The sequence below is a fragment of the Podarcis raffonei genome, chromosome 14 (assembly GCF_027172205.1).
Source record: "Podarcis raffonei isolate rPodRaf1 chromosome 14, rPodRaf1.pri, whole genome shotgun sequence".
Taxonomy (NCBI): domain Eukaryota; kingdom Metazoa; phylum Chordata; class Lepidosauria; order Squamata; family Lacertidae; genus Podarcis; species Podarcis raffonei.
Genome location: NC_070615.1, coordinates 17844560 through 17986938, shown reverse-complemented (window position 1 = coordinate 17986938; position 142379 = coordinate 17844560). Strand labels below are relative to the sequence as shown.

The window sequence follows — 142379 nt, the reverse complement described above, 5'->3', positions numbered from 1 at the left end:
TCCAAAAGTGACTCCCAGGCTGCGCACCTGGTCCTTCAGGGGCACAGTTACCCCATTCAGGACCAGGGAGTCCTCCACACCTGCCCGCCTCCTGTCCCCCAAAAACAGTACTTCTGTCTTGTCAGGGTTCAACCTCAATCTGTTAGCCGCCATCCATCCTACTCTCAGCCTTCTGCTTCAAAGCTGCCTTATTGATTAGGCCACACAACAGCTCTAAAGAAGGTGGTTTTGTTTATTTGATTTGTGGATATCAAGTCAATCACACCCCTCATTTCTCTCTCTTTTTAATTTTAAAATAACCTTTATTATACAACAATTTACATATAACTTAGACAGTACATACAATACATACAACATAGACACACCATAGACACTAACGTACAATTTCTCATCAAACAAAACACCCTTTTAACTTCCAATTCACTTCATTGTACTTTTTACATTTTGTTAATCTATACGCATTTCGTTATGATTTAGCTTTCCCATTATTTGTCAAGAAAAATTTGTTATATGCTTTCTCCATCTTTCAAAATTCAATCTAGGTCTGTTGGGAGATTTGCATTATCACAATAATTTTTAAGGTATTCTTCAAATATTATCCAGTCTTTTCTAACTTTCTGATTTGAATTTCCTCTTATTCTCCCGATCATTTTTGCAAGTTGTAAATACTCTATCATTTCCACTTGCTAGTCTGTTTTGGTGGGGATACTGTTGCTTTTCCAATTCTTTGCTATCAAAATCCTAGCCGCTATGGTACATGAAGAGGGTTTTAAAATTTATCTTGATTCACATGGATTTTCCCCCCACACCCCTCATTTCTCAGTGGCTGAGCTCTTTGTAAATGCATGTTTGCAGAACACATGTTAAATTAACAGTGGTTCTGGGTGTTCCTCTCAGGGTTGGGCTGAAAGCAAACAATATTTCTTTGTATTGCAAATACGACTGCAAAGCAAGCAAACAATGGTAACCAGGAGAAAACAAATGTGGGAAGGTGGGAACCATCAGGCCTCACAACTGCCGGGATGTGTTGCTGTACCCACTAGGCCTGGCATCGTCAGTTGACCTTGTTGAATAAAGAGTTAACTTCACTGATGCTGTGTGATTTATCTCCTGGCACCTGCTCCTGATAGCGGATGAGGGAGCAGCCATGCCTGAGCAGAGCACCTGCGGCCTTGGCTGCCCTGAGAGAGCCCGAGGCAGCAGGTAGGTGGGCAAGGGAGTGGGTCTGGTGGCAGCAGTCAGGTCCTCCTCCCCATGTGGCTCCTCCTTTGCCTTCACCACACAGCAGCCCTTTTTTAAAAAAACAAACCTGGGTGTCATGGGGGGATCTTTGTGTGGGTGAGGTGGGTACCTTTGTGGGTGTGTTGAGGTAGGGGAGCGGTTCATGACTCCATTTGTTCTTACTCCTTGTGGCACTTTACATTTTAACCCACTTCCCCCACCACTTTGTAATAATAATAATACAGTGGTGCCTCGGGTTACATATGCTTCAGGTTACAGACTCCGCTAACCCAGAAATAGTACCTCAGGTTAAGAACTTTGCTTCAGGATGAGAACAGAAATCGTGCAGCGGCGGCGTGGCAGCAGCAGGAGGCCCCATTAGCTAAAGTGGTGCTTCAGGTTAAGAACAGTTTCAGGTTAAGAACAGACCTCCAGAACGAATTAAGTTCTTAACCCGAGTGTAATGGTTCTAGGGGTTGCTCGTGCGTAAGTTGCCGCCACTCCTGGCTAGGTTACCTGGTTGAACCCTTTCTGTCTGGACAGCCTCTAGCTTCGTGGCTGTCTCAGTCGCTGGCAGAATCCGTCAGTGGGCGTTTCTTGAACTTCTTCCAGCAAAGAAGTTCTTTGACGCCAAGTCTCCTCCTACTCTCCCTGTGCGGAAGTCTTCTGCGCAGGGAGGGTGTGGGCAGCGGAGTACCCGTACTCTCTCCGCTGGTATCCGGCGAGGAGTCTTGGAGCCTCCTCTCCGATTCCCCCCATCTGCCCCCCTTCTCCACTGGTGTTACGCTGATTTCCTTCCCCAGCAGATGGGCTGCCTCTCTCCCTACTGGGACCCTCTCCGGCATCCGTCTGGAGCCTTCCCTCCGCCTCTAGCTCCGATGGCAGTTCCCTGACACCGAGGTACCACTGTAGTAGTAATAATATATTATTTACAGTCATACCTTAGGTTACAGACGCTTCAGGTTGCGTTGTTTCAGGTTATGGACCGCTGAAACCCAGAAGTACAGGAACGGGTTACTTCCGGGTTTCGGCGGTCGCACATTTGCAGAAGCGCTAAATTGCGCTTTGCACATGCGCAGAAGCGCCGAATCGCAACCCGTGCCGCTGCAGGTTGCAAACGTGCATCCCACACAGATCACGTTCGCAACCCGAGTGTCCACTGTATGTATGTATGTATGTATGTATGTATGTATGTATATATACATACCCCGTCCATCTGGCTGGATTTCCCCAGCTACTCTGGGCGGCTCCCAACAGAATATTAAAAACACGATAAGTAAATCAAACATTAAAGCTTCCCTAAACAGGGCTGCCTTCAGATGTTTTCTAAAAGTCCGGTAGTTCTTTATTTCCTTGACATCTGATGAGAGGGCGTTCTACAGGGTGGGTGCCACTACCGAGAAGGCCCTCTTCCTGGTTCCCTGTAACCTCACTTCTCGCAGTGAGGGAACCACCAGAAGGCCCTCGGAGCTGGATCTCAGTGTCTGGCTGAATGATGGTGCCAACGAGCGCCCAAAGATAGGGGGAGGAATTCAACATTGTTCCATGAGGGCAAGCATTTCAGCTTGCTACATGGAATGAGCACATCCCTCTCTGCCCCGTGCACCGATCTGGGGTTTCTCCTGGCTCAGCAGATCCAGTTTTCTGGGGTGCTGAGAAAGGATAGAAGGAAAAGCTCCTTTGCCCAAGTGGAAGCCCATCTGCTGATGTTGAATCCCATTAGTTGAATCCCACCCAGGAATTTGTTGCTGTCATGTGTGGTTTGGGCCTGAGCTGTGGTTCAGCATAATATAGCAAGGCATTTCCGTTTTCTCGTATTAAGAACCTGAAAATGTCCCTCCCCGCTTTTACAGAACCCCCTGTATCATTCAAGCTTCTGTAGCACCACTGCAGTGGTTGGTGTTTTGGTTTGGAGGTTGTATGTCCAGTCCCTGTAGCTGAACAAATAAAGGGGCTGGCCGTGTCTCCACTGTACGACTTGTGGCACCAGTGGAGAATTGAGTTTGTAAAGGGCATGAACATGGTAGAGAGAGAAAAAGCTTTGCCGAAGGAAAAGGAGCATGCAGTACAGTCATCATAATCTAAATATATATTTAGGAAAGGGGCCTATTCTCTTTTGAGAAAAGTGAAAGAATGCCCGGAGCAAAATGTAAAGGTTGTTGCTCTATTTCCTCCCTCTCCGTTGGGTTTAATTAAGCGCCAAATTAAAACAGTAAAGCAAACACAAATTGAGGGATTTTCTTTTTAAATGAAACGGGAGCTTGCTCACTGGATGGGGGGGGGGACCCCTCATGCTGCTCTGGCAGTGATATGGATGTAGACTAGAATGTCCCTATTTTCATTTGAGGAGTGTTGGAGGGTATGCTGTCTAGTCACCACTGTTGAAGTAAGATTCAGCCATGAGTTCAGTTAGCTTGTGTACATAGAGCAGGGAGTGCCACCTTGGATGGCTGTAAAAGGGGATTAGAGAAATGTATGGAGGAAAAGGCTATTGAAGACTACTGCCCATGATGGCAACGCTCTGCCTCCACAGTTGGAGGCAATGCTTCTGAATATCAGTTGCTGGAGGAAAGAGGGCTCTTGTGCTTGGGTCCTGCTTGCTGGTTTCCCAAAGGCATCTGATTCGCCACTATGAGAACAGGATGCTGGACTAGATGGGCCATGGACCAGATCCAGCAGACTCTTCTTATGTTTGCCAAACTGATACCCATCTCCAGAGGTTTGGGACTATAACTCCCTCTGTGCTTGCTGGGACAGATGAGAGGTGTAGTCCAAAACATCATGAGGGCACTAGATTGGCAAAGGTACCTGTGTCAGGAGTGAGCCGACAGTAATCACACTGTGCAAGTTGGAGTTAACTCTTTATTAGAATGAACATAACCTGCACAGACTTGGAGGAGTGTCAGCACAACTGAACACAGCAGCTCTTCCCTGATAGGTCTTGCCCCCTGATAGGTCTTGCCCCTGATAGGTCTTGCCCCATCTAAGTCCTCTTCTCTCCAAGGTTTTTCCCAATCAGAGACTGCACCTCCGTGAAACCAACTTCTCCTTCACTCTTTTCATGCCTCTCTTCATTCTGGGAGGCCAGTGGGGAAGAGAGCTTATTGCAGCAGGAGTAGAATGCACCCATGACTCTTCACCAGCCTAACTCATCTCTGCCTCTTGACATCCCTCCTCCCACTCGCCTACTTCAGATTCTGCTTTTGATTCTGGACTTCTCTCTGTCACAGGCTTTCCCAGCTCAATAAAGCCTGTAACCTCTTCAGCTGTCAACACCTCATCTTCTCAGTGTTCTCCCTCGGACCACTCATCATTGTCCCACCACCACTTCCTGGGCTCTGAACCTTCTTTCCTTGATGGTTCCCCAGCTGGTTCCTCCCACCATTCCTTTGTGTCCAACCAGTCCATGACAGTACTCTAGGCAGAGTCAGGCATATCTATGCTCAATTACTTCATTAAGCAGGCTTACATGTTCCAAATTACCATGGGATCAGGCTACATGTTTTAAATTTAGCCATTTCTTCCTGATGGCTTTGTTCCATTCCTCCATGGTGACTCAGAATCTTTGGGACTTAGTCACCTTGATAGACGTACTAGCCTTTGGAAAATGTGACTACATTCTTACAAACTTGTTTTTATAAATTACGCTTTCAGCAAATGCACACAAAAAACGCCCAACACAGTAGTGAAGGAAGGATATTTTTACAGAACTATGTCAAACACCCAGGATACTAATATAGTCAGAATTACTGTAGAATAGTACTTTTGAGACTTACATAATTTAGGACCAAGTCACCATTTTAAACTTGGGAAAACAGGGCTGCCTCAGACATTGACTATGGGGAAAGATTGTAGCTCAGGGTGGTAGAACACGTGGTTTAGATTCAATCCTTGGCATTTCTAGTTTAAAGTATCAGGGTTAAGGGTGCTGAAAGTTGTGAGGATTCTCTGCACAAAGTGGTGCCAGACACGCCTCTGTGGGGAAGGAATTATACAACTTAAGGGCTGCAACACAGAATGCCCTCTCCTGAGGATGGTGAAACTACCAAGAGGGTCCCCACTGCTGATCTTAACACCCAAGAGAGTCTGTAGGCAAGAAGGCAGGTTTTAAGACATTTGGAGCACAAGTTGATTAGAGCTTTATACACTAATGTCAGTACTCAGAATTGGGCTCAAGAACAAACTAGCAACGAATGCAATTAAAATTTATGAGTTCTAAATGGAACCCTAGCTAGGGTTGCCATATTTTCAGTTGTCTAAGATTCAGGACTGCTGCCTTTCAGAAATTACCCCCGGACGTCATTTCCACCTTTTGAAATCCCGGTAATGTCTGGACGTATGGCAGCCCTAACCCCAGCCAGTAATCTCACTGCCGCATTTTGGACCTGTTGAAGTTTCCAAGTCATCTTCAACGGCAGCCCAACATAAAGCAACAATTGCTGTCTCCTTTTACACCTTCTGTGACAGTGCATTACAGCACAGGTGCCAGTCAATCAGTGCCACCTATAGTCGTTTTCTGCTGCAAACTGACAGAAGAGGATTTCCTGAGCTCAGGTCCAAAGATGTTGCTTCCACAATAGTTTGTATGCCCAAATAATGTACTTAATAGTCACACGGATCCTCTGCAGGGGCTGTCTCTGGGTATGAATTCTAATAGAAAAGAGAGTCATTTATAGAGGAGCGTTAGAAACTCCTATGTCTGGTTTGGCACAGGGTCCCCATATCTTCTACCCCAGCCGTGCAATATGCAGGCTAGAATAAGTATTATTTTTGGTCTATTTTTGCTTTTGCTGGTGGCTGTTATTACAGCTACCAGCTGCAGTTTGGACTAATCTCCCAAACTGAATAAATGTTTACACTTGGTCCTCAAGCCATTTTGGAGCACTTCCACTAAATTCAGTAGGACCATTCTGAAATAAGTGGGAGGACTGCAGCCGCTGCTATCAAGAGGCAGCGATGAGAACATATGACTCAATTATTCTGTAAGCACATGAGAATCCAAGACACACAAAGGAGCTGTCACGTTGAATCAGCAAGTGCCACCTTTGGCAGTCGCTATGAAGGTCTAGTATAGCAATCGCATGCACATGATAATTTGAAGGCCAGGCAAATGTTAAGCAAACCATTCTTTCTATATTCAGGGTCCAAATGTGAGTGTCAGTGCTTTTGTGCCAAAATGTCACCATCCACACACAAGAGGGAAATATTAGCAGGCTCATGGGAAGCCCAAGCTTTGCAGATGTGCACATACAACCCCCCCAAAAAAAAACCAGAGAGCACCTAATGGGGAGGGAAACCCCAAAATAGCTCAGAGGACTAGATTTGCTAAGTGTCCATGCAATGCTGACTGAATGTTGGAGTGAAACAGTCCAGCTAGAAGGGGAAATGGAATGCAGTAGCCATTGACTAGCTGGCAGGAGCGCTCCAGCATGCAATGTTCCATTGAAGGTATCACTTATAATAAAACATTTTAAAAAAACGTAACATTTGGTATTTTTACAAGGAAAATATGTGGATCACTGAAACTGAGTTATGCTTTAAACACTTGAAAATAGAGTGCCTTCTCTTTCGCCACCTTTCCACTTTTAACTTGCCCCCTTCTCTAAAAATAAAATTTGTACACAATGTGTACTTTGCCCTTCAGGAGGAAGCTCATTGACCTTTGGCTAATCATAGTTTCTCAGCTGCCTGTACCTCGCAGGGTTGCTGTGAGGATCAAATAAAAGAACACAGTATGCTTAGCACAGAGCTCACTGGAATGAAGTCTGGATGCAAATGTGATGAACAATTATTTTATTAGTGCAAGCTCACCATCAACCAGCTTTAAAGCATCTAAGAGACCTCATTTTAGTGGGGAATAAATAAAACCTCAATGGCTGCAGTTGGGATTTTTATAAAAGTATTTGCTGTCTTTTTCTCTCCTCTTCCCCCAGTTCCTTCCTTCTTTATTAATGATAGCAATAATAGGAAACACTCAGATCTGCAGCTAATTCCTATTTGTTGTGGAGAACATTCCCCCTCCCCCATGTTGTTATTCATGACCTTTTTTTAGTGCTCAAAAAGGATTGCATGTGTGTAATTGCGAAGAGGACAATACTACTAATTTCTGGTAAGCTGAGTATGAAGAATTTTCAGTCGCTGCCCAAATATTTAGGATAGAAATTCCTAATGCATGCGACTCTAGCATTCTTTAAAAGGCACCAGCTCTTTCTTCATCCAAGAATAGCTGATGGAAAGGAAGATCTAGAAGTTAAAGCGTAGAAGCATGAGTCAGACCAATATATCTCTCACCAGCTGCACGCCTGCTTTTCTTTTTCTCCCTTTGGAGGGGTTTGTAAAAGAAAAAAAAATCATTCCTGGTCATCCTTTTTAACTATGTTCACTATGGCTGCAATGAGAATAAGTCATGCCTAGTGAGTGAATTGTAAGTGCAGATGTGTTACAGGACAAGACAATCACAGGACAGGGACAAGGACACAGTCATGGCATGCCCTTGTCTCTCTCAAAATACTTTTCGTTTTAATGCCCACTTGTATTTTTTGACATGGCTTGTCACATGGAGTATGTCACTTGGGGCACACGAGGGGGGGGGGAGATAGGCAGGGCCAGCTCTTTGTGGTAGCCCACAGCCAAATGTTTGTACTGAAAGAGGAACTGCAAAGGCAGCTTTCCGATCTCATTGGCAGTCTGTGCACAGCAGCTGCCTTCCTCCTTTCATATCTTCTGCATGCAGCACGGGCCTGCACACTTGGATGAATAATGAAAGGGGCTGTTCCTCACTCTGTTTGGACCAGCCTCTCTGCGCAGCCTACAGGCTGGCTTTGCACACAGAGGAGGAGAATGAATGGCATTGGACAAGGGACCTGTTCATAAACACATGAGCTGCCACGTGCAGAGGCTAAGACTGCACTTAAAGAGACCCGCAGGATGAATCATAGGGCATCACAAAAGGATCTGTGGAACTCCACCCTCTCTCCAGACAGTGTAGGCAGCCACTTGAGAAAAGGTCAATAAATGGCTAGAGTTTTGCAGAGTGCTATTTAGGGATGAGCAAATATGCCACGTTCAGTTCCTCTCTGTTTGCCATTTTCTCCGATCTTGAATTAGTTCCACGCATTTCCGCATCAGTTTGTGATTCTTTGAAAAGCAATCATAAAAAAAATAATCAGCATTTTAGTGCAAATGCCTCTTAATACAGTATGCACATTTTGTATGCAATTTTGTGTAATATACCAATCTTTGCAAAGCAACATGGCTGATATTATGCATTTCGTATGTTATTTTCACTAACTGAATTTTGTTTGATTTTACTATAAAGTGCTGTGATCCATTTATCCTGGGGAAAGCTGGCACTTTCCCAGTGGGGAGAAAACAAGTCGTGCACAGGCCGCTATACATTCTGAGAGGGAAACATGGCTTGCCTAACATTACAAGCTTTTCCAAGCCAGGCGAAGGCCTTTCTATTTGCCCATTTTTAAGATTTCCCTGTTGTTTTCAACATCACACAGAAAGCTGCCTTGGCCCATGTTGCTCAGTACTGTCTACACAGATCGGCATCAGCCCCACCTGAAAACTGAACCCTTTCGCATGCAAAGCACCTGTAGTGGTTAAGAGTGGTAGTCTCATAATCTGGGGAACCGGGTTCGCGTCTCCGCTCCTCCACATGCAACTGCTGGGTGACCTTGGGCCAGTCACACTTATTTGAAGTCTCTTAGCCCCACTCACCCCACAGAGTGTTTGTTGTGGGGGAGGAAGGGAAAGGAGAATGTTAGCTGCTTTGAGACTCCTTCGGGTAGTGATAAAGCGGGATATCAAATCCAAACTCTTCTTCTTCACCTGCTCTCATAGTTGAGCTATGGCTCCTTTCTGTTCTATACAATATTTCGAGCTTTTGAAGTTTGTGGCTCTTTTTTATTTTTTTGTATGTACAAAAGGGAAAGGGAGAGCGATGAAGAAATATTATGAATGAATGATACAGCCTGAGGCAAAAGAACTGAGGCAGAATCTTCCACCTGAGGTAAAAATTAAAAAAACAAAAAAACCAACACCCATCCCGCCCCTTTCCCGCTCATTCCCTCTTTCCCCTCAGCGCGACGCAACGCTCAGGCACGCGTCACTTCTCCACCCAGCCCTGACTGACACCCCTCCTGGCCCAATGGCGCCTCGTGTCTCCGCCCAACTGCGTCATAAGGAACCAATGGGCATCCTCCTCCTCTTCCTCCTCTTCGCCGGACTGCTGCGGGGAGGGCAGGGCGGCGTCGGCGTCGTTGCTGCTACCGCCGCCGCTGCCGCCGCCGCCGCCGCCCTGACAACCTCCAGGCCCTCCTCTTCCCACCCCCTTCTCTTTCCCAGTTCCCACTCGGACGAAAGGCCGGCTTCCGACAGCCAATCCGGCGCCGGCTGAAGGTGGAGAGTGGCAGGCGCGGGCGCCAATGGAGTGACAAAGGCGGCGGCTGAGGAGAGGGAGCGGGGAGGGGTAAGCTGGGAGCCCGAACCAGGCGCGGGTGTGTGGCGGCGTATCTCGATGGGAGTCGCAGTCAAGACAGAAGAGAGCGGGAGAGCCCGGACCGGGCCTACGCAGGTGAGGCTGCGGCGTGAGGTGCGCTGGGTGAGGGGGGGGGCGGGCACGAAGAAGGGGGAAGGGATGGCTGTTATGTGGGAGGGGGGCTGAGGCAATTTCCCAAATTGGGCGGCGACGAAGAGACAACCCCCTCCCCCCAAAAAAATGGGAGGGGGAGGATGTGGTGGCACTATTAGTCCCCTCGCCCTTCTTCCACTTGGACCGGGGGGGGGGGAGAAGCGGGAGGCCGAGGCACCTTCGCACCTGCCTAATGTGGCGAAAAGAAGCAGGTGATGGGTGGGGAGGAGCGCGGCTGGTGGGCTTCTGTCGATTCCCCCGCCTCGCGCACTCCCCCCCCATTTTGCCACCCAAAGCGGCGACAACGTGGGGGGGGGCGGGGTTGGCTTTGTGACCTTGGGCCCAGAGGCCTCCCTCCTTTCCCAGCCATGCCCGGGGTGCCCATCCATCATCATCACCCTCTGCAGGGAAAGGCAGGCCCCTTCTCTCCCCCCATCACAAACGCCTAAATTCCTGCTGTTGATTTCTCCTATTCTCCTTTCCAGCTTCTATTTTTTCTTCTCCTCCACCTCCCTCCTCAAACTGTTCGTTTAATTTAATTTTAAAGACATTTTTAATTAGATGTTTCATATACACACAGAGAGAGAGAGAGAGAGAGAGAGAGAGAGAGAGAGAGAGAGAGCCGTAGCATCTTATGTGGGCTTCTCCCTCTCAATTGCTCTCTTTCTCTCATAGGTTTTCCACAAGCGTTTGGTTGGTCGCTATGAGGATAAGATGCTAGGCTAGATGGGCCAAGAGCCTGATCCAGCGGGGTGGTTCTTAGGTTCTCTCCTCTCCAACACCCCCCCCCCCGCCACACACAATTATTTTGTTACTGTTCCATCTCTTTGAGTATTACTTAATAATGGAGTGTAGAAAGTAGCCTAAACAAAAAATACTGGCTCCAGTGGCGTCCCTATAGCTTTCCTCTCTCTGCACGTTAAAATCAGCAGGCCCGTCACTTCAAAACTGGGGAAAGAGGGAGAGTTTTCAGTATCGGGGCTGTGTTTTAAAAACAGCCCCCCCATCAGAATAAAGGTCTATTTAGTAAGCAAAGCCTGGAGGCAAGGGTCCTCCCCTGTTCAATAACAGGGGTTGCCTGTGCCCCAGAAAAGGTGGTAAAAAGGTACAACGATTACTCCAAGATTAAGTTGTAAAAGTTGTAAAAAACCCAGCATTTTATGTGGTTATTCATTGTCATAATGGAAATTCTCTTGAGAAATGATAGGGTCTACAACTCCAGAATTGTAACAGAGTCTGCTTTTTTCATCCTAAATGGTCTGTAACAGTGATGGCTAAGGTTCTGGCCTTTACCAACTGTTTCCTCTTTCACCTTTTACAAAGGCTCTTGTCTGTTTTATGGGTTTGGTTTCATGGGCTACGCCTATCATGCCCATTGTTGTTGTTTCCCCATTACTTCATGGGTTTAATATAACATGAAGTATTACTAGACTCGGTTTATCCTCTTCTCACATTATGGACTGGGGTAGGGGGTTGAGGTGAGTTCACATCTCTCTCCTTTTCTCCTATTCCCCAATATTTTTGTGTGTGCAAGGGCAGCAACATTTACTGCCTAGGTTCAGCATCTTTTCCCCACAGAGTAAAAAACATTCTCCCTAATTTTTCTTTCAAATATGCTTCCCTTCCTGTCATCTTGTTTATTACTTTCTGGTCCAAACTATGGTTATCCAAGTGCTAGTCACCTCTATCCTTTGAGCCATGTGTTGCTTCTGCTTTGGGAGATTTCACTGAACTAGCCCGCTGTTCCTCCTAGGGTGTTTCTCTACTTCCTGCTGTTTCTGAATTGTACCCAAGACAGACTTCCTATTATATATTGACTGGTGATTATGATCTTCTGTGCAAAGCATACATGTTCGCCCGTATCCAGCCAGCAAAATGGTGCCCCACCAGGCGTGCTTCAGAATTTCATTGACATTAGTTGTTATCCCCTCTCTACAAGTATATGTTGCCGGAGGGAATAATGACAAATGTCAATGAAATTCTGAAGCAAGAAGCCGGGAAGGGCACTGTCTTGCAGGTGGAATGTGAGGTAATGTGTAGACATTTGTCTTCCTATTCCTGAATCTTATCTATTCCACACTTGTCTTATAGCTAGGCTTTATAGATTGGTTACTTAATTTAAAGACAGTTTATAAAGTTAGTTGCTCCAATCAACTGGGATTATTTTGATTAATTGATGTTGTTATAAGCCATAGAATAGATGAGATTACACTGATAGAATAAGACTTATTCTAAAATAATCCATGCACAAGAAGACTAAAAGGGGGCATTTCCCTCTTGCTTTTGCTCTTTTGTGTTATACAGTTATACTGCTTTAGATTTCACCCAATTGCTGTTTTGTCAATGACGACCTTGTTAGCTTTGCATGAAGAAATGAAAAGTACTGTAAATCTTGTACTGTGTCCCTTAAGGGTATTAAATACAACTGTACATATTCTGTAATATGTAGCAGTTAAAACAAATAGCTGGCAGGGCTTGTCACCCAGTGGTATATACATGTTCTGCATAGGCAATCCTAAATTGTCTCATACAGAAAAGTGAGATGCAGAGATGCAGTGACAAAGGCCAGAGCGGGTGCTGGCTTTGAGTGGCAACAAATTTGGTTTCTCTGATTCTTCTGAGACTTCTTCGGCCATAAAGACCAAATGTCTCCTGCTGAATATGTGTCTTGTGACTCTTGATAATGCGCTTTTGTGCTTATATTCACTGTGGGCCTTGCCATCTTGCTATTTGCTTGATTTATCTGTTACATTTTATAAATGATGTTAGCTGTTTTGGGACTTTGGTTGAAAAATGGGATATAAATCTACTAAATACCTAAATATGTACTTGCATATTTTTTCTGTGTGTCTGAGTCAATTTAAAACTGTCAAGAAAGATCTATAATGGTTTGTATGAGTCGTTCTGAAATATGTTCTATGTATCTGTAGTAGTACTTTCATAAATGTACTACTACTTTGATAAATGTACTACTAGTTGGACCATCACCTAAAAGATTTAGATGATGGTCCAACTAAGATTTACTCAGAGTAGACCTATTGATTCTCCTTGCCTTTTAATTGGTCTCTTAGTATTAGTATATCATTCAATACACCCATAACATTGTCAAAGGATCATACTGCATAAATCAGAAGTTATGTTTAGACAATTCCTGCTTTTTCACTATTCAGGTTACAGACAGCAACTGCAAGCAGTCAACCTTTCTTGGACTTAAAAGAAACTCTCTTCTGAGAGTTATCTTGCACAGAGTCCAACAGTGTTGCTTCTGTTTAAGCAAACAGCATGGGTGTTTATCTCTTAAGAGTTCTGGCACTCAAAACTGCTCATATAATATAATAAAAAACGTATCTGACATATTACTGGATCCATGTCTTTTTCATAGCGAATATTTTGCCCACATTATCACTTTGTCCCTCCCTTATAGGGACCCACCCAATTCTTCTGATTGCAAATTGCTTTAACTGATTTTAATATTTTATACTATTACAGTACTCTATTTGTTTTAAAATTCATGTTCTACTCTTTTCTTTCTAAACTGTGTCATGTCATGCCATTGTAACATTATCATTATAACAGAGTTTGGATCAGTCTGCTTTTATAAAGTCCTTCACTCTCCTGGGCAGATACTTTCATATCTTAAGGCAGCTGAGACAAATAAATAATCATCTAAGCATTCTAGTTATTGTGTAGGAAGTTTTGAGCTATTTTGGAAGATAAGTTTTTATTGTGGAATTATAGATTCATGAAGGCTTTGTTTGGTAGTTAGATTCCATTATTGAAATAGAGAGGTATTTCACTTCGTTGGGAAAGGCGCTAAATGTGAAATTGCTTATTATTATACTTTGAAGGTGCTGGCTGGCTATGAATTAATGTTTATCTTTCAGCTTGGTTTATAGCATTCTTTCAAAGTTTTCTTCTCATCCTGAATACTGTGTAATCTTAAATTACTATGACATTTCATAGAAGAAGTAATTTTGAAGATCTAGGAGTGGAAACTTTGGGTTGTGCAGTAGAGATTACCAGAGCTCTTACATAGGAGAAGCAGGGTATTTTTGTCTTTTTAAAAAAAATATTTGTGTGGCTTAAAATTAGTTGCAAATAAACTCATGCTGATAACTGGCATGTAAAAAATAAATGAGAACTATTTAGCATCACTGTTGGTGACCTGTTTGGCCTTGTGACTAATAATATTTACAGTTTAATTATACAGTAGGACATTTGGAACTTCCTGTCATTTAGCACTAAAAAAATGCAGATCACGTACTTGTCAGAATTATGTAACAGTTCAGCAGTGAATGATTATATTCCAAAGTTCACTTTCTTTTGAGAACATTCTGTAGGCCTGAAAATGTATATAGAATGAAATATTGCTCATCATCAAACCAGTATTCAGAACTGCAATGGGGAAGTTAAATTGTATAGCAGCTTGTTTAGCTCAGCAAATGTTTCCAGCGACTGCAATTGAAAACGAAGAAGGGGCTGAAGTAGATAAGTCCATCTTCTGGCAAGCAGAAGATCTCTTCTAATACTAGTTCCATGTGCAGCACTGGAAAAATGTGTAGGTCACAGTGTTTGGGGTTTTTAGTTGGAGAGGGAAGGCAGGTGAGAAGCACATGATAATGGTTTATAAAATTTGTGAAGAAAGTGGATAGAGATTATTTTAATAAAGCTGAATGATTTGAGATTCAGAACAGTCAAAAGGAAGTACTTCATAGGTAAAGGTACCCCTGACCATTAGGTCCAGTCACGGATGACTCGGGGGTTGCCCACTCATCTCGCTCTATAGGCCGAAGGAGCCGGCATTTGTCCACAGACAGCTTCAAGGTCATGTGGCCAGCATGACTAAGCCGCTTCTGGCGAACCAGAGCAGCGCACGGAAACACTGTTTACCTTCCCGCTGGAGCAGTACCTATTTATCTACTTGCACTTTGACGTGCTTTCAAATTGCTAGGTGGGCAGGAGCTGGGACCGAGGAACGGGAGGTCACCCTGTCACAGGGATTCGAACTGCCAACCTTCTGATCGGCAAGCCCTAGGCTCTGTGGTTTAGAGCACAGTGCCACCCGCTTCATACTTGCGTATAATTAAACTATGGAGTTGGCTTTTGCAAGATGTGGTGATGGCCATCAACTTAGATGGCTTTAAAAGGGTATTAGACAAATTTACGAAGGATAAGGCTATCGGTGATTATGGCACACATCCAGGATTAGAGATAGCATGTCCCTAGTTGCTGGGGAATATAATTCTATTGCCATCGTGTTCTGCTTTGTGGGTGTCTCAAATGCAGCTGCTTGGCCACGCAGAAAAACAGGATGCTTTACTTACTAGATAGGGTCATTCATAGCACAAGCAAATAGGCAGTGGTGAACGCTGCAAGCAGATGGGCTTCCTGAGGACATATTACCTAAGAGTCCCAAAATTGAGAGCCAATGCTGACTATGAAGCCTCTGATTGCTTATATGGAGTTTAAAAGAATGAGAAGTGAGAGATCTTAATAACAGATCTTCCACAAACTACATTTAATTTGACCCTCATTGTATTCTCTGAGGTGTAGAATCATGAACTGAAGAATGTAAGCACTAGTTAAAGATAGAAATGTATGTGGAATTCAGACTTGTAGTGGATTAGTCTTTGCATGTCTTTCAGATCTTCAGTAACTTTCAAAGTGAAATGTACATCTTTTTGAAATAGAGGCTGCAGATTTCCAAACCTTAGATATTAGGTTGTAGAATTTCTGTAGTGCTTTGGCATATAAATGCTTTCATTAACATCAGTAACTGGTGATCTCTATTTTTGCTTTTGACTGTACATTAAATGCTTCATCCATCCAGTCCAAAACAGTAGACCTTTATCATACCTTTGTATGATATACCTTTATAGCACCTTGAGAATAAAATACTTTGCACATTGCTTCTTTATCAAAAATCCAGGTAGAGACTATGCTAATTCCAATTTATGCAGATGGAGATCTGAACTTAGATAGTGATCTTGTGCAATATTAGTGAGCAGTGACCTCAGATGTTTCAAATCTGAAACTCTGTCCCTCATACTGGGTCACTTGCACAATCCTTGTAAATACAAAGTCCATATATTAATAATCTCTTTCCTCTTGATAATAAAAAAATGTTGAATAAAACCCCCTTCATATCCTATTTTCCTGATGGAGAAAATTATTTACTTTTCTGATACCTGACAGTTTATGCAAACACACATGGACTATGCCCCGAGCAACTGCGTTTCTGAACCCTGGTACCCTTGGCGGAGACGAGTGGGGATGGCATATGAGTTAAGAGTGTTCCACCCTGAATTATAAGAAGTAGCTCTTATAAATGATGAAAGAACAGCTGTGAGCTCAAATTCCAATTCTTTGAACAGTCTTTCCCTTCCTTTTGTTAGCTTTTAAAAAGGGCATTGGGTAAGGAGAAAATGTTGAGCTGGTTGTAAATACTTCTGTCTTCTTGGAGGAACTAGATTAACAAATAGAAGAGAGTGCTAAAGGTCTTTTTTAGATTATTTGATTTCCACTCCTCTTCCTTCCTTTCTCCTGTCCCCTTCCACCTTTTCTCTAGATGAGCACAGTTGTGATTTGGGTATACTGTATTATAGACTGGCCCTAAAATTCCCCCTCCCATGCTTCTGACACAGCTTTGTTACTGGTAACTGCTTCCTCTCTTTGTCTGTTCCTAGAATGTTTAAAGAAGAGTCTGGATGTAGCAACAGCTCACTGGGGGATTCTGACTTTCCCATTGTGGTGCTTCCTAGTAGAGTTGGCTATGACATTAGGTAATGAATTGGTCATATGGAGAATAATAGAGAAAGAGCTCTTGTGAAGCCTCAAAGGCACTAATCTTTTTCAAAGATCTTGGGTGCTTTGGCACCTGAAACCTTTCACAAAGGTTCTCCCCTTTGAGGACTCACAAGAGCCCTTTCTCACTTACCCTCCTCAATGTAAAATGCATTGCTATTGGAAAGCATCACAATGGGGGAATACAGAAACCCCCAGAGTGAATGAGATGTCACTATGCCCAGCCACCTCTCCTTTTAAACATCCTAGGAGCAGACTAAAGAGGAATCTGTCAAAGGTAACTTAAGCTACATTAGAGACAACTAAACTGGTGATAATTAATGCTCATGGACATTAGCCTATTCCAAATTGGTGCCCTCCTGATGTTTAGAACAGCTCACATCAGTTTCAGGTTAGAGGGCACCAGGTTGAGGAGGGCTGGTTTAACACACACTGCCTTTTGCTTCCCAATTTCTACCGAGCAGTCAGACTTGAAGCTACAGCTCCTGGATTCCTGCTGTCTAATTACTAGAATGCTTCCTTGTTAAAGACTCAATGTTCACCCAGCTCTCGTGTCTTGGAGTGTGCTCTCCTAAGAGCATAAAAGCCTTGGTGGAGCAGCCCAAAAGCTCATCTAGTTCAGCATTCTGTTCCCATAGTGGCCAACCAGATGGCCATGGAAAACCCACAATTAGCACTCTCCCTACTTGTGCTCACCAGCAACCTCTAATATTGAAGGTAGCACATAGCCATCATGGCTAGTGGCTGTTGATAGCTTGTCCTTCCCAGTCCTAAATAATGCACACTTGTGAATTCACACTGTTAGCTCGTCTTGGAGGGGCAGCACCCATTCTGAACTTAATGTCCTTATTAGCACTTGTCCTTCTTTGCCAGTTTAGTTGTTTGGGCAGTAAACATAGGGAATGAAAGGCATGCATTTGATACTTGTGGACTTCTCTGCTTTGTCAGGTAAGTAGACTCCAATTTATTTTTAGTACTGTATCGGTGCCCATTGGAAGTACTCTCAGTACGTTTGATAACAGGCTCTGCCATTTATACCTTTGAAGGATATAGAACATATTCCAGTTTTGAATTTTGAATTATTTAGCTTATTAAAGAGGTGAATGACACTACAGCCATATTCCTTCCTCCCTGTTCCCTGGGTGCGGCAAGGGTGTATGCTCTACTTCTGCAAACATTCCCTTTAAATGTCAAGAGCTTGATTGGAGTTTGAGTTATTACTAACTTCCTTTGCTTTAGGCTGGTTTAGTTTCTTCTAGAGTATTTAATTGCTAGCACAGGGTGTTGCATTTGATCTTATCTCTTATTAGTCCCACCCTCCAGTCTTTCCTTCATAGGGATATTCTACAAAGCATTATATTATCTATATGTTTCTGCTTTCATACTCCTCTACGGCAGGCTTCCTCAGACTCGGCCCTCCAGATGTTTTGAGGCTACGATTCCCATCACCCCTGATCACTGGTCCTGCTAGCTAGGGATCATAGGAGTTGTAGGCCAAAAACATCTGGAGGGCCGAGTTTGAGGAAGCCTGTTCTACAGTATTGCCTCAGTTCCTGTGATTACGCACACCAAAGGTTTTATCCATTGTAACAGCCATCACTTCAACCATCTTTCATCCAGCAGATATTTTGTACAGTTTTGCATTAGCATTGACTTAACTTCAATGTAGACTTTCTTTGAGTTTTCTTCAGGTAAAACGTTGCTGCTGTCAGATATGTGTTGGGGCAGCTGATATTGAACAATACAAGTTTTGCTAATGTTAGAGGAATTCGGGTTGAACAACTTTTTATAGTTTATAGGTACAAAAGTTTTTATTGTCAGCTTAATTTTGACTCAGGCGGTGTACAACCTTGTTCTCCTATGTAGCATAAATATTATACAGGACTATATCTCATGGCACCAGTATTGCTGATTATGCCAGCTTTTATTGGCTTTTTGTTGTATAAAATGGGAATCTACTACTGTTTCATAGATTATATGTATATATAAATCTGTTACATAGATGCAACATACTGTTACATAGTTTATATGTATATATTAATCTATGTATAGATTATATCTTCTGCCATGCTGTTGTCTTTGCAATATGGATTTGCCAAAACACGGAGGCAAATCATATTCACTGATTCATATGGTGAGCTACTGCACATGATTAGCTCTCCAACTTCAGGTGGCCCCTGGGTAGCTGACTTGCATGAAGTGGATCTAAGACAGCTATCCTCTTGTGTTCTAGATGGGTTGTGCTCTGAGCCTTTTGATGTGTTATTATTGCCAGTAAAATAACATTCAGTATGTCTCTTATTTTATAGGTTAACCTTGATTTGAACAACATATTTGCTTAGATGATTCCCGAGTTTCCTGCATTTAAGAATAAGTGGCACACAGCACAAGGTGGGTTTTATGTGCTTGAATGCATTATTTGAGAGTTGTCAAGGACTACTCTCAACATCCTGTAAATTATTGCTAAACAGAGTGCTGCTATTTTGGTATGTAATCTAGCAATGCTTTTTCTGCTAGTCTCAGTTGTGGCCGAGTCTATCGTGCCAAAATTGTTGTTGAGGTTTTATTATATGGAGGAAGCTTAGGTTGCCCGGGAGCATATGTAACGGCTCCTAACAAGTCCAGATCAGCTAACCAGTTAGTTAAGCTTTCAATAGAGGTGTAGCAAAACCTCTTACTTGAGATAAGGCATCTCCAGCCCCATTTCTTGCACTCTTGCCATATGGAGAAACAGGTAGTCCATATAAGACAAATTAATTTCATCTTGCTTTGCAATTACTTCTGATTCCCTTGATTCACAATAGTCAAGCATAGATTTGTGGACTAAACCTGACAAAGGAGTTCCAGACAATTTATCTAAAGCACTACGGGTCTGTGTTTTTGTGGTAACTGTATTAAAACTGTTAAAACTGCAGAGTCTCCTTTGTAGCATTGAGCTTTTAAAAAGCATTCCTTATCAGTTGAATGCTAAATGCTACTCTCCCAGTGCCTGTCCTCCATTTAAAATATATTGCTTTTAAGCCCACGTAAAAGTAAAAACAGATATGCTCCTTGTCTGTATATTGCAATTAACAGTAGTGGCTGAGCCAACTGACTTTAAAACTATTCAAAATAACAAATTAAAACAGACCACAGAGCTCAAGGACAAACAGCCTTACTCATTGCCATGTTCACGTGGACTTTTGTAGCTTGTTCTGGGGAAACTCTTAAAAGCTTCAACGAGAGAAACTTCAGTAACAAATTGAGCTTAGTAATAACAGATGGTTGCGTTTTTCACTAATACTATATTCATTTTACAAGCCCACCATTCATCATAATGATCCCAGGGTGGGATACAACATAAAAAGCAACATAAAACAGAGTGAGCTATTGCAGTGACATTAACCATTATCATAACATGTCATCAGATTGTTGGATAAAAATTACAATGCAATTTTTACTAGTCCAGCAAGCCGTGTAATTGGCCACATAACCTCAGCACTTACATATGCCTTAGATCTAGAAGGTAGCCCCCACTTGTGGTCCCATCAGTGGACATGGCCTTTTTGCTGGCGATATAGGATAGGTACATCTCTGTGGCTGCAGCCTCAAAGCAGAACTCCTTCGTGGTAGGGTTGTGATTGTCCCTTACATCTTAATTATTACACTGTTCCTAAGGACCCCACTTGTTTATCCAGGAAAGGAGAATGGGGCCAATGAATTCCTTTTCTGTTGTACTTGTGAGTTCTGTGTCTTAAATTGTATTATTGATATTATTTTGTGTTGTGTTTTTTTAATTGCTTTACTGATATTCTGCATTGCGTTTTTAAGGTTGTAATGTTTGAATTCTTTGCTTATCTGTACTCTTCCTTGGAATGGGATAGAAATTCAAGGTTATCCAACCATGTTTATGTGGCAAGTTTGTCAAGGAATGGCTATAGCTGGCAAACCAGCTGGTGCTGACAATAGACACTCCTTGCCATTGACAGTTGCACAAGTCATCTCCTGCATGGATGCATTTGCTTCTACTCCTCCATGATTCAGCATCTTTGTGTAACTTCTCTTGCGATTCTTGTTTCTTGTTTCAGTTAGCTGATTTTGTTTTTAGAATAGGCACCAGAATTGTTCCTTTTTATCCTTTGCTTGGATAGGAGCTTTATCAATACTGGCAGAGTCATCAAACAACATTTAGAGTTGGAGTGTCTAATCTTTAATTGGTAATATAGAGATAAAAATCAAGATAAGGATTGTCAACCAAGAACAGAAATCTCTGCTTTGTCAAAATGTTCTGGTGTAGAGTCTAGAGATTTATTGTGTATGTACACATAGCTCTTAAGCTAAACTGGATAATCTGTTCTGTGTGAGCCTGCCCTGATCTGGGCTTTTTATGAATGTTTTTTATACATAAAAGCATTTCTAACAATACTGTTTCATGGCACCACTTTGTAAGCATGTCTCAGTTGCTGAAAATAGATTTCTGAGCTTTATTTTTCTTTCATAGATTTCAAGATGAATTCCTTAATGGAAACCCCTGAGCTGCCGGCAGTATTCGATGGGGTGAAGTTGGCTGCTGTAGCTGCTGTTCTTTACATTATTGTCCGCTGCTTGAATCTGAAGAGCCCAACTGCCCCTCCAGATCTCATATACCAAGACACTCCTTTGTCCCGCTTTCTACTCAAGTCATGCTCTCTTCTAACCAAAGAGTGAGTACCCAACGAATATATGAATGTTTAGGTGTCCAAATGCAAAAATTCATATATAAGAAGGGAATTATTTACAAATGGGGAGAGATCTTTTATTGGGAATAGAATGGAACATTTTTGTGCAAATATTAAGAACATAAAGGCTTATGTGAATGAAACATTTCTATCTTTGGAAACTTGTGTATCGTATAGAGGTGTTCGATTTAAGAGAGCGAGGCTGACTGCATCCTGTTGTCTTTTATTTTTGGTGTGTTAAAGTGAATATATATTATTTTTAAATGAAATTATGCGCAGCAGGAGGCCCCATAAGTGAAAGTGCACCTCAGGATAAGAATGGTTTCAGCTTAAGAACAGACCTCTGGAACGAATGAAGTTCGTAACCAGAGGTACCACTGTAATAGCAGGAATTTCTGCATCTGTATCTACCACAACTCTGCTTTGATGCAAATGTACAGCAACCCCCTTTTCCATTATGGAGATATGTCCACTGTTACATCTTCTTACTGGTTGAGTTTCATTGAAAGAAGGCAGCAAATACAAAGGAAGAACCTCTCAGAGAAACTTATTATTGAATCCAGTAGTATAGAATTTCATACTTCATGGCTTCCCGTGAATTATCAGAGCTGAATATAATTATACATAGATAATTATGTAGCTAAATAAAGTGTTGGTTAAATCACTAATGTAAAATTATGTTTGATATGTGTGGGAAGCAATAGCTTTATAGAAAGTTTCCTACCTTTATGATACAAAAATCTGAAAGATTTTTATACAGATAAACTATTGCAAGTCTGTCTTGTTTAAATGTGAATATAAACTAAATGTTGGATTGGAAAATGAATATGTATTAAAACAGCAGAGCAGTAAAAAAAAATTCAGGAAAAAAAAGATTTCAGGAAAAAAAGTGTCAGGTGCCTCTCCATAGGGAGGAGAGCTTTCCAGAAATGAGGCATTTTCAAATACTGCACATCACATTGCTACCTGATTTTTGTTTTTTTGCCATTATAATTTGAGTGGGTTGAAGGAAAACCACCTTCAACCACCTGAATTTGCATTACTGTATAGCCAAATACTTGTCATACACTTGTTCTTATTTGAATTTTAAAAATCCTATTCAAAATTTTAAAATGTTAATTTTTTAATTTAAACAATTATTTTTATCACTGAGACTTAATAATGTCTGCATTTGAAGGCTCTTCAATAGTTTAGTGAGCATGTTCGTTTTTGGGGTTTTTTTTAAATCTACTTGGGAGTAAGCATTGAACACAGAGGAACTTTCTTCTCATGAAACATGTGCAGGATTGGGTTCCTGTTAACCAAGTAAAAAACTGCTGTTAAACCTTGTACAAAATGCATGGAATCTTAATTACTGTGTTCCTTGGGATATTCCAAGGACCTTACTGAGGCTTAAGGGATTTTGCATGCCTCTTCTAGCTTGATCTCCTGATTTTAAAGGACTGCTGGAACAAGTGAGTAAAAACACACACAGGTCAAACTGTAATTTCTGTTTTAATCAAGTTAGCTTGTGTTGGAACTGGACTCCTGAAAGGAGCGTAAAATAATGACAAACACAGCACAGTTGATGAGGTTTAACTTCACTTTCCATCTGACCAGCATTTGTAGTAATTTTTGAGTTTTTGTTCTCTTTCCCCCAAAATCATTCAGCAGTAGTGAACACTTGTCATGGGGTGGCAAGGTCAGCAGGACTGCAAGCAGCACATGATAAAGTGTTTTAATCCTTTTGGCATAGTACATAGCACAATACTTCTGTGTTCAACCTGGATAAAATATTTTAATGGATAGTGGGCCAAGCTGAGCTTTTTACATTCTATATTAAGGTAAAGTGTGCAATTGGGTGGAAAGGCAAAGCACAATTTTAACAAGCAAGTAAAAATGGCTTTTGCTTGCTTGCTTTTGGATCAGCTCTCAGGGTGATATGGAATACATGTTGCAGGCTAGACAGTTGGTTTCCTGTGCTGAGATGGTGCAATACTGAAAAGCAAGATTTTATTAAATATTTCCATGTACATGATCCTGAGAGGCTTGAGAGGCTAGTTGACTGCTAGAGGAATGTGATTTGGAAAGCAAAATACTAACACTCAAACAAAAAGAATATTCCATACATTCGCATCACTAGTGCTTTGGTTATGGGCACTTGGTTATGAGACACTCTGCATTGGCCTTGGGAAACAGTGCACAGACTCATCATTATTCCCAATGCTCCTGGGCCACTCGCAGAATATGAGCTATTTCATATGAGACTCCTTGTAGTTGGATGTGAATTAAATTGCACGTTGGGGGCCTCTTGAAAAGCCCTTAGATATTAATACCATGGAATGGTGGCAAAAGAGGATTGATCCAAAGTCTGTCAGCGGTACAATAGAAACTGCTCACTGATAAACCACTCCCCAGTGACAGTGTTATCTGTTATCAAGTGTAATTGTGTGCAGCTATGCACCGTTTCTGTGTTTCTCACCAGCATAATGCATGTTTGAACTGTGAGTAACTGCACTGCAAATACACCTTTATTATGAGAGCAGACATGAAGGAGAAGAAGCTGTGTATTAGGCTGCTAAATGCTTTGCTTCATAAAGGAAGTGTAGAGTTTGGTGAAACTCTTGAGCCATATAAATGTATAGTGTTTGTGGTTGGTGAGAAAAACAGGAAAAGGTAGTTCCCGCTGTGAAAATTTTGCAAGAACTACTTTGTGAGAAGAACACTGCTGTGGGGCAAGACAACTAAGTCATTTTCAGAGTGGTCCCACTGATATCAGTGGTTTAATTAAAACACTTAGAACCAGTGACAATTAAAGTTAATTTCCCCCCCTAAAAGTTCCCAGCAGCCTAGGGTGTCCTTCTGTAACCTATGTTTCTACAGTGTACAGCATAGTTAATATTTTTTTATATGTTTTCCCCCTCTTAAACTGTTTCAGCTTGGCCATAATTCTGGATCAGTAATAACTTTAATGTGAGAGCTGTAGCACTAAAGCCCAGGACAAAAGCACAATTCTAGGCGCCATCATTTGTTTGCTTCTTTATTTATTTTTCATTCTGAATCCTGCCTTTCTTCCATTGCGGAACCCAAGGCAGCATCTATATGGTTCCAAGGCGATTGCTGACCTGACCCAGACCTAATTAGCTTCAGCAAGGTAGAGTATAGGTAGCACAGTATCAACAAGATCTTGTAGCTGATGGCAGTCTTCTTAATTTGGGAAATGAGCTCTGTGCCCAAACTAAAGTTTACTCATAGCAGATCTTTTAATTCAGTCATGTCCATTAGTGTCATTGGGTCAACTTTGATTATGACTAAATTTGAATAAAACTTTGGGTTGCTCAAATTTGGCTAATGATAATTCTACCTTAACATTTTTTTAAAGATTCAGGCATATTCTTAAGCAGCATCTTAACAACACTCTCTTAGTAAAGTTTCCAAACTTCGAAGTCTTGTCATATGCCTATAATGGAAACAAGTAATTTAAATGCTAGTGCAGCTCATTAATCTGAAGATCCTGTGAAATGCTCTTGTCCACAAGAAACTAGGAGCATCTCTGGCATTCTTTTCAGGGTAGCATGACTATTAAGCAGCACAATTGCATGAATGCAGTGCTGTTTACTAGAGCAAGAAGAGGAGCTTTGTGTAGAAACTGAAGCTAAATGTCTGTGTACATATGTTCTACTTGCATATAATCAACATGACTTATGTATCATTTGCACTACCGTTGTAGGAGCTGCCACGATACTGGTCTATATATTTTGGAATTATTAACTACAAGGCTGTTAAGAGCATTTAGAACACCAGTTTAGGACAGCTAACTGCATAATGGAAGTTTCTTTTTTCCAGCCTGCTAAAAAACCACCAACTATCTGTATTTCCACTGCTGGTGTTTAATGTCTAATAAGATCATGCTGATGACCTTTCATGAATAATTCTATTAGCAACACCAAACATTGCACAGGTTATGAAAGATGTATGAATGTGTTTGAACAAATTGGATAGGATTGCAGTGCTAGTCAATTGACTATCTGTTATTTGATTACTGTCAAAGATTCCAAAAAATCACAAAGTCTGTGTGACTGATAGCCCCCTTTTTCATTGTATCATGCTGTCCTCTGATATCAGTACACTGAGGGCCCTTTTGCTTTACCTACAAGACTCAGTAAAGCCGTTTGTCTAATTTTAAAAGGGGGCAGGCACCTCTGCACTGCAACTCTGTGTTTTCTGTATTTATTTATTAAATTTGTATTCCCCCCTTCATCCGTAGATCTCAGGGCAGTTGACAACATGCTTTCCTTTATTGATCTACAAACTTTTTCTATGTTCCTAAGCAATACTGACTGGCTGTCCTCTTAATAATGTTTACATTATTGGGAATCAGTTGTTGATTAATGCTCCTGCGTTTGCAACAATACTATTCTGTGTGTGTCGTACAGTGTGACCTAGCTGCAGCTCTGCAATAATTTCAATATGCCTACCTGCCCTCTTCCAAATTGGTAATCCATGTGGCCAACTTTTCCCACTGGCCATGTGCTATACGTACAGCCATGTCTAATCAGAAGTAAGACTCAAGAGAAAGCATAAATCAAGCATGCACATGTTGCAAATGCCCCAGACTTGGGGCTATCACTGAGACCATTTCATTTGCTCTGGGGTCATGTAGAAGGGATTGGGCTCTGATGTTTTCTAGAGCCACAGTATCTCTTGTAGTTTTCATATTCCTCTCTCTTCTATTAAATCTGTGCTTCAATATTTGGCTATTGTTTGACTGGTCAGGTTACTGATTTATTTATTTATTGGAGCAGGTGCATGCACATGTGTTTTACTGGTCAAATGTTGACCTGATCTCTCTTCATAATGGGTTCCCAGGCCTTATAGGGCTTAGGACACAATAAGTATTGGAGCACCTCTCAACATAAGAAGGGAAGAGGGTTGTTTCTCTTATGAGCTCCTGGTTAAGGAATGTTGTCTCCTACGATGACTGTCAGCTGCTTATGTTAGCAACTTTACAGCACCAAGTTCATGTTTTCACCAGGCATTTGATAGAATGTGCTGTTTTGACCATTTGCTTGTGTATTACTGGGAATTACTGAGAATCAGTTGCTGACAGACAGTCAGTTCCTGTAGAACAATGTGTAAAGGGACCCCTGACCATTAGGTCCAGTCGTGGCCGACTCTGGGGTTGCGGCGCTCATCTCACTTTATTGGCCGAGGGAGCCGGCGTACAGCTTCCGGGTCATGTGGCCACCATGACTAAGCCGCTTCTGGCAAACCAGAGCAGCGCACGGAAACGCCGTTTACCTTCCTGCCGGAGTGGTACCTATTTATCTACTTGCACTTTGACGTGCTTTCGAACTGCTAGGTTGGCAGGAGCAGGGACCGAGCAACAGGAGCTCACCCCATCATGGGGATTCGAACAGCCAACCTTTTGATCAGCAAGTCCTAGGCTCTGTGGTTTAACCCACAGCACCCCCCGTGTCCCAGAGCAATGTGTAGTGACATTCTAATGCTGTTGTTTTTCTGTGTTTTGTATTTTTGCTCCAAATTAGTAATAGCTGCTCCGTTTTAAATTTTATTGAGTTTTATTCTGTTGTGAGTCACCTAGAGACTCTGACAGGTGGCAGATAAAATCCAATGATAGTATAAGCACATAATTTAGACATTCATTATACTTTTATGTTGGGAGCTCAGGTTCTGATGAGCTCACCAGTGTCAGGCATGATTGTTCTGTGTACAGTCGAAAGCTTGCTTTCCACCACTTTGATATGCTCATGACCTCTGTATTGGTACCAAGGACATACTTCTTTTGAGTAATGAACTAGGTTTCCTAATATGCATTGAAAAGGTCCCTCCTGTCTGGCAGCTTTGTATTGCTCACCTACTGATTCCTTCCCATTTAGATTGGTGTTCCTAAAACAGATAAAGTTATCAGCTTTATATCTTTCTCTCCTGGTGCTTTGGCACCAGGCTGTACCACCTTCCTGATAAGCATAGTACAGATGTTCTCTTCTTTGAAAGGAAATGCTTTTGTAAGCATTCTGTAGTTGGTGTTTTTCAGAGGTCACTAAATCATACCTGATACCAGATCAATAGGTTGGGGGCTCCAGTTCTATATCTGTTGGCCAATGCACTTACCAAGCAGCTGCTCCTTATTTTTACCCCTACACATCAGAAAATACTACTCTAGGAAGGAAGTGCCCTTGTTTCAATAGCAGATCTGTTTTCCTAAAGCAAATAAATGCATTTGTTATCTTTTTAGGTACATTCCACCTCTGATCTGGGGAAAGAGTGGGCACATTCAGACTGCCCTCTATGGGAAGATGGGGAGAGTAAGATCACCGCATCCTTATGGACTTCGCAAGTACCTCACAATGTCAGATGGTGCAACAGCAACTTTTGACCTCTTTGAACCACTGGCTGAAAACTGCATTAGAGGTGAGATAACCAGCTGTTGTGGGTTTTTTATTAGAAGTTTGAGTAAATGTGGGGGAAATACATTACTATTTTTGACTACCATTGGCAGGCTGGGGGGCCACTGCTTTCACAACTCCGGGACATGTTTAGATGGTTGTAAGCTTCTGCAGCTAGTGCTGTTATGAATCATGTATCAAAAAAACAGTTTTTACAACCAAGTGATAAGATACAAGGTTTATGGCCTAGATTTCCAGTTGAGTTAATGGGCATGAAATGCTATTCCTCTGACCCATAAATAACATAATGCTTAGGATTAAGGTCTCTAAACAGGCTGTTTTGCCTGTAGGACTTTTCTCTTGTGTATATGGGCTTAATCACATCTGGAACGTGTGTGTGTGTTTAAAAACAATATATCAAAATTTAGTGAGTAATGACATGTCTTTCTGAAGGTCAGGTATAAGGGGCCATTGATCCTGCTTGTTTTGAAATGTTGCTCTAGTGCATAGGAAGCTGCTGCTAAATATTCTAAGAATTTCACTCTCAAATATGGAATTGTACCAGATGCTGGAGGGTTGATTCTTACTACCAAGCATTGTTTCCCAATGTAAATAGCAATGCAATGAGCTGTAGAGCTGTTCTCAGCAGTTGCTTTCTCAGCAACTTTGATTTGATCTTCAAATGAAGGAAGCATTGCTGACCAAATGGATATTTTTCAGATAGATGTATAAATCTGGACCCTTTATTTAGTCAACAGACATGCCAAAAACAAACAATTCCTTCTCTTACAAAGTTATTTCTAGTTAGCCTCAAAGACCTTCAGCTTTAATCAGATACATTACCTCAAGGTTCTTCATGAAGAGTTTCAAAATAATGTACCAAAACTGATAGAAATCCTCTCTCTCAGTGACATCGTTTGGAGTAACATCTGTAGTAACGTGTTAAAATAAACTCCTCTCAGTCAGATGAAAGAACCTAGATGAACAAACTCTGAAATTGTGCAGGGCATATTGTTTATTTCCCTTGATGATATAAACATAGCATATAAAACATCACTACAGATTCAACAATGCATGAGGAGCAAAAATAGCTTTGTTGTGAAATAAATGTGTTTTGTCTTTGTGGAATATGAAACTGGTATAACTAGCATGTATTCTTTTGCTTTTGCTTTAAAACTTACCTCTCCCGACCTTTTTCATTGTGCAGAAGATATCACAATGGTAATTTGTCCAGGAATAGCAAATCACAGTGAGAAGCAGTACATCCGCACCTTTGTTGACTATTCGCAGAAGAATGGCTATCGATGTGCTGTGCTAAACCACCTTGGAGCTCTGCCAACTATTGAGTTGACTTCACCACGCATGTTCACATATGGTAAATATTGGCTCTTTCATCTTAACCTTTCAGAGTTACTTTGCAACTGGACAAAGTCCTCTAATGTCAAAGCACACTAGATGGTGCCTTCTGAAGCTTGAAAGTGTTGTCTGTGATAAAACCTCCTCCTTTTTCCAAGCAGGATGACTTATTTGCTCAATTTCAAAAAAAACAAAAACAAAAAACAGTATTCGAAGTAGCAGCCATTACTTGTGCTAAGTCTGCATTAATTTTGATTCCAAAGGTTGATTCCTAAAACCCCTCTCTTTACAGTACACTATATTGGGAAACATTGGGAAGGGAAAATAGTAGGGACAAGATGACTTGGTGAGATAATGCCATGATCACCTTGCCAATGTTTTGCCATATATAATGCTTCACAATAGGATGACCATGAGATAGCAATTGAAGATGCAACCACTATAGCATTACCAGCTTCCCAGCATCTGTTTGTCCAGTACATTCATCCACCTAGGAGAAAAGTAGCTATGTATTTACTCTGATTCTCTTTGCCAGAAAAGTCAGTGATGTGTAACTTTTCAAGATAGCTTTAGAGAGCAGGTGAGCATAAAGCTGATATCTATTAAAGGAGAGTGGCGATCTCTTTAGCTGATGTAGGCCTGTTGGCTCTTGTCACATCTTGTATCTCAGTGCTTGTGATTAGAATTTCAAGCCTCCAGGGTGAGGTCTACTGCATGGCTGCTCTTTAATAACCATAGTCTATTCCGCCCCCAGGAGATAATTCTGGAGTGTTGTTGAGCAACCCAAAATGTTGTTGTAAAGCTCTGCACCGCCCCTCCTTCCTATGGGAGTTATGTTCTTTGAGGCTTAGGTATGGTGTTCATAAACAAGGCTTGAAAAACATTTTCAAGAATGAAGATGCATCCTCCCTACCAAAAAAGTGCTGTGCAATGTCTCTCCTCCCCAAAGTATTAAATATCAAGCTGTGACACATGTATCCTCTCAGGGGCTGGGAAATCAACTCGGTATATAACAGGCTGAGCATGCCCAGCCACGGAGCTGCATCTGGTCCGAATCTAGCCACCCTATCCTCTTGTTCTTTTTGGGAAGACATCCTCTGAAAGGAAAGAGATGAAGTGCATCCAAAACCTTAGTATAGGGTTGCCATATTCCCAAATTGCAGTCCGATTAAAAAAAATTGCAGTCTGATTCCTGGACATGTGGCAACCCTACTTTAGTGCAAAGCTAAGTACCCTTTCCTCTCCCAGAGAAGAAGGCAGGCAGGGAAAACAAAAATGAGGCTGCTATGTTCTAAGTTCAGGAAGCATGCTGCTTCACAGTGGTGGGAAGGTAAAAGAAAGTAAGATGGCGATAGAGCTGCTGCAGCCCCAAGAGAGCTAATGAGAGAAGGGGTTGGGAGCCAAAGAGAAACTGCATCTGTAGCCAAGGGTCCGATATGAAGCTCACTGTCCAACCAATGTCTGAAATGTTTTGCCAAGATCCCCATCTCCCCATATTCTGTGACCCTCCAGAATATGGAGGTGAGAAGCTTGGCAGTAACTGTTTGTGCCCACCTAAGGGCTGACAGAGTATCTCAGAAACCCATGTTATGTTGCTTAGCTGGAACACAACATAGTCCTGTTTCAGTCACTGCAAGCAAGCCCTGGGGATCAGAGTGGTATTGGTATTAAGGCTTCTTGGTGCTGTCCCTAACTCTAAAAATTCCTGAAGTGTTATTATAATGTCTCTGATGGCTGTAGCTCAGATGTAGAGCATCTACTTTGCATGCAGAATGTCTGGGATTCAGTCCTTATAATCTCCAAGAAGGGTTAGGAGAGACTCCATCTTAAACCATGGAGAGCCACTGTAAGTCATTGTAGACCCTACAGAGCTAGATGGACCCCATTGATCTTGAATCGGTATGAGGCAGCTTCCTAGGTTCCTGTAAATGTTTTTAAAGGAGTGGCCATTGACAGTAGAAAATAATAGTCAGGTCATGTTTGCACAGGAGTGCTGTGTGTATGAATACAGTCTTCAGTTCCCAAAAGTTTGTACAAATCGCTGCACATGAAGGATTACAGTCAAATGCACTTGATCGCTGAATAGCTGCTGGAAATCTGGACTGTGTGCAGCAATTTGTGGGGGTTTTTTGCAGGGAGGGGGGTACTTTATAGATTTCTCTCCCAGTTCACAGTTGGAAGAAATAACAGTGTGTGTAGTATTTTTAGTTACAGCTTTTGGCTGGGACCTGATGACTGCTGAACAGAGAATGAAATATTTTGAAAAACTTGCTTTGATCCTTGGGGGGAAAAGGGGGGGGGGAGTTTGCTGCTGTAGCCGGCAGTTAGAGGCTCTGTTCATATGGCAGTAAAAAAGGCCAGAAAAAGGTTCTTTAGAAGAGCAGGTGTGGGTTTCACTATTAATGTTGGTGTATTCTCCCTCTGTATGATCTTCTGGAATATCACTGTATATGTCCAAAAATGCCCATTGTGCTTCAATAATGAACAATGTTGTTAGAAATGTTGTCTCTTGAAGTGCATATGTGAGCTCTAGGGGAAGATTGGGACTTTAAATGCATCTGTGATATGTGATGTTTAATTTTAATTTTTATTTTTTTTGCTGTTCTACAGGTTGCACATGGGAATTTGGAGCCATGGTGAACTACATCAGGAAAACTTATCCTCAATCCAAGCTGGTTGTTGTGGGCTTCAGCCTCGGTGGAAACATAGTGTGCAAATATCTGGGGGAGAACCAGACTAACCAAGAGGGTGTATTGTGCTGTGTCAGCGTATGTCAAGGGTACAGTGCACTGAGGTAAGCTTGGTCTTGTAGAGCAGGAGAAACTTATGGTAGATGTCTAAGGAAACAATCTGCTGGTCATGGAGATATGATACAGATACCAAAAGCTTTCTTTGGGGTTCAGGGGCATAAAAACTTTAGTTGTGTGAAGTTTTGTGACTAAACTTCGTTTTGAACTTTTTGCACAAAAAGGGGAACTGGGAACTTACAGCAAATTTCATCATTAAAATTTCTGTTGGCATATTCAGTTGCTGTAGGCATTTAGTTGAGAGAAAAGGGTGCAAACCATTTCCACATATACCCAACCTATTGATCTGTACTCTTTTATTCAGTATTAGCAGTCTCTTTTGAAGCTTTGTTGTGGCCAAATTTTCTGATATCTAGTTATGCCATGTCATTTCTGCTAGTATCATTTCTGCTTACAGTTGTGCTGTGTATTTTGGGTTGAGAGCTGGGTTGAACTAATGCTCCCTGCAAACTACTATAACAGATTCCGGGATGTGGGGGAGGCTGCCCTTTTTAGCAGAGGAATAGAGTGTGCTTAACCTTGCTAGCATTTTTTTCTGCAAAAATCCAGACCTTTTTCAGCTGCCACCTCCCGTTGCATAAACACAAATCTAGAACTCAGGTGTAAAATGGGGATACATTAGCTGGGCAGAGGTGATTATAATTCAGAAAAGTGCCAGTGGAAAGAATATTAGGCACACCCTTCCCACCTGCTGTTCTTTTGTTCAGAGTCACAGTCTCCCAAAACTACTTTGGCTCCGTGTATTTCCAGTGTTGAACTGAGGCTCCAAACAGGATGTATAGTAGTGCACTACATATATCCCAAGAGATCAAAAGTGACATTTTTAAAAAGGACCTTAAAGATGCTTGCTTTGTCTGTGCTACTTAGAAGCATGACACCTATATTATATTATATTATTATATTCTGCCCTATACCTGGAGGTCTCAGGGCGGTTCACAGAACAAAATCAAAATATAAAACCACAAAATAAATAATCAAAATGAAAACAACAACCCAATAACCCCCTCCCCCCCAAACCCCCATATTTTAAAAGGGCATAGGATGTCAGTCAAATCAACCAAAGGCCTAGTTAAAAAGTAAAGTTTTTGCTTGGCACCTAAAGTTATATAATGAAGGCACCAGGTGAACTTCTCTGGGGAGAGCATTCCACAGATGGGGAACCACAGCAGAGAAGGCCCGTTCTCAGATGCCACCCTCTGGACCTCTCAAGGAGGAGGCACACAAAGAAGGGCCTCAGGAGATGATCTCAAGGTCCGGGTAGGTTCATATGGGAAGAGGTGGTCCTTGAGGTATTGTGGTCCTGAGCCGTTCAAGGCTTTACAGGTCGAAACCAGCACTTTGAATTGGGCCCGGAAACAATTGGTAGCCAGTGCAGTCAGACCAGGATTGGTGTAGTATGCTCAATCCATCTTGCTCCGGTGAGCAACCTGGCAGCTGAATTCTGCACTAGCTGAAGTTTCTGAACTGTCTTCAGAGGCAGCCCTACGTATAACACATTGCAGTAATCCAACTTTGAGGTTACCACAGCATAGACAACAGTAGTTAGGCGATCCCTGTCCAGATAAGGGTGTAGCTGGGCCACCAGCTGAAGCTGATGGACGGCACTCTGAGCCACTGAGGCCACCTGAGCCTTGAGCGACAGAAAAGGATCCAGGAGTACCCCCAAGTAATGAACCTGCTCCTTCAGAGGAAGTGTAACCCCATCGAGAACAGGCGATCTCCACCCATCTGGTCTAGGGAACCACCCACTAACAGTGCCTCAGTCTTATCTGGATTGAGTTTCAGTTTTTTGGCTCTCATCCAGTGCATTACCAAGGCAAAATACTGGTCCAGCACTTCCACTGCCTCACCTGCAGATGTAAAGCAGAAATAAAGCAGTGTCATCGGCATACTGCTGACAATGTACTCCAAACCTCTGGATAACCCCATCCAGTGGTTTTATGTAGATGTGAAGGTTCCACGGGGCTGAAAAGCATTCCCCAAGCAACACCCTCTGGGAATGGCCATCCAAGTAGGACTGGAACCACCGCAAAGTGGTGCCACCCAACCCCTAGTTCGGACAGTTGCTTCAGAAGGACACCATGGTCAACGGTATCGAAAGTATTATAAAGCTAGATTACACTGGAATATTGAAAGATAGAGTCTTATATTCTTGCAAGTCTCCAAATGATGAGTAGAGGTTTAGGAAGGGAATTTCTTTTGTGTTCTTTCAGATCTGATTAGATATTTGTACATTTACAGTAATGTTAATTCAGGCAGAGTATGTAGCAGCCATGCTTTTTATAGTAATGTGCGCTGAGGGCAGTGTACTCTGAAAGAAAGGTTAAAAATCGTTTAACCTAACCTTGATGATCTCTGGTGTATTTTAAGGTCAAAACCCAAGGGGAGGGCACTGTTCTAAAAAACAACAACCAATAATTTATTTCATCACCCACTTGCACAAATGGATTTAGAGTTGGAAGCCTTCCCTAGAATGACATTTAGTATGCAAAGTTCTGCTTATTAGGAAATAAATGCAATTGAAATCCATTAGTTGCAGTACTGTAGCTGTAACTGCACTTTAACTAAAGGATGTTGTATCTGAATGTAAATACTACACAGGAGGCCCTTCTGGTTGGAGAAAGTGTCGAGCAGGCTAAGGAAATGGCAACCTCCATATTAATAGAACACATAGCAATTCAGCTCTGGTTCCAAACTGGACAACAAAGGCTCCCTTTATATTTAAGACTGTGCAGCTGCAGAAATATTGTGGCAGGATTAATTTTTTTAAGCAAGAGGATTAGAAATTGGAACAACATAAGCTTAATACACCATGTCTTCTCTCCTCCCCATCTCTAAAATATTTGTCAAACTTTGTTTGAACCTGAGAAAAATGTGAGGATACTGCATGTAACTGCAAGATAGATTTTAGACTTTTACAAATTGCTTCACAAGACTGTGCCACCTTTGGCATGTGTACACATTCAGGGACTGCTATTTTAAAAGGGAGGTGGGTATTGTGCAAAAACCTCTCATTCTTATAAAGTACTAGTTGCTCTGTCTGTGTTTTCCTTACTTAGTTAACCTTGTTTTTTAAAAAATAGCAGTTTCAAATACAGTTTTGAGTTCAACTGTCCATGCTCTGTCAATTTTTGTAACGCATGTTTGAAATTACCTGTCGAGACAACATAGAACAACCCATCTCTTCCTGGAAAGTTCTGTTTTGCAAGCTGTTGGCTGTTTTGTGCTCCAGTTTCTAATGCTTTTGTTCCCCCTGCTGGCTGAATCCTTTAATGACACATTTTTCTTATGCATTACTGTGCATTTGAAAAAGGAAAAAAAAGCTGATTCCTTTTGAAGGTGTGATAGCTTATAGGTGGCCCCTTGAAGTGAATCAAATTAGTTATGTGGAAATGCTGCCATCTATTTGCAGAGTACTTTTTGTTGCTATGACCCTGGAAGCTTGCTTTTCCAGCTTTTAATTAATTTGCCCCATGTCATATCTTTAGGGCACAGGAAACCTTCATGCAATGGGATCAGTGTCGGAGATTTTACAACTTCCTCATGGCAGACAACTTGAAGAAAATCATATTGTCTCACAGGTACAAAATGATGCTCTTTATATTCTAAATGGGCCTCTGTGTCAGCTGATAATGTGCAGTACCATAAATTGTTCTTATGTGTCGCCAAGTTGAGCAGGGTACCAACAAAATTAATTCTCCTCTGGATCAGTAGCTACTGAAGAACCATGTGCATTAGTAACCTTACTTTCAGAAACATCTTACTTAAGAAAGTCTGTGACACTTTGGCTGTGCTTGGGGAAAGGGTGTGAAACTACAATAACTGGTTGTTTGAACAGTTCCAGGTTAGCAGTAGTCAAAGCTTGTAACTGTAGTTGCTGTATTGCTTCCTGTTTAAGCCAGTATGGAAAAACAGCTTTAAGAGACTCTAATTATATATAGGATATAGAACCCCCTTAATTCATCCCAGATAACTAAATATTATGACAACTTAACTAAATATATTAATCTCCCTGTTAAAAGAGCTCTTAGTTGTAAGCATGAGCAACCTTTGGCAGGTTTGAAGGACGGCTTGTTAATCTACAAAAACACTTTTGTCTCCACAATGGATCTTTTGTGCTCCAAGGCCAACCCTCAAACCAAACTTCCTTTTGCACATTTTCTGCTCCACCTCTGCTTTTTGGAGAACATGATCATGCATCTGATACATAGTCTACAGCACACACCCTCTTGCGTTGTTCTCACCAATGCTGACAGTGCTATTGCTTAGTAATGTAATTATCCACAGGGCCTAGTGCAGGGAGTGCTAACCTCTGGCCCAGGGGCCTCATTCAGTCCCCCAAACAGATTTTTCAGCCCCTGAAGACCCCATTGCTTTTTGCAGCAGCACAAAGGTGGAAATAAATTCCAGCACTGGGATGGGCAGAGAGATTCCTTCTTTCAAGGAGACCAAGGTGGCATACGTGGTTGCACACACACACACTGCCATTTTATTTTTCAGCAACGCTGTGAGAAAAATGAGACTGAGAGGTCTGGCCCAAGTTAAGTCAACACCAGCAAGCTTCATGGCTGAGCAGGGCTTTGAACTGGGATCTACTGCTCTAAGGCCAACTTCCTGACTACTGCAGTACACTGATTCTTAAGCACTTCTGACCTTGGCTCAATTTTACTCCATTTATTTATTTATTTATTTATTTATACATACATACATACATACATACATACCCCAGAGTATTAGCAACACGATAAAACATCAAACATTAAAAACTTCCCTAAACAGGGCTGCCTTCAGATGTCTTCTAAAAGCCAGATAGTTGTTTATTTCCTTGACAACTGATGGGAGAGTGTTCCACAGGGCGGGTGCCACTACCGAGAAGGCCCTCTGCCTGGTTCCCTGTAACCTCACTTCTTGCAGTGAGGGAACCGCCAGAAGGCCCTCAGAGCTAAACCTCAGTGTCTGGGCTGAACAATGGGGGACGCTCCTTCAGGTATACTGTTTGTATCTGCACCAGTTTCTGCACCAATGTCAAAATCTGTGCCAGTATCAAGTCTTCAGGGCTGAACAAAACTGCCTTTTGTATTTTTTTTCACACGGGACATATTCAGAATTGTATTGGAGATGACAGTAACATGGATCTTAAGATCTGTGTCAACATAAAGCAATTTATGAAGTAACCTTCAGATCAGCAGTAAACCCAATAGAGTGGGTTCTCTAATAGTTACAGTATGTCTGTGTTTCATACTCACTCACTTCATTCTCTATGTTTCAGACACACCTTGTTTGCTGAGAGCCCTAAAAAGCCTCAGAGTTTATTAGAGTCAGACTTGAGCAGACTTCACACAGCAACTTCCCTTATGCAGATTGATGACAGTATCATGAGGTATGGACATCAAGAAGCACATTTGGTAACTCTCCCCTGTCATTTAGACCTTCCTGAAATGGAGGCTGTTGCTATCATCATTGTGCATATAACTCCCAATTCTTTCTTGATCTTATTGTTTACACGTTTGTCTTGCCTCTTGTTCGTTAGACTTTTAAAAATGAATTTACCATGCTGTAAATAGCAAAGTTGTTGAGTGAGTAAAATTAGGGTGCAGGGTGACTAATCGGACTATGCAGTTGAGGTTCTACAGTGTTTTTGTGAAACATATCTTAAGCCAGTACTAGAAATCTTTTCTGAATGGTTAGAAAACAGTGATCCTTGTCATCTAATTCCTTTGGCAAATTCCAGTAATTTGAGTTACTTGGTGGTGCTACAGAAACACCTGAGGGGTGCTGGTAAAAGTTCATCAGAATAGAGCCAGGAGTGTCATTTTGTTAGAAGTACCAATGGCCCCAAATGCTAGCACCAGTGCTGAATCACTTTCAGTTATGGTATAGATGGAAAATGAAGCTGGTCTGAATGAAATGTGTATTTTAGATTTGTAGTTGCATCAAATTCTTCATATACTGATTAGCCAGTAGCCATTGGCATAAGCAAAAAGTTGTGATTCCTTATGATTAGTGCTTACCACTTTCTACATAATTGTGTTACATAGCTGAACTTCTGTCATGGAGTTTCAAGGGTAGGTTTTCCCGTAGAAATTAGATAAAGCCTTCGTTGGTTAGCCTTAGTTTCCCCTACACCCTATAGTGATATGGCAAGAAATCAACCCTGTCCTCACAGGACACCCTCCTTTTTTTGGCTGCACACTTGTTCCTCAGTAAAACTTGCATTCCCAAATAGGCGGACTAGGAGTTGCTATACCTCCTATGTGTGTTTCCTTGCTTGTTTTTGCTTGCTTCTGTTATTTCATCCAAGGAGTGCTGGAATGTATTGTACACAAATAATTCGTAGGATGGCCTGTTTATGGCTCATGACCAGTACAAATAATATTTAAGATGACTGAGAGTAATATGAACATCAGCATTACTTTCTTCTAGTTGGGTAGGGGGTTGACTTCTGTTCTTAGAAGAACTGGGAGCCTCATGTTGCATCTAAAGAGGGGCTAGTAATACAGTTAGGTTTAACTTCCTTAACTTAGGGGTTCTGCAGTTAAATCGGAAAGGATGTTTCCAGTGTATTTGATATGGCTACGTGTGTGTACATTCCTTTCCACATATTTGTCTTACTGCTTCCTTGCCTGGTATTTTGTTCCCTAGCTAATTGTTTACTAAGTAGCCACATTCTTCTTTTGATGCTTTTTTTCTGCAGGATAGACAGTCTTGGGGAATGGAATTTAGATATTAAAGCTAAGAACAAGAGGAACATATAAATAGTTCCATATTCTCTGGATGTTTCACTAGTTTTTTTGAAGGCCGAAGCAGAATGTTGGCTTTAACTTGTATAGAAGTAATCATTTCCAGTGTCTTATTTGGAGAACTTTTGTAATCCTGTGTATAAGAATTAGAAGAAAATATATGTGATTCAATAACAAGAAAATCTCTAAATGCTTAAGCTTTCTTTTTACCGTGTCTCAGGAAGTTCCATGGCTACAGCACCTTAAAGGAATACTATGAACAGGAGAGCTGCCTGCATTACTTGCAGAAAGTAAGTTGATATGATATTATTACTCTAGTTTTTGACATGCACCACATATGTCAGTATGTGAGATTTGTGGTGAGATGGAGAACGTCCCCATGTGCTTCTAGCCAAGTTTATAGCACATGTTGCTGAATAGTAGCTCTTTATGTGGGGTCATCATAAATTAGCAATAATTTTCCTTGCCTTGGAAAGTATGCTTATTTGTGGTATGGTCAGCAAGTGGAAATATGCATATCTGTGAAATTTTTACAACCAGTTTATTATCTTTTGAAGAGACTAAAGCTCCTCTATCTTATGGTCAGGTACTTGGGAGACCAACATTTCTTATAGAATCTATTTATCTATTGTTTTTCTGTAAGGCAATTTCTGATTAACTTCTATGGAATAGGCTACATGTGCTGTCATTAGTCCTCCCCTCAATTCTTTTTCCGTTTTCCCTAAATTTAGAAAGCAGCAGATGTCTGTCACTGGAAATGTTAAGTTTAAGTCACCGTAGCCAATTCTACACTCTTGAGTTTTATACTAGTTCAAAATCTTTTCACCTATAGCAAAACAGTGAATTGGTTTTGCCTCAAACCCAGCACAGCAGAAGATATGCTATTGACTGCTGCTTGTAGTAATAAAAGTTTTCTGTGACAGAAATCACTTACACTAGTGCTAAGGAGCCCCCTCCATCAATTTTAAATGTGTATTATCTGAACAGTGGTGTTTCTGCAGGTTCAGGGCACCTACAGCACTTGATGTACTCAATTGTGACTTCATAACTAGACTACAAAAAAGATTGTGTTCCAACACAGAATTCTTTTTTTTTAATCTGCAGATCTTTGTTCCCCTCTTGCTGGTTAATGCTGCTGATGACCCTCTGGTGCACGATAGTCTCTTATCAATACCAAAAGCCCTCTCAGGTGAGCTGAAAGCTTCAGTAAATAGATTTCTGCAAGGCAGTGTAGCGTTGTGATAACCTAAAGATAGTCTTGGAGGGCAGAAGGCATGTTTGTTTTTCCAGACAAACTTGTAACCTATGCATGTGTCTAATATAGAACCATAATGTGCATATTCTTTACAGAGCCCAAAAGGATAGGCCCCTTCCCCAAGGAGTTTGCAACCTAAAATTTGAAACTAAAGGGGCAGTAGAAGAGGGTAATGGGGTATCTTACTTTCTAGAAGGATCAGTGGAAAATACCCAGCACAGACTTGATTTCATGTAGCTTGCATCTTGACTAATGCAACTGCCTTATAACTGGAGTATCATGCCTACCTGGAACACAGGTGGCTGTATATATATTTTCCAGCCAAAATAATACAGTAGAGTATAAGGGACGTGGGTGGCACTGTGGTCTAAACCACAGAGCCTAGTGCTTGCCAATCAGAAGGTCGGTGGTTCGAATCCCCACAACGGGGTAAGCTCCTGTTGCTCAGTCCCTGCTCCTGCCAACCTAGCAGTTCAAAAGCACGTCAAAGTGGAAGTAGATAAATAAGTACCGCTCCGGCAGAAAGGTAAACGGCATTTCCGTGCGCTGCTCTGGTTCGCCAGAAGCGGTTTGGTCACGCTGGCCACATGACCCGGAAGCTGTACGCTGGCTTCCTCGGCCAGTAAAGCGAGATGAACGCCGCAACCCCAGAGTCGTCTGTGACTGGACCTAATGGTCAGAGGTCCCTTTACCTTTTATACCTTAAACCTGAGGTTTTACTGGACAAAGTACTGTATTTTGGTAAGATGCAGATCCTGTTGAGTTCTAAACTTGTGTTTTTTCACTCTTGCAGAAAAGCGGGAGAATGTCATGTTTGTTTTGCCATTGCATGGAGGTCACCTGGGTTTTTTTGAGGGTGCAGTACTCTTTCCTGAACCCCTCACCTGGATGGATAAGCTTGTGGTCCAATACGCCAATGCCATCTGTCAGTGGGAGAAGAATAAATCACAATGCTCCGATACGGAACAATCATCTGGCCAAGAATAAACAGTTCCAAAGACTTCAGGTTGTTTCACCTTTAATCCCCATCTTCTGGAACTCTTAATCTCTTCTGCTTTTCCAGACCTAACTTCTGAACACGTTGAACTTGGGCATTGACCATAGTGTTTCATGCCAAAGTAGAGCTACAGCCAGAGAGGCTAATGACTGGCACTGAGCAAGTCGGGAGTATATTTGATCATTTGCAGTACAGTTGTGATTGGAAGAACTGATGCACTGTATTAGTGGGTCGCCATCTATAGCTTGCTTCAAGGTTCTGAAACAAGTGCAACGAAAGAACATTTTTGAAATTAGCAAGAAGTTTTGATGCTCTTGACCATCTGTTCACACTTTCACTGATAGAAACTGAAACAAAAAAACCCACTTCTGGTTTTTGCAAAACTTGTCTAGCAGTCAGTGATGTGCGTTAGGAGTTACAGTCTGTTTGTGGTTGCATTTTTTCCCTCCCCACCTGGGGGGAGACATCTATATCTATCTGTAGAGGAAATCAGTCGTAGTTCGCTCTGCAAGTCATCAGAAAGGCTGTCCACAAAACAAGGGGAAAGTTGAAAGAATTTTGAGTTTCCGGAATTGCATCCCTTTGAGAAGGGGGGTGGGGGGGCTTGCCCTTTCTGATTAATGCACTTCAAGGGTTTAGATTGCTTTGAAAGTGTTTGATGTGTAATCAGCACTACAGTTGCTCCAGAATTCTGGAGTGATGGCTGGGTGTGTACAGTCACATTTTGCTTTTTGTTGAGACTTGGCTCATAGATGGCTTCTGGGTTGATCAGTCCAGTGGATTCCCTGTTGTGTTACTACTCGAGACTAAACAAGTAGCCTTGTGATACTTGCCTTTTCTAGTATAAGGAATTTTTATTTTGACACAAGACATTTGTGTGCTCTTAACCCAGGCCTTTTAATACGGTCTCCGAATGGAAGCCACTTGCTATCAGTTTGTAGGTGGCCCCTTTTTTGTGTTTTGTTTTCTAGAGTACTTCTTAGCAAATCTATATGTATACTCTTAGGAACTTTTTGTGTGTGTGAAAGAGAGAATATAATATCCATCTATGCTTTTTTTTGTTGTCTTGCCCACATTTCATGTCTGCTAGGGAAGAACATAATAGATAAATAAATTAAATCCCCAGACTTCTAAAGCGTTGAACTGGCTATTTTCAGTCAGTATGCCTTGCCTTAGAGGAGATGGGGATTTGGTGTCTACAATACTGAAATGCTTAAAAGGAAAAAAAAGAGTTCTGTATCTAATGCATCTACAGTTACTAGGTTATATAGGACAATCTGATGAGTCCAGTGTTCTGACTTGTCTTTCAGAGTAAAGACATCAACAGAAAATTGGTGAATGATGCATTAGGCTGAGTTACAGTGAAAAAGTTTTTTTTTTTTACTACCACACAATAGAGAGACATATTTCTTCACTGAGCTACAGAGTTTCCACCCTGGAAGAAAAATATTCAGCCATATATGTATTAATAAGATTTTTTAAAAATCTGATATTTAGATTACTTTTCTATTAAGACAGTGGAACATTGTAGTAAGACACTGCTTCCCTTCAGAATTGTCAGCTCACTGTTGCCTCCTTGTGGTCCCTTTCACCTCTTTTTGCAGGAGTTCTCACGCAACCCATTTTTCATAACAGTTAGCACTTTATTGTTTAAACCTTTTTGGTTTTGTTTTTCAAGGCACTTTAATTATAGTGTGATTTTTTTTTTAACATGGATAGGAGTCCTTTCTGAACTTGGATGCTTCATAGAACATATCCTGGAGCAGCTTTGAAATTCAGAAAGGTGTATGTTGAGTTTTCGGAGGTTATTCTATTCTCTTCTAGTTTTATTTATTGAGCAATAATTAGCTACTGTAGCAGAGGTGCATTTCTCACATCAGGAATAAAAACTCCTTCAGCCTTAGTTCAGCAACCTTGACATGCCTGGCAAGCTGTGTAGAACTCATGTTCTACCCCCTCAAATCTGAGGGAGTGACCAAGCCTAGCAAGGCATGATTTGGCCGGTGCTTAAGGCCTTTTTCCTTTTCCACAAAGAGTTGGCTCTCCATTCTTTTTCAGTATGTTATTCTTTGGAATTTTCTTCTATATCCATAAACTGCCAAAATCCTACGTAAACCCTAGTGTGGGGATGAAATTATAGGTGCATAAGCAGTGCAGGTCACTATCTAGAGTCTCCTTTCTGTTTGAGTGGAAGTAGATGTTGAACTCATTTTTAGTTACTGCAAATAAGTGAATGTAGCTTCTTTACCCCCACTTAAAATTTAGAAAGTTAGCTATGAGAGTGTCTGTTTCACATCAGTCTCCACATTATTAGTTTTTTCCTCTTTAGTGTGCAGCTGTTTTGCCAAAAAGAGTTTGCCTAGCAGCACATAAGCATAGAAGTTCCTCTAGACCTGCCACTGAGAGCCATCTTTCTCATCTGCCCCACTTCTGGTTTCTCTTTAGATCATATAAATCTCATCTGCCCCACTTCTTAGCAAATGGGTGCTAAATAGCGGAATTTAACACTACCATTGACTTCTACCCAAGTAAGACATTTTTGATGCATTTAAAAGGGAAACTGCATTTTTCACAAAGGAAAGGCTTTTATTACCTTCTCCTGCTTGAAGGTGGATGTGAGGATGCAATTATTTGTAAAGGGCCCTTCAGCTATGGAGCTAGTTTTGCACCTGAACAAGAAGATGAGTTGATGCCTGCTTTTGATGGCACTCCAGTGTTCATATTTAGGCATTCTTAAGCTTCAGTACTCAGGGATCACATGGCAATGCACCTATGTAATACAGCCTTTTCAAAGAAGATCACTTCAGTGGTTAAAATTCTTTTAAATGGAGGAGAGCATGAACCACTCTTGTCTAAAACCATCAAACCCTTGAAAACCATTAGCGCTCTTGTGAAATGTTAGAAGGGATCCCTTTTCCCTACACACACACACACACACGCACCCCAAAATGTGGAGCTGTTACAGAGTCTTTAGTTCTCACTAACATGGCCATATAGAAATTTGGAAACCTATTTTGCCCCATAACACTGCCAGTGAGACCATAAAATTGAGGTTCTCAGTCTGCTTGATAGACACTCTTGGGGATACACTTAATGCTCCCCACCCCCCAGAAAAAAACCCAGTAAGGGAAAGAACGTGTTAACTTGATCCAACGGGAGGAAGTGGCTTTACAAATTCCATTTTAAAAATATATGTGATTCTGACTTTCAGTTAGTATTTTCCAGTAAATCTGTGATTCTGCTGTAATGCATCTCACTGCTTATCAGTAGGCTAGACTTCAGCCCCCCCCCGAAGGATATTACATGGAAACAAACAAACAAAAACAAGGAAGCATCCAGTACACTAACATTTCTTCCATCCCGTTATTTTTGCCAGTAAATTTGATCTTGGTGATGCTTTCTGTGTTACGATTTGCTGTTTGTAACTGTGCAAGGAGCTCACCAGATCATGTTACTTTTTTTAAAAAAAAGCAGCACGCCACTTCAGACCTTTCTGTTTGAGGTGATCTGTTGCATTCAATTGGTTTGCCACGTGGTAAGAGCTGCCATGTTCAATTATTTTCAAAGCAGATTTCATCAGATGAAAGCATAAAGCAGCTCTTCACTGATAACATTTGCAGCTTTCTGTAAACTGTGCACCTATTTCAACATTCATATCTTCACTGTATTCCAGATACTCATGGACTCTTAAGGTTGGGTACCTTTTTAAGATTGGCTTCGGTCTTTTTGTGAAGGCTTATATTACTAGGTAGCAGGTCATGTTTACAACTCTCTCTTTTTTGTCCCAGACTTATGCTGAAAGTGTTTGGTATATTCTTTTCTAAAAGGGCATGCCCTACATTCAGTTATACAGACTGAGGTTAGCAGTTTTCTTCCAATTGTATTGTCATTGGCCTTTGAGTTTTCTGCCAGAATAGAACTTCCAACTTATCATAGGAAAGCATCTCTACAAGGAGAGGTCCAGGTGTGTATCACTGAGTAGTCTTGACAAGAGTAATAATAGCCAACAAGATGGTTGTAAAGTATCTGAAACACACCACCGGCCCCCTCCCATATATCAGTTGCCTAAGCAATCCTCCTTAGCTACATCTTATGCAGACCTCTTAGTCGCACACCAGGCACACTTATTGCCAGTGATATAAATGAGGGCGAAAAGTAGCCTGCTGGTTGTGTACTGAGCAAGGTCTCCATTGAAAAGGGGTGGTGGGTGCCATGCAACGCTGCTGGAGTTTTGTGGCCTTCGTACTATTCTAACATCTTGTTTCGCTGTCTCCACATGTTCCTTATCTGGAATTGTTTTCTTTTTAAAATCTCCTTTGCCTTGAAGCGCCTCTGGTTTGGTTGCTTGACAAAATGAGATGAAATCAGCCGGGTGGAATGCGGGGGCAGTGGGATCTTCCCCCCCTTTTTTTTAATCAAGAACTGTACTGTATCTCATTGAAGCATCTGGTGTTCTGTTCTTTTTGCTGGTTACATTAAAGGGCACAACCATGAAAGGGCAGCATTTATAAAGCTGGATCTGAGAATTGGTATCCCCCCCCCCCGCCGCTTTTTTCCATTTTGCAACTAGAGCAACCATCCCTATTTCCTCCGTGCAAGACATTTCCTCAGTTTCTGGGACCACCAACCTTCCAGCACTTTTGCTGGTTCAAACCCATTGTTTCAAAATTCCTGAGATGGGGATTCACTGTCTTTCAGCATAAGTTTTTTTTTTTTGCAACTCGCAGGAGTTATTCTTTTGCTATATGCAGCAGAATCTCTGCTTGTACCAAACAGCCTTTTCCAGAATTGAAGTAGGTTCAGTTCCAGATCAATGGCTGATAAAAGCCTATGCAGACATCACGGCTTAATTTGTGTGGCTGTTTCGTACTGGGAACCTCAAGAACTTAATCTGCCATTGAGATTCATCAGTGTAGTGTGTTAGAATCTGTGAGTCTGTCCGTTCAATTATTTCATCACAGCTATTTCGATTGCATTTCATAGTTAATTCATAGATTCGTTCTGACAGCCTTTCACCTTATTTAAGAAAGCACAACTTTAAAAGATAAACACCCCATTTTTCTCCTGAACACACAGAGGAATATCCGAACACCTCAGGAAGCTAGACCTGTACCTGTGCGCTCTTTGATTTCTGTCACTGCAGCTGCCTTATTGGAGTGAGTTGAGTGTTTGGTTTTTTAGGGTTTTTTGTTTTTTTTTAAGAAAATGTCTCTTCAACCTCAGTTTTTTCTTTTTTCCTTTTTGGTAATTTTTGCTTCCAGACAGACATTTTGGAAAACATCACTTTCACATTCCTAATTCCTTTGGAAACAAAAATGCTGCCCTGAACAGGTTTCATGTGTGTAAGTGACTCTCATGGTTGCTGGTTCCTTTCTTGTCTCTTAGGAACCAGTTGCTGCTGAGATGAAAATTTGCAACTAGCAATGCAATTTTTCTAAATCTGCTAACGTTTCAAGTTATTAAAAGTGTGTCCTTGATCTTTTTTTCTTAATTTTTTTTGTTCTGTGTGTGATAAACAGAGTCATGCGGAACAGAGTAATTTTGTTATATTTGATTCAATGGAATTTCTTTGCTTAAAAAAATAAAGAACTTATTTGAGTTCAGAACACGTTGTTTTGTCTGTCATTGGTTTCAACTAGCATAGGAGGTACAAAATGGAAGTGATATTATGACAACTATTCAGGGTGGATTGATTTTAAAGCATAATTTTAAACCAGCAAGGGGGCGGGGAAACTGATCTGCAAGGAAATCTGACTACTAAACCAAGTTTAGTTTACAGCAAAGTAGAGTATTAGTTACAGTTTCATTCCTATACCCAGGCCTTGAAGCTCTTTGTCACACAGTATACAGTGGTTTAAGAACACCTTAGTTTATGAACAACTTGGATTAAGAATGCTGCAAACCAGGAAGTTGGTGTTTTGGTTTGTGAACTTTGCCTTGGACTAAGAACATGTTTCACTTCCTGTTGAGTGTGTTCCATTTGTAAATTGAGTCCCCCGCTGCTATGGGAAAGATCACCTTGGTTTAAGAACGCTTTGGTTTAAGAACGGACTTGCAGAACGGGTTAAGTTTGTAAACCAAGGTACCACTGTACATTGTGCATGATTTCCTTAAATAGATAACAATGAAAATCCCATACAAGCTCTTTCTACAAGCAGCTTCCATAACATCTGTGAGGTTGGGTGTGAGAATTTAGGAACCTGTGCACTGGACAAGTCTTCTTTCCACACTTGCTCATTTCTGTTTTTCTATGCCTTGGCTACCCCAACCCTTGCAGAACCAGCAGCAAACAAAAATGACTGCTATGTGTCTGTGATTAGCATTTTCCTTTCATTTGCCACTTGGTTTTTGTGAGGATTGAACTGGCCAAAGCACAGCAAAAGAGAAAAATCTGGGAGTCACTGGGCAGACTAGAACAGTTTGTTTCCATCTAACAAAAATGAAAATGTCTGTGCATGGCACAGCAGATAGTTAAGTATACATATTTTGAGAAATAATCACATTGATTCTTCATTTACATGGAAAAGCCTCTTAACTCGCAATGTATCTAGTGGAAGCATTGCTACCCCTACAGTTAATCTTTGAACTGAGTCAACTGTACTGGTAACATGCTTATATCCAGATTTAATATTAACCTAGTTATTTAAGAGAAAAGAAGCCTAGAGAAAGAGACCTGGGGGGAGGAAGTACAGCATTGCAGAGATGCACAATGCTTCAGTTCACAAATTGATCTGAAATAACCATCCAGATTTGGGGCTGATGGCTTCTAGTCAACAACACACAACAAACTGGCTTTTTGTACTGCAACCTACTTAAGCCCCCAGAAATTCTAGGAACCAAGCTGTATATGACCCACAAAATCTGTCACAGCATACTGCAGGTCTGCATTGCTTACGCTAAGTTACCCGCATTTGGGAAAACATCAAGTCAAAGGTGTTGGTGCAGCTGGAACTCCTTTCTATAACTTGCTGATTTTTGTGATCCAGGGAGAGATGCTTATTCCGTATACTAGTTTTAAGGGTGGTGGAGTGATGGGTGCTTCTTTTATTTCTGTGGGAAACCTTAACCTGACTTAACATGGGTGAATTCATCAGAAAGAGTGGCAGAGGGACACTTGATTCCATCCACATCCCTTGCTCCACCTAAGTCATATTAATGCCTCTGGGTAGGGTGAGATTGTGATCGGTAGCTCAACCAGCTTCCACCCCACTCTCCACTCTGAAAGACCCCTGTCTTCTCTGCAGCATCAGAGTAGATATCCTGTTTGGCTTGAGTGGGAGCCAGTGGTCTAATGAATGCACCTCTTGTAGGCTTCTTCCGAGCTTTTTCTGTTTCAGAGGGACCCCTGCCGGTTTGCTTTACAAATCAAACAATCCTGGTATTTATCTCTAGGAAGAGGAATAGGAGAGAGGTGGGGATTGCTGTAGATCTAATTTCATAGAACAAGAAAGAGAACCTACTTCTCTTTGGGTAAGCATGTCTGCTTTCCAGCACTGCTGGTGCCTCTTGCCTTAATGAGCAAAAAGGGGAGTATGTCTGAAACATGGGTTGTATGAATGAAATTGGTCAACTGATCATATCACTACTCTCATCTGAAATTTAGTATTCAGAGAATACAGCGGGTCTGTGTGCAGTAAAAATGAAAAATCTGGCTGAGGCAACAGTAAACATTGCCACAGATTCGTTGCTGGGCGCCTGTGACATGCGTACGATGTGCGCCAATCCCCCCCCCCCCCAGACTTGGGTGCAAGACAGCGCCTCTGTCTGGGGCCTTGGAAACCAGCATGGAGGACCAACAAAGACTATGGAAATGAAGAAGTAAAACAAGATGGGGAAACTTTTTTTCAACCTGAGGATTACATTTTCTTCTGTGCAACCTGGGGCCCACATGCCATTGGTGGTCAGGGCCAGAGGTAAGAATGGGCAAAGCAATGAATGAATTTCCTTTATACCATAGACTAGTTTCTAAACACATTCCCCTTTGACTTCATCCAGGCGAGCAAGAAGCATTTTCAGAGTTCAAGGAGATGTTCCAGCCAGGCAAAAACCCTCAGGGAAGTTGCAAAGCAGGGCTCTTCAGGGCTGTGGCTGGTGAGAGTCTTAAGAGCCAGATACAGAGGCCTGAAAGGTTGTATTTTGGCCCTCAAGCCTCTGGACCTCCATATCTAAAGTAAATCAAACTCGTGATTGCGCAGGGGGAGGGGGAATAACTTTGTGGATGTCTTTTCTAGGAAGAAGAGGAGTTTGGATTTGATATCCCGCTTTTATCACTACCCTAAGGAGTCTCAAAGCGGCTAACATTCTCCTTTCCCTTCCTCCCCCACAACAAACACTCTGTGAGGTGAGTGGGGCTGAGAGACGTCAAAGAAGTGTGACTGGCCCAAGGTCACCCAGCAGCTGCATGTGGAGGAGCGGGGACGCGAACCCAGTTCACCAGATTACGAGTCTATCGCTCTTAACCACTACACCACACTGGCCTGGAGCGTTTTCTGATGGTGAAGCCACTTCATTGTCTCCACAAACCTCAAAGCACATTCATTGATACCATTTCCAATGAGCTATTTCTGGGTCTTTTGCTAAAGTTGCTTTCAAAATGTTGAAGACATGTCTCCTCTCCCAGTGGCTGCCATTTCCCCTCTTTCACCTTTTGCCCAGGAGTGATAGAGAGGGATCTCTCTCTCTCTCTCTCTCTCTCTCTCTCTCTCTCTCTCTCTCTCTCTCTCTGTGTGTGTGTGTGTGTGTGCGCTGTGATTCGAGGAAGTGCAGAAAACTGTCGGAATGTGGGATAACCCACAGAATCCAGCTTCCTAAGAATTTAAGCTTTTAATTCCTTGAAACAAGAACAGCACACCTTTTTTAGGAGCATACACTTGAACATTTTGATCAACGCCTTCTGAAATCTTTGAAGCCGGAGGAATTGCACATTAGGATTTCTAGTGGTTGGAGTATGGGGCCTTAATGCCATCTATAGGTCATGGCATGGTTGCTGGGAACACAAAGCATGTAAAATAGTACAAATTTACTGAAAATATTCTGCAAAAAATTCAACCGTAAGTAATTCTCATGGGCTGCACAACTGGGCTTCTCAGAGAATTTTGGTTTCTCCAAAGCACAGAGAAACTTGCGAATGTTGCTTTTTGTGACTCACAAATGAAGAAAAACACCCTTGCTGCTGTTATTTTTTTATTGTTATTCTGTATTGAAAACAGTCCTTGGCTTGTGTGCTGCTGCAGTAATGGACTGTGGCTGTGCCATTTGCACTGCCTTTGTGACAGCTTTGTCTGTTTCCTCTTTCCTTAGCCACTTGCCCCCAAATCCAGCGACACCTGGGCTCTAAAATACATAGCTATATATGGGTGCACACTTTCTCCCCACCATTATAGGGCAAGCCAGTAAATCTATGAAGGCACATCTCAACTACTTGACTACCTGAATGCTTGGTCAACAAAGCTTGTACTGCCTCATCTAGAATGTCCCCACCACAGACCATCTCTCTTTCTCCTTCCTTCCCCCTCTCATTCCGCCTGCTTGTTTTTCCTGGGTGGGGATGAGGTAATAAAAGGAAAAAGGATTATTCTTGAAAGAAATGGCAGGGGACTTTTCATTGCTCTACTGCCATCTGGTGACAAAGAATGAGAGAATGGCAAAGCAATGTACACCCAGATTTTATGGCCACGACAGATCTTTCAACCAATGCTACGTTTAACAGGATGGCTGGGGGACACCTCTGCGCCCTATCTTCTATGCCAAGATGCTGCTATTTAAAGAGCTGTGTCTTCAGCATCAGGTCGGGTCCCAAAAAGCAGCTCCGCGGTGACTTTGCCATCGTATTTGGGCAGATTGCCCCCAAAATCTGCTGGCAGGATATCGGCATCGATCTCTCGGTAGAAGGTGTCAAGTTCGTCGCCATGCACAAACACCTGAGTGTGAAAAGGAAGGCAGAAAGGTTGAGCTGAGAGATTCTGTGTAACGGGGGGCAGAGTTCAGCTATTTGAGCTATTATTTGATATATAACTGGGGACGCGGGTGGCTCTGTGGGTTATACCACAGAGCCTAGGACTTGCCGATCAGAAGGTTGGCGGTTTGAATCCCCGCGACGTGGTGAGCTCCCATTGCTCGGTCCCTGCTCCTGCCAACCTAGCAGTTTGAATGCACGTCAAACTGCAAGTAGATAAATAGGTACCGCTCCAGTGGGAAGGTAAACGGTGTTTCCGTGCACTGCTCTGGTTTGCCAGAAGCAGCTTAGTCATGCTGCCCACATGACCCGGAAGCTGTACGCCGGCTCCCTCGGCCAATAAAGCGAGATGAGCGCCGCAACCCCAGAGTCGACCACGACTGGACCTAATGGTCAGGGATCCCTTTACTTATGATATATAATGACTTGAAATATATGTTTCAAATAACCTTGGCTAAAAAACAACAACCTGAAGCTTTCCTTTTAGGAATTATAGGTGCCGAAATCCCAAGGGAGCAGAAAAGACTATGTAAGCGACCACAGCTGCGCAGGTGTTATTGGCCCAGAGATGGAAATAAGATAAAGTCTTCTACCAGAGAAGAATGGCAAATGAAGTTGATGGACTATGCCAAAATGGCTAAAATGACAGGAAAAATCAGAAATCAGGAAGACCAAAATTTTAATAAGGAATGGGGGAAATTTATAACTTATCTTAAGGACCATTGTAAACAGCTAAAATTGTTAGCAGGATTGGAATATCACTTGTAGCTTAATGGTGAATTTTAGACACAATGGAGAGGTAAAAGATTTGGATCATCATAAAAGATGCAGGAGGAAATGATTAATAATAGGACCCACAAAGGGGAGGAGGGAAGTCCAAGAGATTCATTGGAATCATATTTTTATGTTCTATGTTCGATATATGACTAAAATTTTAATCTGAAAAACCAAATAAAGTATGTATGCATGCATGCATGTAGGTAAAAAAGAGATTCTCAGCTATCATTTCAAAAGCGAAACATGTTTCTAGCCCATATGACTGAGTGGCTGGATATAATATCAACAAGTGATGCAAAATCGTAACACCAGGAGTTTGCTACCCTTGCAAGCAGCAGCTAGGTGTGGGGAAACCTTTGGCCCCTCCAGATGTTGCTGTACTACAGCTCCCATCATCCCTGACCATTGACCATGCTTGCTGGGGCTGATAGGAGTTGCAGGCAGTGTGGTGTAGCAGTTAGCGTGTCAGGCTAGAATGTGGGAGACCAGGGTTCAAATCCCCACTGGGCCATGAGGCTCCCTGGGTGGGGGTGACCTTGGATCAGTCACTGCCTCTTGGCCTAACTTACATAACAGGGTGGCTAGGGGGATTAAATGAGGAGGGGAAGAACCATGTACACTACCTTTTGCTCGTGGAGAAACATGTGAGATACGAAAGTTGTTGTTTTATCAATGATAGATCAGCAGCATCTGCAGGGCCAAAAGGTCTTCATGCCTGCAATTCCTGGCAGAAGATACCCAATCCCAGTAACATCTCATTTCTGGCCTTGCATGCTTGCATTCCTTGACTGACAATGCTGTATTCGTCTTCTCATTGCTCCTTACCCTTCTGCAGCATAACTCACCCTTTCCAGCAGTTTGTTTTTCAGGAACGGTTTCACCACATTGTAGGTTGTGGTGAAGTACCACGGCTGGTGGATGAAGTGGACGGCCTTGAAACGAGCTGGGAAAGAATCCTAGGGATTTCCAAAAAGAGCACATGGTTAAGGCAGCCAGCCGCAAAAAAAGAATAATACAGTGGTACCTCTGGTTGCAAACGGGATCCGTTCTGGAGGCCCGTTTGCAACATGAGCAGAACACAAACTGCGCCGGCGTGTGCCGTGATTTGCTGCTTCTGCGTGACGTCATTTTGAGCGTCTGCGCATGCGCGAGCAGCGAAACCCGGAAGTAACCCTTTCCAGTACTTCTGGGTCGCCGCAGGACGCAACCTGAAAACACGCAACCTGAAGCAAACATAACATGAGGTATGACTGTACTGCAAAGGTGAGACAGAGCAGCTAGGCAGAGGGGACTTTTATTGCTTCAAAAGCCTGATTTCTGCTTTTTGGATGGGTGGAGGAAGCGAAGCAGTTCCCCTAATCCACCACTTGAGGGTTGTGCTCTTTGTATGGATATAAAGGGCACTTTGTGTCCAGGGGCCAAATACAGTGGTACCTTGGGTTACATACGCTTCAGGTTACATACGCTTCAGGTTACACACTCCACTAACCCAGAAATAGTGCTTCAGGTTAAGAACTTTGCTTCAGGATAAGAACAGAAATCATGTTCCGGCGGCACGACGGCAGCAGGAGGCCTCATTAGCTAAAGTGGTGCTTCAGGTTAAGAACAGTTTCAGGTTAAGAACAGACCTCTGGAACGAATTAAGTACTTAACCCGAGGTACCACTGTACTCCATCCAGCGTTTTGGACTCTTTGGACAGTCATACCCCTCACTCAAGCACTTTTCCCCCTGGCTTGAATGTGTCTCTGAACTGTGATAATGGCTGTGTAGACACCATGAATTTAAAGCACATTTTCCTACCAAGGAATCCTGGGAACTCGTTTTGCTATGGGTGGTGGCAACTGTAGCTCTGTGAGGGGTAAAACTACAGTTCCCAAGATACTTGGTGGAAGGTGTACTTCTAATCTCTGGTCTGTACACAGACAACATCTCTAGCTTGATGGGATGTAGGGTGGAAACGAGAAGGGTGTCAACTGTTGGGTGGCTGGAATGTAGCCGCCTGTGCAAAAAGTTAGAGTTTTCATCCATCATAGAATTGTAGAATTGGAAGAGGCCCCAAGAGTCATATAGTTCAACCCCCTGCGATGCAGGAATCTCAGCTAAAGCATCCATGACAGAAACAGCAATCTGGAAGACTGAAGGAAATACTTCACATATTATTGAGCTAAAGGGCAAAAGTGTTCAGGGGTCAGCAAACTTTTTCAGCAGGGGGCCGGTCCACTGTCCCTCAGACCTTGTGGGGAGCCGGACTATATTTTTTGCGGGGGGGGGGGGGGGGGGAATGAACGAATTCCTATGCCCCACAAATAACCCAGAGGTGCATTTTAAATAAAACCACATATTCTACTCATGTAAAAACACACTGATTCCCAGACCGTCCTCGGGCCGGATTTAGAAGGTGAGTGGGCCGGATCCGGCCCCTGGGCCTTAGTTTACCTACCTATGGTTTAGGTACAAAACCAGTCCACGTTCTTTTCCTTTTTGTTAAATGAAAGCTGAAAATGCGGGGAGGACAGTTCATCCAGCGGTAAGGAGGGGCATCTGCCTCCCCTTGCCCTCTCCATCCATTCCCAAAACTGCCTGACGCCCTGATTCCTCTCTTTGAGTAACACCAATGTAGGTTTGGGATGATCGTTCACTTCTTCCTGCAATGACTTTCCTCACCTTATCTGACCCTCCTTTTGCTCAAGAAGCAGCCACGCCAAGTCACACGGCACAGCTGCAACTCCCCGCTTGGCGCCCATCCACAGGATCGCGCCCTTCCCCAGGCCGCTCAGAGAGACACTGGCCAGGTGAGGATCCAACCAGGTATTGGCACCTGGGGAGCACCGAGCATCTAGTGCTCTCGTGCCTCTGGCCTTGTTTACCACTGGCATGCATTCCCTGGGAGGTTTCCCATAATAGGATGCAGTGCTTGGGTTCAAAAAGCAAGTATAGGGCATAGGAAGATATGTTCCTTTGACCGTGCTCTAGATGCCTCTACCTTCTCCTTAACAGGAACTGTTCACTATCGCGTTCCTGGCTTTTTAGTTCATTCTTTTAGCCAGATCTGGATGCTTTCCTGTTACAGATCTCTTCTCCTGTCTGAAATTTAGCCAAAGGGCCAAATCGCACCATCACGCTCATCAGATTGATGTGATGACTTGCATGGGGTCGTGAAGGACCATATAGCCCTTTCTCTCCAGCACCTCAAATGTTCCTGTGAATGTTTCTGGTTGTGGATACATCATCTTTTTGTTCCCATTCCGAGCACCAATAAGCAGCGGACTTTCATCACTCAGTTGCCTACATGCCTAGATAGAGGAAGTACCGTATTTTTTGTTCTATAAGACGCACTTTCCCCCCTCCAAAAATTAAGGGGAAATGTGTGTGCGTCTTATGGAGCGAATGCAGGCTCCGTGGCTTCAGCAAAAGCAACGCCAAGCCTCCGAAGCGCAGCAGGAACGCTCCTGCCGTGCTCCGGAGGCTTCGTGTTGCTTTCGCTGAAGCCTGGAGAGCGAGAGGGGTCGGTGCACACTGATCCCTCTTGCTCTCCTGGCTTCGCTTTGCCGGAGAGGCGCTGCGCAGCTTTCCCTCTCTGTGCAGTGCCCCTTCAGCGAAGCAGGAGGAGAAATGGAAGGGGCTCCATTTCTCCTGCCGCTTCGCTGAAGAGGCGCTGCGCAGAGAGGGAGAGATTTTTTTTTCTTGTTCTCCCCCTCTAAAACTAGGTGCGTCCTATGGTTGGGTGCGTCCTATAGAGCGAAAAATGCAGTACTTCGTAGGCGAAAGGACTTTGGCTGCAGTGGCAAGCTGGCAAGAAGGAAATTGCTGCCACCTGAATGAGTTTTGCATGGGGGAATATACTGTACAGGAGCAAGGCTGTAGATTGGACAAGAGTCCAAATCAGTAGAAGGCAGCTTCCTATGTTACTACGAAGCAACTGTCCAGGGTTGGTTGACATCATTGATGCCACACAATGGTCATGTGGTATGCTGCTTGCCCCCTGGTTCTAGGAATACCTCTTGCATAACCAGTAATCTATGGGGTCCTGGTTGTCTTCACTGATTTCTAGGGAGGGCAATAAGGCAGACTCACCTGCAGCATGTCCACCATTTTCTTCAGTTCAGATGGTTTAATGCCAGAGGCCTGCTGCATGGTGAACCCATTAAAGTTCTCAATGATGCAGAAGCCATTGATTTGCGTCTCCTCGTTCTCTAGCAGCTTCTCTAGGATCACACAATAGGCGCGAAGAATCTGGATCAAAACACATGGAGACAGGAGCTTATGTCCAGAACTCTGGCCAACTTGATGGATTTCCTTCCTCCCATGCCTTGGGAAACAGGCAGCGTTTCTGTACAATGCTGCTGAAGTCAGTATTTATTTTGTTAATTAAATTTCTATGCCTCCTGTCATCCGAGGATCACAGGGCAGTTTACAATAGAAACACACACACACACACACACACACAAACAAACAACAACAACATAGTAACAAACAAAAACAATACCCACCCCCCAAAGCCCAAATGGTGCTCCACCTTGCAGAATGCAGAGCAGATGTGGAGAAACTTTGACCCTCCAGCTTTGGGCAGAGTTCAGCTATCTGAGATTCTCAGCTTTCATTTAAAAAGCTAAGTATGTTTCTAGCCATATGACTGAGTGGTTAGGATATCTGACCTTAAAAACAGTCAACAACTGATGCAAAAGTATCACACTAGGAGTTTGCAACCCCTGCAAGCAGCAGCCAGGTGTGAGAAACCTTTAGCCCTCCAGATGTTCCTGAATTTAGCACTCGCATCGTCCCCAGCCATTGGCCATGCTTGATGGTGCTGTTGAGAATTCAGCAACATCTAGAGAACCAAAGGTTACCCACACCTGTCCCGAAAGAACCTGAAACACCTTGATGAGAAGCAGTAGCTTGCAGCAGGAACCAGGAATATTTTTGTATGGAGGGTTGTTTTCCCTTGGGGATAATCTTTCAGGAGCATCCTTGCACTAGCGAGAGGTGCTCCCTCCTTGTCTAGTCAGTCACCAGAGGCAAGGCAGACAGCCCTTGCTAGAGGGCTGAAATAGTTGCGAGAGGGCCCCCACCACCACCACCTTCCATTGCTCCAGGAGTCGGATTCTAACACAAAAAGAAAATAGTCCTGCACAGATATGAAGCACCTATCACATCAGGCCATTTTTTACTATCAAGCATCCCAAACCAGGAGGTGGGTCAAATATACAAGAAAAGAATGAGACATTCTGGTGTCTTATTTAGTTGCTGTGTATGCTTGTACAAACTTGCACACTTGACTCTCCAGGTGCCATTGAACTCACAACTCTCATCAGCTCCAACCAGCATGGCTAGTGGTCAGGGATGGTGGGAGATGCAGTCCAGGTGTGGAGAACCTCAGACCTGGGGCCAGTTGTGGCCCTCTGGGTTTCTCTATCTGGCCCATGGAACTCTGCAAAGGCCATACCCATCACCAACCCACCACTGGCCCCCCTCCACCCCACCACTGGCCCTTGGAAGGTTGGCCAGAAGGGAATTTGCCCCTCGTGGTGGAAAAGGTCCCCCACTCGCTATTGTAGCTCAGCAACATATGGAGGCCACAAGTTACCCATCCCAGTGGTAAGTATTGGTAGTTTAATAGTGGGGGGGGGGAGAGAGCACAAGTGCTTGCGGTGTAGGACCTCTGCTCAAAGATGCTCACCTCATCAAAGGTGATCTCCTCGTAATCCCAGTTCTCAATGTTGAACAGCAGCACCACCCGTCCATACTTGTCCCTGTTGGCCAAGATGCCTGGGTAGCCAGCCTCAATGGTGCTGCGCACAGCCTCGGGAGTCAGGTTTTCAAAGAGCTCTGGATACTGCTGGCGGAAGTTGACATAACCTGGTGTGAGGGGGAAGAAAGATGGAAATGACGAGTGTGGGAAGAGAGACTGAAGCATTGAGCTAGATTAGGAATGGGTGAAGCTGTGGGCCTCCTAATGATGATGATGTTTTATTATTTATACTCCACCCATCTGGCTGGGTTTCGCCTGCCACTCTGGGTGGCTTCCGGCTCATACAAAAACATAATAAAACATAATAAAAAATCATCCCCAGCTAGCATGGCCAATGGTCAGGGATGATGGAAGTGGCAGTCTAGTAACATCTGGAGGCCCACTGGTTCCCCGTCTTTGCAAATGTTCCCCATCCTTGCAAGGAGGCTGTGTGCTTAAATGGTCTTAAACGGCTTAAATGGCTTAAATGTATCAGGGCAGAACTTCAGGTCAGAGGCTCAGGACCCCACTTGGCAGAAGGAGGAGGGTCAGCTAACATAGCAGTGATGTCTCATCACATATTGAGGTAAGTAATGAAACCAGGCAAAGATCTCAAAGGAAGGTCAGTCGCTTGGTGGGAATGTGTCTACTTTGCCTGCAGAAGGTTACAGGTTCAATGCTCGACATCTCCTGGTAGGTCTGAGAAAGAACCCTGGAGAGCTGCTGCCAGTCAGGGTAGACTAGGTTGAGGGAAACTATGGAAGTTTTCCAGTCAAATCTAACAATGCATATTTTTGCTAGTTAGCACATGAAGGAGTTAAGCCCATAGAGCTGTGTTGCTGATAGGCAGACTCAGACCATAGAAACGTAATTGGTAGAGAATGCTCTGTGTGATGTCATTAACCCTCCTCTCCTGGGAGGGAAGGAGCAAATAAGTATTTCCTGTTCCTTTCCCCTCCCCCTCTCTCTTCAACTAGCCATGGGAGCAACCGTCTCTCCACTTGTTCCTGTATAAGGCACATGCCTGAAGTTGTTTTGGCTGTAAATACAAGTATTTTACCTGCATTAGTTTTTACTTCTGTTGCTGCTAAGGATGAATGCTTGACTGTGAGTAAACTATACATTTTAAACTTGCTTTTCAGTTTGGAGCCTGTTTCTTTGATAAACAGGGAGACATCAGCCTAACGACTAATTCCTGTGCTTCCAATTATACTTGCTCAGATGGGAGTTATAAACTCCACTGAGAGGGCTTTCTCTCGTGGGAGTATCTGCAAAAGCCCTGTATTTTGGAAAAATGCTTGTAGCCCCATTTTCTCTTTGTCTCAATCACACACATGGGCCTGCAGAGGGATAAAAGATAGTAAATACATCCCCTCACCTACCTAATAAAACCCATCAGTAACCAGTGTGTTCCTGATATTGTTGGACTCCATCTCCCATCAGCCCAACATGGCCAATGATCAGTGATGAAGGGATCTTTAATCCAACACTGAGAGATGTTGGGGAGGACAGGTTCCCCATTCCTGGTGCAGACAGTACTGAGCTAGATGGACCAAACATATCACTCAGTACAAGGCAGCTTCCGATAAGCCCACTCCCACTACCCCCCCCAATAATATCATGAAGTGCAAACTCTGGAATTGTTCTTGGGACAGTACTTGGGACGCGGGTGGCGCTGTGGTCTAAACCACAGAGCCTAGGGCTTGCCGATCAGAAGGTCGGCGGTTCGAATCCCTGCGACGGGGTGAGCTCCCGTTGCTCGGTCCCAGCTCCTGCCAACCTAGCAGTTCGAAAGCACGTGAAAGTGCAAGTAGATAAATAGGTACCGCTCTGGCGGGAAGGTAAACGGCGTTTCCGTGCACTGCTCTGGTTCACCAGAAGCGGCTTAGTCATGCTGGCCGGCTCCCTCAGTCAATAAAATGAGATGAGCGCCACAATCCCAGAGTCGGCCATGACTGGACCTAATGGTCAGGGGTCCCTTTACCTTTACCTTTTACCACAGTACTTAAAACTTGTTGCTTCAGGACTCGGGAACCTAACTGGGTTTATTTATTTTTTCATCACCCACCCACCCATCTACGTTCCTTCTCAGTAAAAACGAAATCATTCTGCCTCCTTATTTTTCTCATGCTTGTTTACCAACAAGGGGATGATCAACCCAGATTTCCATTCTGCAGGGGGCAGGAATAGCAGGGGTAGTAACTTGTTTCACTTGTTTCCTGTTAAGAGCCATCAGGTGTGAAATGGGGAAGCGTAGCTTGGGGCGGTTAAATAAAAACGGGCAAAAATCCTTCCCTTGTTCCTCATCTCCATCGCTAGTTTTGTTAATTACTGCCCTGTTGCATAAACAAAGGGAGCTCTGAAATAGAGCCAAGCAAATATTTTTCTTCTTCTCCAGGATAATCTCTCCAGTTTACCAGAGTCCAGGGTCAATGCCAGTAAAATCCCTCTCAAAGAGAGAAAGGGGGGGGGGGACACAATACAGTGGTACCTCGGGTTAAGTACTTACCGTATTTTTTGCACCATAACACTCACTTTTTTCCTCCTAGAAAGTAAGGGGAAATGTCTGTGCGTGTTATGGAGTGAATGCCTGGGGGTGGCGGGGGGGATCTGCTGCAGTCGTGAGCAGAGGATCCATGGTTCCCCTTCCTTCCCTCCTCCGTGGTTACAAAGCATGGATCCACATGGATCCTCAGGATTTTTGCATTGGGCTACTCCAAACTCACTGTCAGATCACATGTCTGGGGCCACAGCATGAACCACAAAAATCATATATCACTATTTCGTTTAGAATATTTTTTTCTTGTTTTCCTCCTCTAAAAACTATGTGCGTGTTATGGTCTGGTGCGTGTTATAGAGTGAAAAATACGGTAATTCATTCCGGAGGTCCGTACTTAACCTGAAACTGTTCTTAACCTGAAGCACCACTTTAGCTAATGGGGCCTCCTGCTGCTGCCGCATCGCCGGAGCCCGATTTCTGTTCTTATCTTGAAGCAAAGTTCTTAACCTGAAGCACTATTTCTGGGTTAGCGGAGTCTGTAACCTGAAGCGTATGTAACCTGAAGCGTATGTAACCTGAAGCGCATGTAACCTGAGGTACCACTGTATAAGGTAACAATACACAGCGGAAGCACCCAAATGGAGAAAAACCTCTTCCTACAACCTAACTTTGGGTTTTGCTGGCAATTAAAGGTGTTGCCCCGCACTCCTCCTTTTTTCTTTTTAATAGGCTAGATAAATAAGCCAATATCACCTGCCCACTCCCTATGCTACCCTAAGGAAGGGTGACAACAGCATACCAACAAGATTTGACTGGGTCTGTTTGCGTGCCAAGAATCTCACCTTTAATCAGATCATAAGCCCTGCTGATGTCAAATTTACGGGCTCGGATGAAACGCAGGAAGAAAGCATCATCTTTTCCTTTCACTTTCTCAGCCACCACCTTGCAGATGTCCTCTCCTCCTTTGGCTTTCTCCTGCACCAGTTCCTGCAGCTCTTTCACAGCCAGCTCGCGCTTCTCCTGGGTCTCGTTCAGTTCGTCCTTGGCCTGTGGAGGAGAAGAGAAGCCGGACAGTGTCTCAAAGGTAGATGATGTCACTGGAACGGGACAATACCTGCTTTTCTTTCTCTCCCATGCAAAATAGCACTTGTGTGCTCATATTCAAGGAAGTGTTCTCCTAAAGAGAAACATGTTCGCTAGCTGTGGCCATTGGTCTCATGATACCGTATCTGGCATGGCTCTCGGTGCTCAACCAGTTATTTGTTCTTGCTCTCATGCTGTAGGTTTCAAAATTCCTTCCAGCGCTGAGCCCTATTCTAGATCAACTTGTCTTCTAAGCAACACCAGAACATCTGCCATACAAGTCCAGAACATAGCAAAGGATTCTGGCCTAAGTTGTTAATATTTCTATGGAGTGACGGCCAGATCTGTTGACTATCACCATTGCCCCCTGCAACCAGAGTATATATAGAACAACACACCTAGCATTCCACTTGTGGTTGTACTATTCAGGAAGAAAATTGGTGGCAGTGAACTAAAATGGCTTTTGTCTGCTATTGCTAGGCAACTCACTGAGGAGCCACCAAAGGAAACACTTTTGCAGACAACTGTCCCAATATATTTTGGCATACCAAGCAGTAAAATAGGCAAGGAATGTCCAGCCCAGCTCACGTTAATTAGTTTTCACTGTAGAATCCAAGTGCTGTCATTTCACATAGCTAGTATGAACAAAATCATATCATTTCCTGGATATTAAGTGGGCTGGTTCACAGATCCTATACTGAGCAGCAGGTTAAATTAAAAGACCTCCAAGATACCACATATCTCAAAACTTCTATGGGCATTCCATACTTTTCTTTTTACATTTAATCCAGATTTCCTCCCCTTGCAAAAAAATTCCATTAATTAAAAATGACCCATTATATACCCACAGTTGCCACTGGTATGGAAGAAAGGGCATTCACAAGGTAAAGGTAAAGTTAAAGACCCCTGGATGGTTAAGTCCAGTCAAAGGCAACTATGGAGTGTGGTGCTCATCTCTGCTTTCAGGTTGAGGGAGCCGCCATTTGTCCACAGACAGCTTTTCTGGAGCATGTGGCCAGCATGACTAAACCACTTCTGGCACATGGAACACTGTGACGAGTGCCAGAGTGCATGGAAACGCCGCTTACCTTCCCGCCGCAGTGGTACCCATTTATATAATTGCACTGGTGTGCTTTCGAACTGCTAGGATGGCAGAAGCTGGGACCGAGCAACAGGAGCTCACTCCTTCACGGGGATTCAAACTTCCAATCAGCAAGCCCAAAAGGCTCAGTGGTTTAGACCACAGTGCCACCCGCGTCCCCAGTGAAGGAGACTATAATGTGATTGATAGCACTTCCACCAAATAAGTATATTGACCCTTAGATATGCCTACAGGACTCCCGTGAAGGCTATATAAATTATGTTGGTATACAGATTCCAACCATTTCAGGCCCTGTGCATTATATTTATTGTCCAACGATCAATGTGAGCTTAGAAAAATATCTTCCAAAAATACCTTCCGATCAGCAATGTCAGCAATGTGAGCTTGGAAAAATACCTTCCGATCGGCAAGCCCAAGAGGTTCAGTGGTTTAGACCACAGCGCCACCCACGTCCCTGGCATTCACAAATAATCCCTTGGCAACCTTAAAAGTTAGGTGAGTGTGACCAAAAAAACCATGCACCCCACCCCTGAGCGCTTCCTCTTCCCTTTGATCATTTTCATAACGCAATTTATTTTCTCATTAATTGATGGAGAATGGTAAAAAAGCAAGAGTGGGGTTTTCAGCACAGCAGTAGGAAACCCTGAGATAGACATGGCTTTGGTCTGACCTAACAGGACTTATGCTCTTAATTAGTGACTTCTGCCTTTGATACAATTGTATGTAGGAAGTTAAACAATGGGCACATTGCAGCCCTTTGATGATTCTTGCATAAAGCAGCCACCACACTGGGCCTCCCTGTAGGGTTGTCTCTGCCTCTACATCAATGGCAGCATCAAATCTGGAGCGCCATTTTTTCAACCTTCTCCTTTAGCTCTTTGTCTTTTCAAATCTGATCAAATTTGCAGATGACACCAAACTGGGAGGGGTGGCTAACACCCCAGAGGACAGGAACACACTTCAAAACGACCTTGACAGATTAGAGAACTGGGCCAAAACAAACAAGATGAATTTTAACAGGGAGAAATGTAAAGTATTGCACTTGGGCAAAAAAAATGAGAGGCACAAATACAAGATGGGTGACACCTGGCTTGAGAGCACTACATGTGAAAAGGATCTAGGAGTCTTGGTTGACCACAAACTTGACATGAGCCAACAGTGTGACGCGGCAGCTAAAAAAGCCAATGCAATTCTGGGCTGCATCAATAGGAGTATAGCATCTAGATCAAGGGAAGTAATAGTGCCACTGTATTCTGCTCTGGTCAGACCTCACCTGGAGTACTGTGTCCAGTTCTGGGCACCACAGTTCAAGAAGGACATTGACAAACTGGAACGTGTCCAGAGGAGGGCAACCAAAATGGTCAAAGGCCTGGAAACGATGCCTTATGAGGAACGGCTAAGGGAGCTGGGCATGTTTAGCCTGGAGAAGAGGAGGTTAAGGGGTGATATGATAGCCATGTTCAAATATATAAAAGGATGTCACATAGAGGAGGGAGAAAGGTTGTTTTCTGCTGCTCCAGAGAAGCGGACACGGAGCAATGGATCCAAACTACAAGAAAGAAGATTCCACCTAAACATTAGGAAGAACTTCCTGACAGTAAGAGCTGTTCGACAGTGGAATTTGCTGCCAAGGAGTGTGGTGGAGTCTCCTTCTTTGGAGGTCTTTAAGCAGAGGCTTGACAACCATATGTCAGGAGTGCTCTGATGGTGTTTCCTGCTTGGCAGGGGGTTGGACTCGATGGCCCTTGTGGTCTCTTCCAACTCTATGATTCTATGATTCTATGATTCTAAGGGAGAACAAGCTAACCGCTGTAACAACTGTTAGGACTGCCAGTGATGGACCTGGGCTGTGGTTCATCTCTGCGGCTCAGCGCCTAGCAGAAGCCCTGGTGGACCCAGGACACAGGACCCAGGTGTGTTCCCCTTTGTCTTCCCCCCTGCTATGACCCTCTGGTCTCCACTGAATGCTACATGACATGAACCAGAGGCGTACTGGTTAAATTGCAGTGGAACAGCCATGCAAAACATGGGCAAACTTCAAAGAAGGGTCCCTGATACGGGCCTTGAAGGATTCTTAGCTAGCCCTGTTGGCAGGGAGACGAGGCATAAAAATTCAGTTTCTGTTTTCTCAGGAAGGTAAGGCAACAGTCTCACGATGGACCACCGCTCATCTTGACAGCACTAAAACCTCTTGTTCTCTCTCTCACACAGAGCTACGTGAGTAGTTAGTTTTTGAAAGGTTAATTAGCCACGTTGAGCTCCATGAACAGGCCACCCTCTGGAATCATTAACAGCTCTCAGTCTTTGGCCTTCCCTCTCCACCCCGCCCAGCGATGCTCACCTTTTGCAAGGTATAGTCAGGGATTTTCTCACACTTCCCAAAGACGCGGCCATGGTCCTTGGTGGTCAGCCTCTCAAGTTTGGAACGCAAGGCTTGCTCCTCCTCGGAAACGATCCTGAATGTGCCAGTCTGGGGGTGAAAGCACAAGGGGGAAATGAACTCCCGACTTAAAACATCCCTATCATGTCAACTGCTCATGCAAGAACTGACAAAACTTGCATAATACTTGGCACCCTATGTAAAAAATATTGACTCTAAGAAGACCTGTGAATATTTTTGCAGCAGGGTCCTTACAGTATCCTAATAATAATAATAATAATAATAATAATAATAATAATAATAAATATTTGTACCCTGCCCATCTGACTGGGTTTCCCCAGCCATTCTGGGCAGCTTCCAGCATATACAAAAACATATCAAAACATTAAACGTTAAAAACTTCCCTATACAGAGCTGCCTTCAGATGTCTTCTAAAGCTGGACCCAATCAGCATGAAAGGGGAGTTTTTTCACCACTGTACACCCAAAGCAGAACATTTAGGAACTGAAAACATAGTGTTTTCTCTTTCCAGAGTTTGGTGCCCAAGTTCTGTTACGTACAATCGAACTTCATGGAAAACATAGCATAAGACACTCAGAAAGAAGATAGTGGAGCAGTCCAAATCTTTTTTGTCCATGTACACGCACAGAAAATTATCAATTTATCTGAAAGGCAACTCATGGAGATTTGCATTGATCATTGCAATGCATCCTTAATTATTATTATTATTGTACAATATTACTATATAAACTTAGAAGGTTGCATAATGTTTGAAGGCGTGTGACTGTCAGGGGAGATGGCTTTAACTATCATGACCCTGTGTGACTGAATTTGCCACTACACTACTGGCTGTAGATCAGTGGCAAAGTGCGTACTTTGCATCTAGAAGGTTTCGGGCTCAATCCGGGGACTGGTGGCAGGGTGACGATGAGTGGTCAGAGGAAGAAGAGGGAGAAGACTGGGAGGAGGAGGTGTCAGAAGTAGAAGAGGTAACAGGGTTTAGTGAGCAGGGGAAATCTGTGGCAGATAGAAGTACAGAATTGGAAACAGGGGTGGATGCAGAGAGGAGGGAGGCCAAGAGGCAGAGATGAGTCAGGCTGGGTGTCTTCCCCTCCTGCTGTGACAAGCTCCCCTGCCCCCTTGTCTCCCAGGAATAGAAGAGGTCTGAAGAGGGAGGAGCAGAGACAGGCACATTGGTGGAGTCTCAGATTGCTTGGGAAAGACCCGAGGAAGGTGGAGATTTAGGCAACTGCCTCATAGGGGCAAAACCCACTGAGAAGAGTTGCTGTCCCCATTAGGCCTGGCATTCCTGGGCAGGTCTTATTTCTTCTGAATCACTTACTTTGTGTGATTTATTCCTGATACCTGCTCCTGACCTTATACATCTTAGAGGCAGAGCTCCTCAGTTGCCTGTTACTGTTCATCTACCTTTTCCTTTCATCTGGGCTGAAGCAAGACAGAAGCAGGTGTTTATTGTGGGCTCACAAATGTAAGGTTTTTGCAGTGTGCCCACACAATGGCATCGGCATAAAAATGCCAGTCCAGATTTGCCCTATCCATGGAATATCTTTCCATTGCTTTGGATGGGCTAAGATGCTTTGGAAGGGCTTTCCTCCAAAACTGCAGCATATAAATATTCAACAACATTTTCACATGGTAGGCAGCTTCCTGGATGCAGCCACTATTTGTCCCATGTGGCAAAGCCAAAGTGACATTGTCGTCAGGGCTGGTCTCAGCACTGGTAGTGGCCTGAGGGTGTAGAAGACTGATGCTAGCCCTGCTGAGAGCAGAAATGAATCAAGATCTCCTTAATCTAAGCCTGGTTAGAATCAGGAAAAGGGAACAAATGGAACGGAACAAACAGGATCTGTACTCACCACTGAAGTCATGTTGTTTTCCTACTCCACGCAACCACTGAAAAGAGAGAATGAGGATTGTCAGGCTAACATCAACAGGAGGCAACACAGTGACACCTGTTGCAGTTCACTCTCTGGTCCAGAGAAATCTGGTAACTTTCCGCAGCTGAGGATCCTTCAGAATCCCAAGTCCGCCTTGAGGGTTCTAGAGGAGACCTAGTGAGGCTGTCATCCCTGCAGGAAGTCCCAGCCTCTTCTCATTACCAGGAACTTAATTTTCAGAGAACATTGCTGGGCCGCCTCCTTTAATTATGTCTTATACTTATACAGTCCCCAAAGTTTACTTTCTCTCTTAGGTTGCTAAAGGCTTCCAGCTGCTAGCCTTTGATGGTTGTGGAACTTCCCAATTATATGGCTTTTACCACTCCTCCTGTTTGTTTGAGTCTTTATCTACTGATAAGGGTGGGGTCAACATCCCTGTCCTGTCACCACGTCAGCTAATGTCCTGTTTGCCTTTGTTTACCCTTGGCCATGATGAGTACAGATACGGCCAAAGACTAGCTAGCAGGAACAGTAGTCAGGGATGATGGGATATACAGGAAGTCCTATTAAACTTGGTGGCAGTAAACATGCATTGGAACTGGCTGTTTTGTCTTATTTCAGTGCCAGCGCAATATGCCTGGGTCAGCGCAATAGGTCTTGGGTCCACTCCCTGACATCTCCAGTTAGCAAGAGATGGGATAGACCTATTTCTGCCCTGGAGAGCAGCTGTCTGTCAGAGCTGGCAGTGAAGGGCCAGATGAACAAAGGATCCGCCCTGGTATAATGCAGCTTTTAAGTTCCCATGTTTATAGACTCACAGGTTTGCTACATAAGAGACTACATGAACAGGCTGCCGGTAACTTGTTGCACAAGATTGTGTGATCTCTTGCACCACGAGTTTCTGCTAGTGCAACTGTTGCACTGGAGAGATAGCACAGGACAGGACAGTACCCACCCCGGAAATGATCTCTTTCAGCTTCTGCCTTCTGGAAGTAGGTATAGGGTTATAAAAGCCAGGACTGAGAAACAGTTTCTACGCAAATGCATTTCTGGTTCTAAATGCAGCATAAGGAGTCTCTATAGTATATTGTATTTTAAAATGGGGTTTCAGAGTTTTTAGGGGTTTTTAAATGTTTTATGTAGTTTTTCAATTTCATTGTTCTGTATGGGACAATGACAATAAAGATATTGTATCATATCGTATCAATTCCTCCGTTGTGCAACACTGAAACTCGTCCATCTGCTAGCTCAGCAGCCCTGGACACAGCTCACAGAGTTTGAATGGGTACATAGCGGTTGTCTAGTCCAACCCCATGCAATGCCGAATCTGCAATATAGGGTTCCAAGCAGAGCATCCCTGACATGTAGACATCTAGTCCTTGCTGAAATACACCCAGTTGTTTTTAACGGCTGGGCTGCGTTTGCTGTGATTTGAAGCAGTATTAAACCTGCAGCACCTATACTCTCCCAACCGACAGTAACAAGAAGGGTTGCAGCGGCAGAATCTAAGCTGAAAGAAAGAATCTCGAAATACTCACCAGGGAGGTGAAACAGTTCCAAAAAGGTCAGTGTGCAATCCAGGCAGAATCACCGTAGTGAATAAATTGAACATGCAACAGGCAGCAAAGAATCGAGAAAAGGCTGAAGTGCAACAAGAGGAAACCCAGGCAAAAGCTTTGTAGAGTCACCGGGCTGGGATTAGACCATCACAAGGCATTGCTCGCAAGAGCTCTCTAATTAGGTCAGCACAAACCAGGCGAGGGACCCCATTAAAAAATTACAAAAGGCCGGCGAGGAGGGGGTGGGGGAGAGAGAGAGCAAGTGGTCTTGGCTCACAGAAGTTCATGGCGGGGAGGCTGGCAGCATTCTGGGGCCGATTAGCCAAGTATAAAAGCTTCTTATTGTATAACTGGGCCACACTCATTAGTGTAACATGCAGGGTGGAAGGAAGGGCTTTGGGGGACATTGCAGAGGGAGGGAGGGAAGGAGGGAAGAGGGTCCATAACTTCAGCGGGGAGGGGCTGTAGCTCAGGTGCAGAGCACATATTTTGCATGCAGAAGGTCGCAGGTTCAAACCCTGGCATCTCTAGATAAGCAAAAGTGGGAAAGGCTTCTGCTTTGGAGAGCCAATGTCCGCCAGAATGTCCACCAGCCTAGATGGACAAATATAGGCCCCATCTACACAATATGTTTAAAGTAGCATCATGCCACTTTAAATAGTCATGGCTTCCCCCAGACCAGCCTGGGAGCTGTATAGTGGAGTAGGACAGCTGGGGGGGGAATCACATCTGGCAACCAATGTGCCCCTTTGGTTTCAGATAGTACATGGGTAGACGAGTCTTTTTAAAGTGGTATGACGCTGCTTTAAATGTACAGTGCAGATGAGGTCTTATTTAAGGTAAAGGGACCCCTGACCATTAGGTCCAGTCGTGGCCGACTCTGGGGTTGTGGCGCTCATCTCGCTTTATTGGCAGAGGGAGCTGGCGTACAGCTTCCGGGTCATGTGGCCAGCATGACTAAGCCACTTCTGGCGAACCAGAGCAGCGCACAGAAACGCCATTTACCTTCCCGCTGGAGCGGTACCTATTTATCTACTTGCACTTTGATGTGTTTTCGAACTGCTAGGTTGGCAGGAGCAGGTACCAAGCAACGGGAGCTCACCCCGTTGCAGGGATTCGAACTGCCGACCTTTTGATTGGCAAGTCCTAGGCTCTGTGGTTTAACCCACAGTGCCACCCGCGTCCCGAGGTCTTATTTAGGGAGGTTAAAAAGCCGTTCTCTGATGTATATTTAAACAATGGGTTGCATCCAGTGCCAGCCCTACTGAGAGGAACCAGAACTGAGGGATTCATTCATCCCTAGTGGAGCAGCAAGCCATGCTGAAATTCCCTCTTCTATGGGTCAATGCCAAACCAGGCGTTTAACGTCACCATACTTTGGCTCCTAGGTTCAATTTAAAGGGTGCTTACAGGCTGCTGCTACTTTGGGGTGAGATTCAGTCACTCACTGACAAATTCAGGTTGTGCAAATCAGGTTCTTTGCCGCCTTGTGTGATGAACCCGAATGGTGCAGGCAGCCTTGGCTCACCCCTAGTTCTCGTGAAACCCTATAGGAGCTCCTGAGTTGTTGCAAGATGGGACACGGCTGGCTGCCCAGAATGTACACCTTTTCACCGCAGGATTATCCTAGCCACCCTTCCTTGTTGTTTGCCCATTAATAATAATAATAATAATAATAATAATAATAATAATAAATTTTATTTATATCCCGCCCTCCCCAGCCGAAGCCGGGCTCAGGGCGGCTAACAACAATCAAATAATCAAACAATCAAATAAACCAACATTCTAAAAATATTTCATTATAAAAATTAATTAAAATCAAGTTAATGGCAACCATTAAGCAAAACTCTGTGCAGGTTGCCAGAGGAGGGAGTCAGGCTGCGCCCTGACCAAAGGCCTGGTGGAACAACTCTGTCTTGCAGGCCCTGCGGAAAGATGTCAAGTCCCGCAGGGCCCTAGTCTCTTGTGACAGAGCGTTCCACCAGATTGGAGCCGCAGCCGAGAAGGCCCTGGCTCTAGTTGAGGCCAGCCTAACCTCTCTGAGGCCTGGGACCTTCAGGATGTTTTTATTTGCAGACCGTAGGTTTCTTTGTGGGGCATACCAGGAGAGGCGGTCCCGTAGGTACGAGGGTCCTAGGCCGTATAGGGCTTTAAAGGTTAAAACCAGCACCTTAAACCTGATCCTGTACTCCACCGGGAGCCAGTGCAGCTGATATAGCACCGGATGAATGTGGTCTCGCAGCGAAGACCCCATAAGGAGTCTCGCCGCGGCATTCTGCACCCGCTGGAGTTTCTGGGTCAGTCTCAAGGGCAGCCCCACGTAGAGCGAGTTACAATAATCCAGTCTGGAGGTGACCGTCGCATGGATCACAGTGGCTAGGTCAGGGCGAGAGAGATAAGGGGCCAACTGCTTAGCTTGGCGGAGATGAAAAAATGCCGCCTTTGTTATAGCTGTAATCTGCGCCTCCATAGAGAGGGAGGTATCGAAGATTACACCCAAACTCTTAACGGACGGTGCTGGCACTAACTGCACCCCCGCAAGAGATGGGAGTTGCCCCCTCAATCCCATATCGTCCCGTCCCAGCCAGAGGACCTCTGTCTTCGAAGGATTTAACTTCAACCGGCTCCCACGTAACCATCCAGCCACAGCTTCTAGACATCTGGTCAGTGTGTCTGGGGCCGAGTCAGGATGGCCATCCATCAACAGATAGAGTTGGGTGTCATCGGCATACTGATGGCAACCCAGCCCAAAACTCCGAACAAGCTGGGCGAGGGGGCGCATAAAGATGTTAAAAAGCATCGGGGAGAGAATCGCACCCTGAGGCACTCCACACACCAAGGAGTGGCGCGATGACAATTCCCCCCCAAGCGCCACCCTCTGTCCCCGACCAGAGAGAAACGAGCGCAGCCATTGGAGGACTGTGCCCTGGATCCCCACGTCGGCAAGGCGGTGGTCTAGGAGTTCGTGATCGACCATGTCGAAGGCTGCTGACAGGTCTAGAAGAATCAGCAGCCCTGACCCGCCTCGATCCAGCTGCCTGCGGAGATCATCTGTTAGGGCGACCAGAGCCGTCTCGGTCCCATGACCAGCGCGGAAGCCGGACTGGAATGGATCGAGAGCCGATGTTTCATCCAGAAACCTACCAAGCTGTTCAGCAACCGCTCTCTCAATCACCTTACCCAGGAATGGGTAATTTACTGTGGACTTGGTTGGTTTCTGGTCCAGAAAGGAATTTTGATCCCAACCGCAATTTGTCTCTTAGTTGGGAGGTGTTCGCTTTTCCCTTAGTCAAGGAAAAAATGTTTCTTGTTAGGTGTTAATCTCCTCCTTGAAATTCCTGGGAGTTTACCTTAGTGAAGACCTCACTTGGAAAAACAATATAACTCAGGTGGTTAGGAAGGCCCAACAGAGGCTCCATTTCCTCAGGGTCTTGTGAAAGAACAGTGTTAAACAACAATCGATGACCTCCTTCTACCGGTCCACAATAGAAAGTGTCCTCTCATATTGTATCAGTGTGGTACGTTGGCTTGACAGCCATGAACAGAAAGTCTTTCCAGAAGGTGGTGAACACAGCACATGATATCATGGGCTGTCTCATGAGCCCGCCAGATGACATTGCAAGGGATCGTTGTCTTAGGAGAGTGAGAAAAATTCTCAGGGACGATTCACACCTCGGCCAGCACCTATTTAATCTTCTACTCTCGGGCAGGAGATATAGAAGTATAATCAGTCGTACCAGCAGGCTAAAAAACAGTTTCTATCCGTGGGCTGTTAGGCTGCTGAAGGGAAAATAATATAGTGCAACTGACTTTTGGGGTTGGTGTTTTGTACGACAAGCACACAGAGTGCAATGAGGTTGAGTGTATGTGGGGGGGGGGGAGGCTCAGTTAATTTCATTGTACACAGGTTGTACATTGACAATAAAGGTATTAAATATTACATATTCTTGTCATAACTGGTGGAAAATGGCATCAGGCAGGCAGAGGCGGAGCTAGCTGCATCCGGGGTCGAGGCTAGCCACCCGGGGGAGGGTGAACGTCCCAGGGGGGCGGCGATGTCACCCCCCCTCAGGGATGACACCTGGGATGGGCCACACCCACTGCACCCTCCTTGCTCCGCCAGTGCAGGCAGGCAGGATCTGCTTAAGATGAACCCTCATAGGTAGGGTTGCCATATTCCAAAAAGTAGAATTCCTGACAACCCCAGAAATAGTGATTTTTAAGCTTTTTGAGCTGTTTCTGATGCTTTTTCCATTGCATACGTCTGGGTTTCCCCTTACATTTTGCCGATTCTGCAAAATTCCTCCCCGGCACCATTTTTACACCCCAAAACCAGGACATTTTCCTAACATATGGCAAGCCTACTCATACAGGGTCTTGTGGGGTTGCACTATAGGCTGCAGTCTGGCTTGATGTTATTTTTTTATTTGCTTTAAAAAAAAATAGTTTAACAACAACAGCTGCAAAAAAATGCAAATGTAACTTGATTCTGTGTTTCCTTTCTGTGTGCACTTTGCTGTTGTTATTCTTTGGATTGTCATTTGTTTTAAAGTGCATTTCATGTTGCAATTTTAGATTGCTGTGGGAACTCAAGGAGAAGGGTGCATAATAAACAGAAGTATTATAAATAAATGGTACTGTGCACGATTTCTTCAAAATGTGGCAAGCCAGCTCTGCTGTGTTTGGGTGGGGGCTCCTGCTTATTTTGTTGAATGGATCCCTGGACTTCTGCCCTATTCTGACAGCACCACTGGTACACAGTCTCTTTCTATGTAACCAGAACAGAAGATTCTGCTGAATTCTGACTGAAGAGAATAGGACAAAGTGTATATCTTCACTGGCAGTAAAGACAGCAGTGATTATCAACGGTCACTTTTGCCTTCCTCTTTCAGTCCAGAGACCTTCACACTAAAGGGGGCTTCGCAGGGGGCACAGTGGCAAAACGGATGGTGCAACTCTGTGGCGAGCTTATGCAGGGCATGTTTTCTAACTGTGCTGAGGTTTTTATTTTTATTTTTTATATATAGTTACATATTTTAATGAAGTAATAATAATTAATAAATAAAAATAAATATGTACACCCCACCCCTGAGACCATTCCATTGTAACTATCCAACCTCCCAAAATTTCAACACCTCTTGCGATGCTTTAACCCCTTTCTGTTTTAACAGTACAAATTCTACAAATGCCTCCCATATTTCCTCAAAACCATTTCTCCTGCATATTCCCCGTCTTACCTTAATAGTAAAGGTAAAGGTACCCCTGACTATTAGGTCCAGTTGTGGCCGACTCTGGGGTTGCAGCGCTCATCTAGCTTTATTGGCCAAGGGAGCCGAAGTACAGCTTCCAGGTCATGTGGCCAGCATGACTAAGCCGCTTCTGGCGAACCAGAGCAGCGCACGGAAACGCAGTTTACCTTCCCGCCGGAGCAGTACCTATTTATCTACTTGCACTTTGACGTGCTTTCGAACTGCTAGGTTGGCAGGAGCAGGGACCGAGCAACGGGAGCTCACCCTGTCGCGGGGATTCAAACCACCGACCTTCTGAATGGCAAGTCCTAGGCTCTGTGGTTTAACCCACAGCGCCACCCGTGTCCCGTCTTACCTTAATAGCACATGTTAATTTATCATTAACAGCTATATCCCTCACCTCTTTATACCATTCTTCCATTTTATATTCACCTTGCCTCTTCCACTTCCTAGCTGTAAAAATTCGCACAGCTGTCATTAAATTTGTGAGCAAGTCCTTCGTAGCCTGCGAATCTCCCCCCCCCCCATGTGTTGAGATTTAAGGATTTGAATTCCATTATCGCCAGAACTGTGGTTAGAAATGAGTTTCCACTGTGAGGCAGCGAGAAAGGGGGAGAGAAGAGGTACAGGACTATTTATTGATGGAGCTGTGTGAAGAAGGCATGGATGGGGTTCAGCCAAAAGCCACTCAGACCCCCCCCCCAAAAAAAATCCTCATGATTTAGCATCTAGAGATTTGAAACTTGTATAAATTATATTAGCACACAGTGCTCGCAAAGCAACTGTTAAGCAACTGCATGTTTGAACCAGTCTTCAGGGCTGCTGCTTCACGCAACCAACTTGGAAGGGTGTTTTGTTTTGGTTTTTCTAAAATAAATTGGTGCAAACTCTTTTAATAATAATAATAATAATAATAATAATAATAATAATAATAATTTTTATTTATACCCCGCCCTCCCCAGCCAAGGCCGGGCTCAGAGCGGCTTACAAACAATAATAACAACAAGTTGAATGATTACAACTTAAAAACAAAATTAAAATACAACATTAAAATATTGATACATTAAAATGTAGCCTCATCGCAGGAGGAGAAGGAAAAGAAAAAATTTTAGCACGTGAAGATACGATGGATTGGATACAGGGGAATGAAGCAAACTGGTTACTGGCTTCCAGTGCTGTTGCAAGTACAGTATATAATCCACATTTGGGCACCCCCCACCCCCAATATAACCTAGATGGGTGCAGTAGCAAAAAGTGAAAAATTGCCCCTTAATCTAAAATTACCTAATTGCGCCACTGATGGCTTCTGTTCTCTTGTGTTAGCTACCATCTCTGAACAGTTCAGGCTTTTGTGGAAAGCTTCAGAAATAAGCCGGTGTGTTTGCAACAAGAAAGGCCACTTAGGTTAATCTCTGCTTCCTTTTAAACATAGGTTGAAATCGCCTCATGGAACAAAGGCTTCCCCTTGTTGCTGGGTACTTAGGGGTTTTGTACAAAATGATCCAAGCCACGCGTGAGGCAAGAAAGAAATCCAGGAAAAGGCCAACCTGCAAGAAGTGTTACCCTCACTGATTTGGTTTCATGATGGTGATATTATTATTATTATCATCCTTCCTGGCAGGTCTTGAATGGGCTTTCTGTCCGAGCTCTTAGCAGCGAAGAAAAGTCACTCAAGGGTTAAGGCTGCACGGGACAACAGCAATTGGAACAAATGTTATGTAAATGAAATGTTAAAAAAAATATCAGATTGTTTTGCAGAGAGAGGTTGGATGAGGTCAGGGCAGAAGCAGATTCCCAGGTCTTGCTGATGTGACCCTCATTTGGGATGGTGGAAGAGAGAATATGACAGAAGGACTATGGGTTGCTTTCAACTAACGTATACTCAGAGTAGATCCACTAAGATAAACAGCCATTTGGGTCCATTAATTTAAGTGGGCCTATTCTGGGCGGCTGAATACAACACTGTACAATGGTACCTCGGATTACATACGCTTCAGGTTACATATGCTTCAGGTTACACACTCCGCTAACCCAGAAATAGTGCTTCAGGTTAAGAACTTTGCTTCAGGATAAGAACAGAAATTGGGCTCGAGGCCCCATTAACAAAAGTGGTGCTTCAGGTTAAGAACAGTTTCAGGTTAAGAATGGACCTCCAGAACGAATTAAGTACTTAACCCGAGGTACCACTGTATACTCCACTGCCATCAGCAGAACCTACTGGATGACACCTATAGCCCAATCTAGTCCAGTCCCCTTATAAAGCCATTCACGTCGCTGACCATCCCTGCCTGCCTCCAGTGGGAGTGAGTTCCATAGTTTAATTACGTGCAGTGCTAAGAAGTATAGTGGTACCTTGGTTCTCAAACGCCTTGGTACTCAAATAAGTTGGAACCCAAACACTGCAAACCCGGAAGTAAGTGTTCCGCTTTGCGAATATTTTTCATAAGCTGAACGTGCTCCGTTTTGAATGCCACACTTACATTTTGAGTGCCACACTTCCGTTTTGAGTGTTACGCTGAAGTCTGTCTGTTTTTGCTATTTATTTTGCGTTTCTGTTTTTGCGGCTTTTTTGTTTTTGTGACTGTGTGGAACCCAGTTCAGCTACTGATTGATTGATTGATTGTGCGACTGCAGTACATTGTTTATTGCTTTCATTTTATGGATCAATGGTCTCGTTAGATAGTAAAATTCATGTTAAATTGCTGTTTTAGGGGTTAATTTTAAAAGTCTGGAATGGATTAATCTATTTTACATTATTTTCCATGGGAAAGCGCACCTTGGTTTTGAAACGCTTTGGTTTTGGAACAGACTTCCAGAACGTATTAAGTTTGAGAACCCAAGGTACCATTGTAATTTCTTTTATCTGTCCTGATTTTCTTCCAGCATTCGGCTTCACCGGATGATTTCTTGTGTTCAGAGGGAGAAACACTTTTCTCTATCCATGCACAATTGTATAAAAAGCACCAAGAACTTGCTAAAAGCAAGAAGCCCCAAGCACTGCAACCGTTCTTCATAGGAGAGTCTCTTTGGGCTTGTATTTAGTGAGCATCCCTTTTATCTAGTTTTTGTCCCTGTCCCCGCCTTTTTCATAAATCGGCAGGGAGCAAGCCTCGAACCCGCGACCTTCCGATCATCGCGCCAGCCACCCTTCGCACTGCGCCACAGGACCATCCGGGGACTTGGCTTGCCGCGGCGGGGGGTGGCGGGGGAGAACAACGGCGAAGCGGAGGCGGCGCATGGGTTGCCTAGGGAAACGGAAGCTGTTCGGAGAGGGGCGGGACTCCGTTGCCAGGGCAACGCCGACGAAGTTCCAGGCGGGAAATTCGGCGCTCGGGGAAGTTTTGAAGGAAGGTGAGGCCGGGAAGCCGCGCCTGAGGCAAAACAGGGAAGGGGTCGGCAGCGGGAGGGGGCGCGGACGTGAGAGGGTCACGTGGCCGGGGTCGTGGCCGAAGGCGGTTCACGAGGCTTGAGCGGTGATTGTTGGTCATTAGCCAAAAAAAAAGACAAGTATTTTTTTTTTTGGGGGGGGGCTTCCTTTGAGCCAGGTTAGAAAAAAAGGGGGAAGGTGAAACGGTGTCTCTGAGCATGTGGAGAGTGCCTCTTTTGTTTATAACGGTTTCTGTACCAATTTTTCCCTCTACAGGGAGCTCAAAGTGGCATAAATGATTCCCACTCCCTATATTTCCAGTTTTGTCAGCGTAACAAGCCTGTGAGGTAGGTTTGGCTGAGGGTTGAGATTGGCCTATTGAGCTTTATGTGTGTGTGGTGTGTGTTGAAACAAGAGTCTTCCTGGTTGGTTGCACCATCATGGATACACCTGTGTCGCCCCAAATAGGGAAGCTTGGTAGAAGATGAGAAAAGAAACCCAGCGGTTGCAGCAAAGTTGTGGCACGTGGCTGTACATTTGAATACTTTCCCACTCGCTGCAGTCATACAAAAATACAAAGACAACCCCAGCGTGTCATTAAGGAGTCATCCAAACTTCAGTTCCACCCCATCCCAACATATATAATGCGTTTTTTTTATTGGATTCAAACACATCCCCGCCTGTAGTGCAGAGTGATGCAGTCCACAAAAAGCTTTACAGTTTGAGGCTGCTGTTTGCATCAATTTACCTTTCGAGGCCTTAGAGACAATCTGAGTTTACTTTGTTTGTTTCTGTAGGTTAAAACTCTTTTTGCTAATTTTGTTTCGCCAGCTCTATTAACAATGGACCAGAAAATCCTGAACTTAGCGGCAGATGAAAAAGCTGAGCAACTTCAGGCATGCCTGCAAAGCCTGAAAGAAAATGAGGTGAGCTGTTGTGATTCCCACAGTATTTCAGTTTGGGGGGGGGGGGGAATCCACTGATAGTTTGCCCTTGTTTGGGATTGATTGTAAAGAGGGAAAGAGAACCTGTGTTCCTGTGTATGTAGCTGAACTCGCAACTCCCATCAACCCAAAACACATGGAGAACCACTCCTATCCCTTCATTTGGACATTGCTCATTCTCTTCAGTGTATTTGTTTCACCATCATGGCTTCCATGATCAGTAGTTTTGTGTCCAAATTGTGAGGCATCCATATATAGTACATTAATGGACCTTTATTCATAGTTTGCTAATTGCACGAGATGCAAGTTGCTAGATATTTGTATTTATTCCTGTTGTATTTCCGTTTCCTTCTACCAACTCATAGCTGTGGGAAGTCCCGTGCATTCGGGAAAATGGTAAAAATTGTGGTGACTCTGTCAGTGGGCAGCTATGCATCTGCCGTATGCCAAGGTGCTGCAGCTTTTGCATTTTGCACTATACAGTATCTGGAACCAAAACAGAATCTCATGCAATTTGTATGTTTTTATACGTCTCCCTCCTCCTGTAATGTTACCTCCTGTACAGTTTTATGACAGCTAGATAGTGTTGTTTTGCTTCCATTTTTCATCATTGTGTTAAGGTTGCCAAGTCTCCTGCCTTTTACTAACTGCTAATGACAAGTATATCCAATGCCTTTCTTTCCCCCCCCCTACCAGACTTTTGCTCCTCTTAGAAATCATAGGCAAGTGGATTGCCACTTCCAGTTTTTCATGGCCTTCAAGTGTTACTGTAGTACTGTATATAATTCACAAAAATATTTTTGGGTGCATTCATTCCTCTGTGGTTCTCCCTTTTCATGAACATGGTGTATTTTAACTGCATGTCAGGCTATCTAGTAACAGGCCATTCATCTAGTCATCTATGATGAGTGGAGGTTGCTTCCAGGTGACCAGGCATAGGGAACTGAAAAAAGTTTAGGGTTAGGCAGCCACAAATGATTAATGTAAGTATGTGTAGGCTAGTAAATATTTTGGATGTATCTGCAAGACCGTATTCAGAGGACGGTAAATTTATGTGCCTTAGTGATGATTGTATGGAAATTAGTACCTGGTTACACACAGTGTTTCTATTATCCTTGGATGTAGAAACTTAAAGTGATGATAAATGAATCTTGTGCTTTCCCCCCTTCTTGCTGCAGTTGAAAGGCTTAATCACAAAGCAGGCTTTGAAGGGAAAGGAGATTGGTGCCCTCCTGAGAGGAATCTTCAAAGGTACCACACAATGAGTTGTGATAGACTGATCTATGAATCCGTTTTTTTACCCAACTGTTCCATGTATGACATTGATATCTTACAGTGCAATCCTATTCATGTCTACTCAGAAGCAAGTCCTGTCGAATTGGGTTAGGATTGCAGCCTTAAGCAAGTACTTGGGTGTGACTGCAATCCTATGTTCATTTACTTGGAAGTAAACTCAGCTGATGTCAGTGGGACTTGCTACTGAACAGAGAAATATGGGACTGTGCTGTAAAGAATCTTCTAGATTTTTATTTGTGTGTTGTTTTTTTAAGAGACATGCGGTGTACCAACTGAATGAAGTGGTCCCCAGACCACAGTTTGGGAACCCTTGTTCTAGACAGTATTGCTTGCAGGTGGGGAGAGTGAGAGTTCTTTTGAACTTGTCCCAGCAGTTGGGTTTCCTGATCACTTAAATGTGCCAGTGTTAAGTAATTCCATGTGGACACAACTGATGTTTATTTGTGAACAAGATACAGAAATATAGACCAAGAAAGGGGATATTTTAATTTGGAGCTTCTGTTAATAAAGGGAGTCATGCAGAACCCTTTAGCTGTTTAAATTGCACAGAAGAAAGTGAGTAAATGGTCAGAAAAATTATTGAGAGTGTTGAAGCTTGGACTACTGCAATGCACTCTACGTGGGGCTACCTTTGAAGGTGACTCGGAAACTACAACTAATCCAGAATGCGGCAGCTAGACTGGTGACTGGGGGCGGCCGCCGAGACCATATAACACCGGTCTTGAAAGACCTACATTGGCTCCCAGTACGTTTCCGAGCACAATTCAAAGTGTTGGTGCTGACCTTTAAAGCCCTAAACGGCCTCGGTCCAGTATATCTGAAGGAGCGTCTCCACCCCCATCATTCTGCCCGGACGCTGAGGTCCAGCGCTGAGGGCCTTCTGGCGGTTCCCTCATTGCGAGAAGCAAAGCTACAGGGAACCAGGCAGAGGGCCTTCTCGGTAGTGGCGCCCTCCCTGTGGAACGCCCTTCCAGCAGATGTCAAAGCGATAAACAACTACCTGACATTCAGAAGACATCTGAAGGCAGCCCAGTTCAGGGAAGTTTTTAACGTGTGATATTTTACTGTACTTTTGGTTTCTATGGAAGCCGCCCAGAGTGGCTGGGGAGGCCCAGCCAGATGGGCGGGGTATAAATAATAAATTATTATTATTATTATTATTGAAGTCTAGGCCATCATCTGCTCTTTTATCTCTTGCTAGAGTTGTCTTAAAACGTTTGCTCAAGTAACTTCTTTATTGTTTATTGGGAATTCCACTCCAGGTTCTCCTTGCTTCCAACAGACGGGTGTTGTTAGCAGGCTCAGCGTTTATAAGCATTGTGTCCAGCTGGTGGAGTCAGGGGATCTGCATGTGGAAGTTGCATCTGAAATTATACGGCTGCTTATGTTAGAGGTAGGAATGGAGTTATCAAGACTGGTTTCTCCAGCTCTGCAAAGTGTAATGGAGATGATGGTTCCCTTCCACTTCTAGATTCCACGCTTAAATTACATTGCGGTCATCTCCTGAGAATCCTGACCCTATGCATGTTGCGGAACATGCATGTTATCTAGTGGGGCTGATTTTCAAGACACTACATGTGATTGCAGCTTTAGAGAGCAATCCTTAACTATTAAGACGGGTAGGTAAGGAAGGGGCTATTTGATATTGTGGGCCTCCTTCTCTGCAGATGGAGGAGTCCCCAGTGTGGTGGAAGAAAGCGGTGCTGTGGTCACTGACTTGCCACCAATGCTCTGTGTGTGGTGGAGCCACGAATGGGGACACATTGTGGGAGGCTGTGATTTTTCCAGATCCAAAGCCTCCTTGTTCCCCAGACACGGATTCTACACACATACGCACACGCCATTACTCTGTTCATCTCCTTGGTGATGAAATAATTTCCAGGTCATAGGTTTCCTCCTGGTGTTACACCTGTGCCTTTGACAACAGTTCAGCACAGTGTAATTTTGTAAGTGAGGCTTCTCCTACCACTTAGGTCTATGGCAGGAAAGTTTTCATCTGCTCAGTTTCTGTGCTTGAAGTACAGGATCGGGACCCCACTGCACGTGTGCATATTTAACATGATCAAAGGTAGCCAATCACCCAATCCCTCCCCCCCTCCCTCTCATTATATATAAGGGTCTGATGACTTCTGTTTCAGTATATCTGAAGAAGTGTATGCACACGAGAGCTTGTATCTAAAACTACTCTGTTGGTCTGTAAGGTGCTACATTATAATTTTTAAATTCTTTTGGAAGGATTCTTTTAAAGACTTTCTTAGATCATATAACTTTTTGAAGACTTGATTCTTTTAAGGGAGTTTTTAGGTTTTTAAGAAGAGTCTTTTTAACTATATTTTTAAAGAATTGTTTTAATTTATTTTGACTATGGCTGACCAACACGGCTACCTACTTGAATCTACGACCAAAGGTAGTTTATATAGTTAGAACATTCTAGGCCTTCAGGTTCTTAGTGGCTAATGTGTCATGTAATAAATAAGTGATACTGTTAACTTCCTTTCACCTGAGGAAAGACATCCCAGTGTGTTCATTTCTAATGCACTTTTCACTGGCAACTTGAGATTGCATTTTTTAAATACTTTTGTTATTTTAGTCTGGAACCCCCTTGGTGCATATTTTCATATGCATCTTCCCATATCTTGTCCCTCATTTTTCAGGCTCATGAGCTGCCAGGTTCTGCTTTGGCTGACCTGGCAACTTCGTTTGTTGAAGCTATCAAAGGTGGCATCTTGCTCAGTGGCAGGTCTTTGGAGCTATTCCCTACAGTTCTGACTGCACTAGCGACAGCTAAAGAGACACTGGTTTATGGGGCAGGTAAGCCCTATCCCTTCTTTCTTCCTTATTTTCATTTGACTAGCAACTTGTCCTAAGTGCCCTTGTACTGTGTGCTTTCCCACCCCTTTCCAGGTGAGCTGAGTGGGGAAGAGTTTAAGAAACAGCTGATCAATACACTTTGTTCCAGCAGGTAGGCATGTCTTCAGCAGGTCATGTACAGTTCTGTGCTTGCCTTTAGAATTGTTCAGAATGCACCAGTTTTATGTAAGCAACTCTTTGCTATGTTTTACCCAGTCAAACGTTAAACTCTGGTACTGATTTTTATTGGTGTTCTTACTTGACTTCCACCAAAATGGTGAGTTGCAACAACATAAAAATGCAATAGCAAAACCAGTTAAAACATTTTACAATCAGAAGAACAAGGGTGGGTCCTAAATATATATTTTTAGGTGTCAAAGACCACGGTAAAGTGTGCCTGCATCATTTTAGAAAAGCTATACAATAAAGGTGCCAGGCACACCTCTTTGAGGAGGAAATTCCACATCTTAGGGGTTGCCACAGAGAATTGCCTCTCCTGGGCTGCCACCACTGAACATCTGAGGGTGGCAGAATAACAAAGAAGGCTCCTTCTGCTAGTCTTAACACCCAAGAGGGTCTGTAAGGAAGGAGATAGTCTTTTCAGATATTTGGGGCCTAAGTTTTTAGGGCTTTGAACACCGACATGAGGACCGTGAATCACATCTGGAAATGAACTGGCAACCTGTACAGGGTTGTTGCTTTCTTTTTTAGAAAAGGGGGGCAATTATATGTGTTCTAACTAGGACCCCAGCCAGTAATCTGGCTATTGAAGTTTCTGAGTCATCTTCAAGGGCAGCTATTGCAATTAATCCAACTGTAGGTGCACTGGGGCAGACATCTCTCTCACCACCCCTTTATTTCACAAACTGTCATGTGTAACACAACTATCCCTGCTGGAAGTATTTTTTGTTAGTACTTTATTTTCTGTTTTCAAACCTTCTGATTGATTTTTATATGGGCAGGTGGAGTCCTCAACATGTGATACATCTCTCCTCCATGTTCAGGTAGCCTCTCTACAATTTTTTTATTTTCTTTTTTCATTGCTGACTTGGGGAGCACTTACAGAGGTGTGGGGGAGAGCAGTGTCACTAGGCATGTCAGTCAAAATCAATGCTTGCACTTTGGAAGAAGTTCTAGTTGGCCAAGTGTTTCCTAAGTGGGAAAGGTTCTTGATCCAAGGCTAATTTCTGGGATATACCATTTGGGGGCCAGTGTAGTGGAGACAGTATCAGACATGAAGCATGGAGACTTGGATTAAAATCCCCACTTAACCATGAATGATTGTGGGCCAGTCTCAACCTAACCTGCCTCACAGGATTGTTGTGAAGATAACTTGAGGGGTGGGGCTGCCTAGAGCCCCTTGGAGGAAAGGTGGGCTATGAATGTAAATCATAAATAATACTTGCTGCTTTTTGTACCGTGGTGTTTGTGGCCCCAGAGGTTTCTCTGCTGATGTTTTGGACTGATGTTTGGGTAGATGATCTGGACTGGCTTTCATCTTTACTCTGCAGGGACATCCCACTGAGTGCAGAAGAGCTGCAGTTTGTGGTGGAAAAGGTCTTAAGGATGTTCTCTCAGTTGGACCTCCAAGAAATCCCTCCTTTAGTTTATCAGCTTCTGTTGCTTTCTGCAAAGGTAAGCTTTTTGGAAAATTTGACCAGGCTCCGCAAATCTCAAAACCTGGACCCTGCAACTGACATGCAGTAGGTTCTGTGGATGACTCAGATCACATAATGATGGTGATGATAACAACAGCAATAAGTAATAATACTAATAATTATTATTTATACCCTTCTCATCTGGCTAGGCGATTTCCAATATATATAAAAACATTATCTAACATTAAACATTAACAACTTCCAATTCAGCCCAGCATTGCCTAGTCTGATTGTTAGAAGTTTTTCAGGGTCTTGGGGAGAGATCTTTCCTGGTACCTGGTCCTTTTAACTGGAGATGCCAGAAAGTTTTAATCTGATACCTTCTGCATCCAAACATGCACTCCACTACTGAGACATAATCTCTCTCCAAATGTTTGTATGAATGTTTATTGTTACTGTACTTTATTACCGTAATACTGTGGTGCACTTTCTGTTTACTTTGTCTTGTGATCTTTCAGGGCAGCAAGAAAAACATTTTGGAAGGGATAATCAACTTTTTCAATCAGATGGATAAAAAGCAAAAAGAAGAGCAGGGAAATTCAGAGTGAGTCCCCTCTTATATTCTCATTTTTCTGCTCTGATATTTGTTACTCTCTTTTCCCTGTAAGGACACCTTCGATTCTGGGGCAAATGTGTTGTTTTAGTTTCTCTGTGGTTGTCCTTATTCCATCCCTGCCACAACTGTCTTTCTATCTTTGGCCTCTCTGTGACTGATTCTTTTCAGATCAATGGACCTTGAAGAAGCCACAGTGCCCCTGGACCAACTTCGCCATGTGGAAGGCACCGTCATTCTGCATATCGTGCTGGCTATTACTCTGGACCAGGATTTGGGAAAAGAGCTAATAAAATACTTAAAGGTATATCAAATGCATAATGCTGATGCTGAGGATGTCGCTGATATGCCAGATATTGGTAGCATTAATCTGTTTATGCCAATGCTAGATATAGTTTGGTCTGTGTTGATAGCAGTCTTCTAGGACTGAACTCACCGTGTGGGACATTGTTCTGACCTAAGCTAATTGTGGCTTGGAATGCCAGTCACTCCTAGAATTCTGTGATGTCTTACCTGCTTTCATTTTTTTTCAGCTGGGTGAAATGCTTGCTGGCTTTGGAACTGTGTTCCTGGTTGTTTTAAGCCACACTTCTTTATGTCTGATTTATAGGGAGCTGTGGTGTAATGTCATCTTACCACATTAAACAATTGCATTGCTGAAACTGGCAGCTGAAATGGGGGGTGTGGCTCTGTGGGTCTGATGCTTGTTCCCAGGTTAATAAATTATGATTTATTAAATCAGGAATGTTACATCCAAATGGAGCCCCTCTTTTGCAGAAAGAGAGACACAAAAATCAACGTAATCTGGCAGCCCTGCTTATGTTAACCCAACCACATGGACCTAGTGGCTGCAAGACAAAGAGAAAGGGGTAGAAGGGAGATTCAGAATTCAGCTCTGCAGCATTTACACAGCTGTGGGAGCAAAACAGTCCCAAGCGCTGCATTTATAGCCGAGCAGTTTCTCAAAGAGGACTGTGTTAGGAAGGCTATCTGTAAGATGGTCTCTTTTCCTGTAAAAAGGAGAGCGAAAGGCTTTACACAGGCTTGAACCAACTCTGCTGCCTAACCATCCCCATCTTTTGTTGAAGTTTTGGAGAGAAAAGTATTTGGGGCACAAGGATCCAGAGGGGCTTGGAGAATGCTGTGATGGCTTCTGCTATCCAAGTGCAAACTTGGCTTTTGACTTTTGTTTAGAAGAGCTGAACATTCAGCCAAAGCTGAGAACTATGTGTCCAGATAACTAAGCCAATGCTAGCTGTTGCAGAAAACACTGAGCTACATGAATCAATGGTCTGAGTCACTATAAGACAGCTTGATGTGGAATAAATTACATGATGAAACAGATTCAGTGACATAGCTGCCAAGCTTAGTCCGCTGAGACAAGAGGAACACTCATGTCCATTACTGGTCTAACTTCCATTCTAACTATAGTTTTAAATGAAAAATGAAACATTTTTATACATCTCACTTATAAATATATATATTTTTTATCTCATTATAAATATGAAACCCTCTAACTTTCTCCATTTGCTTGATGCTTTGTAGACTGAGCAACAAGGGGATCTTAGCAAGGTCTTGTGTCCCTTCAGCATAACCATTCTGCTCTCAGTGACCAGAATACACCGATTTGAAGACCAGGTATGTCTTTCCCTGTTAGCGCTTGACTACATCAGTGAGCCTGATAGAGAATATTTAGGTGGGCTGATGGAGCTTTTAGCTGGCAGGTTTGTTCACGCAGTGTTTGGTTCTGGCTGGGACTCTCAGTGGTGGAAATTGGACAAGCGTAATCTCTCTTGCCCACTCAACTTTTGTGCTTTAGGTCTTTGACTTTTTGAAATCTTCAGTTATGAGGAGCTTCAAGGACAAGCAGTTTCTTCAGGGTTCCAAGTTCCTGCAGGAATTGTCTCCTCAAAACTATGACATATCTGCTGTGGTTTTGGAAGTTGTAGCAAACAGGTGAGTTTCTGCAGTCTACCAATGAAGAACTTGATGGACAAAGTTCTCACCGTTTCTCTTCTCTCTCCTCAACCCCTGGCATTATTCTTTGATAGTAATGCACACATTTAGGAAGTGGGGAGATAAGGATGCTGTAGAGTATTGTTGCCTTTGCAAAAATGCCCGGTTCTGCCCATGCCCAAGAATGCACATAAAAAGAATCTGCTTATGCCCATCTGGTTCAGCAACCTATTCTTACAGTGGTGAATCACATGCATATGCAAAGCCCGTAAGCAAATGAATAAAAAGTAAATGTTCTTTTAAAGTTGCTGTCTCCCTCTCCCTTCTTTTAATGACTCCATCCAGTGTGTTTGGTTGGGATCATGTGACTCGGGGCCTGGTGGATCTTGGATTCATCCTGATGGACTCCTATGGGCCAAAAAGAACTTTGGGAGGCAAAGTTGTGGAAACGAACCACGGCCTTTCTAAAACTCCAGCCCAGCAAGCTTGTAAGTTGGGAACTGATCTCCTATTGGAAGCCTTTAAGGTAAGGAGATGCCATTATAGGGAAACAGCTGTGATTTATATTATCTTCTCCAGTTCTTTGATAACATTTCAAACATTGTTGTTTCTTTCAGTTAAAATTGGAGCCACACCTTTCTTCCTTAAATCCAAAAATGTTTACTTTTACACCATATAAGAGAAGGAATTGCACACCCCTTGTACGTTCCTGCACGAGTCACAATTCTGAGCACAACTTATGATTAGGCTGAGCTAAGCACACAGTAGTGATATGCACACATTTTGAGGTTGGCTAGCTGCCTTTGTCTGCCCCCAAAGTGACTGATCCATCATCCTTTGCCAGAGGGACATTAATTCGGGTGAGGGTCTTTCCTTCCACTTGCTCCATAGTTAGGGCTATGTTAGTCACAGCAGCAATATTGGAGTAAATTTTTTTTTATGGTGTGATAAATCTGCAAGTCTGGCTACAGCCTCAAAAGTTGACCTATGACTGAATTTTAGTGTCCTGTCTGCTTTCAGGTCCATGAACCGATCAGAAGTGAAATACTGGAGCAGGTCCTGAACAGAGTCATCACAAATGCAGGCTCCCCTATCAGCCACTTCTTAGGTAACTGTGAAATGAGCAAAGGGGGCACATTAGTGCAAGGGAAATCTCACGTCGGCACAGTTTGATAAAACAGCTTCTTGGTTTCCATCCTACACCTCAACTTCAGAAGGGAGTGGTGCTCCATCTGTTTTCCAGAGCCATAATTGTCTGTCTTTAAGAAGTAGAAGTCTCACATAGCAGTCATACTCTCTTGTGTAAAAAGGTAAAGGTAAAGGACCTCTGGACAGTTTAGTCCAGTTAAAGGTGACAATGGGGTTGTGGCACTCATCTCGCTTTCAGGCCGAGGGAGCTGACGTTTGTCCACAGACAGCTTTCCAGGTCCTGTGGCCAGCATGACTAAACTGCTTCTGGCACAACAGAACACCATGACGGAAACCAGAGCACAAGGAAATGCCATTTAGCTTTCCGCCGCAGCGGTACCTATTTATCTACTTGCAGTGGTGTGCTTTCAAACTGCTAGGTTGGTAGGAGCTGTGTCAGAGCAATGGGAGCTCACCTAGTTGCAGGGATTCGAACCGCCGACCTTCCGATCAGCAAGCCCAAGAGGCTCAGTGGTTTAGATACTCTCTCATGTACCTTATTGTTATTATATGTTTTGTTGTTTTTGAAAAACTATACCAGTCTTTCCATTTACAGAAAGGGAGTTTATGCAAAGAAAGTCCAAGGGAGTTTATGCAAAGGAAATCACACCAGATTGCTGCCAAACTTAAAACACCAGTGGTTTGTAGCAGTTGTAGTCAAAATGTAGTTTATTTCCAATTTGAGCCCCAGTTGCATACCAAGTTATTTCCCCACACCCATTTTATCCTCATAACAACCTTGCGATGTAGGTTAGGTTGAGAGATGGAGACTGACTCTAGTTTGCTGAGCTTCCTGGCTGATTAGGGCTTTGAACATGAGTCTTTTTGGTCTTTGTGTGAAATACTTAGTGTCTGCCCTCAATCCTTAGTGAGTACATATTTGAAGAAGTCAGTTGTATGACCTCTTAACTTTCACTGTTCTACTTTTTTTGGAAGGTGACTTCATAATTTGTGCAGTTGTCTTTTCTTGATCTGTGAACCTACGAATCAAATGCACTTCTTTTTCTGTCCCTGGCTCCTGACATCTTGGCCTTCTCTTTCTCTTATTGAAGGCTGCAGCTCTCCTCGTTACCGTTTTCTCTTTCAGATCTGTTGTCCGGTATTATCCTGTCTGCCCCGCTCATCCTTCAGCAGTCTTCTTCAAAAGTCGCAGAGGCCTTTGATCATTTGTCATTCCTGCCTCTTGACACAGTACAAGGGTTGCTTAAGGCCGTGCAGGTAAAGTTATATTATACTAGTCAGTTTTCAGCTCAAAAAGTCCTCAAAATATCTTGCGAAAGAGTGCAGCATATTAAAAAAAATACTTTGAAATATGTTACTACTCTTAAATTCATTCATTAAAATATCTTTTTACCTCTTCTTTCCATTTAAAGTAAATCCTTGAGGCACCTTGCAATCTCATCCGTGTATTTAAAAATCGATAAAAGATGGAAACGGCATGGGATATAAAGCACTTCAGTTAATGTTTCGGAGATCATAGAACTCAGCAGGCCAGACGATTGCTGGAAAACAGATGTTTCTGGATAGTGGCATAAAGTTGTTGTGGAGAATGTGGCTCATAGATTCGGAATGACTGACGTGGCTCATTGATTATGCTGATACAATGTCCTCCTCATCCCTCTCTTCTTGGCCTTCCTGTTGCTGCTGCTGCTGTTGCTCCTTTAGCGAAACTGCAGAGCACTTGGTTTAATGTGTTCTTTTTTTCTCCCAGCCGCTGCTGAAAATTAGCATGTCCATGAGGGACTCCCTGATCCTTGTTCTTCGCAAATCAATGTTTTCTGGGTAAGCTGCCATTTTTTATGCTTTCAAAATAAATAGACATCTATGGAGTTCCTTGGTTTCCCTACTCCCACCCCTCACTGCTTTTATCACATAAACAACAAATGTCGAAAACGGATGTAACCTGGGGAGAGTCCCAAGAGCCAGATGGGGTCGCCTGGAGTGCCATACGCTCCAAATTCTGCATGCGTTAGCTTTTTTATCCAAGGGCTTACCCACAGCTCCATTTGCCCTGCCACTCTCTACCCCCTGGCTGGGAAAACCCAGTCTCTAGCGCTGAATCAGAGCAAACAGCAACTGGGTTTTCTGCAGATTGCTGTTTGTTCTGATTTAGCACAAAATAGTAGGTTTTCTGCTTGGACCCATGACTTTCTAGGCACAGGACAAGTGTGGGCAAGCCCTTTCCTGAAGCCTCGGGGGAATTAGAGTTTCTCCACGACATGAAAAATGAACCAAAGTTCATCATGCTTGGTTGATAGAAATAATTATTTATAATGGGTCCCAATAATAAAATGTAAAAATAAGTAGCTGTCTTTAAAAAACAGGGTTGCTGTCTTTTAAAAAACAACACACACCACATTTTATCCACTTGATCATACCGTAAACAAGCAACCCTGCACACCTTTGTGGTTTTCCACTCTAGGTTTGCTTGCTTGTTTGTTTGTCATTTTATCTCTTCACTCCAACTTTTAAGGGAATTCAGCTCATCAAGCTTTGTCTAGCATGAACAAGGTAGGGAGGACAGGGTGCCCCAGAATTCTCAGCAGAAGCATCCATGGGTGTCCTTAATTGTTCTCCCTTGCCTCTGTTTCCATCACAGGCAGCTGGAGGCCCGTAAGTCAGCAGTTGCTGGGTTTCTGCTCCTCTTAAAGAATTTTAAGGTTCTGGGTAGCTTGACCTCCTCCCAGTGCAGCCAGGCAATTGGTGCGAGTCAGGTAAGCAGCCAGCAGCTTCCCAAAGGTCCTGTGCAGCCTCAGGTGCATAGGGTTGCGGCTTCAGTCATAATAAACCAGAGATGATTTCTCATGACTCTGTTACTGCCTTCTAGGTCCAGGTGGATGTTCATACCCGCTATAATGCAGCAGCCAATGAGGCCTTCTGCCTAGAAATCCTGGGCAGCTTGAGGCGATGCTTAAGTCAGCAGGCTGATGTCAGATTCATGCTCTATGAGGTAAGGAGGATCCTTTTGGCCGTGGTTCCACATAATTTCTTCGGTTCAAGCAGTGTCAAGGTGGTGGATTAATGTCAGCATCTGCAGGCCTTTGGGAAGCTGGTTCCTGGTCTTCTGGTAAGTGTTTGTGTGCTGGTGTGTTGTAGCGCTCTAGTTGTATAATACCCTTCCGCACCTCTGCTGTGCTTCATAGCAGTGCGATGGGACCTGATTTGGTTTTGTGTGTTATATTGTGAGGATCAGTTTTTGCTTCTTAGCATAGTGGCAGGCAGCAGAGGCAACATGGTTGTCTTCCATTGCCTACAGTGATGAAATTTGCCTGTGAGAGTTTTTAAAGGCTCTATTATTATTTTTTTAACCTTTCTTTCCTCTCAGGGTTTTTATGATGTCCTGCGGAGAAACTCCCAACTGAGTAATTCCATTCTGGAGATGCTGCTGTCTCAGGTATATGGCAAGATCAAAACATTGCAGGCTTGGTTCAGACAGTATGACAAACCATAGTTTGGTATTGCACATCCCAGCCGTAGGCTCACATCCTCTCTTCCCCCCAGTCTTCCCCTCCCTGTGTGATCTTGGCTTCTCGGTCAAGTCAGGCCTTTATTGTGCATAGCCAAGGGCCATTACCAATCTTAGTTTCTAATTCTGGTTTCAAATTCAGGTTTATAGGGAAAGTACAAACCAGAGCACCCTGGTTCGGACAAAATGGCAGCCTTAGACCCGAAAGGTTTTTCTGTTACCATTTTCTGTTAGTTTTTAAGATGCCATAGGACACTTCATTGCTTTTGCTATCTGGTGGGGTAGCAGAGTTTACACAGCAAGAGGTAACTCATAAGATGACAAGTGAGGACGTGCATCAACTTAGAATCTTATCCTTCTCTTATTTTTTTAAACCTGCTGCTTATACCTGCGTTTCTGGCTGCCACCATTGGGAAATGTACAGTCATTGATGGTTTAACCAGGGATGGAGAACCTTTACATGGACCTCATTCCCTCATTGGCAACCTTCTCAGGGCTGCAAGCTTGTGGCGGGCAGAGTAAGAAGTAAAAAATGGGTGGGACCTGGGGCAAAAGTGGGCAGAGCAACTGAAGTGACTCTTACGGTAGACACTGTGTGTGTTTGCTCTCCATCCTTCATTCATAAAGCAAGAGGTATTATCACAGATCAGGGACGCGGGTGGCACTGTGGGTTAAACCACAGAGCTTAGGACTTGCTGATCAGAAGGTTGGCGGTTCGAATCCCTGTGACGGGGTGAGCTCCTGTTGCTCGGTCCCTGCTCCTGCTAACCTAGCAGTTCAAAAGCACGTCAAAGTGCAAGTAGATAAATAGGTACCGCTCCGGCAAGAAGGTAAACGGCTTTTCCGTGCACTGCTCTGGTTTGCCAGAAGCGGCTTAGTCATGCTGGCCACATGACCCGGAAGCTGTACGCCGGCTCCCTCAGCCACTAAAGCGAGATGAGCGCCGGAACCCCAGAGTCGGCCATGACTGGACCTAATGGTCAGGGGTCCCTTTACCTTTATCTATTATCACAGATCAGGGACTCGTTCCAGCTAGGCGAAATCATTCAAAGTGGGTGCAAAGCATTGTCAGTGGAGGTTGTGGCCTGGGGAGAGTCTTGAGGCTCAGGTAGAGAGGTGCTCGGAGAGCTACATTTGGCCCCTGGGCCTGGGGTTCTCCAACTCTGCTTCAAAGCTCCTGAAACTCAAAACAAGTATTAGAAGCCGCCTGGTGGAGGGGGAAATAAAACAGATGGAAGGTCAGTGAGCCGTGTATCAGTTACATAACAGAGAAGGAAAATGCACATACAGTGGTGCCTCGCAAGACGAATGCCTCGCAAGATGAAAAAATGCGCAAGACGAAAGGGTTTTTCGGTTTTTGCGTTGCTTTGCAAGACGATTTTCCCTATGGGCTTGCTTCGCAAGATGAAAACGTCTTGCGAGTTTGTTCGCTTTTTTCTTAAAGCCGCTTGAAGAGGCGCAGTTGCAACCGACCGTGCTTCGCAAGACGAAAAGCATCGCAAGACGAAAAGACTCGCGGAATGAATTAATTTCGTCTTGCGAGGCACCACTGTATCTTGAACAATGCACTTGAGATGTGGATTCATGCTCCCCCCTCCTTTTTGGACAGATGTACAAACTCCCAAACTTGGGAGTAAGCTGTCTTTCCTGTTTCCAGGTGAAGCTGTCTGTGCAGAAGGTTAATTGGCTTCCCCTTGTGTCAGTCATAAAGACACTTCCTTTCCACCTTCCTCTCTTGCTGCCCAGAGAATTGCTTTAAGTTTAAAAACAAAGGAGCATAGAGTTGGTGATTGGTTGTTTTTTTAACTCTTTAAATGGAAAAACATGTCAGGCGCCTAGGAGGGGTGGGGAAAGCTGGTCTAAATGGGAGCAGGGGGAGGTGGGAAGAGAGGGTTGAAAATTGTGCTGATGTATATTTGAGCCAGGTATGTATGTCAGTGGATCTCACACACGGTGGTGGAAAAAAACTATTCCTGTTCCTGGGCAGAGAAGTGTGAGTAGGAAGTATGTATATGTTTTCACCCTAGTTCAGCAATCCTAAGCTAGGGAAGATTTATTTCATCTTTCTAACTTTAATTCAGATGCTTAGCCTTTCTCCCCTGTTCCCTCTCCTGCCTAGCAGTAAAGTGGGATGATTCTCACTTGTAAAATGTTGTTCCTTATTTATTGTGGCAGATAAAGCGGTATTATGAACCAGAACCTGACCTGCTGCCCCCGTTAAAACTAGAGGGATGCATCCTGGCTCAGAGGGACCAAATCTTCCTGCAAGAACCTTTGGTGAGAGCATTGAGAGATTGAGTCACTTGGATAATGGCTCTTAAAAGTTTGTTTTCACTTCCACTGATATCTGGAGCTTGTAACTAGCATCTTTCAAAGGAAACTGCCAGCATATTTCAAATAAATTCAGAACTGGCACCACTACAGACGCCACATATTACCCATTCCATATTTGTAGGAACTTGAACACTTAGTGTGGCAGCACCTGAACTTTGGAACTCCCTGCCTATTGAGATCAAGCAGGTGCCATCACTGTAGTCTTTTTGGCACTTACTAGACAAGGGACGCAGGTGGTTCTGTGGGTTAAACCACAGAGCCTAAGACTTGCCGATCAGAAGGTCGGCGGTTCGAATCCCCACAACGGGGTGAGCTCCCGTTGCTTGGTCCCTGCTCCTGCCAACCTAGCAGTTCGAAAGCACGTCAAAGTGCAAGTAGATAAATAGGTACTGCTCCGGCGGGAAGGTAAACGGCATTTCCGTGCCCTGCTCTGGTTCACCAGAAGCGGCTTAGTCATGTTGGCCACATGACCCGGAAGCTGTACATCGGTTCCCTCGGCCAATAAAGCGAGATAAGTGCCGCAACCCCAGAGTCAGCCACGACTGGACCTAATGGTCAGGGGTCCCTTTACCTTTAGACAAGCCTACCCAGATGCTTAGAAAGTTGGGGTAATTTTAATCCGTTTCAGTATTTTTACTTTTGTATGTTTTTAAAGTACGGTTGTGAATTTTCCCTCCATTTTATTGTTTTATCTTTTTTGTAAACCACTTTGAGGTTTGTTTTTTTTAACAATCAAGCAATATATAAATTTATTAAATAAAATAAATAAATAAATAAACTGCAGGTCCTTTTATCTTAAACAATGCATTACTCTGCACTGCTTTGGAAGAAAAGCTTCCAGAGCGGTTAGCAGCTGCTGGGTCTGAATCAGAAGCACAAGGGAGTAGGCTGGGGGAGGGTTAAAGGCCCACCCGCACCATTAGTGAAGTGGCGTGGATGGTGTCGTGTCCAGTTTAGCCCTGGCAGAACAGATTACTGTATAGCATAAGTTTTCAACCTTTTTTGAGTCCAAGGCTCCCTCAGTGTTCCCTCAGCCTCCTCTCCCCTCTCCTTAGGAGTCCTCCAGGCAGCTGCTGCTGCCCCCGCTGGTCTCTGAGCTGCCCCCCTCTCACCGCAAAGAGGGATGCCTCCCAGAGGCACCATTCGCCTGTGGAGCTTTTAGCCAGGACTGCTGCAATAAACAGCTGTACAAGCCTTTGGGATGCAGAGATGCAAGAGGACATCAGAGTAGGGAGGGAAAGGAAGAGGGACAGAGGCCAGTGTTGCCCGCAGCACCCCTGGCCATCATTCAAAGCACCCCAGGGTGCCACAGCACATTGGTTGAAAACCACTTCTCTATAGTATTAACCCCTTTGTGCATTAATTTGACTTAAGCATGGTGGTTATATGAGGCTGGTATCTGTGGCAAGAACATTTTCCTGAGGAGGGAAGAGGCATCTGAGCAACCTGCATGACCATTAATGATTGATGCTGCAATTTCCTTCAGGCTCACTTACTCTGCTGTATTCAGCATTGTCTGACCTGGTATAAGAGCACCTTAAGCCTGCGCCGACAGGCTGAGGAAGAAGAAGAACAAGAAGAAGAAGAAGATGATGATGATGATAAGGGTCTCCAGCAAGACTTGGAGGAGATGCTGGAGTCGATCACACGGCGAATGATCAAGAGTGAATTAGAAGATTTTGAACTGGTAAGTTAGGAACAGGAAGGGAGAAGACTGCTTCTTTCTTTCTTTCTTTCTTTCTTTCTTTCTTTCTTTCTTTCTTTCTTTCTTTCTTTCTTTCTGCAAAGCCCTGGAGATGAGATTTTAATTTCTTTGCTTTTTATGCTCAGGATAAGTCGGCAGACTTCTCTCAGTCTACAGGAGTGGGCTTGAAGAACAATATCTACGCTATTTTAGTGATGGGCGTCTGTGAGGTCCTGATTGAGTACAACTTTAGCATAGGGAATTTCAGGTAAGGAATGAAATTATCCTCCCTCCCTCTGCCCTCCATCAGCATATAGCCAGCAGGACTTCCCAGCTGCAAACTGCATGGGGTAGAGCTTGCAAGTTCAGCACAATTCCTGATAGCAGAAATAGTGAAAAAACCTAGATGGTCTGGTTGACCTGAACACTTCGACCCTTGACTAAGTCTCTGAAGGTTCTGGGTTCAAGTGACTGCCAGTGGTGTTAATCCCAGCTCTCTTCATGTAGTAGTGGTCCTTTAATCCCAGTAGGATGGAAATTAGTTCAGACATTACTTTGTCCTACCCTCCCTCAATTTCTTTTAAAACAGCTTTGCAAATGGGTCTATCAGAGTCCAACTAAGTTACCCGTCCATTCTAGTGAATGACTAATATCTGCATGTTTGTCTGTGTTTCATGAGTGAAACATGAAATAAAAATACCTAGGTTCTGTTTTGAAATAGTTTGTCTCATGGTTTTTTGCATTTTTATTTCTGCAATGCGTGTTGCAGCAAGAACAAGTTTGAAGATGTTCTGGGCCTGTTCAAGTGCTATACCAAACTTTGCGAAATCCTGAAAGAGAAAGCTGGGAAGAACAAACCCACTTCGGCAAATAAAATTGCCAGAAGCTTCCTTTCCATGGGCTTTGTGTGCACATTACTTACAAGTCTCTTCAGGTAAGGACCTGTGTTTCAAGGCACATTCATCTAGGGCAGGGGTCTGCAACCCACGGCTCCGGAGCAGCATGTGGCTCTTTTACACCTTTGCCGCGGCTCCAGGGCGGATACTAGCGAGGGGAGGAGGCGCATTGTGCGCCCCGACACTCCCCACTGTGGCGGGCGCTGTACTGGCTGTGACGTTGCATGGGGGCGGTGTGTGCGTTAGTCACGCACCGTCCCGACGTCACCTTCCCGCCCGCTGTCAGATCAGAGGGCAGCGGCACGCATGCTTTAAATGTCGCAATGGTTTTGCGGCTCCCAGGTTTTTTTTTCTTCGGAAACGGGTCCAAGTGGCTCTTTTTGTCTTAAAGGTTGCAGACCCCTGATCTAGGGTATCTAGAAATTTTGCCTCTCTCTTGATGCCTGAATGTGCTTTTACCTAATTTGAGGGGTAGCTTAAGTCACCTGAGATTACACCACTTTCTCCTCTGGCTCCATCCCTGATTCCTTTTTGCCATCTTGACAACCATTGAGAATTTGCGTTCTTCTGATGCCCCAGGGACTGTTCCCAGAACCACGAGGAGAGCTTGGCCGTTCTGCGCTCCAGCAGTGAGTTCATGCGCTATGCTGTCAGTGTGGCCTTGCAGAAAGTACAGCAGTTGGAGGAGACAGGACAAACAGATGGGCCTGATGGGCAGAACAGAGATAAGATGTTCCAGAACCTCTGTAGAATCACTCGGTGAGTCCCTTGGCCTGAAGACTTTGGTGTGATATTCGTAAAGGGTACCTCTTAAATATCTCAAGCTCTTACATATTAAAAGGTGGAGAAAGAAAACAAAGAGGAGTTTGAAACTAAGCCACTGTTGGGATTCTGAGCAAGTAGCCTCTTGGTCTTTGAGGCCATTGAGCAGCAGACTTCTGCAGTAGTTAGTTAAGTCAAACTGTTTTGTACGCTTTTTGCAATATTGTAAACAAAGTTATCGTACAGAGGTTTCCAATAATAAATTCAGCTCTATAATATAGGCAGAAGATACTGCCATCATAAAGTGTATCTAGGCAAGAAGAATATGCATCCTGAATATTTTTTATCCTTCTGGCTTGAGAGAATCCCCGAGGCAAGAGAAATGAGCTGTTCCTTGAAGCTGCCTATCTTAGGTGTGCCGGTGGTTCCCAATGATAGCAAGCAAACCTGAGCAGATGTTCATCTGCCATGCCTCCCCTGACTCTGCTCTTCCTCAAGGACAGTGGGGGCAAAGGGAAGTTAAGAGTCCATCAGGCATTTCTGCTGTTACTGGTATCCATAACTCCCAGTCCTCAGCACTCTTGACTGTTGGAGGCAATGCAGAGGCAGTGATTCTTAAAATCCTCTCCCCTACCCTCTTGCTGATGTTGCTAACTCCCACAGAAGCTACAGGGGTGGGGAGGTAGGCTTCTAGGCTTAATACTCAGCAACCTGATGTTTTCCATCTCTCTGGGGCAGGAATTCTTTGCCTAAGTTGTGTCCACCCACCCCGCTCTGCTCTTTCTCAACGGCAGCAGGGGCGGAATGAAGTCCAGGGGAGGACATACATTTTTCTGGGTCCTCTACCCAAATTCACCAGCTACAATGGTGAACGATACACTAGTGGAGGGATGCCAGGTGACAGCTAGGTTCCCTGCACAGGCTGCAGCATGTTAAGTACACAACTGCCAACCCCGATGGCTATGTTCTGCCTCCACCGTCAGAGGCAGTGATGCTTCTGAATATGTTGCTAGAAACCACATGAGGGGAGAATGCTCTTGCACTCAGCTCTTGCTTGCAGGCTTCTCACAGGCTGGCCGCTGTGAGAATGGGATGCTGGACTAGGTGGACTCCTGGCCAGTTCTTATTAGGATCACATTGTGCCACTGAAGACTGGGGAAGTCCTAGCCATAAGGAAGGACTTGTCATAAGATGTCATAAGATGCACCCACTCAGCAGGGTGCAGCTTGTCAGCTATATATATAGTGGCCAACCAAGGATTTGATTTTCATTCTGTTTTTGCTGCCTGCCTAAGACAGCAGGAACCTGAGAAATTATCAAGCAGCTGGCGTGCCCATTGTGTGGCTTGCTGGCTGTGTTTGGTTTTGTTGGCCACAAACTGTGCAGGCCTGACTTTGACTGTACTAACTTTGCAAGAGGTGCATGTAAGAGATGACCTGACGTGAACTTCTGCCCCCACCCTCCTTTGCATGCATGAATAGAGAGTTAAGCACAGTAATAGCAGATGAGTAGTTTGGGTGCAAGGGTTGGCTGTTCCTAGTCATCACACATGGCCATTAAGCCTGCCTTAAATCACCCCCTACTTTACCCCTTTCCCCAAAGAGTCCTGCTGTGGAGATACACCTCAATCCCAACCGCAGCTGAAGAATCGGGCAAGAAGGAGAAGGGCAAGAGCATCTCACTGTTGTGCTTGGAGGGTTTGCTGCGGATCTTTAATACCGTGCAACAGCTGTATCCAGCAGAGATCCCACAGTTTCTGCAGGCACTGGGTAAGCATTAAGGCTCTTTTTTGCTGAATGGTCAGTGAAGGGGCTAGAAGTGTCTTCGGAACACTCCTGCGGAATGCTCTTTCTGTAAAGATTCTGCAGGCCTCTTCTTTGTTAACCTCTGGGTGTCCACTAAGCACTTTTCTATGCTGCCAAGCTTACGCAGACAATTAAGAAAGCTATCTTCTGTCATAGTGAACTGAGTTTTTGCATGACTTTTTTTATTGTATATGCATATAAAATTGTTGTAGACTACTGATATTTTTTTAAGAAACTGCAGCATACAAGTATTTTTATAAATATAAACAAATATACTGCTGACCACTGCTTTTCAAAGCAATGATAGTCTCCATGTATATAACTGTGATGAATTCTCTCTCCTGACCTCAACTTCTACCTTGTTGCCATTCTCCCTCCTCCTTTTCGCCAGATATTGCAAACGAAGATGTGGAAGAAAATGGGAACATAAACGTCACTGAGAAAGCGGCCTTTCAGATTCGACAGTTTCAGGTGAACTGCAGAAAGGTGATGTTGGGGTTGAACTGCTTGAAGGGATGGATCGACTCTTGTTCAGGAGGATGCAGGCAGAGATACTGGGCCTGTGCTTTCAGTTCGCTGCTTACAATTGCAAAGCCGTTGAAGCAGATCTAGGAAAGGAGCATCTCCTACTTAGGGAATTGCCTAAAAATACTTGGACAGGAACAGAAAGTTTGTCTCAAAAAGTGTTCACCCCACCTTCCTCCCCTCCTTTCATTGCTTTCCTACATTTGTTGTTTGCTCATGAAATCCATTTTCCTTTCCCCCTCCTTCTCAGAGGTCATTAGTGAACCAGCTCAGCAACGCTGATGATGACTTCAGCAGCAAGGAAGCACTTCTGTTAATCAACATCCTTGCAACTCTTTCCAAACTGTTGGAGCCCTCCTCCCTCCAGGTATATACTGCAGTGTGATGCCACTGGCCTGATCCACCAGCCGTTCCTCATGTTTAAGCTGGTCTCTAATGTTACATGTAGGGATGCGGGTGGCGCTGTGGGTTAAACCACAGAGCCTAGGACTTGCCTATCAGAACGTCGACGATTTGAATCCCCGCAATGGGGTGAGCTCCCGTTGCTCGGTCCCTGCTCCTGCCATCCTAGCAGTTCGAGAGCACGTCAAAGTGCAAGTAGATAAATAGGTACCGCTCCAGCGGGAAGGTAAACAGCATTTCCGTGCGCTCTGGTTCGCCAGAAGCGGCTTAGTCATGCTGGCCACATGACCCGGAAGCTGTACACCGGCTCCCTCGACCAATAAAGCGAGATGAGCGCCACAACCCGAGTCGGCCACGACTGGACCTAATGGTCAGGGGTCCCTTTACCTTTATGTTACATGTGGACCAGCCCTCAGTCCAATCTATCTGATTAAACTCTAGCTTTTAATACGTATCATTTATTTATTCTCTCTTAACTCTTCTGATCTGCCTTTCAACCCACATTGAAAACAGCTTTCATGGTGGCTTTACAACAACATAAACACTAATAATTCTGTACTGAGAAAAGTCACCCTCTCTCTTCTTGTGCAGTTCATGCAGCTGTTATCCTGGACAGCCAAGATTTGCAAGGAAACTAGCCTAGGTAAGATTTCTGACCAGGTAAGACTTCGTTCCCCTACCTTAGGCCTTATGACGTCTGCAGCTTAGGTCAGGGGTCAGCAACCCGCGGCTCCGGAGCCGCATGTGGCTCTTTTACACCTTTGCCGCGGCTCCGGGGCGGATACTAGCGAGGGGAGGAGGCGCATTGTGTGCCCCGACACTCCCCACTGTTTTAAATGTCGCAATGGTTTTGCGGCTCCATTTTTTTTTCTTCAGTCCAAGTGGCTCTTTTTGTCTTAAAGGTTGTAGACCCCTGGCTTAGGTCATCAAATGAAATGTAGCATCCAGGTTTAAAGAAAGGGTTAAATAAATTAATGGGAGATAAGGTACCCAAAGTTGTTTGACAGAAGTTCAGGCCACTAAACATCTTCATGCGACCCAATGCAAGTGCAACACTGCTTGATTTCCTCGACATGATTAGGTTGCATCCTGTGGGATCACATTCTCTTCTTTCTCTCTCCCTTCCTTACTTACCATTTTTGGAGCTGCGGTCAGCATTATGCCTGTTTCGGTGTTTTTGACAAAAGCAGCACTAAATAGCACTTTTTAGCCCTCGTTAGTTAAAATTATGATAAGAGTCTGGGTGTCATGCTAACTTTAATTTGCTGTGAACATGAGAAAAAGAGATTAAGCAGTGTTAGATTTGCAGAAGGCCTGTTAAGAGATGGAATGCTGGGCTGGGTTGGTTGTTGCCCTGACCCAGTAGACCAGCCATGGTGTCTCCAAAGCTTACTTGTGTTTTCGCTCTCCGCAGATGACGCCCCTTGCTGCAAGGGTTTGTTAGCCCTGCTCTTCAGTCTGCATGTTCTCATCAAGAGCCCAGGCAGTGTATTGCGTGAGCTTGCCCAGGATATCCATGCTCAGCTTGGGGACATAGACCAGGTAAGAGATCAGTTGGGCCTTTTAGACTGAGCTTATCAGTCTGCATGCATTTGCCAATGTAGAGCTTGTGCGCTTGTTCTGTATCCCCAAATCCCCTTCCTGGATATAGCTGTTGAAAGAAGGTAGAATCAGGCTGGTGTAGTGGTTAGAGTGTTAGACCAGAGAAATTTGGGTTCAAATTCCCATTTAGAGACCAAGCTCACTTGAGTGACACTGAACCAGTGACTATTATCCTATCCTACCTCGTGGGGTTGTTGTGAAGATAAAAAGGAATGGTGGAATAATAAGAATAAAAATGATAGGTATCTAAATTACTGCTTGTTTCATCTTTTTAATCCCCCACTCTCTGCCTAGGATATTGAAATGGAGCACCAGCCCCACTTTGCTATTGTGAACGCCAAGACAGCAGCTCCTACAGCTTGTGTGAGTTGGTGTAAAACAGCAGCAACAACAAAAACTAGGTTCAAATTTAATAAAAAGTGGTACATAAATGTGACAAGTAAATTCTACTTGGCAATTTCCTGTGGCTGCAAGGCACAATGTGCTATTCAAAGCAATTTATTTCTCTCTTAGAGCCAGTGTGGTGTAGTGGTTAAGAGCGATACTCGTAATCTGGGGAGCCGGGTTCGCTTCCCCGCTCCTCCACATGCAGCTAATGGGTGACCTTGGGCCAGTCACACTTCTCTGAAGTCTCTCAGCCCCACTCACCTCACAGAGTGTTTGTTGTGGGGGAGGAAGGGAAAGGAGAATGTTAGCCGCTTTGAGACTCCTTCGGGTAGTGATAAAGCGGGATATCAAATCCAAACTCTTCTTCTCTTCTTAGTTACTGATTTTGAGTCGAGCAGAGAAGGTCCTCGAAGAGGTGGACTGGCTGATCAATAAGATGAAGAGTCATTTGGGACTGGAGGCAGCAGGTAAGAAAAAGAACAGTAGTTCTCAAATGGTGTCCTATTGGGTTGTCTCTTGTTAAGAAGTATGAACAGCTCAGCTGACGATTCCCACTCTCATCCTTATTGTCAAGTCAAGAAAAAACAACACAAGATCAGAGACAAAAGGCCCTTTGGCACAGTTTTTAGGAAAAGACCCCAGAGAAACAAGTTTTCATAGGACAAAAAACAGTCCATCTGCCCCAAACATGGTCAACTCTGTGAAATGGTTTGAATTAAGCTCAGGAACAAATTTGTTAATCAATACAGATGACAGCCACATTCTAGACCAACTGAAATTTCCAAACTGAATTCAAGGACAACACCAAGTAGAGCTTGTTCCAGTAGTGACCGGGATATGATGACCAAGGCCAGCATCTCAAGGAAAAGACACATAAATCAAAGCTGTAAGAAGTGAACTTAATTGATGATGCTGCTATTTGACCAAGCAGGAACTGGGCTTGAACTTGGAACATGTTTAAACTGTGTACCTGATTTTTAAAGGGGAGTGCACACCCATTCAAACAGGCTATGTGACTATTTCTAGATCTCAAGGACCTTTGTCTTTGTGGTTTTAACGAAGCTTTTTCCTTCCTTTTGTAGAAGATGCCTCTCAAGCAACAAACCCAACCCAGCCTCTGGAAAAGGCAATCATTCTTCAGCTTGGGACTTTGTTGACTGCATATCATGAGCTGGTACAAACAGCCTTGCCTCCGGGAAGCTGTGTGGACACACTGCTCAGGAGTGTCAGCAAGATGTACACCACTCTTACAAGCCTTGTAAAATATGTGAGTGCTCTTGACCTGAGGCATGAGGTTTGGGTTTGAGGGCCTGATCATCAACTTTCCCTAAGCTAGCTTAGCCTGGATGCCTAAAAACTGATGATGGGCTACTCTCAGGTAGCCAGTAGTGCATAGATCATGCAAGTTTGTCTCTAAAATGTATAATCTGCTATCTAGCCTGACTAATTCTTATGGTGCTTTACGTTAGCCTACTTGGGCAGAAAATCCCTGTGGAAGGGCACCACTACTAAGAACATCCTGACTCTTAATAAATTGCTACCTGCCAAATTTCAGTTGAGGGGGGCACTGAAAGTGTTATTTCTGTAGGATCTCTGCTGCTGATCTTACAAAACACAAATGCTAACAGGCAAGGATGCCCAGACCATTTGCATTCTGTAGCAGGGAGTTCCTGTGGCTTATATACCATGTCCTCTTGCATTGCTTTTTTTTTTTAGTATCTCCAAGTGTGCCGAACCACAACATGGGCGATTCCAGGACGGCTAGAAAAGCTGGTGGGTGTTACATGATCCTGTACAATGCCTGTTAGTAGGTGCCGAATAATAGTTTCTGCTTTAATTCTGGAAGAAAATTCTTGGAATAAGTAGCATTATCTTCTCTAGGTTAGACTCTCTGGCTCCCACTTGACCCCCCAGTGTTATGCCTTCATCACATATGTGCAGGTAAGCCAAAAAGTTGAATTTCCCATTTCACACTCCCAATCCCAAACAGTGCATCTATTAACCTAGGGGAAAACAGCATTTACATATGCTGACGGCACAGGAGGCATCAACCTTGCTGAAGCCAAGTGGGTTTGGGTCTGGTCAGTGCCTAGATGGGACGATACCTGTGCTTGCTGCCTTGAGGTTCATTTAAAGAGACTGCTCTGTTTTGAGTTTTAGTGAAAGCTGTGATGCTGAGGAAGCTAAATTCTGTACCCGGCACAATTTCCTATGCTCTCAGCATAAATAGCCCTGCTCATAAATGCAGAGAATGCTGTTATCAGTGGCAAGACAGGAAAATGAGAATCCTAACAATAATAGAAAAGAATGGAACGTATTCTTCTGACTAAACCAAGTCGTGTTTTAAATCTGGGAGGTACTGATATGAATTTTGGCACTATCCTACTCTTACTCTGTGTTCTGTGCAGCAAAAAACTGCGTACTACAGAATTGTCCTGCCCTTATTTAACGAAGGTGTGGTATGGATGAGGGGCTCAGTATCTCCTGCAAAGGTGGATTACGATTGCAAAAAATGACTTCTTCAGAGTGAGGACTATGGAAAGGTCAATGGGAAGACCAGAACTGAAGTAGCAAGAAGGGAGAGGGGGATAGGTCTGGATTAAACCCAAATATAAATTCAGCAATGAACATTCCCTGTAAAAGGGGCTTTCTCTTTTGATGGATTGCTCCAATGTTTTATACCAGCTTGTTCACCCTCTTAATACAGAGACTCAATCCCCTATCTTTACATGTCAAGCAACTTCTCCTTTCAGAATATCCAGAGTGAAACCTTGAGCATGGCAGGAGAAAAGAAAAAGAAGAAAAAGGAGAAGACAACAGCTGAGGTGTCCACTGTCATGGTGAGGATGGTTATTTGTGCCGTACTTTGCCCAGAAATACACTGGACCCTAGGGACGTGGGTGGCGCTGTGGGTTAAACCACAGAGCCTAGGAATTCCCGATCAGAAGGTTGGCGGTTCGAATCCCCGTGACGGGGTGAGCTCCCGTTGCTTGGTCCCTGCTCCTGCCAACCTAGCAGTTTGAAAGCACGTCAAAGTGCAAGTAGATAAATAGGTACTGCTCCAGCAGGAAGGTAAACGGCATTTCCGTGCGCTGCTCTGGTTTGCCAGAAGTGGCTTAGTCATGCTGGCCACATGACCCGGAAGCTGTACGCCGGCTCCCGCGGCCGATAAAGCGGGATGAGTGCCGCAACCCCAGAGTCAGCCACGACTGGACCTAATGGTCAGGGGTCCCTTTATCTTTTTACACTGGACCTTTAGTTATTTAATTGAGATTCAATGGGATGTAAAGCTTTAAGTCTTTGCTCCTTCAGTAGCAGAGGATAGCAGCATAAACTACTACTGAATACTCACAGGTGCAATTTGAATTGTGGAGGACAGATAAACTTGGACAAAGCCTTGAATAGCTATGTTTTTCAAGTCAGTTTTGTCGCTCAGAGGTCTAATCAAATTCAGAGCATCTATATCTCCCTAGCATTTGGTTCCTTAATCATGTGGATAATACTCACCCTGAAATGATATTTAAAATATTTGAAAGGCCTACATAGCTATTTACTGTGAGATCCTGTAATTGTGCTGCTGCTGTATTTAATATACTTCAATGCTTTCCTTCCATCTGTAGGCCAAAGTGTTGCGGGAATCTAAGCCAATTCCTAACTTGATTTTTGCCATAGAACAATATGAGAATTTTCTGATCCATCTCTCAAAAAAGTCAAAGGTAACATTCCAAGATAAGAATGTAGCTGCAACTTTCGGGCACACCTTGGCAATTAACTTCTTAGGATAGCTCAGCTGGTAGAGCATTAGACTCTTAATCTTAGGGTCATGGGGCCACACTGGGCCAAAAGATTCCTGAATTGCAGGTGGTTGGACTAGATTGCGCCCCCCCCCGGTGGTCCCTTCCAACTCTGATTCCATGAAAATTATGCAAGTTAACAGGAAATTGAATTATTATTTATATTGACACTTAAAAAGCTAAGCAGTTCAAATGAAGGACTGTCCCTGCTGAATAGACTACTCATTTATCAGATACATTTTGTATATGTAATTGGTAATCTTTATCAAATACTTTGGTGTAATGAGTCACGTCTGTTAGAACCCAAGATGAAACCCAGAAAGGCCTGTGTCTACCGTTTGCAAGGAATACAGACAAAAAGAATAAAAGTAATGTTTGTAATAATTAGTAATCTTTTCTGTAAATAATTAGGCGAATTCCTTCTGTGCTTCAAAGTGCTGTTCATCAGGGATATAGATCTTAGAATAAGGGACACTTGATTCAGTATGGTCTGAGTCACTTTTGGCACAAAAAAGTACATGTTTTCACTAGCTTTTTGAGCCTTGACAACTGTGGTTTTACTACTGATATCATACTATTTGTGTTCTGTAATTTTCAGTTTGTAAATGGCTTTGAGGTAACTTGTGATGAAAAGTTGTGGATAAACTTGGGGTTTTTTTGCTTCTACATTTAAGTTTTCATAAGCTATGCCTATAGGTGGTGCAAGCTTTCACTCTGACTACCCCTTGGGCTGCTTGCTGCAGGTCAACCTGATGCAATATATGAAACTGAGCACCTCCCGGGACTTCCGTATCAATGTGTCTACTTTGGAGAATGCTCTACAGGAACAAAATGCTGAAGATAGGGAGAATGAGCCAGCCAACGACCAGGTCAGTAGTAGACATTCTAAAAAGATGCAATCTATTTTCTGCCAATATAAATGTAAATCTGTACTTCCAAAGCGCCTTCTATGAAATTCATATGAAGCTTAGTCAGTTGTATGCTAATGGTAAATACCCATTTCTGTACAATGGCAACTTGTTTTGAAGTGTGGGGAATATCCCTTTGCATCATCCTGACTACTCAATTTCACCACCGAGTCTCAGCAGCCTCTGTGGGGGTGAGGAAGATACATGAATGCTAATGAGATGACAAAAATGAAGAACATGACACTTTTCTAGTGGAAGTTAATTTTCAGAGGTGTTTTTCAGAGTAAAAATTGCTTTAAACAGCAGGTTTTAAAATTGTGTTTCAGTAACTCAGGACTCCTCTGGCGCATTTACTAATAGCCTGTTTTCATCTCTTTTAGAGCACTGCATCTACCCAATCCAACACCAGCCAGGAACCCAAAACTAAGAGGCGACGTAAAAAATAAGAGCTGCCTTGGTCATTCCCAAGTGACTACTGTAGCTTGGTTCTGCTTGCCCTGTGAAGCATTAATGGAGAAAGATGAATGTCTTATTTTTAAGATGGGCTTTAATTAGGTTTCTGCTTGCCATACGAATGACATGCAATTCTCTGAATGCTTGTACCACAACAGGCTACTGATAACCATCCTGGCACAGCCCAGTTAAAGTGAAATCTGTCCTTCTGGAAGTTCTGTCAGTGATTCACCTTTGCAGCTGTAGCCTGTTTTAATGATAGCCCCGAAGTCTTCTCCCTCTTCTCAGTGAAAAAAGCGCAAATCACAGGGAGTGGGCAGGTCTCCTTGCTTAAACTGCTTCTGGGAGGATTCACTGAGCTGGTAGGTTTCCCGTCAGTTGAAGTCTTGCATCCTATTTTTGTTTCTGCAATGACCCTTTGGTTATTTTGAGAAGTTGATATATATCAAGAGCATCACCTGAAAGAAATTAAATAAGTCATGTTTACACCCCCCAGCCACACAACAGATACTGAAAACCACTTTGAGATCTACTTGTTGATCTTCAAATAGCTAGCAAGCTGGGAAGGGAATAGAACAAGTAATCAACACCATTGTTTATTCCAAAACTACTGATATTACAAGAGAATGGTGGAGAATATTCCCAAATCTAGGACTGACTGCCATTTTTCTAAAATCCATTTTCCCTAAAAGATTTGCTTTAAAGCATTCCTGCCAGAGCTTAATTTAATAAAATACATGAACCCTTCTCCTGCAGTGGTTTCTTCTCAAGCTGTCATAGTTGGAACAAAATTGCCATTGCAGCTCAATAATTAACAAGCTTTAGTTATAAATTGTTTAAACACTCATTAATTCACGCCAATTAAAAAGTGATTATGTCAAGTGCTGAGCATAATTACTACTTGTGAGACAAGATTTCATCTTGAAGTGTTTGTAAGCACTCTGTTATTTACACTGTACCTTTGCACTATTCCAGTCAGTGGCTGGATAACAAGCCTAGAGCTGACTGAGTGAGAACAAGCAATATGGGAAAGCCAGATGTTGCAGAACGGCTTCCCTATGCAAATGTATCAAAGCATAATAAAATGTTACATTGGGCAAAGAAACAAAGACTGACTGGGACATCCCACAGTTATTGTGAAGATGGACTCTCTCCTTTCTGTGGGAAATTAAGGCTGCTGTGCATACTTACCTAAGTATAAGTGTCAGTGAATTGAGTGAGGTTTTCTGCTGGGTAATAGGGCTGCTTTGCTACATGCACAACAATGTAAGGTGTTATCATACTCAGTTCTTGTGGCAGCAACACAAACAACATGACAACAGGCAGGTGGCCCAGGAAGGCCTTCCCATGTTCCCTGTGTCACCGCTGCCTACTTGCATGTGGACACACACAACAAAGAAGCCCGAGATCCAAATGAGTGAGTGGCTTGGCTGAAGGAAGGCTGCTTGTCATTAAGGGAATGAGCCTTGCAACCGTGATGGTGCTTGTGTAAACAAGAGGGGTAGCAGAGCAACACAAGCAGGAGTGGCAGCCCCAGTGCTACAGAAGCAGATAGGGATCTATTTGGTCACTCTTTTCTTCCTATGGCGAAGGGAACATGCAAGTGCAAGCCTGGCTCCTGGACTCACTCTGAGGACAAATTCTGGAGAAAGGAGATCCAAGCAGAGCCTTGTTGAACTGGAAGGCTTTAAAAGGACATATTTATAAGTTTTTGGCCGAGACCATACACTGGGGATGGTCTAGTTAGCACATAAAACCATGGCTTAGTGCAAATGAACAGTCATGGGTTCCCAAAGCGCAGATCATGGCTGTTGTGCTCATGCCAGTCTTGCTGCTGTGCTTCCCGTATTGCATCTGAAGCCAGTCTTGTGGTTTGCCTCACTCTAGACAAACTGGTTCATCCAGAATGAGAGACAAGCTACCCTTCGCTGGGAAGTAGCACAGCAACTATGATCTTCATTCCAGGAACTCACTCATTGGTGCTGAACCATGGTTTAGCTTAGTGTTATATGCAAAGTGCATCAATATATATGGCGCTCCTGGTTTATATGGCTATTCCAATGAGTAGACATAGATTATTTATTATTCAGTAGTAGCACAACAGGATTCAGATAATATTTCTGTGAGAAAAGGAGGTGCTAGCTTCTCTAGAATTATGAAAGTGGCACAATACTCACCCTGAGGAATATTGTATCTTCTTTCCATCCCTGTTGGGTTAGATGGAGTGACACAATCCATCGTCACCTCTTTCCTTAAGCACCGATCAATGTCCACAGCACTAAAGAAGGCCACTGACTGAGGCAGATCTTGAATACCCAGTTTATATGAAAACATGCACCTGAAAATACAAGCAATGCAAGTAGTACAGATTTAGGAAATTCTTCTGAAAGGTGTCAGCTTTCAGTTATCACATCAGCTACAGGCCCAAATTTTCACATGCTTTTACAATTCTCACCTGAGTGCAGTAGTGCTCTCCCTACTTGTGATTGCCAGCAGCTGAAATTCAGAGGCATAATGCCTTGGACAGTCAGGGCTTTTCCCCCAGCCAGAACTCACAGGAACATGAGGCAAGGACAGGAGTGACACACCAGAGAAGGATAGTCTATAAAAGCTGGTCATGTGGTTCCTCACATCTCCCAGGTGGAAACGGCGTAATACATTATGGGATGGACACCTCATTCACTCTACCCAGAAAAAGTATTTATTGCAAAGATTTGGAGAGCCCCACAACCCCAAATTTGATACTATGTCTACTCTACGTAGTTGCTTTCCCAACTGCTTCATACAATTGCTCTCAGCCATGGAAGGTAGGCAAGTATTATAAGAAATCTGTCAGGCAATCCCTTATTTTCCAGCTGAACAGATCCTGAACATTGGCCTGTGGACTGCCATGACAAAAATGGTGCTTACCGTGTAAGGAGGTTCGTGATCTGCAGGGCAAGAGCTGCCCGGTAGCGATCCTCACTTTGCACCAGGTATCGCACTTCGTCATGGATGCTGATACAGAACCGCCCATCAATGTTGAACTCCTCAAGGAGCCATTTCATTGACACAAGCATCAGGTGCAGGTAATCTACAGCCGAGCTCTGAACCACCCAGTTTATTCTGCTGGTTATAAACTGGAAGAGAGAGATACTGTTTGCTATTGTAAACCTCTTGCTTTTCTTGTTGGCTGCCTGCATCTTGAAAAGCATGACCAGCATATCAATGTACATAACCACTGAAAACTATTGAGCCCTGATCTTTACTGCACAATATATGAATTTGCCAAACACATTTTTAAGGTGGCTTGGAGCTTGCACTGCTCATAGAGATACAATGAAAGCACTTGGCATGGAAAAGACAACTTGTTGGAAACACTTGAGCCACGACATAGCTTGCTACGCTACTTGCAGATAACCAAAAAGCACAACCACCTTGCAAATATAGTGGTACCTTGAGTTACAAACGCCTCAGGTTATAAACACTTCAGGTTACAAATTCTGCTAATCTGGAAGAGTTACCTCGAGTTGAGAACTTTGCCCCAGGATGAGAACGGAAATTGTGTGCCAGCAGCGCAGCGGCAGCAAGAGGCCCCATTAGCGAAAACACGCCTCTAGTTAAGAACAGTTTCGGGTTAAGAACGGATCTCTGGAACGAATTAAGTTTGTAACTAGAGGTACCACTAACTTTAAGACTTACAGTACTAGGTGTACAATTTCTACTATCCAACCTCCTGCAAATATGTGTTGCTTTTTTGTTGTTATGTAATAAATTACTAAGCCTTGTAGATCTCCCCTGCCTGGTTGTCTAGTGGTGATTTTTACTCACTGCAGGCAGTGAAATCCTGCATTACAGCTCTTGCTCTTCATGGGAAGGCTGCCAGAATCATTCTCAGCCTTTCTCCACAATCACAGACCTGGAAAGGAATGCACCTTCCTTCCGCTCCCTTCAGCATGCACAATCACATCATGTACATGAATATTGGCATGCTCTGTGTGGCATGAAGCACACCATGGAAAAATGCCCAACAGCAAGAGTTTTAGCTGCATGCTCTGCTTCATACAGGCAGCTGGAGAATTTAAATGAAATACTGTTCCTACATGTTGCTGGTCATTGGCTAGATACCTCCATCTTTCCTTTCCCATTCACTTAATACCACCTTTCCAGTGAAAACCCTTGCAATGCAAGCTGGGCAATTACTGCTGCCACCAAAACACACTGTAATGAAGCAAGGGCTGGAATTCCGAGTCAAGAGGTCAGAGTCAAGAGGGTTCCTTCTCACCTCGCCCTTGACAGCAGCTGGCTCCAAAGCTCTGCTGATGTGGCAGCCCAGCACAGGGGTGCGAGGAGATTCTGACATGGCAATGCTTTCCAGTTTATTGAACATTTCAGACTCTGTCCCACTGGCCCACACTCGTCGGTTCACTACATCCCACTTTTTCCTTCGAGACCTGCAATATGAAGAACGTAAGAGCTGAACAAGTCATTCAGCAACAGACTTCTGTTTAGGGATCTGTCAAGGTACAGGTACCAGGGTGCATGGATTGTGCTTACTCCATCACCAGCTACCCACCTCCTGACATTTTTCTCTGCAGCATGGCAAATGCAGCTGGAACTCCAGCCCACCTATTTCTTCTCCACTAGATATCTCTCTTTCTCCCACCTACACTGCAGAAGTTTTGTAGCAGCCTCTACTTGTAGGCCCTACAAATTAAAGCCACCACCCAAAATATAAACCCTGGGTCCCGTACCACTAAGTGCTTAGAGTGGAGAAAGAAAAATTCAAGTTAATCAAAAGCAAGGCATTAAAGCCCAGTGATAGAGTTGCTCAGATAAATGCCTTGTCTCGAGCAGGCAAGGGGTGGGGCAGGGGGAAGGACTCCTCCCTATGGATGCTTCAAGCTTGCCTAATTTGCACAAATTATGCCCTGACTATGAATGTGAACAGATAATCTGTTTTGGGTTACTCTCCTTTAGAAAGAGAGAACGTCAAAAGTTATCTCTAAAACTTCATCATCTTCAGGAGAAAAGGCCATGGCTGTTCACAACCCAGTTATGTTATGGTATCACATAAACCTGCAAAGCACCAGAGACTTTTCTGAAATCCAAAGGAGGACTGAATAGCTACAGCACATATGCCACCCCACCACTGGGGGTGGTGGGAGGGAAAGACATTATGTGGTGATAGGAGGGATACGCTTCAGCTGCTCAAGGATTTCCATTTTCCAAAACACATTTGTGACCCTTTAGCTAAGAGTGCTTAGTGATACTCAGAAGCCACAAGGATGGCTAAATAATTTTTCCAGTGGCCAGGCTTCAGTGGCCTACATAACCTTTTGCCTTTGTCTGTGACCAGCAGGAGAAGGAACTGAGTAAAATGGAGCAGAAGCATGTAGATTTTTGTGGTATAGAGTTTAGATGACCATGGCACAGAATTTTGATTTTTAAAAAAGTTTTATTTTACTTTAGTGCCAACAGCCCTGGCTTTAGCTCAAGCATAACCTTCCAGTAGAAAACACCTTACCATTTTCCTGCTTCTCTCTTTATCTTCCGCACATCTTCCAGGGACACAGAACCATCCTCTTCCCTTTCTATGGGGATGCCAAGCTCTTTCACCAGCCATTCCCCTTCCTCGGACAGATAGCAGCTGTAAGAGGAGAATGGAATAAGAAACCACAGGAGTTGGGAGGGACCCAAAACTGCCAACACAAAACACCCCCAAACTCCAAACTAAGTAGGACCTTCAGCATGGCAGTTCAGGCAATAGTTCAAGTTGGAGCCAAACAGGTACTTAGAGTGAGCAAATAGCCTTGGGGGTAAACTGTTTAGAGCTAAGTCACATGATCTGGGAAAGAAACATCCCCCCTCTCCTCACACAATATCCTCTTATCATCCTGAAAAAGTCGGTGTCATTAGCAGACTTGGCCGCCCCACTGCTTACTTCTAATTCCAGATCATTTATGAACAAAAGCACAGGTCCCAGTACCAATTCTTGGGGGGAACCCACTTTCTACATCTCTCCATTCTGAGAACTGTCCATTCATTCCCAAGCTCTGCTTCCTATTCTTTAACCAGTGACTGATCCATAAGAAGACCTGTCCTCTTATCCCATGACTGCTACGCTTACTCAGGAGTTTGCTGCAGTACTGCACCAAAAGCTGTTTGAAAGTCCAAGTATCCAATGTCTACTTGACCATCGCATGGTGTAGTGGTCAAGAGCCAGCATGGTGTAGTGGTTAAGAGAAGTGGACTTGTAATCTGGTTAACCGGGTTCGATTTCCTGCTCCTCCACATGCAGCTGCTGGGTGACCTTGGGCTAGTCACACTTCTTTGAAGTCTCTCAGCCCCACTCACCTCACAGAGTGTTTGTTGTGGGGGAGGAAGGGAAAGGAGATTGTTAGCCGCTTTGAGACTCCTTAGGGTAGTGATAAAGCGGGATATCAAATCCAAACTCTTCTTCTTCTATGTTCACTGACATTCTCAAAGACAAAGGAAATACTAATGAGACTGGACTTACCCTAAGGTACCACCAGAGAAGAGCCATTTCCCCCAAATGAGATGGAATGGTTCTTTCCAGATATAAAAACTACAGGCAGTAGTATTTTTAATCAATTCTTTGTTGTTTAAAAAACACACTGCCCAAATAAAAGGAGTTGTTTTAATTGATCAAATTTTTTAAAATCAAGCACGCCTTACCGCCGAATCCCTTTTGTAGCAACATACAACTGGCGAGCCTTTTCACTGGCCTGTTGCTGTGTCAGGCGATGGTTGAACTGCATGAGGAGGCGCTCTGCAAAGGGCTGCCCTGCCCCATAGATGCGCCCATAGTTGAACACTTTGGCATGTTCTCGGCTGATCCCCACTGTGGTGGCCGTCTTGCTGTGCAAGTCTGTGGCATTGCTCTTCTTCCCCTGAAGGGTCATCCAGCCAAAAGCCGTGCTGCCTTTGGTGGGGAAAGAAGGGGTTAGTGTGGTCTTTAAGAGGGTGTGACAAAAGAGGCCTTGGAGTGAAACGGGGCCAGGTGTATCTCCGTAATTCTGTACAGGAACAAAATATGGCACTGGATACAAAATGGAGCTCAGAACCTCAGATGTCAATTAAAAACAAGTTTGTAGTCCTTATGGTTACCTAGATACCATAATGCACACTGTTGGACAATGGTACTTAAGCCCTGGGGGATGCCCCACTGTTGCTCCAACTGTTCAGCCTGGGCACAAGCTTGGAAAAAATGCCAGCTACGCAGCTGCCAGAAGTGTGTGTGCATGTGTATTCTGTGCACCTTAGGAGCTTTTGTAAGTGTCTGCTTTTGTCAATAAAGAATTAAACTGCCAGCCATTTGTCCTCCTTGGCTGAGTGAGCTTAGGACACAAATATATGGAAGTCTCTAGACCCCTATAAATTATTTTAAAGAGATATGTTGGTCTGAAGAAGGCGAAAAGTGGAATTTCTAATATGCAGTTTCCGTACTCACTGTACTGTAAAAATTTACAATAAAAAACTGTATTTCAAAAACAGCATTAGCTATGCTAGCTGAACAGAGCTTTCACATTCCCAGGCAGTAAGTATACCCCTGACTATCAGCTGCTGAAGGAACAGACAGGGAAGGGTCGTTGTGAGTGGAAATGCTCACCATGCATGCCAGCAAAATGAGCTTCTCCCAAGACAGCTGCGATCCAAAGTTCCTGGGAATCCACATCAGCTCCAACCAGATGGTAGCCAGAAGGGGCCTGGACCATAGCTTTCAACTCACTGCCCACCCGGTCAGTCTGCAAGACACAGAGAACATAAGATTCCTGCTAGATCAAACCAAAGAACCACCTAGTCCATCACTGTGTTCACACAGTGGCTAAGCAGGCCCAGAGTGCAATAGCACTCTCCTGCTCATGGATCTATTATTACAGAATCTTCTAGTTACAGCAGTGATAGCCTGAGCTGGTAATTGAAAATCAATGCTCCAAAAATCGAAATAGCTAATAAACTAATTGGACTTTGTAGTAATGAATAAACGAACCAATAAATTATGTTTGCCAGAATGGCTTCTCTATTCCTGTAAATTAGCCAAAGGTGTCTATTTCTTATAGACTGGAATTCTCATTATGGACAAGAAAAGCAGGATGGACATATCTTTGGGCAACTCTATTTCAGTTTCTCTCCCTCAGTAAGCACAAAAAGCATTAGAAAATCCATACATACTCTGGCATTACTGGCTGTCAACCAGGTGGGCTCCACAGCTCGACGAGTTATTGTCCCAGCAGTTACCACCTGTGGCAGGATGGCTCCATAGCTATTCTCCTCGTCGAAGTCTGGGTGCCTACAGAAACATCAGGGTGAGCCCATTTCATATAACATGAGGAAGCCAGCCTTGCTAGTGATCAAGTAGCTACTTGACAGGAACAGCTAAGACTGCAGGTAAACCGACACATCCTACAGAGGTGAAGGGTTCTAAAAGATTTTGCTGGAGTAGCTGCTCAGCAGCTGTTCATGAATATTCATCACTCTTAACTGGCTGTTACTTCTCGGGTAATATACATCTCTGACATTTGCTTGGAATCCAATAACCTGGTGGAGATTCTTGAGAGAATGCAGAACTTATTCCAAGTTATGCTACTAGCCCATCTAGACTTAAGGAATAAGTGGCATGCAAATCTGGTTAAATAAACCAGACTCAGCAGGCAAGTCCTTTATGAGCCAGAAGTAGAAATGTATCCTACAATTACTCCAGTATCTGGGATAAAGCCCCCCTCCCACACCCAATAGCAAAGACATGGATGGCAATCTGTCAGGGATTCTTTAACTGTGGTTCCTGTATTGCAGGGGGCTGGACTAGATTGCCCTTGTGGTCCCTTCCAACCCTACCATTCTATGATTCTTTGAATATCAGCTGCTCTCCCAAAACAGAATCCTTTTACTTTCACAGCCCTGATAATTTACAGCTTGGCTACACATTACACTTGCCAGGGGAGAGCAGCCTGAACATGCAGAAACTCTGTCTGCTGAGAGCTCAAAAGATTCTCCACCAACAGGCAGCAAAAGCTGGAGGCGATACAAATCAGACAGCAAAACAGGGCTGCTATTTTCCCGCAGGAGCTGGAAAAGGGAGGAACAGGGAAAACTGAGAGGTAGTACAACAGAAATCAACAAAAACACTGCTTCTGAGAGCAGCCGACTGTGTAACTTGCCAGTCTGATTTGTAAGACTGAAGATCTTTGAAGAAAGAGCAGAAAAACAGAAAAGTTTGGAACCTAGACACACCACCTACTCCCAGAGATCAGAAGAGACTTGTGAATGCATCCCTAATTATATTGTGTTGTTGTTGTAAGTCACTTTGGTAACTAAATTTGGCTGAAATAAAAGGGGGGAAATGACATCTCTGTATGTGTACCTGGTCACAGATCGAGGCAGCTCCCCTTTCTTCAACCACACCACCATCTGGGAACTGACAAAACAAAAGGGAAACAAACTTCAGAAAGCAAACAGCAGAAGCTAAAGAACTAATGTCTTGCATTGGTCCTTGTCTCCTTGCCTGACCACACCAAGTCTCAAGCCCTTAGCAGGCCATAAAAGGAAGAATTGAGCTGAGCTAGCGTTTTATCCAGGGCTCAACAAGCCCAGTAATAAGACTGAACTATACCAAGCACCCCCCCAAAAAAAACCCCTACCTCCCCTGAGCTCTTAGCGAACTGAAGATGACTCAGGGGAGGGGCTCATCTCATGTTGCAAAGATTAAAATTTAAAGGTTGGAGTAAAGTATACAAACTGAATGCTTCATGGCCCAAGAAGCACATTTACCTTGGTACTGAAAGCAGAACTTGAATTATCACCATACAGCATGGGAGCAGGGATTAAAGTGTCCTGCAGTTCTGCAGACTGGTAATTTAATTCAAAGGAAGTCACCCCTCACCTGATTCTTTTGTGAGCATTCCTCCAAAAGGAGATCTTCTTGTTGATTTCAAGAGCTTGTGTCCCTTCTGTGGCCCCTATGCCAGCTTTCAGGGTGCCATCCTCCATTTTGGGCAAGAAATCCTTAGCAAATGGGCTTCCAACGTTGTTTTCATTCCCATCCTTTTAACAGCAGGAGATGGAAGTTTGCTTTAGCTCAAGGTATTGGTTATAAAACGGGATTAGCCAGCATAAAACCCTCCTCCCTAGTACATATGAAGTTGCCTTACAGAAAGGCAACTTAATGGACCAGTCCGGCAGCTTCTATTCTAACCAGCAGCGACTCCAACAACTGGATTATGGCCTCCTTAACACTTGTGAAATGTTAAAGAAGCAATGCCATGGAGCATGGGTAGGATGCATTTCCTTTCCCAAGGAACAATCCTTAACACCACTCAGAACATCTGGCAATAAGGATACAGTGGTACCTCGGGTTAAGTACTGAATTCATTCCGGAGGTCCGTACTTAACCTGAAACTGTTCTTAACCTGAAGCACCACTTTAGCTAATGGGGCCTCCTGCTGCTGCCGTGCCGCCGGAGCACGATTTCTGTTCTCATCCTGAAGCAAAGTTCTTAACCCGAAGCACTACTTCTGGGTTAGTGGAGTCTGTAACCTGAAGCGTATGTAACCCGAGGTACCACTGTAAAGACTTCTAGGTCACAAACTGCATTTTCCAGGCCGGGCACCTCTAGCACATACTTTGTTCTATCCAGGAAAGAAATATTACATTTCCAATAGAATTTAATAAGAGGCTTCATTTCAGTGGCAAAGGTGCATAGCCTTGAGAGGTCTATAAAACCATAACTACACTCTTATTTTTCCCCCCTACAAGGATATTAGAAAAAAGAAAAATAATCAAGTGGAAAAAAATAGTGTATACTCAAGGGGTGGGGGAATGTTCCCTGTGTGGTATTTAACATCTTCCATATATCACAGACACTTTCTTGCATATATACTTTAGTGCATTTCTGATTTTAAAGTTCAATTTGCTGAACTCAAGAGAATTATCAATTTATTTCTATATACAAGAAATTCCTGCTCACCTTGTGCGGTAGCCTGAAAAACCAGCACCCAGGGATATTGACCTCATTGTAAGGACCATTGCCATGGTGATAATCAGGATGACTCTTTGAATGGTCCAGCTCATCCTGTTGGCAAACCAATGTAGGGTTAGTTGGACCTGAATGTACGAGGATGTACAAGCAAACAAAATAGACAACTCAAGATGTAGGAATGTCCCACCTCATAAAGGCAAACAAAAAAGTTTTAGAGAAGCATTCTTGATTAGATATGATGTTTTTACCATCCATGCCAGCAGGGCCTCAACCACCTCTGTCATATTTAAGAGGAACAGTCACCAAAAAGTTGGGAAAATAGATCCCTCTCCATCTTTCTAGGAACTCTTGATGTTGCTCTCAAAATTCTGCAATGCTTCATGCCATCGATTTGCTATGGTTCCTCCCCTCCCATTTTACCTAAGATCAGGGTTGCTGGAGTAGACAAAGGGTTTGGGGCATTTGGGAATGCTCTTCCTACTACCTCCCCAATCAGACGAGCTCCTCATTCAGGCTTTTGCCCAGCACTCCCAAGATCCACTACTCAAAGCACACAGGTTTAGGCAATACATGAGTACAGATTTTCCCTCAATTACTGTTTTTCTCTCGAGGGGGTATACCATTACCTCACTAAATTGCTTGGTTACAGGATCTGAATCCATCTCCATCTCCGCACGGCTGAGCTCTTCAACCTGGCATGAGGGAAAGAGATCTCTTTAACAGCTAAGCTCATTCTCTCCTCCCACATCTACTCATTTGCCTGATCCCCATCTGACCAAGGTCTTTCCTAAGTGAGAAAAACAAAAACTCTTTGCATGTAGAAACCTAGCTTAGCTTCATCCTTGACACGCTAGTTTTCTGTATCCAGTGAGTTTTCTTTTTAATATGGAGAGAAATCACTTATGCAATGCCTTTACCAGTTACCTGAAGTTGTACAGTTTAGCAAGAACTGCACCACATAATTCTACTGATCATGTATGACAGCTTTGAGACAGACAATTTGTACCTTATGCCAGAAAGTGCTATTTTCTGTTAACATGAGCTCTTCTTCCAGCGTGGTGTCCAGTGAGATAGGTTGCTCTTTGCCTTTCTCCTTGCAGTGTTCCCGGTACAGATGCTCAATAACCCTACAGTTAAGGGGAAAGTAGTTTTGCTTTCACTGAATTCAGCAAATTATTCTGTTTCTTGATCCCATTTGCAAAGCAATGCTAAACTTTGCCACAAGAATGTTACGTAACAAGGAGATTGGTGCACTGGGCCTGCTCACTTTAATGAAAGTAGTTTTTCATTGAAGGATGTTGAGCACTTCACACCTTTACTCATTTGCAAATATCAGACCTAAAAATAGCTTTCCTTTTTGCAATTGGCTATAGTTCAGCCATACAGAAGTGAGATGTTCCTATACCGACATTCCTACATCCAGACAAGCAAGAGGCACTATTGCCATTCATGAACAAATTCCACTCAGGCAAAACAACTGGAGGATGGAGTGGCCTGGAGAGTCCTGAGGGCCAGGCAGAGGCCTGGAGTTTGGTCCCCCAGGCCTGAAGTTCCCCACCCCTGCTTTACAAGGCCTAGCTCTTACATGTCATTCTCCAGGGAACATTTCTTATGTCTCACTGCAATTCACTGTGGGGCTGAAAGAAGAGAAGGAGGAAAGGAGGATGAAGAGGGGGTGAAGAAAGAGCTGTGAGTGGTGGGGGGCCCTACCCCCATCTTTTGGACCCCCTGGGAAACTCTACAAATCTGCTATACCCAGAATTGCGTGTGCTGAGTGCAGCTGAATGGGACACAGCTGTAGGCAGCCTGAGGAAGTACCATCTACCTTGGGCCTGCTCAAAAAAACAAATTTTGCATTACAGCTCCTAAGATCAAAGAGCATGTTTTCATCTATTTCGGGAGACAGCTGGACGTCATTTTGAATCAAGATGGCAGACTGAACCTTTTGCACTGATTTCAGCCACTGATTTCAAAACTGAACTCTTCCCACCCCCTTTCTTTGAACCGCAAAGCATCACAGAACAATGAATGAAATGGAATGATGTGTGGACAATCCAGCATAAATCCACGACTACTGCGTAAATATACGTTGCAGAACACACCCTGAAAAATCCACCTGGACGGTCCCTGAAAGGTACCAAAGTGAATAGATGATGCTCTCTCCTGCTGAGAGCACTTTCTCTGCTTGTCTTTGGAGGCAACTGCTTAGGTCGGAAGCAGATTAAAATCATCACGCCTGCAGGGTACAACAAATGGGCTACGAAAGGAGGTGAATCTCCTGGAGAACCATGCGTGCAACTGCATTTGCTCACCTTCATCCTTTTTTTTAAACTTGCCTCTCACAATTCTCCCCTCTTTTGGGTTCCAAGTATAGCTCTGGTGGCAGAGACTCAGTAGTGCTTTATTCACTAAGCATAATCAACAATTCTCCCCTCTTTTGTTACCTTTGTGTCCTACCTCTTCTTTTGCTGCCTTCCACTGCAAACTCAGCAATTTTAAACTATAAGCTCCTCAGGGTAAGAACCTCTCTTTTTTGTGTGACTGTATGATGCAATGCATACAGCGATTGCACTCCATCAAATAATATTATTACTAGCAACAATTATAGACCATGGCAGCTTTGTTGCTCTCTTCACCCCAGAATGCACTTCTTACCTGAAGGGGCAAGTAGGCAAGTCAGCATCTGGAGTCCCCTCTGGCAGGTTGTCACTCCTCCCTGGCACCAGGTAACCCCAGCCGTATTTCTCAGAGTAGTGCAATGGAAAGCCATCCCAGGTGAGCCTCATGAGCTTTGGGGTCACTCTCATCTGAAGGCTGATAAGGCTGGGCCCAGGCACCCAGCTGGGATCATCCAGTCTCTGGCACAGCTTACGATACCACCTAGGCAAGGGGAGACCACAAAGTCAACACAAAGCTTTCCTCAATAATGTTAGATAATTGGTTGTTCAGATTAAATTTTATACCAAATTGCTCAAAGGCCTTCACCAAGGAGCTGTATGGAAATTCATTAAATAATAATGACATCTCCTGTCAGAGTTGATTTTACTCAGTTTAACAAAAGCTACGTCTTCCGTCACTGATGTTTCCAGGTGGCCTGCTCCTTTTTTAAAGTAGAGAACTTTTCCAATTGAGCTGCTAATGGGAGACTCTGGTTGCTGACTCTCTTCTCAATACATTATAATCTGGATGGCACTGACGCAGCTACTTGGGGAGTTTGAATACAAAGAAGCATGCCTGATTGCAGGAAATTAATTATGGGGGCCTTCCATTCTACAATGCTATGCTTCGTTAGCAGCAGTAGTAAACTTTTTTCAGGCTGAGGGCTGCACTGGCTTATGGCCAACCCTTGGGGGGAGGGGTTAAGTGTGAAACTAGGTGTGGCCAGTGTTAAGAAGTGGGTGTGGCCAGAGCTGCCATTCAAAAGGCTGCCTTCTGAGAGACTTTCCCACCAGCCATTCTACACTATTGAAAATAATTATTCATCACTCGTTATTAAATTTAATCATTTTTAAAAGAGGTTGAATTTGGAGAGACTTAGGGATCATAAAATACTTTTGTGAGGGTTGGATATGGGTTGTAAGTTAGCCACCCGTAATCTTCACTGTACTACATAGGCCTGTGACCTTGCCAACGGAATTCTGTATGTTCACAGCAAACGGAATAATTCAGACAAATAAGTGGTTGTTTGACCAATCATCTTGTAAATCAAACAGTTCTAACTTTTAGACAAAAAGCATCCACTCAGCATGACAGGAATGTTAAAATTTATTTTACCCTTGTTTGAATGCCAACTGTAAAGTAGGTCTACTTCTAAGGAACGTGGGTAAATCTATGTCTAAGCTGCACACTTCTGATAACAGGTGGAGGCTCTTGTGGGCAAATGATCTATATAAAAAAAATCCATGCACATTGAAAACTAACATATTAGAAGACTAAACTGGAATTCTTCTTCCTGACAAAGAGATGAACAAAAGGTCCTAGAAGGGTCACTGTCTACAACTTCCCTTTAGTAACACACCCTGGATGGCCAGGCAGGTGCTGAATTCTCTTTGGCTGCAAAGCTACAGTCTCCTTCAGACGGTCCAAGCACAATCGGCTCTCAGGGAGTTGCTGTTCTTCCTCTTCAGTTGGGGGTCCTGGATCTGTTTCCATGATACAACAAATCAGAAAGGAATTATTTTTTAATGAGTACAGTTGTTGACAAGGCTGTTTTCTAACTACATACATATTACGTCAAAGGGCTTAAGAATCTACGTGGACACAGTTATTTGGTGGCCTGCAAAGCCTATAATCCAAAGCAGAATTTGACAGCTAGCAAATTTCTAAAACTTTTAATGGCCAAGAGGAATTCAAATACATGAGTGTTTAATGCACAGTAGCCTAGAGAAGAGTAGAAATGTAACTTTAATGGTCAGGAGAGAAATGTTTTCTTGCTGAAATGTGTCAGCTCCATAACACTCCATAGTTCTTATGTTCCTCCACTGCCTCTATATTGCACTCCAAACACCTGTGTATTCCATATTTATCCTCCAAGACTGTAATTAAGAAATAAATAAAAATGCAACACCACAGACACCCTTTTTAAAACAGCACCTCTGGGATCTCAGGACTTTTTAAGATTCTCTGGTAATACTATCGTACTTTGAAATCACTTGAGAGCTGGATGCAAAACATTCTGCCTGCAATACACACACGCTGAGGTACGTATTTCAGGTTCGTAAATAAGATTTTAAAAGATGCTTGCTCCTACCCAATTGCAAAGACAGCTTAGCGGAAGGGATCTGGATCAAGTGTAGATTACATGCTTTGGATCCAAGAGGTAACAGGTTCAACTCCTAGCGTCACCAGGTGCGGCTGGTAAAGACTATCTGAAACCCAGGAGAGCTATTGCCAATCCGTACGGACAATGCTAAACCAGATGGACAAAAGATCTCATTCCATCTAAGGTATATTCTTTCTCTCTTTCTGATTAAGATTTAGGAGAGAAAGATTACAACTGCCAGTAGACAGTGGGGACATCTGTGATTTGCTGTGTGCTAGCAAGCTAGTAGTCAATTATGATGATGCGCTTACCTTCCTGCCACTCTAGCATGGAGGCTTTTTCCACGGCTTTGGGAAGTTCATCATTACCATCTTCATTCTTCTTCTTCCCAATTTTCTTCTTCTTTTGCTTAAATTCCTGGAGATCCCACTCTAGATCCCACAGCCAGGGATCACATTTGTACCTGTTTTGATACATCCAACCAACCACCACAGGTTAATTTGAAGAATACTTTTTTCAATTTCCATCAATGAGATCTTGGTCTACAAGCTCCTGTTTATTTACAGCAAGGGAGAGGAGCTGAAAAGGTACTTTTCTCCACCATGTCATAGCAACAACTTCTCAGTTTATCTAGATGCACCCACTGCTGAAACTGTGCCAAACAAATTCCTTTACTAAGTAGTAGTCTGCTTAATGAAACAGTATTGCATTTCACAAAACCCACAGTCTCAATTCTATCTCAACCCTGCAATCTTCCTTTAGGGGAATTGCCCCCCACCCCCAAGCACACTACAGATTTTTTTTTCATTTTTTAAATTGAATTTCACTTAGATAACCAAAAGGGAAAACAAATCAACAATTACAAAAAAGATATCCAAACATAACATGAAAATAACATCAATTTCCGTTAACAGTTCTTTGTCTTCACACTTGAATCTTTATATCTTTAAAAAGCATACTACAGATTTTAATGCCAGAACTAAATGTCAGCTGAAACTGTGGTCTGAGAACCCAGTTCTCCAACTGCAAAGATGAGGGGGAGATGTGGCAGAGGTGCGTGCATCCTAAATCTTCCATATTTCCCCTTTTCATCTTCTGTCCTGGACTACCTCCTCAGCTGAGTTTCCCTGAGATGTAGCAAGCATGCAATTGGGACCCCAACCAGAGGGAGGGTTGAGTGCTGCATCCTCCTTCCAGCTCCGTTTCTGCTTCATAGTGTTCTCTCCTGCCACTGCTTAATGGAGAGCCAGGTTTTCACCAATTATGAAGCTCTGGCTTAAGCAGCAGTGCACTGTAACAGTGATTATGATAATACCCCCACCTTTCCTCATGAAGCAGCTGGCAGGCATTGTCAGCTAGGTTCATCAAGGATTTCTTCATCTCCTTTTGCAGCTCTTCATAAGTGACCTGAGCTTCATCCAGGTACCTCTCCCAGTTCTGATTGACAGGAAGGTAGGAGACTCCCATTTCCAGCATCCCTGCAAATGTGACAGGATGGGGACACCTAACCAAGAAACAGAAAAGGGGGTAATAACAGAGTGGAGCCAGAATGTTGTAAGCAACTGGACTAAGCTATGTAAGCTAGGCATCTGTTGACCTTAGCATACAATGGAAGCAGATCGTAAGAGCTTGTCACACTATGCATGACCAATGGACAGAACCAAGGATGGATCCATGTAGATGAAAGGCTGAGGCCACATTGCTAGGAACAAGGTCCAATAGCTGAGAGCACTGATCTGGGTAACAGATGGACCCCTTCACTCTCTCCCATATGTGCACAGATGTCATTAATTCCAATGAAGCAAATTAAGGGACACACTTTTTTTTATAGTAAAGTCAAAAGTGTACTCTTTACTACTGACACTGGGCAGTCCGCAAGGACAGATCGCCCACCAGGGCTATTCCTCCCACCTGGTGGAATGAGATTCCACAAGAGACAATACATTTTGTGCCTACTCCCACCCCCAAGGTTTTTGCATTGTACAAGCTTTCCCCTCACATTCTCACTGCCTGTCACAACAGACGTTTTATTTAATATGATAAGTTGTTTGATGTAACTCCCAGAATTATTTGGCTCAGTTTTGCAACGTGCATTGCAAATTCTGGTTAACTATTATCTGTGTTTCTTTCACTGAGAAATTTTGTATATGTACTTGTACCACTTCTGAAGGATTAAGATGTTTGGGGAGATACTGCTTCTTGTTTCTTTCTTGCAAAATTGTAACACTGGTTGATTTGTACTGATACTTTACCACCATGCTGAACCTTGCAAGTTTTATCTGTATCTAAAGAAAGGTGAGACCAGAATCCCTAGCAAGGTAAAGTGTAAAGGGGTTTATTGATAATCTAACACCATCTTGTCCCTAAGATGCTTCTGACACACAAAGGCAACCTAACACTACTGGCTAACCCACAGCAAGCTCTCTCATAAATGGACACACCATAAAAAAGAATTCCACATTTCAGAACCCCCCACCCCAAAGACTCACCTTTCTAAGAAGAGAGGAAGCTGCTCCTGGAATACTTCGTAAGTAGCCTGGACATCAAGGGCACAATATCTCATCAGGTCCTTGGAAGGGAGACAGAGAGAATAGAGGGAATGGGAGAATAAATTATGTACACCTGTATCAAAAGCCACATTCTACTAAGTCACACTATCGGTCAGTCTATCCTAATATTCTCCTCTGACTGGCAAAAGAGCTCCAGATTGAAATCATACATCTTTCCCAGGTATACCAAGACCCTTTCCTACACTAGACATGCCAGACTTTAAACATGGAACATTCTACATGCAAAGAATATGCTCTACAACCAAGCAGTGGTCCCTTGATTCCTTCCCTTAAAAAGTACCATCCTATAGATTATCTCCCTACCTGGAAGTTATTCCTGATGTCATTCATGCTCCCTTTGACAAAGAGTTCCCGGGCTTCTTTCTCCAGTGGCTGGCCTCCAACATATAAGGCATGCACATCTACTAGATTGTTGATGCTACTAATGTTCACCCAGTCCCAGGAGGCAATCTGCAAGGTAGTAAGGCAACAGAGCAATGACTAACTAGTCCACAAACCCCCAAAATGCCCACTTTTGGATGGAAAGCATTTAAAAACATTTAAGAAACCATCAGATTGGGTCCTCAATCTATAGGAGTAAGACTTCCATTATGATTAGTTCTAACCCTCAGAATTACACAGAACATCTACACAGTCCAGGATCTTTACAAAAATGGCAAGTCCTAGGAGGCCTCGTCTACACATGTGAATGAGGTGGCAGAAAGTTGAGATGGTATCTTGAACTGCATTACGGCAGAAAAATAATTCCAATTTTGAATGTTCCTCAAAAAAAAAAAAAAAATCCTTCCTGCCAAGAGAAAAATAGCACAGTAGGGAGAAAGGTTCTAACCTAGTCTTTTGTCAATGAAGTTTGTTTTCTATTTATGTATTTTTTTAAAAATATATAGGTGACTATTTAAAAAATATGATCACTCTGTCTAAAGTAAAGCCATCTATTATACCATCTCAGCCCTCCACCACCTCATTCTGATGTATCTGTAGATCAGACTTACTGTGGCATCCATACAGAAATATAGCTATAGTTTGGCAGGCCTTTATCGGAGGATTGCCTATGAAACAATGACAATGCAAGAGGCAACAGAAGTTCATATTACTTAACAAAACTTTTCGCACATCTAGGATGTTGCCAATCTCCTCCATGCTGGCTCTGCACTTCTCCCCTCTACTACCAATTCAGAATGCTTTTGCCAAAAAAATTCCCCCAACTGTCTATGGTGATCTCTGTCAGTCTTCTACTAAAAACCCCATGGTGATGGAACTGCATTTTACAACTTTAGTAAGAGACAAAATTGTACACATTAAGACATGCAATTATGAGGAAGGGAGGGCAATTAGTTATTTTGGAAGAGAGAAATAAAGTGTTCAGTCCCAGCTAATGTAACCTCAGGTATAAAAATGACATCCCTATCTACCTCTTTCTCCACTCCTCTCATAGGACAGAGTATTAAAAACCAGTTATTCAAGTGTCATGTATGTATGAAATTTAGTTCTGCAAAGTGCCTTCCAACCTTCATTTCATTCTCACAACAATCCAACAAGGCCAGACACACTCATTCCCATGTTTTATATAAGTATGACTTGATCAAGGTTGCTGAATGTAGAGGACCCGTTCTGGGGGAGGGGGAAGCTCGGGCTTCCCCCTCCCTCAGCCCCGCAAGCTCCCAAAGCTGCCTGTTCTGGGGGCTGGGGTCGGCGGAAGCTCGGGCTTCCCCCACCCCAGCCCCGCGCCTGGGGGGGGGAAATAATTTTTTCCCCTTTATTTCCCCCCCCAAATCTAGGTGCGTCCTATGGGCCGGTGCGTCCTATAGGGCGAAAAATACGGTAGTTTTATATTGTTAGCGAAAATCCTAAAAATCTGTTTACCAGAGACCAAAGAGGAGCTAGCATCCAGACCACAAGCAGTAATCCTTCTTCCAAACTGCCTTCTGCTCTTTGGTGGGGGGGACGACACCTCCAGTTCAATATACAGTGGACGCTTGGGTTGCAAACGTGATCTGTGCGGGAAGCACATTCGCAACCCACAGTGCCACGTGTGCACACGCACGGGTTGCAATTTGGCGCTTCTGCGCATGCGCAAAGAGTGATTTAGTGCTTCTGCACATGCGCAAGCACCAAAACCCGGAAGTAACCCATTCCAGTACTTCCGGGTTTGGCGCGGTACGTAACCCGAAGCATCTGTAACCCGAGGTATGACTGTACCCTGGAGTACATTACATCTTATCTAGTGCTGCCGCTTTGCAAGCCCTATAGATATAAATTGGGGCAGCCTTGTGAAGAAAAGGAGGGATTAGCATGCAACTCCTCTGTGCCTTTCTAACTCACCTCAGGGCCATCAGTTTTACTCCGTGTTTTCTTGATATGCTGCTGCACCTGCTGCTGCCCTCTTCGCTTGCCATGTTTTGCTGCCATCCAAAGGCTGCGTTGGAATCCTGTTAGCCCGGAGATGGCCATGTGCATACTCATGGTGTCCAGGAAACGCATCTGGGAGCCCTGAAAGAGTTGTTTTAATGTCACAAACACTGCCATTTTGACACTCATTTACACAAAGAGCCATACATGGCAAACAAAAAAATAACATGGCATAGCTTGTTATATGCTAAAGACACCTCTTTATACCCTAGCCTACAACATCTAGGATATATACTATGAGGGCCAACCCTCTTCTTCCTATTGTAAATGATTTTAACCAGTTTTAAAGTTACAGGTATATTTTTTTATTGTTATAGCCTGCCTTGGGACCACATGGTGAAGTGCAGGTAGGAAATCCAGTAAGCAACAATAGTGAGGCAACCTAGAGGATAAAAGAGTATTACATAGAACTTGCAGGAGCAGGTCAACTGAGGGTCAAGTTCAGCATCATGTCTTACCAACAGAAGCCATATAGATACCTCAGGAAGGGATCACAGGCAGGGTGTGATGCCAAGATTCAAACTCAGAGTTCACAAATTAACTACCCTGCTATCAGGTGAAATTCTAGCCAAACGGCTCATACCCAAACTATACATTCTATCTCCACCCTGAGGATTTGAAATTCTGACTGCAGCTTCTCCCCTGCAAAGCAGCATCACAGTGGGGAGCAAGCGGGAGGGGTGGTGCTTAACCCTTCCCTCTTCTGCCTCTTTCCACCTGCAGCTCCTTCCCACAACCACTTTTTCTCCAGCTAGGATTCCAGACTCATACATCTGATCCAAAGAGGAGCTTGAAAGCTTGCTGGAAAGAAAAGCGGCAGGTGAATGAAACATTAATCACCCCTCCTCCTCATGTATGGATTTTCCCTTGCAAATAGTATCCTCCTGACAGCAGTGTCCAGAGAAGCAATGGCTGGGTTTTAAAGATACAAGGCAATAGCAGAAAACATAGCTCTATCATTGGACAAACAACCAACAAGGACAGCTGCTTTGTTTGCAGCTGCAGCATCAAAGTTTCACAGGGACTTTGTAATATTAAAAAAACCTAGCTAACTGCTGCGGGGAAAATTTTGCTCCAATACAGATCTAATAGTTGATCTGCTAAGCTTCATTTCTAAAAGTATTTATTTGTATCTTGTTTGTTGTGCAATTTCCTAAGTTATGGCTCATGGCTATGATAACAACTGAATTGATACATGTTACCACAAACATCTAGCCTTCAGCCACCAATAACAGCTTGCATACAAGAAGAAAGTAAGCAGAAAAGATTGGAAGACAAAGATGACTTACTTGAATCAGGTACTGTTCTTTGATGTGTGCACGGTCAAAAGAGACATTGTGACCCACCACCAGCCTCTCTTGCCAATCCTGCTTGGCAAGGCTGCTGCCTGTTTCCAGAGGGATGAGATCTGACAGAGTCAACTGGCTGGACCAGGTGTACCGTTCCTCTAACAGTCGCTTGCTACACCATGAGTACCTGGGGAGAAAACACACCCAGCCGTGTGAATTAAAGCACTCTTTCCAGGGCACGACAGAACACCTGAATCCACATTCATTTCTTTCTATATCTGAAAATTTAGTAATTTCAGAAAGAACAGTGCAGCACTGCACTCATTTTAACACCCATATCAATTTCATTTTTTGGGAAAAAATGTTACAATCCTAAGAAGATTTACTACAGAATGAATCTTGTTGAACTTAGTGTGGGAGATGCTCTGGAGCCAGCACACTTAAGATCACACCACAGGAGCACCTACCTTTTAAAACAACTTTGATTTTAACACCTGTGCTTTGGGGGAGGGTTCCCCTGCTGTGTGTAAAGCTTGTCCAAACCAAATGGGCACATTCACACAGATGACTAACCATGTAGAGCAGTGTTCAAATAGACCAGGTTCCCAGCAGCTATCACAATGCCAGAGAAGACAAGGACATGGTCATAATAAGAACCTAACATCAAGAATTTGGTGCCTCTTGTTTGGCTCTTCCCTCCCAAAACCCTTTTTTGCTTTCTTGCCATGTCTTTGTAAGCATAGGGGCAAATAATGTGTTATTTTATTAATTTTTAAGTTGCTTTGTGGGCTTTTCCAACTGAAGAGCAGGGTAAAAACACTTTGAATCACCACCAGCATTTATTTATTTTATTTTAAAATTTTAATTTAACATGGGGCACATATTGTATATGTGTACTGAAGGGATGGCTAAACTAGGATTCATAAGATGAAGTTCTTTAGAAGTTTAAGAAAACAAGGAAAATACAGCCTCTTTTTCAATTCTCACTTTGCTTTGAACAAGTTTAGGAGGTGAGAGCTCCAGTGTTCTAATTTAACACTTTTCTGACCGTCCCACAGCATCTGTGCACAACCCACACATCTGGTTAGGAATTTTGTGAGTCAACAAAGAGGGCTTCCTCCAAATATATAGAGGAAGGTTACACAACCCCCTCCCCCCAATACAACATTGTCTCTTCATAAGCACAGTTTCTTGTTCTTGCTCTTTTACAAAAGCCCAGGAAACTCTAGGTGGAAACATTTATTCTCATTCTGGCACTCTTTCAACAACAGAACTCCAGAAGAAAAGATAACAGCCTGATGTATAAGCGGGAGGGGAGTTTTCAGCCCAAGGGCCACATTTCTCTCTGGACAAACTTCTGAGGGCCACATGCCAGTGGTGGGTGGGACCAAAGGCAAACAAATACAAATACAAATACAAATACAAATTGTACTTATGTACCATAAGCTAATTACAGGAAAGCAAGAAACATTATCAAAGTGCAAGGACACATTTCAATCATTAAAAAAAAGGGGGGGGATATGAAGCAGGGCCAGTGAGCGGTGTAGCCTTCAAGGGCCAGAAAGAGACCTAGAGGGCTGCATGGAACTGAGGCTCTCCAGCCTTGCCCTATGGTATGAGACCTAGAACTGAATAAGAACAGGAAGTGGTCTAATAGATGTGAGATGCTGATTGATCAGGGGCCTTTGGCCAAAAAGTGGTATATAGGAATAAACCAATGAACAATGAAAAAAGTATTTGGGACACTGGGGACAGAAGTAGCGGGACACTGACTAGGTCATGTTGTTGATGCCTAATAGGTTCTATTTTTATACAAAGTTTGTAGGAACAAAAACTTTCACCCTTCTACCAGAGCTGTCGGCATCTTACCAGGCATTTGAGGAAACAGCTACTGCAAGCGTAGGGCACTGGCCTGCATTCATGCACACTTCCACATCAAACACCAAGGCGCGCTCATCAGGGAAATCAACAGCTGTCTTCTCCCCACTGGGTCCGTATCGTGTCCACCCAGCTTTCCAAGCCCACTCCTGGGGCACTGGTGGGATCCCAAACTGAAGAAGTTCCTTAGCAGCTTCCAGATATGGGAGGCTCTGCTTCTGTGCCAAGATGCGGAAGTGTTCATCGATGTTGGCCCCATACAACTGGGGCAGCTGCAATTCCACATCAGGAAGAGTAGTTGTCTCTTTGCCCCACAAGTCATGCTTCTGCAAGTGTGCCACACTCTTCTGGATGTCTTCCTCTGAATATTCAATCTGGGCACCCCGGAAAATCTGCTCATGAAGATGCTTAGAAAGCATCTGGATGCCAAGTGGATTGATGCGTTGCTGTTTGGGTCCAGAACCAGTATCTTGTGCCATCTCCTCCTGAACCAGGCGGCTGGCAGAAGAACCCGAGGACCATCTCTGCATTCCCCGTAATCCAAATGGACCTGTGTTCCACACCAAGCGCTTCATCTTCACTAGAAATGAGCAGCATGGAGGATACAGAAGATCTATCAGGAGACAAAAAGTATTAACAGAACTGAGGTTTAGTGTGGAATTTTATCTTCTTGCCCAAGATGCCGGTACATAGTGTTTAAGTTGTGAAGCGCCTAGATAAGTGTTCCAGATTCAGACAAAGGATTCAAAACCTCACTCATCCACAAAGCTTGCAAAATGACTTTGGTCAAATGACTATCTTTCAGTCAGAGTGACTTCCCAAGGTTGTTGTGAGGGTAAATGAGGGTATGTATAGGAATGGAAGACGAGCCTGCTGGATCAGGGCAACTGCCAATCTAGCCCAGAATCCTGTTCTCAAAGTGGCCAGCCAGATGTTTCTGGGAAGGCTACAAGCACTAGAGCACCCCCCCCCCCAGTTTCCAGGGACTGGTGTTCAGAAGCACTGTTATCTCCAGCTGTGGAGGCAGAGCATAGCCATCATGGCCACTAGCCACGGAGAGCTGCCATGAATTTGTCTCATCCTGCTGTAAAGCAAAGTTGGTGGCCATCACTATCTTCTGTGGGAGAGAGCTCCCTATTTTTTTTTTAAAGATATTTATTGGAATTTTCAAAAAATAAAGAAAAAACATAAAAAATACAATTAAAAACACATAAAATTTACATTTCTTACTGTCAATAACCAATTTCCTTGACTTCCCCACACCTCCCCTTCTTGTATTCCAGTTCCAATTTTTAGCTCAGCAAGTTCTTATCCCCAAACTTTACCTTACTTTCCTCTAATTCATTTTAGTTAACCAATTTTAACTTATAAATCTCAATCTTTATACATCAATACTTATTCTTAAAAATCTTTTTCTAAGGTCAACCCCATCATTTTAGTTAACCAATTTTAACTTATAAACCTCAATCTTTATACGTCAATACTTATTCTTAAAGATCTTTTTCTAAGGTCGGCCCCAATTCCCTTCCCCAAAATCCCCATTTTTATGTTAGTGGCAAAACCAAATTAAATGAAACAGAATATAGTTATACACCCTTTGGATTCCCAAAGCCCCTAGTTTTAACTATGTGCCACATAAATAAATATGGGTGTCCCGAGCCCTCTGGAGGGTGAAATTGAAAAGCAGTCCATAATATCTGTGACTGCTAAGAGCAGCCCCTTCCAACCCTAGAATTCTATGAAAACAATGATGATTATACTTGTCTTCTTGAGATGATAACAATAATTTTAGTATTTATATGCCACCCATCTAACTGGGTTGCCCCAGCCACTCTGGGTGGCTCCTGACTGAATATTAAAAACACAGTAAAAACACCACCAACAACACTTTGGACACCAAACGTCCAGAGGGCATAAGAAAATATTTCTGATTCCCAAATTCCCACCCCCCTTCCAAAAAAGAAAAAAGAGATATATCTACAGCTTATCTCAAAATTTACCTACCCCCTCAGTTTAGCTTCTTTTCCATGCCACCTAAAGGAGCTAATATTTATTATCCTCACCAACAACCCAACCCAAAAGGGGCGCCCACAAATTATCCCCTTCCCCAAATTGGGCTATTCTACCCCCTCCCCCAAAAAGGCTACCCCTCCTCAAAAAAAATGGGGTGGGGGCAGGGGGAAGTAGCTATACAGCAGCAGCAGCAGCAGCCCCCACCGCCCGCCCCCTTTCGTGGGTACACGAAGCACCCAAAACACCATGAGGTGATTTTTGCCCACGACCCCAAACTCCGCCCCGCCCAAGAGCTCACGAGGCGAATCTTCGGCCGCCGCGCGACTGGAGTGAGCTTGCCCGACACGGGGGGGATTATTATATGGAAGCTACCAAACTCTCCTCTCGCGTCTTAAACACAGCCCAAATATTGAGAGGACAAGCAGAAGAAAGAGAAAGCAATGAGTTTGCCTCAGACAGAGGCTGTGCTGGTTTTGTTTCCCACCCAGCCCTAGTTTCTTCCCCCCCCTCTTCCCCCCCTTGACACTCGCTAGGAAATGGTATCTCCCAGAATGCTTCAGAACCAGCCTCCTGCTTCTCAAGTTCCTATAGGTCTAGCGGAGACCATGTATTCAGCGCGGCCGCGTGGCCTAATGGATAAGGCGTCTGACTTCGGATCAGAAGATTGCAGGTTCGAGTCCTGCCGCGGTCGAGAGGGCTTGCAGGTTCGCCGCTGAGCGAAAGCGACTTGGTGGCAAAATTGTATTTTTGCTGCTTTTATGCAGTCGCGATTTCTGTGCAGATATTTTATTTTTTTAAACATCTTGGCAACAATCACAGGCTTCCGTAATTAAGCAATCGCCTTGTTCTCCTTCGCTAACGTTTGGTACCTTTGCATTTTCGCTGTTGCCCCAATAAGCGCCGTTGGACTCAGTCATTTCTGAGTAGACACGATTGCGCTGGAAGTCTTCGTGCGCTCAACAGGGCTTGCAACTCCGTAACAGTTAATGCCTCTGCATGTGACCGTGGGAAAGTGTGGGAAGGCGTGTAAACAGCCTGCAAGCAAATCAGGATGAATGCTCAGTGTCGACTGACCTTCTTTGCAAACAAATCAGGAAAAATGCTCAATAAAGACTGGATATAACCTAACCTCTGCCTAAGCTTTGTGCAAGCAAATCAGGATGCGTAGTCGTCTGAATTGCACTTAGTCTGAAATTAAGGGGTGCTTAAGTTTTGTTCCACCAGGAAGTATTTTCCCTATTGTGCACCAGGTGGCAGTGTTGTCTGCTTCTTAATAATAAAAACACTACGTTGGTATTTTACACTCTTTGCTAACTTTCAAGCTACAGAAACCAGAGGAATCTTTCTATAAGAAATCATTTGCTGGCCCTTGTGCTGTTCGTGACGATGGGTCTGTTATAAGGTAGGCTCTCCAAAGAGGGCAGCGACATTGCCCTGCTGGCCTGGCCAATGCTCCTTGCGGACAATGTGCCCCAGAACCCTTTGCAAAGCTGATGTGAAAAGCATTACCGCGAAAGCTGAAAGTTTGGAAGCCACTGCCCATGCATGTTCTCATCTAAGCTGAGAAGTCTATCGGTGTTCTCTTTCTAGGGTGTGTGTTTGCTGCTTTTTCTTTTTTTCAAAATTTTTTATTGGTTTTTGTAAATTTTTAAACATACATACATACATACATCTTAAATGTACTTGATCCAATCTTAGTAACATTGTTAAGTGACTTCCTCAAAAACCCCTGGCTGAATTTCAGTGTATATCATTGTAACAGTTTTCCAAAACCAATTTTCTCATAAAATTAACTTAATCACTTAACATCTTACTTTGTTTTCATTTTGACTTTAAACATATTATTCTCTAACATCACATAATTAAATCCTAAGCCTATCTGATATTTGCAAGTTTTCCCAATTAAGTTATCTTAGCATATTTAACTAAATAGTCTTTGAATTTCATCCATTCCTCCTGGTACTCCTCCTCCTTCTGGTCGCGGACTCTTCCAGTCAAGTCGGCTAGCTCTGAAAAGTCCATCATCCATCTGCCATTCCTCCACTGTTGGGACTTCTTGTGATTCCCAATTCTTAGCTAACAAAATTCTAGCTGCAGTTGTGGCATACAAAAACAATCTAACATCTTTTTTGGGCAATTCTTCCAAACCTAATATTCCAAGAAGAAAGGCCTCTGGTTTCTTAATAAATGTATATTTCAACATTTTTTCCAATTCATTATAAATCTTCTCCCAGAAGTCTTTCACCTTGGGGCAGGTCCACCACATATGATAAAAAGTACCTTCTTTTTCTTAACATTTCCAACATAGATTATCACTATTATGATATATCTTTGCTAATTTTACAGGAGTTAGGTACCATCTATACATCATTTTCATAATATTTTCCTTTAACACCGTACATGCAATGAACTTGACCCCTTTCCTCCAGGGTGTGTGTTTGCTGCTTGTGCCAATAAGGCATACGAATGACCATGATTGGTCATTCATATTCCCTCCTGCTCATTGGAAAGTCCTCCAAGCTTCCTGCAAACAGCTCCAAGCATCACCTCCATCCCTTGGTTAATTAACCCTTCAATTACATTTATTATTATTATTATTATTATTAAATATTTATTGGTATTTTCAAGAAACATGTAACAAACAAAAAATAAACAAATAAAAACAACACAAAAATACATAAAATTCAAAACTTAACAGAAAAATAGAAAAAACACATAAAGTTTCAGATACTTGTTTTCCTTAACCTTATTTCTCAGACCTCCTCACACCTCCCCTTCTTGTATTCCAATTTAAATTGTCAATTCAGCAAGTCCTTAACTTATTTCTTCACCCTAACTTAAACATTTATTCTAACATACTATTATTTTACTTTGCTTCTTTTTTCCATTTCCTCAATTTATTTTTACCAGCCTTATTTTCATTTAATTTAAAAAAGGAAAGAAAAACCAATTTTACCTTATCAAAATTACACATCAATACTTATACCTCCTTAATTATTCTTAAACCTTTTCCCTAAAGTCGACCAAAATTTCCCTTCCACGATTTCCCCGATTTCCATACAGCTAACAAAATATATATAAAAAAACAAGGCAAATTATACTTATATGCCCTTTGGATTCCCAACCTCCACCCACCCTTTTCCCGGTTCCAGTCCCCAACCAATATCCATCAGTCTTTATGTTATTTAGCCTGGAGATCTCACGTCCGAGGCCCTTATGTCTCTCTCAGTTCCTTTCTGCCGGTCTCTTTGATAGTCCTTGATGTTAAACCCCAAGTCTCGGAGAGGCTCCGGCCCAACAGGATCCATGTTGCTTCCAGCCCGTCCTCCACACTTAAAAGCGAAGCCTATGGGGTATTCCAACTCTTGTTTCAAATTTCTTACAAATCCATATGTCCCCAAAGCTCCAACTTTCACCTTCAGCAATTTTGTAATCCTCAGGTCTTCAGATCTCCTCCAAAGGGGATCTCTCCATTTTTCAGACTCCCATTCAGAACGGGCTTTCCACATCCAATTTTTATTGTCCTTTTTTATCATCATGTCAGACCTCATATTGCAACTCTCCTTTGACTCCTGCAAAATTCCAGCTCCTCCTTCATTTTCTTCAAAAGCAACATGTTGTTCCATCGTGTCTACACTTTCAGTTTCAATTATTTGTTCAGTTAAATGGGCTTCCTGTTTCAAATCCTTATCAGGCTCAAGACTGTTGTTTACTGTCAAGTATAGTACTGAAACCTCTGTAGACAAAGCAATGTACTCATCTTGTAACTTTCCCAGGAGAACAAATGCTCTGTCCAATTCTGCTTGAATTTTACATGCTCCAGCCATTTTTGTAATGTAATGTCCCTATTACCCCTCTAGGGGGATTTTGGTTCCTTAATATTCCTTTCAGCTCAAAACCAAAAGTCCAGTTATTTTGTATCAGCCCTCCTTATTTTCAACAAGTTATACCGAATGAGCCAGCAGAAACAGCAGAAACAATGTTCTCTTTTTCCAGCTGACAGCTAGCTGACTGACAGCTAACTTGACAGCTGTCAAACTCTTCAATACAGCAGGCTTTCTCATAGGACGTTCCCGGGTCTAGGGGGGGGGGTAAAACTTCAGCTTCCAAAAAATTCTTTTAATCCTCCAGTAAATCTTCTTATAATGTTAAAACCGTGAAGTCAAGATCTTTTATTAACAAACAAGAAACAGATTCTCTCGACCTTAGCTGCTCGGTCCTTTGCTTTAAGTTATTTACAAAGAGGGGGGGGTGGACTTCCTTTTTAGCCCCTTCCCGCTCGTTCCAGATCCAAAATAGAATTTTTTTTTTTAAAGTTCCAATCTCCGTATTACTCACGGGTTGATGTTTTGTAGTCCAATCGATCAAAAGAAGAAGTTGGCGCTCTCTGTCAATGGCTTGCGGCTTCACTCCGTAGACGAGGGAGTACTCTCAGCACCACGCCTCACCCTGCCTCCGTTCCGAAGCCTTTAAAAAGGCTCCGTCCCGGATTGGGGGCGCGCAAATGGTGCCCGCCGAGTCTCTATGTTCACAGGCATCCGCGCCTGTGATTTTAAGGGTCCCCGCTTCGCCGCAGCGGCCAGACCCAGACGCTACGGAGCCGATTCCCTCCGGAGCTCGGAGGGAATCCGCCATTAAACAATGGCGCCAACCCGGAAGTCCTAACCCTTCAATTACAAAAGGAATGATCCCAGCTGTTGCACTTCCAGCTTATCCCCATCACCTGAAACAAGCCTTACTTCCTAGCAAGTGTGTTTAGGATTAGAACTCAGTAGGTGATGGGGGCAAAAATATAATCCATTGGCTTGCCTCTCATTGGCTCTGGTGCCACCTTTGCCCTACCGGTCAGGGCTAGAATACCCAATAGGCAGGCTAAATAGTAGCTTTTAAGCATGGAAATATTAATCATAGGGAAAATCAGAACTTACTACACACTCTTCCTCTATTTTTCTGTTCTGTTTTTATTACTTAGTAGTGAGGAGTGTCATGTGCTGCCCAGGTATTTTTAGAAACCAAATAATATTGCAATTTTTAAATAAATACAGTGGTACCTCGGGTTAAGAACTTAATTCGTTCTGGAGGTCTGTTCTTAACCTGAAACTGTTCTTAACCTGAAGCACCACTTTAGCTAATGGAGCCCCCTGCTGCCGCTGCACGATTTCTGTTCTCATCCTAAAGCAAAGTTCTTAACCCGAGGTAATATTTCTGGGTTAGTGGAGTCTGTAACCTGAAGCGTCTGTAACCTGAAGCGTATGTAACCCGAGGTACCACTGTAGTGCAGTTTGTACATTTGGACCCATCATGCCAAAAACTGGGTGGAGTAAACCCGAAGTTGTATTTTGGTCTGCCTTCTTGATTCAAAATGGTGTGTGGGATCCAAGCGCCAATGAAAACTTCTGCCCCCATCTTAGGAACCTTTTGTGCAAAGTTTGGCGATAATGATATATCAAGGGATGGTCGAACCTATGCCAAAAAATAGGCAAAGACAAGCCAAAGTTACATTTCAGTGTGCCATCTTGATTCAAAATTGCACCTGGCACCTAAACATTGAGGAAGACTGCCACCTCGGAGAGCAGTATGCTGAGTTTGGTGATGAGATCTCAAGAGGTGTCTGAACATGTTGAGAAGAAGCAAATGGACAGTCAGATAAACTACTTTCACAAATATATAGTGCTGTTGATCCTGAGCTACACCAGGAGGTGTCCTACTAACATAGACTGAAGTATTACTAATAAATCCAATCTTGTCATGTGCTGCAATAAATCTAGGCTTTTATTATTGATATATTCTTCTGAGTTATATGTATTTGATTCATTCATTCATACACACGCACACACACACACGCACACATAAAAATAGTGTATATTGTATAAGGTGTTTGTTTGTTTGAATTACATATGGGGGCACCATAATCTTTTCAGTGCTAAGGGCTTCTAAAAGTGTTACTTTGTCCCTTGCAATCGGCTACAGCCACCACTAAAGAACAGGCCTTCTCAGACATTCACAGAGGCCCAACTTTTGAGACCCCTAGTTGTCATGGGGGGGAAGATGGCACATCAAAACAAAATAGGGCACCAAAAAAATATTGAGTGGTTTCTACAGTCCTCTGATCTGATGGGAACATGTTCACCACAGTCTAATCTTGTGCCCTCAGATCTGATACATATTTATTAATATTTATGAGCATTCTCAACTCTCTAATATGACAAAATCTATATTGGTTGCCCTTTACCAAGCCGCAGCTCTTATTTGCTTAAACTGAGGCCATGTACGCATTAGTGGCTTGAAACACAGTGAGGTCATTTCCCCCTGTCAAGCCACTTTCTTACATTCCTGTACACACTGGAAAAGGGTCAAAAATGTATTCGCCCGAGGCACATTGGCTTCCCCATTCCAAATGCCAGTTCACTGAAGCTGTCTTCTGCACATGTGCAACGGCTCTTTTCAATGTACACACCTCAGCTTACCTGAGGCTTCCATTTGCTAATTGGCTGGAAGCTGGTTTGAGGGAAAACACATCCAAGAGGAGTATTTCTCAAGAAACTACTGGCTACAGATGAATTGTGGCTAATGCCATGTATACAATGCTTCGAGACTATGTCACGCTTTGACCCAATGTGCATAAAAACTTAACACCTATCTAAATTTGTAAAATGACAACAACAACTTTCAGCCTCAGGCTCCGGACAAAGCCCTCCTGCCCTCCCATAACTGGTTCTGGGGATGAACCCTGTTTAGATTAACCAGGCTGTTCAAGAAAGAAGCTGGAAGCGAGCCTTTAGCCCAGGGGTCAGCAAACTTTTTCAGCAGGGGCGCAGTCCACTGTCCCTCAGACCTTGAGGGGGGCCGGACTATATTTTGGAAAAAAAGGAAAAAGAAAAAATTCCTATGCCCCACAAATAACCCAGAGATGCATTTTAAATAAAAGGGCACATTCTACTCATGTAAAAACATGCTGATTCCCAGACCATCCGTGGGTTGGATTTAGAAGGCAATTGGGCCGGATCCGGCCCCCGGGCCTTAGTTTGCCTACCCATGGCCTAGATCAGGGGTTAGCAAACCTTTTCAGCAGGCGGCCAGTCCACTGTCCCTCAGACCTTGTGGGGGGCCGGACTGTATTTTGGAGAAAGAAAAAAAAGAACAAATTCCTATTCCCCACAAATAACCCAGAGATGCATTTTAAATAAAAGCACACATTCTACTCATGTAAAAACACGCTGATTCCTGGACCGTCCGTGGGCCGGATTTAGAAGGCAATTGGGCCGGATCCGGCCCCCGGCCTTAGTTTGCCTACCCATGCTTTAGCCTCTGACTGTGACAAGTGGGGTTAAAAGTGAGATATTGTTATGAGCCATTATCGGCTTATAACGATGTTACGATCCAACGTATGTTCCAATAACCACCCGTAATGGTTGTGTAGTTAATGCCTTAGGCTTGTTCTTGGAGGAATTCCTTCAAATAGACACTCCTGATAATGAGATGGCAAGCTTCCAGTAAACAGCTGGGCTGGGTGCCTTTCCTGGCTTTTAAAGTGGTTTAAATAACAATTCCTAGAGATTGGGAGCTGCCGGGGGCTGCAGGAAGGACAGGCCTGCTTCTTGATTCTTCAGTGCTGTTGTGGAGACCCTCAACCATAAATCTCAGCAGCACAGTTTGGTAAAACTTGTCATTTTCCCCACTTTTGGGTCTAAAAAGATCAGCTGGGATTCCATGATATTTCATGATCTCGGCCTCCTTTCATAGGAGCAGGTCAGGGCAAAGAAGGAACGAGAACAATTACAGTGGTACCTCCGGTTAAGAACGTAATTCGTTCTGGAGGTCCGTTCTTAACCTGAAACTTAACCTGAGGTACCACTTTAGCGAATGGGGCCTCCCGCTGTGCCGCCGCTGCACGATTTCTGTTGTCATCCTGAAGCAAAGTTCTTAACCCGAGGTACTACTTCCAGGTTAGCGGAGTCTGTAACCTGAAGCGTCTGTAACCCGAGCTACCACTGTATAGCTGATCTAACTCGCCACCCCCCCCCCCGGTAGATGCCTGTCTGGAATACAGTGGTATCTCAGATTACAGACGCTTCAGGTTACAGACTCCGCTAACCCAGAAATAGTGCTTCAAGTTAAGAACTTTGCTTCAGGATGAGAACAGAAATCGTGCTCCGGCGGCGTGGAGGCAGCAGCAGGCCCCATTAGCTAAAGTGGTGCTTCAGGTTAAGAACAGTTTCAGGTTAAGAACGGACCTCCAGAACGAATTAAGTGCTTAACCTGAGGTGCCACTGTATGGTTAACAAAGGGAGAGCATTTCGCAAGCGGGGAGCCACCACCGATAAGGCTCGTTCTCATGTTGCCACCCTCTGGACCTCCCAGAAAGGGGGCACACAGAGGGGATGCTCAGATGACGATTGCAGGGTCTGGGGCAGTTCAAGAAGCCCACCAGGAATTTGTTTAAAAACCTCAGCAGCTGAAATGAAACAGAGGACACACACACACACAAACCAGGGACTTGTCACGTATTGGAATGCCACCCTATGTGGCTGGCGGGGTGAAGGGGAAAGGAAGTGTACAGTTCCTGAACAAGACATGGGACAAATCCCCTGAGTGCTTTGCTCTGGGGCAAGAGCTGCCCTGTGGTCAGAGAACAGAAGGGCACTAGTGGCTGGTCCATGAGGGGAAATAGAGCACTGTCATGCCAGCCGTAGTCTTGATTCCTCCAAGCCCACCTGCCTGCCTTATTTTGTATAGCTGGGAATTGCAGCGTTCTATCGCGGGTGGTGCTGTTGGTTAAACCACAGAGCCTAGGACTTGCCTATCAGAAGGTCGGTGGTTCGAATCCCTGCGATGCGGTGAGCTCCCGTCACTCGGTCCCTGCTCCTGCCAACCTAGCAGTTCGAAAGCACGTCAAAGTGCAAGTAGATAAATAGGTACCGCTCCGGCAGGAAGGTAAACGGTGTTTCTGTGCGCTGCTCTGGTTCTCCAGAAGGGGCTTAGTCATGCTGGCCACATGACCCGGAAGCTGTTCGCCGGCTCCCTCGGCCAATAAAGTGAGATGAGCGCCGCAACCCCAGAGTCGGCCACGACTGGACCTAATGGTCAGGGGTCCCTTTACATTTACCTTTTTAACAGCTCTCCACATCCTTAACAAACTACAATTCCCATAATTCTTTGTGTGAGAAGGGGAAGCAATGGGTGTTTAAGCAGTATAAGATTGCTTTAAACGAACTGGTGTTTCTGAGCTGGATATAAATGCCCCCGTATACTTCTCCAGTGTGTTCTGGCCTTGAACTGGGACCTCCCTTCTGCCATGTTTCACCAGTCCCCTACCCTTGTACATTTCACCTTTATAAGCCTTGTAGTGGCACACCTCCCTTCATTATTTTATGGACATGAGGGCCGATCCATTATGTGAAGCAGACTGAGGAAGCTGCCTCAGGCAGCAGAATCCGAGGGGCACCTCCACAAACACGCTCCCTGCTGCCAGAGAGAAGAGAGGAGAAGCAGATTAGGGCTGGGCGATAATCAGGTTTTCAACATCGTGATGTATCGCCAGTGAAACATCATGATGTAGTGATACATCACGATGTTGGAAAGGAAGGAGCATTGGCCTGTGAGGCTCTGGAGTGAAGATGCCATCACTCCCGACTCCACCAGTGCCTGGCACGGCGGTGAAGGAAGTAGCCCACCTGCTCAGTCGGAGAAGGAAGTTAAGGCGCCAGCCAGTAGGCAAGCCCCACCCACGATATACCGCTGGGTCCAAATGCCATCTTCACCTGGCTCTCAAACCAGTCCTGGACAATGTATTGATACATCGCCCAGGCCTAAAGCAGATCTTTCAAGATATTGCTGGCACTCAGAAGCCCAGCTGCACAACCCAGGTAAGTGAGGCTTTGATGGGGGTGGCAATGGGTGGCAAACAGTGGGTAGCACATTTACAGGGTGGCACTTTCCCATTTTGGCTCGGGCAACAGAATGGCATGGGTCCCCTATGTGAGCCACCTTGGAGGGAAATAAGTGTCTGAAAAGCAGGGCTGAAAAACAGGTAACAAATAATTTGAAGCCAGACCAGCACATATTTCTTTTCTTTTTTAAAAGTCTTTCTATTCCACTTTTTTAAAACAACAACAACAAATCTCCAAGCGGCTTGCAAAAATAACCAATAAATAACAATATAACGGCATAATAACAATAAAGCGGCATAAATAACAATAAAGTGGCATAGTTAAAAACAGCATTATAGAAACAAAAGTGGATAAAACATAGGAGTTCATAAATAACAAGAGGCCAATCTTATGGATCAGGGAAAGTCAAGGTGAAAAAAGGATAAGAATAAATCTGAAGCATCAGTCTGGTGTAGTAGAGGGACTCATGATAGGACCTGGGAGACCAGGGTTCAAATCTCCTCTCAGCCATGATGCCCACTTGGGCCAGTCACGCACTCTCAACCTACCTCACAGGGTTCTTGTGAGGATAAAATGGAGTATCCTGTAGTGTCCGGTGCCATGAATAAAATGTCCAAGCTAGGG

The 142379-nt window shown here is 43.7% G+C and overlaps 4 protein-coding genes and 1 non-coding gene across 9 annotated transcripts; 3 read left to right on the top strand and 2 right to left on the bottom strand.

The window, feature by feature from the left end:
* Positions 1-9532: 9532 nt before the first annotated feature.
* On the top strand, positions 9533-40907 carry ABHD2 (abhydrolase domain containing 2, acylglycerol lipase). 2 transcript variants are annotated; one of them, XM_053365342.1, is made up of 11 exons: positions 9533-9802; positions 18973-19054; positions 21144-21345; positions 27599-27774; positions 28957-29124; positions 31716-31899; positions 35401-35493; positions 37182-37292; positions 38873-38942; positions 39757-39841; positions 40701-40907. In XM_053365342.1, the coding sequence occupies exons 2-11, from the start codon at positions 19006-19008 to the stop codon at positions 40892-40894; spliced, it is 1332 nt and encodes a 443-aa protein (XP_053221317.1). In that variant the 5' UTR covers positions 9533-9802; positions 18973-19005; the 3' UTR covers positions 40895-40907. The 2 variants fall into 2 exon arrangements, with proteins under 2 accessions (XP_053221317.1, XP_053221318.1); XM_053365343.1 differs by lacking the exon at positions 9533-9802 and adding an exon at positions 16865-16940.
* A 9646-nt stretch (positions 40908-50553) lies between these two features.
* Positions 50554-66349, bottom strand: RLBP1 (retinaldehyde binding protein 1). The gene is made up of 7 exons (XM_053365345.1): positions 66308-66349; positions 64392-64520; positions 60708-60912; positions 57315-57493; positions 55712-55870; positions 52482-52592; positions 50554-50824 (listed from the first exon to the last, which is right to left on the bottom strand). The coding sequence occupies exons 1-7, from the start codon at positions 66317-66319 to the stop codon at positions 50666-50668; spliced, it is 954 nt and encodes a 317-aa protein (XP_053221320.1). The 5' UTR covers positions 66320-66349; the 3' UTR covers positions 50554-50665.
* Positions 66350-76408: 10059 nt separating this feature from the next.
* Positions 76409-106713, top strand: FANCI (FA complementation group I). Of its 3 annotated transcripts, XM_053365334.1 has the most exons (39): positions 76409-76487; positions 76780-76850; positions 77335-77429; positions 78626-78698; positions 80006-80136; positions 81398-81554; positions 81648-81705; positions 82556-82597; positions 83105-83228; positions 83710-83795; positions 83976-84108; positions 85350-85442; positions 85624-85760; positions 86106-86286; positions 86781-86868; positions 88036-88166; positions 88660-88730; positions 89548-89662; positions 89776-89898; positions 90274-90342; positions 92590-92691; positions 94235-94435; positions 94579-94700; positions 95202-95366; positions 95908-96087; positions 97693-97859; positions 98287-98366; positions 98671-98787; positions 99414-99465; positions 100237-100364; positions 100719-100787; positions 101188-101278; positions 101894-102078; positions 102528-102584; positions 102693-102752; positions 103565-103651; positions 104432-104527; positions 105349-105474; positions 105894-106713. In XM_053365334.1, the coding sequence occupies exons 3-39, from the start codon at positions 77346-77348 to the stop codon at positions 105957-105959; spliced, it is 4047 nt and encodes a 1348-aa protein (XP_053221309.1). In that variant the 5' UTR covers positions 76409-76487; positions 76780-76850; positions 77335-77345; the 3' UTR covers positions 105960-106713. The 3 variants fall into 3 exon arrangements, with proteins under 3 accessions (XP_053221309.1, XP_053221308.1, XP_053221310.1); XM_053365333.1 differs by having other exon boundaries at positions 105349-106713; XM_053365335.1 differs by lacking the exon at positions 100719-100787 and having other exon boundaries at positions 105349-106713.
* POLG (DNA polymerase gamma, catalytic subunit) lies at positions 105772-130465 on the bottom strand. Of its 2 annotated transcripts, XM_053365336.1 has the most exons (22): positions 129844-130465; positions 127975-128161; positions 126599-126766; positions 124580-124726; positions 124196-124275; positions 123028-123210; positions 122018-122169; positions 120963-121086; positions 119600-119824; positions 117951-118071; positions 117571-117636; positions 116933-117037; positions 115850-116010; positions 115331-115384; positions 114142-114259; positions 113579-113714; positions 112645-112891; positions 111473-111595; positions 110231-110399; positions 108877-109085; positions 108144-108304; positions 105772-106424 (listed from the first exon to the last, which is right to left on the bottom strand). In XM_053365336.1, the coding sequence occupies exons 1-22, from the start codon at positions 130425-130427 to the stop codon at positions 106360-106362; spliced, it is 3585 nt and encodes a 1194-aa protein (XP_053221311.1). In that variant the 5' UTR covers positions 130428-130465; the 3' UTR covers positions 105772-106359. The 2 variants fall into 2 exon arrangements, with proteins under 2 accessions (XP_053221311.1, XP_053221312.1); XM_053365337.1 differs by lacking the exon at positions 124580-124726.
* A 2018-nt stretch (positions 130466-132483) lies between these two features.
* TRNAR-UCG (transfer RNA arginine (anticodon UCG)) lies at positions 132484-132556 on the top strand. Its single transcript has one exon. It is a non-coding gene; the product is annotated as a tRNA-Arg (tRNA).
* Positions 132557-142379: the final 9823 nt, after the last annotated feature.

Excerpts from the sequence above, each read along its gene's own strand:
- ABHD2 (XM_053365342.1), top strand. The coding sequence starts at position 19,006 with ATGATTCCCGAGTTTCCTGCATTTAAGAATAAGTGGCACACAGCACAA. Across the intron at positions 19,055-21,143 it reads TAAGTGGCACACAGCACAAG|ATTTCAAGATGAATTCCTTA; the intron begins GTGGGTTTTATG and ends TTTCTTTCATAG. Across the intron at positions 21,346-27,598 it reads TGCTCTCTTCTAACCAAAGA|GTACATTCCACCTCTGATCT; the intron begins GTGAGTACCCAA and ends TTATCTTTTTAG.
- RLBP1 (XM_053365345.1), bottom strand. Across the intron at positions 55,871-57,314 it reads AGGAGATCACCTTTGATGAG|ATTCTTCGCGCCTATTGTGT; the intron begins GTGAGCATCTTT and ends GTTTTGATCCAG. Across the intron at positions 52,593-55,711 it reads AAATGGTGGACATGCTGCAG|GATTCTTTCCCAGCTCGTTT; the intron begins GTGAGTCTGCCT and ends GGAAATCCCTAG.
- FANCI (XM_053365333.1), top strand. The coding sequence starts at position 77,346 with ATGGACCAGAAAATCCTGAACTTAGCGGCAGATGAAAAAGCTGAGCAA. Across the intron at positions 102,585-102,692 it reads CAGGACGGCTAGAAAAGCTG|GTTAGACTCTCTGGCTCCCA; the intron begins GTGGGTGTTACA and ends TATCTTCTCTAG. Across the intron at positions 102,753-103,564 it reads CCTTCATCACATATGTGCAG|AATATCCAGAGTGAAACCTT; the intron begins GTAAGCCAAAAA and ends TTCTCCTTTCAG.
- POLG (XM_053365336.1), bottom strand. The coding sequence starts at position 130,427 with ATGAAGCGCTTGGTGTGGAACACAGGTCCATTTGGATTACGGGGAATG. Across the intron at positions 113,715-114,141 it reads TGACAGCCAGTAATGCCAGA|ACTGACCGGGTGGGCAGTGA; the intron begins GTATGTATGGAT and ends TGTGTCTTGCAG. Across the intron at positions 106,425-108,143 it reads AAGATACAATATTCCTCAGG|GTGATGCTCTTGATATATAT; the intron begins GTGAGTATTGTG and ends AATTTCTTTCAG.